The 101,495-nt window shown below is 41.7% G+C and overlaps 1 protein-coding gene across 1 annotated transcript; it reads right to left on the bottom strand.

The window, feature by feature from the left end:
- Window positions 1-2,286: 2,286 nt before the first annotated feature.
- On the bottom strand, window positions 2,287-99,990 carry LOC134039089 (fibrillin-2). The gene is made up of 65 exons (XM_062484838.1): window positions 99,624-99,990; window positions 99,160-99,242; window positions 97,187-97,285; window positions 96,344-96,439; window positions 94,503-94,598; window positions 73,004-73,201; window positions 70,576-70,701; window positions 68,674-68,799; window positions 59,147-59,299; window positions 55,795-56,034; window positions 55,490-55,627; window positions 54,777-54,896; window positions 54,418-54,543; window positions 53,847-53,969; window positions 53,392-53,514; window positions 52,496-52,648; window positions 51,528-51,581; window positions 51,189-51,314; window positions 49,078-49,203; window positions 46,683-46,802; window positions 46,297-46,434; window positions 41,413-41,463; window positions 40,466-40,591; window positions 39,960-40,184; window positions 39,551-39,676; window positions 39,257-39,385; window positions 38,952-39,077; window positions 37,854-37,979; window positions 37,574-37,696; window positions 36,497-36,622; window positions 35,901-36,026; window positions 35,127-35,249; window positions 34,018-34,140; window positions 33,562-33,687; window positions 31,048-31,170; window positions 28,102-28,224; window positions 27,640-27,801; window positions 27,330-27,398; window positions 27,033-27,158; window positions 26,613-26,738; window positions 23,749-23,901; window positions 23,426-23,497; window positions 23,189-23,314; window positions 21,372-21,497; window positions 20,325-20,450; window positions 19,999-20,115; window positions 19,638-19,766; window positions 19,331-19,450; window positions 18,566-18,691; window positions 18,023-18,175; window positions 17,690-17,755; window positions 16,837-16,962; window positions 16,520-16,639; window positions 15,939-16,061; window positions 14,813-14,944; window positions 14,257-14,382; window positions 13,767-13,973; window positions 13,365-13,490; window positions 12,541-12,663; window positions 7,016-7,132; window positions 6,683-6,811; window positions 5,444-5,563; window positions 4,349-4,580; window positions 3,873-4,035; window positions 2,287-3,486 (listed from the first exon to the last, which is right to left on the bottom strand). The coding sequence occupies exons 1-65, from the start codon at window positions 99,797-99,799 to the stop codon at window positions 3,106-3,108; spliced, it is 8,664 nt and encodes a 2,887-aa protein (XP_062340822.1). The 5' UTR covers window positions 99,800-99,990; the 3' UTR covers window positions 2,287-3,105.
- Between the last annotated feature and the right edge of the window lie 1,505 nt (window positions 99,991-101,495).

Raw genomic sequence — 101,495 nt, 5'->3', positions numbered from 1 at the left:
TGGGGGTGCAAAACATGCTCAAAATTAATAGTAGACCGTAACATTTAAAAATTAATTTTAGATCTTAACATTTTAAATTAATCATTAGAGTACAACAAACCATTACAGAACATAAAACTGTGACATCACTTAAAAATGTTCTAAAATAATGTATTCGTTTTTTTAAGTTAATTTGAAAATGTACATTTTTTCATCCCAACAGTAGGGGGTGCAAATGCACCCCCTGCACCCGCGGTAAAATCGCCTATGCTGAAGGGGTATCCATTTATGTAGTCACAAGTTCAAAATACAGTGACACAAGTTAGTAATCGGTTTCCTTTTCACAAACCTTTTATAAAGAAAGGAAATGCAATCTGTCAGTCCTCTCATCAAGGCAGGTCTTTAGTTAGGACGTCACTTCCTCGTACAGTGACTTGGGTAACACTGAACTTGGGTCACTAACCCAAGTAAATGGTGACAAGTAAATGTTAAATCCTGTTAGGGTGCTTTTTGCTGCCACATTGAATTGCTATTTGAATAAGGAGTCGAAAAAACCTTGGAAATATGCAATGCAATGTATTAAGCTTTCATTTTAAATGGTATTCAAAATTATTCAAACTGAATTGCGGATTGCATTGCCACTATGCACATTGAATTGCCATTTGAAAAATGCAAAAAATAATCAAATAAACTTCCATATTCTGCTGCCTGATAATTTAAGCTAATTTATTGTCACACGTCACCCAACTATAACAGTTACAAACCTCACACAAACCAAGGAAGAGCTTTGTTCTACTCTCTAATAAAGATAATTACTGGAGGCTTTAGCGTGCATGTCAAGAAGATGCTTAAGCTGGCCAGCTGAGCTGCTCTTTGAAGCGGCCTGTGTGTTATCCCCCTCATTAAACTGCCATTGTTTGACCATTGCCCAAACCCTTCAAAGATTAGCACGCAGAGCTAACGGTTCTCATGCCAGATCTGTCCCAAATGCCCCTATCCTATTACTGAAAAATCCAATCCTCCAACAAACTGGTAAGCAACATTTTAATGTATTATATACATATGGCCTATACCTAGGCCTATAGGTTTATCGTTTTCATTCATGATGTTGTCTGGCTATTATAGTGTAAAAGGGTGTTTAGTGACATTTTGTAATTTCATGGAACGTCGTTGTACAATATGTGCAAGATGTGCAAGATGTGCCAATACTGTTCCTATTCCTACTGTGCCTTAATTTATAATATACCATTGTGTGGCGCATATGTTCAGTTTTCAACTAATAATTATTTGTTTATTGGAACTGAACACTATTTAGATGTTGATAAACACCGCCACCACGTGGTTGGATATTTGCAAGAACTCCATATTCATTAGACCTACAAACTACAGCTCAGACCTACAGCTCAAATATTTGTTATTTTGTTATGCTAGTTGTCCATGTGATAATAATAATTCAATGCAGTTTGTCAAAAACACATTTAATCGAAAAAGATTTACAGAGAATAAATCAACATCAGTACAAAGATTCACAATGCGTCTGCAAAAGTGTGGAGAAAAAAATGTTTTGGCGGGATCTTTTTGGTGGAGGGTTTAATATTTCCCGACACTGTGCACTATAGCACCGTTTCAACATAGTCCTAAACATAATTTTGTTAATACTAACACTATACCCTAATATCACTGTTCAGTGTTGGCATTTGAACATGATTGCATAAATAAAACACATTTTGTTAGTAGAATGTTTATTGTACAAAAATAGGCCACTGCATTTATTTACACAGAATTGAATCCCAGTTAGAAATTCCTCAGAAATGTATGTAAACAAAAGCTAAATCACCCAAAACACAAATATTATTTAAAACCATTTTACCTGTTGGTCGCTTTTGTGTAGTCATTTATATTGTGAAATGAGTCATTTACATTTGGGTTAAAACAACTGTTCATGTTTAGCCTACTTGTTGACTTCTCAAGTATGGCCATATTTGGAATGTAGATTTATAGTGTTCTTGTTTGTTGTTGGTATTAGCAGTGTTGTTTATTCTTTATCTTATGGAAACATATTTGCTGGTTCTTTTTCAATTATTGTAAGTAAAAATTAAACTCATTTTCATCTTCCTCTAAATATTTAAGCGCAACACAATGATTTGATCAAAATACAGGTGTTCATGTGGACTTTGGTATTTCGCTTTCTATGACTGGAATACTCTTTTTTTTTGCTTGTTCCAACTGAAACTCAAATAACCAGTTTTGCATATGTACATATTATGATTAATTTGTTGCAATTTCCAAAGAATATCTGTGCAAAAATTGTTTGAGGTAATATTGCAATATTTTGTACACTACCTACTGTACACTTTCAGATTGGGAATGTACGCACTTGTTAACATGGTTATTGGAGCAGGTGGTCAGTATTTCCCTTTTTGTGTAATTTTATTAAACATGACTTTCTCCATTGTGTGCCTCTTAAATACTAGATAATTCACGAAGTACTAAAATAAATTACAAAAATTAGGTTACAAAACTGAAATTAAGATTGTTAATATGTACATATAAGTGGATACAATGTTTGATTACTGCTCTCATTTATGATCTCATTTATGATTAATTGCATTAATATAAAAGGCTAATTGACATTACAAAGGCACCATGAAACCCAGTTGCATACGATTTTCGGAGTGTTCTACGAAGACAAACATCCTCTTACCTAGCCTGAATTCCTCACAATCTGACATCCACTGTATTATATATCTATGCCAACAATGCTGTGCAGTTTCAGTTATCTGAACATGTACTGCAATGTTATCAACAATCTAGGACTAGGTCAATTAAATTAAGCAAGATCTATCTGTCTCGACATAAAAATCTTACCATCTGGTTATTTAACAAACCATGTGGTATGTGATTCTGCAAATAGGGCCATGGCATGAGGTCACTGAGAGGCCAAAAAGGCAAAGATGGCATGTCTCAAGTTCAAGCTTCAATCATCTTTCTTTCTTTTCCTATAGAGGCAATCATATTCTTCTTTCAGGTAAAAAATACGATTGGGAAGAAGCAATCCAGTCTTATATATTTGGCTAATATTGAACAGGAACGCACCACTGCGAAAGGTGGTGTCTATTCACCCATTTACTGCAGTCGGATATGCAGTCGCATGCGCAGGTTTTCTCCCAGCTCCCCTGTGAGGTAGTCTTGATCTCTGTGGTCTTCCAGCTCTTTGAGCTGTACTTTACCATAGAGCAGGGAGCTGGTGATCTCTAGCGTGTACTCCTGTGGTAAAGTGGCCACCTTCCTCTTGGTGCTGTGCAGGTAGCTGAGGCCGTCACGCCTCTGGATGCGGAACTGGCCGTCCTGGTTCCCCGTGGCAATGACATAGTGAACGTGTCCCGAGAGGGGCTTGATGGCGGGCATCAGCTCCAGGATGTGCTGCTTGGGGTTGAGTTGAGATGTGTTTAGGACCAGGGTGAGGAGCAACTCCATGTCCAGACTGGCGAGGCTGACCTGGATGTCCTGAAAAGATTAATTAAATAGATACACACATGTAACACAAATACCCACAAAAGGTCTTGTGTTCACAAAAGTTTTAAAGTTTCTTCAAATAAATGTCCAAAGGCTCCTCGTAAATGACCAACACAGTAATACAATTCTTCTTCTTTTATTACAAACAATCGCCCTAATGTTGGCTATGACAGAACTCTCTGTTAGCCTGATAATTTTATATGAAACGCACTACCTCTATTAAACCTGGATGACACTGTTTAATATTTTGTAACACTGCCAATGCTGAAACTGAAAGGTTGCCAAGCAATTGGGTACAAGATGGAGTGGGAAAACACAGGGAGCATGTACGTTTATTCAATAGAAAAAATCTGGACCTTCAAGGGTGCCACTCTTACCTCTGCCGTTTCATTGGTGCTGCGTCTCTTGCGGCCATTCTTCTTGGGGTAACCATTGACCTTGCACTCATAGCAGGTATCCGGAGAAAGAGCGTTATCCTCCTCTCCTGTCTCCACAGGCCCGTATTGGTCCTTTCCAAAACCCACACCGGTCACACAGTGACTGGAAAACAAACTCAAGGGTTAACATACAGATGGAATAATAATCCCATTATGATAGTAATAAAATATCAAATCTGATTTGGGTACTGTGAATCACATGAACTACACAAAAGCATACACATATACACGTACACACATTCCGTACCCAAGCACACCAAAGCTCTAGAATTTGTACACAAAGACTTTTGATTATAATACCATACCAGATGAAACTGATGAAATAGCTGAGGCATTTCAACAGCCACACTAGGATGGATGCATATCCATCTAACTAATTTAGCAATCAAGTTCAAATGTATTCTTCCAGTCCGTACCCTTGGCCAACACGGTAGTACCCTGGAGGGCAACCACATAGGTAGCCCCCCTCAGTGTTGGAGCAGCCGTAGTTGCAGGGGTTCTTGCGTGAGGAGCACTCGTTGACATCCTCACAACTGCTAGAGAACTGGTCAAAGTTGTAGCCTGAAGGGCAGGCACATTTGAAGCTACCCAGCGTGTTGTAACAGGAGGCTGAGCCACAGCTGCCGGGGTTGGAGCACTCGTTCTCATCTGGGAAAACAAGGAGGTGAGGAAGAGATACAGAAAGGAAAATTGTTATTACATTGAAATACCGCATGTTCACTGAATATGCCTTGTCACCAATGAGTGTCTGAATACGATTTTGTCAAGGGAAATGTGGTATTCAGACTGGCTCCCTAAAGTGCCTATTCCATCTGCCCTTACACTTGTACGTTTTCTTAATGTCCAACAGGTGGAACTGTTGACATACATGGCACAGATATTCAATACACCTGTGTTTTCCGTTTCTGTTGGCTCCAAGCTTGAAGCTACTACATTCGCTTGCTTCTGCCAGACAACGTACATAGACTCTTATGATCTTCAATCATAAAATAAGTCATGTGCCTCTGGAGAAAAGAGTGAGTTTGTCTGTAAAAAATGCACAAAATACATTTTGTCATGTAATTAGCCCCAGGGAAAAAAACTAATGATTTATGGAAGAATGCTGTTCAAAGCTTTTGTAAATGACTTCAATGTAGCACACCATTTCTGACATGAACCTGATGCTACTAAACCACCACAAGGTTAAGATCAGTGGTTCTGGTGTAAACACCCAACTATACGACAGATTTATAGTAAACTGAACTTTTACTATATTTATGGGTTTATTTTCAACAGCTACTTCACTGCTGAGACACAAGGTACATCTGTATTCAAATATTCAGTATAAGACACCTTTCCACAACAGGGGGGAATACTGAATTGACATTACATACCTAAAATCTGCATACTACTGTATGTTTAAGTACAGTATTATATTAAACAGGAATCTCAAATTATTGAGTTAGAATAACTAATAAATAAATAAATAAGCTTTGCTTCCGGCTGTGTGTGTGTGTGTTCGTGTTTCTCACCCACACACTGGTTCCACTGGTAGTGCTGTGTGTAGCCCTGAGGACAGCTACAGCGGTATCCCCCCAACATGTTCTGACACCCATGCTGACATCTGTGGTTGCTCTCACACTCGTCCACGTCTGCCAGTCAACATGAGAACAAATTAGCCTGTTGCTAATGGACATTATAGCAGCATTGCCACCATCCCTTTCTCTTCATTAACATATGCGGTTAACCTAAACTACAGTCATCTCAAGCATAATGTTATATTTTCCCATGCAGTAAGGGAGGTCAAAAGGTTCACAACAGGAACTACATTTCATAAAGATCTGTTCACCTTGTTAAACCATACAATAACATGTGTGTTCTTGGTTTTTGATAGTGATAGGGATGGGTCACAACTGTATGTTTAACACATGCATTTGCCAATGTGTATGATACATAGAGTACACCCCAGAAATACAGCATTTGCAAATATAGAAGTAACTGATTAAGGTCAAATTGAGTTCTCTCATTACTGTCTCTCAAATCTTTGTGTATTTGTGTATGTATTTCCGTCATTGTATACCCAACTGCAGCATCTGAAATCCCTTCAAATCTTTAGCTAACTAATAATTTGATATAAAATGTACAATTTATTGTAGATTGACATAGTGACTTTGCATCATTTTGAATTACACAACACCGTCAGATAAGAGAAAACTCAATTCAAAACACGTCAAAAAATGTGTACTGCTTTTAAGTAACTCAAGCCAGGTAAATGCCAGCTCAAGGCCAGGGAATCAACTGAACACACTCCTTTTAAAGAGGATTTGCAAGTTTAGACTTTACCACTTAAGATTCCTGTGTGTGTACGAGGGTTTGGCTACGACTACATGAGCTGGCATAACAATGCCAAACAATCTATTAGCCAATGTGCAGTCAAATTTGGATCAAGTCTCATGCATCTATGTAAAACTAGAGAAAAGTTTCATCAAAATGTCTAACTAAATCAACAAACATATTTTCATAATCAAGGCAGCCTGTTGCTGGTAGTGCTGAGTGTATGAAATGCATATGTAGCATGTAGGCATATTCGGAGGTCATGTGTAATTCATATGCCATTTTACTCGTTTGTTTTCATAATACATTGAAACTATGGGGAAATCTTCTGAAATTATTGTTAAAAACTAAATTATTTTAAAATATTTTATGACAGTATGAGTAGATGTGTTACTTTAATGGTTATCGGTATAATTATGGGCACTGTGGGGACATACCTTTACAGTTTAGACCAGTGTTGTCCAGAGAGTACCCATGCTGGCACTCACATGCAAAGCTACCGGGAGAGTTCTGACATATGCCCTTAGCTCCACACAGAGAGGCCTCTGACACACACTCATTGTTGTCTGAAAGGAGGTGAGAGAGAGACAGAGACACAGACAGAGATGAGAAGTCACTGGAGGACATGAGAGGCATTCCTTAATTATATATGCTGAAGGAATTTAATTAGTCAAAATTACACATTTTTAAGACAGTTCCCCCCCTTTGACAAGGCCAACAGTTGACAGACTCAATTTTGTCTGAAGACTCATCTATGTAGACAGACTCACCAATGCAGGCTGTGTGGTGTTGGGTGAAGCCTGGGGGACACTTGCAGGTAAAGCCCCCCACAGTGTTCACACATAGAAACTGGCAGTTGTGTCTCTTGGTCTGGCACTCGTCCAGGTCTGAAACAAACATGGGGGGTGGGGAGGGGGGGGTGGAAGATCAAAGAAGCCACAGGTCCTGAATCAGTACATGTATGTAAGTACATGCATGAACACACCAACACACAGACACACAAGCACTGTGTTATCCTAACCTATAATTACACACCTTATTACAAACCCATTAGGTACCATGATGTTGACCCCTTTCAAAGGACAGAGAGGGCACTATGCCCTAGTCCTGGTCATTCAACTGAGGTTTCATTGTTCTTCAACCTCTCCATTCAAGCATGATAATAAGAGGCTTTCACCACATCTTAATATTGGCAGATAAAACGAGAGATAAACTGCTAGTTCTGGCTGTCACATCACCTGACTACAGTTAGTCAATAAACAAAAGTTGACTTCAAACCATGCTTAGACTTCTCCATTCTGGTTCTGGTTTGTATGTATTTGTGTTTTGTGTGTGTTTTCTCCCCGTCTTTGTTTTCTCTCACTCGACCTCGTAGAATCCAGCTTTGTGAATCCTGATTTGTCCATGCCGGTCCCCTCACTTATCCACTCACCTGGCTTCACCATGACAACCAATCAGCAACCCCACCTCTGTCTACAAAGGCCGCTCCCTCCAACAGCACAGGAGATCTGGGGGGTGTTCCATCAACGTCGCTAACGCAAGTCGCGCTAACACGAATAAGTCTCACTTGGGTAAACGTCAACTTAGACTTAAGCCTCAAGCCGTTCCACTAACGTTCCGTTCCACTAACAGGCAACGCTAATTCAAGCTAGACCTCAATAAGCTTAGACTGTGCAGCCCAGATCAGGCGATCGTCGAAAAGAGGAGTTATGTCGCAAAAAGTATAGCGTAAAGCAGCAGAGGTGTGTTGTTTCAGCAGCGTAAATTGATTTTTTGAGTTTTTTTTCTCCCCAAAAAGGGCAATGTTGCCGCAATTAACATGACAAGGGAGACAACTTGTCAAACCATTACGACCGTTAAAATGCGTAAATTGTAGACCTACCAAATCTACTTAACATATATATATATATATATATGCATTTAGGCCTACTGATAATTAGCGTAATTTGATGAGCTGTCTGAAACCGTTCTGACAGGCTAGCCTATGGTCGATATTCTCAACAGGAGATTGAGAATAATAGCCCAAAAAAGAACGTGGCAGCAATTGAAAATTGTAGGATAAAATTCAAAACACTGAAGAAGGCCATGGTTAATTGCACTTGATGTGGGCTAATAATGTTTTTGTCTTCACATCTTGAACAAAATCAAAAATTACTTCAAAATAACTTTGCCACACACATTTATTAACTGATGGGCTAAATGCTGAGCTTTAAGATAAAAGGGAAAGATAACCATGACTTAAATGGGGATTCACTGAAATGACTAGTATTGCACAGATCCAGCACTGACTTTTTAGATCAGAAGGTGACCCAAACTGCACACTTTGTTTGGCAGAACAGTCATTTAAAATTGCTCAGCATGACTATCATTATTATATTACGAGTATTTCCAATTAACATAGTCTGCCTCCACAGATCCAGAGGGGGCTTGGACAGTGACAGACTGTGGCTGTGCCAAGTGTTGTCACAGCCTCACTTTGGGAAAGCATGCCCTACTGGGAACATTAGGGGAGACTGTTGGGCACAGAATCTAATCGTCTTCTTTGGAAAGGGCAACATTTGGGACACTGTCATGTAGGGGCAGCATAAAGGGCACTTCATAACAGCACCTTTTTCCATTGGAAGTAAGGGCATGGGAACAGTCCAATTTAGGCCATTGTAAGGGCACCTTATAGGGTACTGCATCACATTTTCTATACTATAAAGGAACTCTTTTTACATTTATAGAGGGCACACTGTCATTTATTGCATGGGGCATCCTGTGCACTCAAGCATATTTCACAATGTGAATGGCAGACAGTAGGGCACTTGGTCTAATTTTTGCCACTCTGGGCATTTTAGAAACGCTTTCAACCATGGGGGCACCAGGCAGTACCTATACTTCTTCCACAGATACTGGTCAGGGAACCATTACTTCTGTCTCTGAAGACCCTTGGGGCTGGTGGGATAAACGCTCTTTGTATAATCTGAGCACCTTCATCCACCACAGGGTTGTCAAAGAACGGATACGCCATAATTGATTGTAACTCGTCTAGACGGTCTGCTTAGTTTCTAAGTCCTTATTTTATGTCAATTAACCAATGGCTTTTGAAAACAAAAGTGACATTATTTCTTAACTTGTTTATTTAAATTAATATATTTTTTGGAGATGAAGTAAACATGTAGCTAAATCATTAATGTCTGCACTTCAAAAAGTCTGAATTTACGTTTCCGAACACGGGACTAAAGTGGTTTGCGCGCAGGAATTTACTCGACGGAACTGTCTTTTGAGATTCTGTTTCCGCCTGTTTGAAATTATTTGCAACACATTTTAGTTTAGCTTGACTTTTAGCCTGACATGGATCAGGCTAGTTCCGAAGTATAAATTACCTTGGTTACGTAGCTAGAACTAAAATAAGCCACCTTAATGGAACGGAACTCTCGCTAAAGTAAGTGAGACTTGGCGAGATAAGTCTAGCTTTTCCTTAACCCTCGTGCTGCCTTCGGGTCACATGACCCAAAGGTTCACAACGAACCATCGTTGTGTTTACCCAATTTCACCCAATACAAAAACAAATAAAAATAATTTTCTTTTAACCATTGCAATGTGGGGGGTCTGAGACAGCCCGACAGTTAAAAGAAAATGCTTCACTTTGTTTTTGTATGAGGTAAATTTGTCGCAATACGACAGTGGGTCACAATGACTGATGGGTCAGAATGACCCGAAGATAACACAAGGGTTAATCGACGTTGATGGAACACCCCCCTGTTTGTCCACTACAGTTTGTTTGTTGAGTGAGTTTTTTTGGAGAGAATACTTTGTAAGGAGCGAGTGCCACCCATTGTACCTTTGTTTAGTTAGTGAAATGGCATATGGTTAGGCAGGTCAGGGCAGTTTTACTCTGTTCTTTTATTTGGCACCGCTCTCTGTTCCTTTGTATCCTTGTTGAGGCCGTTAGTAAAAATAAACATTATTATTTACGTTTACATCCCATGTGTCCGTTGTTCCCTTAGTCCCGTCCCGCTACTTCACATTCAAAAAAGCTCTGCAAAGACGTGTGTTTACTCATTTTTTAGCAAGTTTGTGGGCTTTATTGAACGGTATCATGCGCGTCTCTTCCTCTTGACACATGACAAGTGATAGTTACCACTCAATGAAGCCTGTTTGAGACAACAACTCTATCGGTGTTTTGGATGAAGGCTATCCTGAGATCGCCACTAAAGCACTGAAAACCCTGCTTCCATTTCCAACATCAAGCGGGATTTTCTGCCGTGACAGCAATCAAACAACATTTAGGAATAGGCCTGAACTGGATATAAGGAACGCACTTCGGGTGTCACTGTCGTAGCTTATAGTCACACACAACAGTGGGACTGACACATCGAAAGCTAGCTAGTAACAATATAACGATGGAAAACCAGGCTAAGAAACTTAAAGATGGGTCAATTGAAAAAACGGCTGTTTATTTTACATAAAACTCAAAAAACTATTTTTCGCTCAAATCAGCTAAATTATTTTCTTGCGCGCTCCGCACGCTCGCATTAGGTGTGGAAGTCACTAACTAGGATCACATCAAACCCAGAATGTACATGCATTAGCAGCGCAGCTGTCCAGGGCCTATCTTTCCTCCCAGTCCGTTCTGCCGGTCCGTGAAAATATGTCTTACATGAAAGCGGTCCGTGGCGCAAAAAAGGTTGGGGACCGCTGCTTTAGAGGACGCATCACAGACCATGGCGCTCCCTCAAATTGTGCAAACACTGTTAGAATTAGCTGAACAGGTAGAATCTAATAATATATCTGAGTCTGATGCCCGTGACCGAGTAGAACAAGTCATAGAGAGCTTGGCTGCAGACTCATACGTCACAGATGTACACATTAATAGTAGCTCTGCCACTGTTTTATTCATTGTTTGACATCAAGTTGCTCAGTCTGTGATGCGTCCTCTAAAGACCCGGCAATTCAATCAATTTCCCGGCACAACAACCGAACAAGATGGGTAGCTCGGTCAGCAGGGAGCTGAAGAAGAGCGGCTACCGACGTCACTCTGCTGCGCCGCTCAGAATGCTTTTTCGTTCATTTTGCATTTCTGCAAATGCATTTGAATTTGAATTGTGGTCAGGATTTTACAGCCACGTTCTTAAAATGAAAATGCATTTCTGGAAATGCATTTGAATTTGAATTGTGGTCACGATTTTGCAGCCACGTTCTTGAAAATGAAAATGCATTTCTGGAAATGCATTTGAATTTGAATTGTGGTCAAGATTTTGCAGCCACGTTCTTAAAATGAAAATGCATTTCTGGAAATGCATTTGAATTTTCAAATTTTACATTTCAAATTGAATTTTGGTATCTATTTGCTGGGGCATGTTTTGAAAATTAAATCTCAAATGTCTATTTCTTTTTAATTTTAATTAAGTGAAAGATTGAGCACTCTTGAAGAAGAAAATTAAAATGCAAATAGGATGATTGATTACTAATTTCATTTATGAGTCAAATAATGCAGCCACATTCTTAAAATGCAAATGCATTTCTGGAAATGCATTTGCATTTGAATTTTGGTAACGATTTTCTTCCATATAGGGGAAGGTATGTAACACTGCCATACCAAAGAGCAATGTCTTGCCTTCTCGCAATAATCATGGGCTTGTTTTTGAGGTGTTAACCACTGAACAATTAATTCACTTAGTCCACTGTCATGGAAAACAAAAGGGCTTGACCTTTAGACACAATACAAATATTTTCATCTTGATGTGTGCTGATTAAAAGCAATTTTTTTATTTTGTATTTAACCTTTATTGAACCAGGAAGGTCCCATTGAGATTAAAAATCTATTTTTCAAGGGAGACCTGGCCAAGACAGGCAGCAACATAAGAACACATAGTTACAGACAGAAGAACACAGAATGACACAAGTAAAAAAAAAGTCAGTTACATAACCTGGTTAATTTAAAAACATTGACATTTTTGGGAACCTGCCTCCATTTCTTTCATTTTAGATTTAAAAGCAGTAAGTGGTATCAGTTCTCGGAGTTCATTTTGCATTTCCGTTCTGGCACTTGGGACAGCGAGCATAAAGAAGTCCTGAGAAAGCAAGGAGTGTTGCCCAGATCTTTTCTGCATAATGAAAACACACAGGTAGTTTAAGCGCAGACCAAGGATTGCCTTATAAATGAAGGTGTACCAATGACAGAGCCTATGGGTGGCCAAAGCAGGCCATCCTACCCGAGAGTATAACTCACAGTGGTGATTCAGAGCTTTACAATGAGACCAGTGATGGTCTCACAGACGCATCACGGAATATGTAGTATTTTATTTACCTTTGCAAGTTCTGCCATCTTCCTGGAGCAGGTATCCACGTGGACACGAGCAGGCGTAGCTGCCCTCAGTGTTCTTACAGATGAAGTTGCACGGCTTGGGGGACATGGCACACTCATCAAGGTCTGAGAGGAGGATCATATTAAAAAAGGAACATATAATATCATGGATGTAAATGTAAATTAATAATGGTATTCAATATAACATTTAGATAACGGACAGGCAGTGGGAATGGCAAAGGGTGCGGCTGTTAGGAGTCTGCACATTTAGGTACATTTGAATATCTGCCTTCTGATTCACTGTGTGCACTTTACCTTCATTGTGGGGTAACTAAACATTAAAGGCAGGGTAGGTTAAGTTGTTGAGAAGCTTTTTTTGACACATTTGCTCAAATAAACTTTACATCCTGATAGCAACCAATAAATCTACAGAATTGACTGTAAAATGAAATCAATACTATATCTGTGGGAGTTGCAGGACTGTAATAAACACGACCAATCATTAAGGTGGGTCCGGCACTGATGATTGGACGGCATTCGGAACGAATGCAATGATTGGACAGGCTACTTGTCTGTCTGCCTCCCAGCAGTAGTCAGGCAGCACATACATGTGTTTTGGAGGAGTGGCTTTTAAGGGAGGGGGTGGAATATTTTGGTTTGAATCCTTTCAATCTCTAGCTAAAATGATTAGGTTGGCAAAACTTGCCTATCCTGGCTTTTAAGTAAGTTTTACATGTACAACCATCTCTGAATGACTTTTTCAGTTCATCATCAATCATACATTTAGTCTCCAGAGCTATGGTGGTAAAGATGTGTGTCCTACTCACCAACGCAGGCAGTGCCAGTGATGGTTGATGCGTAGCCAGGTTGGCAGTGGCAGCGGTAGGAGCCCATTGTGTTGATGCAGCGGCCATTTTTACAGGCATCAGGGATGACCTTACACTCATCTATATCTGTAGTGAGAGAGAGAGAGGGATAGAAACAGACCATTCAGCATTCTAGTCAGAAACTGGTGTCTGCATTTGTTTTATGTGTCTGGGTATGAGAGATTATTTGCTATGAGGGACTTGGCACCAAGTCAAGTACAAAAGTAATCATTATTTTTCTGAACCCAGAAAGAGAAAGATGTTTACGTTTAAATCTTTATTTTGCAAGTCTCAAGTCATTACCACCACAAGGCTCAGCAATGTTGACCCCACACTCCTTTGACCCTGACCCCTCCTCCTCACCTGTGCCATCAGTGGCGTACCCTGGCCCGTGGGGACAGAGCTTTTTGTAGTGGGCAGTGCCAGGTAGGGGACAGAGCTCGCACTGGTTGCCCCAGCCACGGCCGCCGTCGCAGCAGCACTGGGACTTGGTGGACTTGGTGCGGCTGCTGGAGGACATCTGGCACATTGTCTGGAGCACCTCGGTGAAGCAGAAGCCCTCCCTGTAGTCTGGTGGGCGAAAAGGAGGGTTATACTGTACTTTTTTTGTTCCCGCTGCATTCTTCTGCTTTCCTTGTTGTGAGTCATACCTCAGCTTTAATACGTGATATGAGATATCTCGTATGCTTCATGATACATCAACCAGAATTTTTCACTGAATTCTCATCCTGACAGTTTTTAAGCTCAACCGACTGATGTTGTTTTGTTAAATGAAGAAGGATTTCAAAATGGTGTACAATGTAGGCTCACAAGTGAAATAAAAGACAGAAGCTATGGGTGACATGACTCTTACCTAGACACTGTGTCCGTGTGGAATCTGTCTGGTAGCCCTCCCCACACTCACACACATAGCTGCCTATGATGTTAACACAGCGGCCGTTCTCACAGATGCCCGGCTTGGAACGACACTCGTTTTCATCTGAGGAGAAAAAAGTGACAATTGAAGAGGCACTTGGTCTAATAGTAAAAGTTGAATCTGAGCGATGAGTAGCAATGTCGGTAAAGGCAGGAGAAAGACCCATCAAAGTAGAGACAAAGGAGACACAAGAAAATGTTTTCATTGTAAAAAGTGTAATATTCTATATAACAAGGGTTGCCAACATCCTAAAACGGAAATACTGAACGTTTCTAACAAGGGATGTTTCTGTCCTATAGATTTTCACTTATTTGATTCTCAAAAATTACTGAACAAAGTCTTCCCATTATGGGACGATTCCGTATTTTACTGGACAATTCCGTATTTTACAGGACGGTTGGCACCCCTATACAACTATGACAATATAGCATACATTGCATACTATAACAACAATCTTTTGCCCAAGTACAATATTCCCTCTGGTGATCCTCACCCTGGCAGACTTCGTCGTCACGGTTGCGCACCATACCAGGTGGACACACACACATAAAGGTGCCGATAAGGTTCTTACAGGTCATCCCCCGAGAGTCACAGTCGTGGAGTCCCTCTGAACACTCATCCAAATCTGTGGGGAGACAGAAGAGCTAGAATTGAACTATTAAACTGGGCCGTATTCCCCCAAAAAATCCAATGATTTGTAAATGCTAGAAAATTCTTTATTTTTGTGTTACCATTACCTTATTAACATTCCTTAAAATGCAGTACGCCTTTATTGTCAAGTTGTTGAAAGATAGATAGATAGATACTTTATTAATCCCATGGGGAAATTCAGGTATCTCTCACAGCTCTCATACCAACAACAACCACAGACAATATGTACAGACAACACAATACAATACGAACAGACAACACAACACAACAAGGCCATGTACAGAGTAGATAAGATAAAACGTAGAACGTAGGGTGCTGAGCTGCCCGCTACGGAGACTGCTGGACTGTCCTGCCAGGACACGGTGGAGGGGATGACCGACACCGCCCACGATGGCCAAGAGCTTGCCCCACATCTGTATCTTCACAACAGTCACCGCCTTCCTGACCAGTCTGTCCAGCCTTAGTGTATCCCTTCCGCTTTGCTCCAGCTCTGCACCCGCGGATCGGCTCTCGAAGCTCCGCAGATTAGCAGTCCCTCGCCACACCATGGCAACCAACTCAGTCATCCAAACAAATCAAATAATGCCGGCAGTGTGCGCTGCTCCGGCTGGCCCCAAAAAAACGGCCAAGCGAGACCACGAAAAAAAACATTCATGCAGGTAGATCAGCACACCATCCCAACACAAACCCACCACAACAGAACAAAAACAGTCAAGAAAAAGTCGAGAAAACAGCAGAAAAACGAACGAAAAACGAAGAACTGCTGAGACAGCTGCCACTCACAGCGGCGCTACGTCACAGAGATGTCAGTTGACCAACATTTATTGAAAGAGACAAAGTAGGCTACTAATATTCATGCTGTACATTTGAAAAATGATTTTTGGAATAAAACCCTTCCGATTTCAAACATTGACTACAAGTGAGAGTGTGGTGAAGACATCAGGGTTGTGTGTGCTGGTGTTCCTCACCCTGGCACATTCTCTGGTCCTCTCTCAGGGCATAACCAGACGGACAGGTGCACTCGTAGCCTCCGAAAGTGTTGATGCAGCGGAACGCACAGAGGAGCTGGTTTTGAGTGCACTCATTTACATCTGAGGAGGGGACAACACACATACATAAACACAAATGTACTATAGAAACTCAGGATATTTTTAAATCTGATGTCCACACTAGTTATACAACTCACACGCATAATCTAAATATTCTTACTGTAAGGAGTCACATCATATCAGTGGTGATTATCATTTTATGTTTCATGTTGTTAATTCTGGACGCTCTGGATAAGAGCGTCTGCTAAATGACTAAATGTAATTATGGGGGAGTCAGGTGGATGAGCGGTTAGGGAATCGGGCTAGTAATCTGAAGGTTGCCAGTTCGATTCCCGGCCGTGCAAAATGACGTTGTGTCCTTTAGCAAGGCACTTCACCCTACTTGTCTCGGGGGGAATGTCCCTGTACTTACTGTAAGTCGCTCTGGATAAGAGCGTCTGCTAAATGTAAGTGTAATTAGATATAACATACAGTAACATAGGGTTCAAAGCGCCACCCACCTTCACAGGTCATCATGGTGCCTGGCTCAAAGCCCTCCTCACAGTTACACTCGAACCCACCTATCACGTTAGTGCATGTGCCGTTCCCACAGGGGTTCCCCACGGTACACTCATCAATGTCTGAGGAAACATTTTACCAAAATTTCAGATGTCCATTATAGCAGTATTGTGTAAAATAACATTCATTCTTGACAGTTCATCTGGCTAGATAAGGATTATTTGTCATGGATACTGTACTGTATGTTCAGTACATCTACTTTAAAGAGGATGTAGTATGTATTGAATGTTTGTGTGTGTCTGTGTGTGCGCACCCTTACCGACACAATGTATTCCAGTGTAGTTGAGTGCATACCCCATGGGGCATTCACAGCGGAAAGAGCCGTCTGTGTTGATACAGTGTCCATTGTGACAGATGCCTGGGTTCTCTAGGCACTCATTCAGATCTGGGTTTCAGTGCATGGGCATGAGTGATATTAATAACTTTATCTGACCAGCCCTTTCAGACAGTCAACGTGCATTACATTCAAATACAAATAGATCAAAAGTATTTAAATGATCAGAAATTATATAAATACACGACAAACAACCAAAATTAAGAGCAAAAACGTAAGCATAAAAGGTTCACTTAAAGAAGACACTGTGTGTATCTCTGGCAGGGTCGGTAAGGTTTTGCGAACCTAGCAATTTTGGCTAAAGTTCAAAAGGATTCAAACCAAAATATCCCACTCCCTCCCTTCAAAGCCACTACTTCCAGGAGGTGGGTAGACAGACAGACAAGTAGGCCGTCCAATCATTGCATTCGGTCCAAATGTCATCCAATCATTAAGTTTGTTCTGAATTTGGTTGGAATGATTTGTCATGTTTATTATAGTCCTGCACGCCCCCAGATATCGGATCTATAAAATTTTATTGTCAAACCTTTAAATGTATTTGTTGCTATCAGGATGCGATTTATTCAACAAATATGACAAAAAGTGCATCTCACAACGTTACCGAACCTGCCTTTAATAGTTAGATATACATCTATCACACCATACAAAGCCAATAGCCAATGTTCAAGTTGTACTCTCAATAAAGAACCCAGTCTAACATTCAAGCATTGTAACAATTTCAAATTATCGTCCACAATAAATTATGTACAACAGTATTAAATAAACACATCAGCATTACCGATACGTGTGTCTCCAATTCCAGGAATTATACCATGTCCGTATGGGCACAGGTTTTGGAAAGCAACTATGACAAGAGAGGGAGCAAAAAAAGATGTGTCATATTTCTGAAACCTGGTTATAGATGAGCAAGATGAATTGGTTAAACTTGGTATACAGTTCACAAACCGGCCACAGCAAACTCCCATTTTTTGTTGTATAGCTGGCTAAAGCAGTGTTCAATCAATGGGGGTCACCTGAGTAAGACGAGCTAACAACTATCATCAAGTTAGGGTGGAAGCAATACTGACGAGGTGCCACAATAGTGACACCTGTAAGGTATAGAGAGGGGTACCATCTTGCTCCTTGGGGCAGAGTTCACAGGGATCCCCCCAGCCCTCCTTGGGCATGGTGCTACAGCAGCACTTGGCCTTGGTTGTGTTGAAGGCCTGGGGTAAGGAGCACTTGCCAGTCTCAAAGCGAGTGAAGCAGTAGCTCTCGCGAGTGTCTGGGGAGAGGACAGAGTCAGAGAAAGTGAGAGTGTGTGTAAGATATAAAGAGAGAGCATGTGTGTGAGAGAGAAATCTTCTATAGCGCTAGTAATTAGTAATGTGGAACTGACTGGGATAGAGGAGACATAAATGTAAATCAATCAAACAATTACAAAATTAATGGTATAACTTTGGGGTGAAAATGTAGGGTTCCTGTAAGACTGAGAAACCAACCCAAACTGAGGAAAATGTCACTTGAACAAATAGGTACTTTTTCTCTGGCAAAAACAAAACTAGTTTCACCAGCACATCTGCCTCTATAAGGAGTGAACATTTTTGGGGTTAAATAAATCTTCTTATGTTCAAGCTCGCTCCTTGCCATCACTGTCAATGTGCTGCACTCATACCATAACACCTCCGTCTATTCTCTGACAGCACAAAGCCAGGCCGGCACACACACTCGAAATTCCCGGGTATGTTGATGCAGGATCCAAACAGACAGATGTTGGGGTCTTCATCACACTCGTTCACATCTGTAAAGTACAAACAGTGTGTGTGTGTGTGTGTGTGTGGGGGGGGGGGTCAACAAGGCTTTCACAATAGGGCAGAGCTTTCATTACAGTCACAAAATTGATTACTATGACTTCCACCCCAATGAGTTCTTGATAATAAATACCCTTTACATGATGCTATCCCCTTTAGACTACTTGGAGGATGACAAGATGTATTAAAGGAAAACCTAGCACTGAACTCGGGTAAATGTCAACAGAGAAAGAAGGCTGCTGGAACAAGAGCATTACATCATTATCCTAGCCAATGTGAGAACTCTGTTGGATACATGACACACGTACTGTACACCCATGGACACAAAAACAAACATTTTGTGTGTGAGCTGGTGCCAAGTCCTATGAATGATGCCACTTTAAGGGATGAAATATTCCTGTTCAATAACAGTCCAAAGTTTGCAAACCATGCTGGTTCATGTGGAAGAGACACTGAGGGCCGCTGCGCCAGTTGGAAATATATCACTGTCATGACGCACATCCAATCATTCTCACTCTTACTGTATTACCATGCAGCACCCTGATTTAGGACATTCTCACAGTACTGTACACAACCACTTTTCTACATGTTATGAAGGTGAAGGTATGAGAGAGGGAGAGGTGACCCACCTATACACTCGTCACTCTGGACAATGTAACCCGACGGGCAGAGACAGCGAAAGGAACCGTCCAGGTTCTGGCAGGTACCAGGAGAACAGGTTCCGGGAAACAAAAAACACTCGTTGACATCTGGAGACAGAGGAGAAAAGACACCAACGTACAAAATGGCTGAAAGTTAAACTGGCAAAACATCCATTTCTCACAGTCTCGACTAAATCTTATGTTTTTGGTTGAACGTTAAGTTAAAGAAATATATTGCTGCTCAAAGCCGTTTTGTAAAATGTTTAACAACTGTGACTAGTGCCCTTTTCCTTACCGACACAGTTCCTGCCATCAGGGGTGAACTCGTAGCCCTCATCACACAGACACAGGAAGGAGCCCACACTGTTGAGACACTGGCCGTTCCTGCATATCTGGCCATACGACGTTGTGCACTCATCCACGTCTACCAAACACAGCGCAATACAGGTCACACTGAGATGGCCCAATCAATTCAGTGAGAAGACAAGCCAATGCAGATTGCACCTGTTTTAGTGTAGTAGTTGAACTAAAAACGTACATTAACATAACAGAATCCCAAGTACATGGACTGATTAAAATAAGGATGGTAATTGTCTTAGTAACATTATTTGTATGTTGTCTCGGTGTTGAGCAGGATAGAGATACAAAAAACTCACCCATGCAGTCATTGTTGTGGGTAAGCTCAAAGCCAGGGTGGCAGAGACAGTTGTACGATCCCACTGTGTTTTTACAGGTCCCATTCCCACATGGCTGGCGCTCACACTCGTCAATATCTGTAGAGAGAGGTGAAACGAGACATCACAAAACATGCTTGTAAAGTAAAGGTGTCCTCAAAAATGTGTTTGTCAAGCTAGGTTAGGAATCAGTGCAGAATGAATGTGTGTGTGTGTGAGAGAGAGAGAGACAGAGAAAGAGAAGACAGAGAGAAAGAGGAAAAAAAAGTGAGAGAGTATGTGTTTTCCCATGTTTCTCAAGTTCTTACCCATGCACATTTTGCGGTTGGATGTGACCTTGAAGCCTTTGTGACACACACACCGGTATCCTCCTCTGATGTCCACACATTCTCCATGACTGCAGACATTGGGGATCTCCAGACACTCATTACGGTCTATGGATAAAGAGCGAAGATAAGTAATACAAAAAATGAAAGGATAGAACAGTGAGGGAGTCAGGGTGGCTGAGCGGTGAGGGTGTCGGGCTAGTAATCTGAAGGTTGCCAGTTCGATTCCCGGCCGTGCCAAATGACGTTGTGTCCTTGGGCAAGGCACTTCACCCTACTTGCCTCGGGGGGGAATGTCCCTGTACTTACTGTAAGTCGCTCTGGATAAGAGCGTCTGCTAAATGACTAAATGTAAATGTAACAGTAATGTAACAGTAATGGAAAAGGGGAAAAACAGAGAAGTGTGATTAATACTACGGGGCTACACTTTGATGATTAGCTTCAGCTTCGCGTAAGCCAGTCCTTTAACAGGGCTGGGACGATTCCTGCCAAAGACCACACTGAGTTGAGACGCAGAGTAAACACACAGTTGGCCAGCAGCATGTCGACAGGGCACATGGACCCTCCAGGCCTGTCTACTCCCTTGCAGCTGGATTCCAGGTCATACTGGGACAGATGCATGGAAGCAAAATTTGCTATACAGTACATGTGTACGAGCACAGATGGAGTGGAGTGGGATGTTTTTCACTGTTAGGTAAGGGTGACTTCACTGGAAGTGAATGCACTGGAGTGTAATTCATGTAAATGGAATAAACTTGATATTTGACAGTTTGTTAACATTCAATTGCATTTGAATAGTGTTGCTTCTGTCATCATACTTTCTGTAAATGGGTAATTATGTTGAAAAAAAACATTGGTTTTTCTGATTATGCGTTAATGGAACCTGATTACAATTTCTAGTGTGACATCTGGAGAATTCTTGAGTTGACTTGAGAGACTGAGGTGTCAACAAATTGAAACTAAATGCATTGGTAGTTTGTTCGTGCGTATTGTGTGACGTATAAGATATACGTGTCTTTGTTGTCTCACCGATGCAGGCTCCATTGGGGGACAGATTGTAGCCCTCTGAGCATTCACAGCGGTAACTCCCTGCACTGTTGATACAGTCAGCGTTTCTCTGGCACAGGTTCTCACCGCTGCTGCACTCGTCAATGTCTGGAGCACGCACGACACACACATGATGAATAGGTTATCATAGCCACCAAAAAGAAAAGAAGACAGATGTAAACTTTAGGTATCAACTAGCTGGCTTTGAGGCAAACAGACAGACAGACATGAAAAGAAAGGCAAACTTAGTTACACAAACAGTGACAGTACGAGTCTGAGAAATATGGCATTCTTCTCACTTGAATATTCCTACAAATGATTGAGGATATACATGTTGGATAAATAAATGGGACTACATATAACAATGTAGGCTACGTAAAGAACAGGTTCAATAGCCAGCATGGGGTCACGTTTAAGTGTCCGAAAGAGACAGAAAAAGGCTAAATAAAAGAATCCAAACAGTCAGAGCCATCATCTGACCCACAAACAAATAAAAAATATACACTCTTCAGAAATACAATGTGAATATTTTAAACATGTGTTTCAAAATCAGAAAAAGGCTTAATGTCCAATAGTGAACAACATTAAAGAGCTTTCAGATTTCGTCTTCGGTTGTGGAGAGACCAGCTTTTTCAAGCTCTCCTTTTAAGGAGGCAGATCTCAAGAATGGCTTTGGTTTGCCGAAGTTGGGAAAGAGTGATTTGTTCCTCTGCCAGACCAATCTGTACTTCTGCTCTTTCATATAAATAAATGTATATGTACTACATAATACAAATATAGTTTTATTTGACCAATTTCAAGTTTTATTACATTTTGTTCCTGAAAGCCACCATGAATCCACCCTTCTGCGTGGATCAGAATAATCTATATTTTTTAGATCAAAGGTATCCCAGTCCTACTAAAAAGTTTTGAACAACACATATTGAAAGTTTGATCCAGATCAAAACCAAGACAGGATTTAGTGTTTGTTTTTTTTGCTGAACAACCCATTTTAAAGATTGTATCCAATCCAATAGCCGAAATCCGATCCGATCACTTCTGAACAACTAAATCAAATAATGGTTCTGATTCTGACTACAAAGCTCTGTAAGTAAATAAGCTCATGCTACAGTGGGACAGACAGACTTAATAAACAGTAACCACATTTTGAATCTTGTGCCCTCTCTCCCGACCCCCCAGTCAAATCTTCCAGCCTGGGGTTTGGAGCCAACGATGACTCCACTAAAGACCCATAATTGGCTGGTTTAATGTTTGTTTTTGGTCAAGACTAACCACCAGCTGAACCTGAGTGTGCTGACCAAAGCCCTCTCCTTGGGGATCACCACCATATACTGTATAAAGAATGGACAGCATAACAGCTCCCCAAAAGTGAAGCCAAAACATCTTGATTGCCTCCTGGTGGCTGGCTGCAGCAATAGGTCTTAAGTCCTGCCCCCTCCATGATATTGGATGGGACATAAGACAAAAAAAAAACGTATTTCGTTACCAGGCCGACGGTACTGGCTTACATAGATTGATAGTGTACGGCGACTGGGATGGAGCGATAGCGACACAGGGCTAATATTTAGAAAGGGGGCAATTGTCTTTTTTTGGAGCCATACAATGAAATTAGATATCAGTCTTGACTTTAGACTGCACAGCTTTTCTTCAGTCTACAGTCTCCATACTTTCATGTACAGTACAGTGATCTCTCTGCAAGAGTGCTCACACACAGTATAATTTTTTTTTTTGCTTTATTCTTTTGTAGTGTGATAGATGTAATCTATCTGAACGTTGCTGTGGTGTTTCCTCAACATTACCTTCGCAAATAAGCAGCAGGTCATTGTAGCTGAAGCCTGTGGGACACTCACAGCGGAAGCTCCCTATCTGGTTGATGCACACCCCATTAGCACAGATACCAGGGATCTCTCGACATTCATCAATGTCTGAAACACACAAACCATGTTTGACAGCACAGTAGATAGAACAGCACAGTAGATAGGGATTATATAGGGAATATTATGTGAGGTTTAAAGTAGGAAAGATCTGGGTCTTACCGACTGCTTTCCCCGTTTCAATGTCAAGCTTGAATCCTGGGATGATATTGCCACAAAGACTCCTATAGCCATCTGAAAGTAATTGGTATTTATGAATCTTGGATTTGATCTCAGGATCAAGACTGACCACCTCTCATAAACATCACTTTTGCCAGCTACAGCACTGAAAGGTTTTGCAATTCAATGTCGTAGGTGGATGGTATTTTTACTTGAGTGAGTTTAAATGAACAAATTAAACTCGGCTACACAAGGGTATGTGTGACTGAATGTGTGTGCTGTTTACGTGTGTATGTGAGAGTACAATGTGTATTCCTGATTCTGACCTGTTCCAGGCTTGGGGCAGGCCTTGCAGGGCTTGTTCCAGGCCTTGCCTACATTGTAGGCACAGCAACAGATCTTTTGGGTGAGGTTGAAGGCCAGCTCATTCTCACAGGCGGTACCATTGTAGTTCCTGTAGCATAGACTCTTCCTCATATCTAGCAGGGAAGAATTGAAAATTAAAAGCCAACTAATTCAGGGGTGCATTATATAACTAAGTTGTTACACTTATTTAAGAGTTTAAACAGTAAACCAGGGCTCAACATTAAAAAAAAATGGCACTGGCCCCATCGGGCCAGTGGGTTTGAAACTTACTAGCCCCAAGACAGTTTTTACTGGCCCCCCCCTCCAAAAGTTGTAATTTATCATTGTTACAACAAAACCAAAGACTTATAAATTGTGTTATTCTGTTAACATGTTTAACAATTTATTAAACACATCCTGGATATAAAAAGAACCACAATGAAATCACATTTCTAGTGATAAAAAATTTAAAGGTAATAGTCAGCAAAACAATTGACTTTTAACCTCAAACATGACGTGCTCTCTTCCCTGCTGACAGCCATCTCTGCACAACTCTGTCTGGCTGAAACTGAAACCTCTGGGGCCTCATGTATAAACGTTGCGTACGCACAAAAAGCTTGCGTACGCTGGTTTTCACGCACACTTTGTGATGTATAAAGATTTACTTGACGTGAGAATGTGGGGGCCATCACGGAAACTTTTGAGCAGACGTGAAAATGTGCGGACCGTCCGCAAAGTCTTGTCTGGCTCTGTAACGTGGCGAATTCTAACTGAAAAGTGCCGAAACTCACCAAACATTACAAAATAAAGTTTCCACTACTACGTTTATGACGTTGACTATTCAAAAAACATAAAAATAAAAGTTTGATCATTAATGTGGATGATCACATCAAAATGCCAAAACCCAAAACGGGAAATGCTATATCCTTCTGTTTAATCCGCCACCACTTAATAACATGTTAAACTTGAGGGTGTCAAACGAACGGCAAAATCACTGAGGAAATGCATGTCACGCTAACCCTATAGCTGCCATGCTGTTACGATGCGCCACCACTCGTTTCTTCATTTAAAGTTTTACATCGGACCATTTCTTCTTAATTTCTGCCATGGTCCGGTTCTCTGAACCCACATCATTTATGGCCCTATAATAATAATAATGATTTTATTTGTAATGCACTTTACATTTAGCTAAATCTCAAAGTGCTACAGGTTAAAAACAAGAAAGGGCGCAAATAGTGACAGTTTTCCACTCCGCCGACTTTCTTTTGTCCCTAATACCTGATGACAGGCCGACAAACAGGACACATTTTCTCGCTTCCACCTCTGTTGTCAGAACCTTGAGCTCACGGTCACCGTATTTCTTCGAAAAAAGGCCGCAGCGTTTATTAAATAACGTTCATTTTTGTTGAGCCGTTTATTCGAGGGCGGTGTATATTCGAAGAAATACGGTAATTCAGAGAAAGAAATGACCTCAGGAGCGCATTTATAGTCCATCTGCATATTCATTTATGGGAGGAGGCAAGGCGGGGTCAGTGGCTCGTTCACGTGCGGTCAATCTCACGTTGATTGTGATTTATAAAGGAAAGGTGCGCAGGACCTGGCGTACGACCGGTTTTATACATGTGAATATTTCTGTGCGTAGGTACTTTTCGAGTTTTGGCCGTACGTAATTTTCTGGTATGAAAGCTGCGCAATCCTTTATACATGAGGCCCCTGGTCCCTCAATGCTAATATATAACGTTAAAAGCTTCCATAGCATTTTATCAGTATGATACTAAGTACCCAAGTCGACACCATTCTTCTGCTGCAGTTCAATAGACAGGGGGAACGAGGCGAACGGCTGGCCCGTCTTAATTACGTGATATGCCGTTGTTATAAGTCGTGCAATAACACGGTGGGCATTTAACCCTTGTGCTGCCTTCGGGTCACATGACCCAAAGGTTCATAACGAACCATCGTTGTGTTTACCCAATACAAAAACAAATAAAAATTATTTTCTTTTAACCTTCGCAATGTGGGGGGTCTGAGACAGCCCAACGATTAAAAGAAAATGATTCACTTTGTTTTTGTATGCGGTAAAGTTGTCGCAATACGACGGTGGGTCACAATGACTGATGGGTCAGAATGACCCGAAGATAACACAAGGGTTAAATTCCTAGAGCAGCATGGTCAACGGCCTCGAAGATGGATTATCAACCATCCGCTTAGCTGTCACGCAAACCAGGTGCTGTCTGCTAGCATGGCTGGTCAGGTATTGTTTTCGAAAATTGTCGGTGCCTCTGTAAAAATATCAACTTTTGTCTGCTTTAGACGGGAACATACGACAGACGACACAGTGCATCTTCGTTACATTAAAAAAGTTGCTTCCGTTGGAGCTCGTAGCTCTACTTTGCTGCCATCTTCACTTTATTGTCTCGCGCCAGTTGTTAAAAAATGTATCGAGATTAGAGAATTACAATTTGACAACCACTCGTCACTCACTACTCAACCCTTGATTTGCCAAATGTGCGCCCCACGAGCTGCAAAGTTATTTATGCATTTAGCAGACAGCAAAACATATGAAGGATGTTAACTTTTACAATGCAAATTTTTTTTTCAATCAATAATTTGCAGTGGCCCGATCGGGCCAGTGAGTTGCTAGTTTAACTGTCCCGACGTTACTTTTTACTTGCCCCGGGCCATCGTTATTGTCGAGCCCTGGTAAACTATACGAAGACAACTGATCCAAGTTTATGACACCTACAATGAGCTGCATCTGCAGTAAACTGAACTGAGTATTTAAGGGGTGAGATTGGATTTGTATTACTTAGACAGGAGACTCATGGGCCTAAAGGTTGCAACTCACCCATACAATTGTTGCCCCCATTGACCTGTATGTACTCCTGAGGGCAAACACAAGTGTAGTTCCCCAGGGTGTTATAGCAGGTGCCCGGACCGCATATCCCAGGATTCACCACACACTCATCTATGTCTGCAAATGGGGCATATGAGAAGAAATCGCTATAGCCATGAGAAGGGAAAAGAAGGCAGATTGCCGTTTTCATTTACAATGACATCCGTCTCGTTGTGATATTTCAAATTATTTTTAAGATTTTAGATTTTATTAAGGTCTCATTTATACTGAAAGCAGCCAAGCCACATAGATAATATTTCTGAGAAAAAGAATCTCTCACAAAAAAAATTATAAACAATCTCCTAATCCACAGCGTGGCTGCACAAACTAATATTGGGTAGAGACAGGTGTGTGAAGTCAACATTGTTTCACCTTTACAGATGCGGCTCTCTGCGTTGAGGTAGTATCCAGAGGGACAGTCACACTGGAAGCTGCCAAAGGTGTTGACACAGTTCCCTCCCTGACACAGGCCCGGCAGCTCCTGGCACTCATCTATATCTGGGGAGTTGAAGACATAAAAGATGAGCATCAGTATGATGCACTGAGCAAAAAATATCCAGTTAGTTATTTTCTTATTTAACAAACAAACCCCAAAAATCACTCAAACTACAGTATAGATTTTTTAAGGACAATAAAGTGCACTGAGGTGTTTACGGTGGAAATGGCTACCTTCTAGTATGATAGTAATGGGGTTGGGTCGGAATCCCTCCCCTCCTGGACAGAGCGTATTGTAGTCTGCTGAAAGACAATGTAGCAGTTCAAATCAGCAGGGAGTACCACTTCAACTGTACCTTCCAAATGGAATTCAGGAGGGCATACAGTAGGGTCCACGATTCAGTCAATGTAGTGCGAGATTTATTGTGTACTGAAGAGCAATTGCTCCTGAACGCTACAGAGAGAAGAGTCAAAATTGTACACGGGGGAAATAAAAAAGAAAGAAAGAATCTATGGTGTAAGCAAAGCATGTGTTGGAGCTTACAGGTGTTGGCGGCAGGGCAGAGTTCACAGGGGTTTCCCCAGGCACGTCCCAGGGAGCAGCAGCAGGACGAGCGGCTGACGCTGACCCCCACCTCCACACTGCAGGAGAGCTTGCCCTGGCCCCAGGAGCCATGCTCAAGGAAGCAGTTACCCACGCGGGTGTCTAAGAGGGGGAGGGATCACATGAAAATCGAAATTGACAAAGGACTCGTTTATTGCTATCCCATTACAGTTTTGCTACTTACAAAGAGTTCCAATGATGTTGATGAAAAGATTGACACCCAAATAACTTTTGTTGGGACACTAAACTGTAGATTATTTCAAGTTCAAGTTTAAAATATCTTCTCTATTTGATGAAAGTAAAACTCCATAAGGGTTTGACAAATGGCACTATGAATTTATTACACATGCATGAAGTGATATGAAGGATATTTTTCTTGTGATGTGATGTCCTCACACTTACCTACACAGCCTACCCCAGTGGGGTTCAATTCAAAGTCTGGAGGGCAGTTACACTCGTAGGAGCCCGGGGTGTTAACACATAGGCCGTTCACACAGTTGATGGGGTCCAGGCACTCATCCACGTCTAGGATATAAAATCACACACCCATGCATACACCCGTGAACACAAAGATGCATGCACACAGGCACACACAGACATTCACACACATTTTCCATCACCTTCAAAACTGTTCCTACATCCTCCAACAATCTATAAACCATCAAATAGGAGATTACAAAGGCAGGGCTTGAAATCTATTTTGGTCCCATATGCTCCCGAAGTTGTACAGTTAGGTCCATAAATATTTGGACATTGACACAATTTTCATCATTTTGGCTCTGTATACCACCACAATGGATTTGAAATGAAACAATCAAGATATGCTTTAAGTGCAGACTTTCAGCTTTAATTTCAGGGTATTTACATCCAAATCAGGTGAACGGTGTAGGAATTACAACACATTTGATATGTGGCCCCCCCCTTTTTAAGGGACCAAAAGTAATTGGACAATTGGCTGCTCAGCTGTTCCATGGCCAGGTGTATGTTATTCCTTCATGGGAGTTCGTTATTTCATTGACAAGGAGCAGATAAAAGGTCTAGAGTTCATTTCAAGTATGGTATTTGTGTTTGGAATCTGTTGCTGTCAACTCTCAATATGAAGTCCAAAGAGCTGTCACCATCAGTGAAGCAAGCCATCGTTAGGCTGTAAAATCAAAACAAACCTATCAGAGAGATAGCAAAAACATTAGGTGTGGCCAAATCAACTGTTTGGTACATTCTTAAAAAGAAAGAACGCACTGGTGAGCTCAGCAACATCAAAAGACCCGGAAGACCACGGAAAACAACTGTGGTGGATGACAGAAGAATTCTTTCCCTGGTGAAGAAAAACCCCTTCACAACAGTTGGCCAGATCAAGAACACTCTCCAGGAGGTAGGCGTATCTGTGTCAAAGTCAACAATTAAGAGAAGACTTCACCAGAGTAAATACAGAGGGTTCACCACAAGATGTAAACCATTGGTGAGTCTCAAAAACAGGAAGACCAGATTAGAGTTTGCCAAAAAACATCTAAAAGAGCCTGTACAGTTCTGGAACAACATCCTATGGACAGATGAGACCAAGATCAACTTGTACCAGAATGATGGGAAGAGAAGAGTATGGAGAAGGGAAGGAACTGCTCATGATCCAAAGCATACCACCTCATCAGTGAAGCATGGTGGAGGTAGTGTTATGGCGTGGGCATGTATGGCTGCCAATGGAACTGGTTCCCTTGTATTTATCGATGATGTGACTGCTGACAAAAGCAGTAGGATGAATTCTGAAGTGTTTCGGGCAATATTATCTGCTCAGATTCAGCCAAATGCTTCAGAACTCATAGGACGGCGCTTCACAGTGCAGATGGACAATGACCCGAAGCATACTGCGAAAGCAACCAAAGAGTTTTTTAAGGCAAAGAAGTAGAATGTTCTGCAATGGCCAAGTCAATCACCTGACCTAAATCCAATTGAGAATGCATTTCACTTGCTAAAGACAAAACTGAAGGGAAAATGGCCCAAGAACAAGCAGGAACTGAAGATAGTTGCAATAGAGGCCTGGCAGAGCATCACCAGGGACGAAACCCAGCGTCTGGTGATGTCTATGGGTTCCAGACTTCAGGCTGTCATTGACTGCAAAGGATTTGCAACCAAGTATTAAAAGTGACAATTAGATTTATGATTATGTTAGTTTGTCCAATTATTTTTGGTCCCTTAAAAGGGGGGGGGGCCACATATAAAATGTGTTGTAATTCCTACACCGTTCACCTGATTTGGATGTAAATACCCTGAAATTAAAGCTGAAAGTCTGCACTTAAAGCACATCTTGATTGTTTCATTTCAAATCCATTGTGGTGGTATACAGAGCCAAAATGATGAAAATTGTGTCAATGTCCAAATATTTATGGACCTAACTGTATCTGTGCGACCTCAGAAAATATTTGGGAGCATTTGTGCGAGTGCAAATCATTGTTATGGTGCGACCTGTTTTAATTTCTTCTAAAACACTTGGTAATTAGGCTACAGGCACAGTATGTGCCTGCTGTGAGCTGATACAGTGACCAGTCTACCGTTCTATCCAACGTTACATAACCAGTTAAACTTCATATTTACGTTCTTAACTTTAATGCAGATTTTCGATCTTAACATAACAAAAATGGGTGGGTATGGCAGGTGATACACTATGTGTTTGATCAGTGAGATGAGTGTACAGTCTTGGCCATAAGTTTTGGCAATGACAAATGTTGTGTTTTGCAAAGTTTGCTGGTTCAGTATTTTAGGAATATGTTCTCACATGTTTCTATAGAATACAATAAGGCACATTTCATATTTTTTTAAGCTTTTTTGGGGGCGAAAACTTTCAATATATGCAAATAGTCCCCTCCTTTACAGCAGTCAATCTGCTCTTAAAATCCAATCAGAATGATAGTGATTTCACACTTTCCCCTGTGCTGGTGATATGACTTACTGAAATTATGTTAGCAGTCATTTTATGCCAAGGCCCAGCAAGCTTTGCAAACACAAAATGTATGTCGCTCCCAATACTTTTGGCCCCGGCTGTACAGTTTAAACTCCATGACCAAACCCATCTCACTACTGTTTAAAACCTACAGACTTCAGAGGGCAGAGACGCCCAATAACCCACAACACAGGTCAGGGTCAGCGTCATACTTCCCAGTACTAATCTGAAGCAGGTCAAATATAGGTGTGTCTGTGTGAAGGGAAGATGGGAACTCACAGTGCGGTAATATAGGAAAGAAAAATGGCTGTCAACTGGAATGTGTCTGTGTGCAGGTGCGTCTGAATTTCAGAAAAAGAGAGATCCAGAGCAGTGTGTGTGTGAGAGAGGAGAAAGCAAGAGAGAGATATAGTTACCTGTACAGTTGCCTCCAGATCGGTCCAGCTCGTAGCCATCGTTGCAGATACAGCGGAACATGCCTGGGATGTTCTTACAGGTTCCAAACACACAGATGTTCTGGAAGGAACATTCATCAATATCTGGGACAGGACAAAACAAAGGGCCATTTGTGTGATTATGTACTATGTTGTTAAAGCAGACACTCTTTTAACAACATTGTAGCTTGCTATCTTGAGAAAGATTTAAAGGCAGGGGATCTAATGTTGTTGAGAAGCACATTTTTGTTGTTTTTTGATTGGACGGGCTACCTGTCTGTCTACCAACCTACTTGCGCGCACTCTGCCCCTTCACTCAATGCGCATTACTGTAGTTTTGTGGGAGTGGCTTTGAAGGGATGGGGTGGGATATTTTGTTTTGAATCGTGTCAAACAGAAGCTAAAATAGCTAGCTTCGCAAAATTTGGAGTAGCATGAACCTCCAGAATTTGCCTACCCCAGCTTAAATCCTGGAGGGCAATGACCCTCTGTTCCATAAGGGGGCGAAAAACAGACATGACCACACGCTTCCTCATGTGTTGGCGCATTTCCTCTACACAGACACAGACGGACAAACAAACACAGTTCATGCTTCCCTCCATATCTATGATAAGGTTTGGATGGGTTTCATGTGATGCTTGGTCTCATGTCACAGAAAGCTTCAATGTGTGTCTTGTGCTCGTCTGGGTGTGTTTTCAACATCGACAAACGGTGAGACCATGCCACAGTGCACTCCCTATACCCAACTTGCTGTCTCCGGGACAACACATGATGTCTTTCATAAAGACTCACATCCTCAACTAAATCTGAATCAGCAGGAACGAAAAGCATCTAAATATAACCATAGCCATGCAGTAAGGTATACAGTAAGTCACAGATGTCCTGAAGTCTTGTGTTTCTCATTAGCAAAAACAGTGTTATAGCCCTGTTTGCTTCCTGACTACAGTTTCTACAGTATGCACTACCGTATTTTTCGGAAAATAAGCTGCATTTTCTATAAACCACACCCCACCAGAATGGGAGCTTTGTGTTTGTAAATCTGAGTATAAACCGCACTGGAATATATGCCGCACTTGATACGGTGGTGTCGCCCAACTGGTTTCCACGCTAACTGGTTCCCCAGCTGTGCGTTCACATCAGTCTTCCTCTATCACCTGATTCGTCACAAATTCACCAACATATTACTGGTGATTTTCAAGTCGGATCGCATATTTGCTGCAGCGAATATGAAAGTATAGGCTACGTGCGCACTACATTACATCCATTCACAACAAAATAATTGGAGACAAAATAAAACATTTGCAGGCTCGCATGAAGTGGGATTCGATCACACTAGAGCAAAAACACGCATTACACCAAAGCCCATTGCTTTACACTGCGAGCTATTCTAGCTCATAAAAGATCAACTAAATCGTTACGTATTTATTAACTACGTTGGCCTTCAGGAAACGTCTTGTTTTGGCTTCTTCTAAAACAACTGGTTCCCATAGACACTACCCGAATGTAGGCTACTAATCACGTATTTGGGGTTGTTTCGAGGCTGTAGCCGTATTTTCTACGACATCACAGCTCCTTCTGACACCACATATTAAAAATTCATACTAAGAACGTCGCTGCTAACCCAGAAAATACGATCAAAATAGCCTACGCGTAACCCTTTGAAACACAACATGGGTCTATTCGTTTCCTATGCGATTTCGTGTATGGCTGAGTGTTTCTTCGCTATATCTTTTGAAATCAATTAATTCCACAATTTTATATTCTGAACAAATGCAGTGAGCACTACATTACAGCCATTCACGCCATAATAAATGGAAGTTAAGAAAAATTAAATATTCGAGTGGGATTCGATCCCACGAGCAAAAACACATCCATCCTTGAAGTCCATTGCATTACACCGCGAGCTACTGAAGCACATGGGAATTTTGGTCATTTAGTCACAGATTTATTAAATACGTTGTCCTTCAGGCAACATGTTGTTTTGGTTCTTCTGAAATAACTACCATAGACACTACCCGAATGTAGGCTACTCATCACGTATTTTGGGTTGTCTCGAGGCAATATATAGCCATATTTACCACGATATCACAGCCTCTTAATGACACCACATACTGAAAAGTAATACTTAGATCGTCGCTGACAATATCAACTTAAATGCGAACACTGCCGAGTAGTAGCCTAGCCTATACATGTAGTAATATTCTACCCGCAACACAGTATTTCTACTGTTGTTTGTGGTATAAGCCGCATCGAAATATAAGCCTCACCAAGAAAAATTTAAAATCGTGGGTATAAACTGCGTCTTTATTTCCGAAAAATATGGTACATTTCAGGGTGCATGGAGATACCAGATTACTTGGGTATCGTGCACCAGGATGAACAAAATAACATACAACAATTTAGGCATCCCAGGTGTCACTTGTGCCATTTTCTGATTCACAGTAGGTAATGATGGAAAATGATTAATTAATTAAAAAATTATACTGAGCATCAGACCTTGGCAGGTACGTCTGTCAGTGGCGGGAGTGAAGCCCATCTCACAGTCGCAGCGGTAGCCCCCCGGGGCGTTTAGACACTGGCCATTCTCGCACAGGTCCACGTTATCCGCACACTCGTCCATGTCTACAGGAACAAGAGCCGGGGGGGTGGAAGGATGAGTGGGGTGTGCACAGCATTGACATTCCTTTTTTCTGGGTTTATTTAAGAGTATAATAAATCCATATATCCAGAAATATATTTTGGCATAAGAATGTGCAGGGGTCTCTGTGTTGGGGTGCCTGTGTGTCACAGTATGTATGAGTGAGTAAAGCCATTGTTTGTGTATCTGTGTTTGTTTGTGTATGTATGCAAAAGAGCAGACAGAGCATTGTGTGTGTGTGTGTACTGTATGTACAGTATGGTGTGCCTGACCCACACAGTGTGGGTGTGTGGGTGTGTATGTGCATGTATTACCTGCACAGTTGTATCCATCTCCAGTGAAGCCCTCAGCACAGGAGCAACGGTAGGATCCTGGAGTGTTCAGACACTTGGCATTTACGCTGCAGTGGTGTGTCGCGTTGTTACACTCATCCAAGTCTTAAAACACAACCATTCACACAACCAGTGAATTATATTAAATAAATGGTTTATGAAGTGCTGTTCTGTGCATGGTTCCTTTCAATTCAGGTGATGTGTTTCTCTGAAATGTAATCCCACCCCATCTGAGAATTTCAGCAAATGTGTCGCATTTGGATTGAATGCCCAGAGCTCTGGCCTAATACTCAGAATTCAGGCCTACTGCACACTAGTTCCTCTTTCCTTTGCACTCTCCATCAGTGCAATTTGGGATTTCTTTCAAGAAAATGTATTATGTTTAGATAATTCTGTTATGATATGAATTGGACGAGGTGACTGGCAAATAAACTATCCGCCTCAGTATATTAAGGTGTTTCTTAACCATCATTCTCACATGGACATTTATTTCTAAGCAGACAGCTAAAACCAGTTAAGCTATTTCAGACAGAGTGTAGAGTGTGAGTCAGGCCACAGTGACTTGTTGAACTCCCTCCTAATCTCAGAAAAAAGGGAAACCAGATCAACTGAAATCTCTGCGATGCATCTCCAGTCCTCTTTCATACCAGACTTAACATGCAGCTGGGCGCTGTCTGTTTCTTTCTCCGTCTGTCTCTCTTCCTCTCTCTCTTTTGTCTGGTCTCTATCTGTACTGTCTCCTTTTGGATTTCGCAGTTTGAATGCTTTAATCCAAAAATACTGTCTTTTCTGGCCTGCTTCTTTATCTTTTCTCTTATCCTGTTTGGTCTCCAAGTCTTCCTCTAGTCAAGTCTGCAAACCTGCTCTAAAAGTACAGAGAAAAAGGAAGGTTTTTGTCAAACCGCTTCCAATGGATTGGGGCTGAAAAAATGGCCTAAACAATGTACAGTATTCTTACATTTCTATCCATAAATTGTCCATATCTATGCACCTCAGCTTTTTTTTTTAACACACACATACAATGGATTGAGGGACATCTAAAGGCTCACTTCAGGAAAAATATTGTCTATGTTCAGGCTGGTGCGACCTACCTGTGCACTTGACACCGTTGCCCATCCAGCCTTCACGACATGAGCACCTGAAGGCCCCTGGGGTGTTGACACAAGTAGCGTGGATATCACAGTTGTGGGCCCCAACCTCACACTCGTCCATATCTATATAGAGAGAGTAGCAGGATAGGGAGCGATAAGTGAGAGAGAGCCTAATTTACTGTCAAATACACATCAATCTACATAAAAAATTCCTTTCAAGGGCCCTGAGGTTGTTTGTGAGAGAAAACTGTTGAAAGTGTGAAATCAAGTCATTTTAAGTTCAAAAACAATAGTTCTGTATTTAAACATTATTTTGAATGAGTCCCAAAACTCCCATGTCATGTTACCATGAGCCCAAAGCGTGGTCCTCAAATATATTTAACATGTGTAATGATGAAGTGCTTAAAAGCCAACATGGTTGTTAGGTTAATCCGGTAATAAATCTCTGAGAGATGAAGGGTTTCGGAGAAAGTTGTGTCGAGGTGCAAGGATGTAATTGATGGGGCACGGGGGGGAAGTGGAAGTAGAATAGTCCTGTTGGGTCCTGCATACTGACAGTAAAACTTGTCTTTCTTACACACAAATAAAGACACATACAAACACTGATGCACAAAGAGCAGAACAACATGCTTCAAGACGTACAGTACACACACTTCACACATCACATAAATGAACACAGAATTTGTGTGCACACACTGTACACACAACTTGTACAACTCAGAACTTTTCACTCGCGCCACACGTGCACACACACACACATATATACACACTCACCAGTGCAACCAGAGGTTCCCTTCTTAACAGAGTAGCCAGGCTGACAGTGGCAGATGAAGGACCCCTTGGTGTTCTCACACTCCCCATGCATACAGATGTTGGGGTTCAAGTCACACTCATTTACATCTAGATGATAGAGGGGAAGAGGGGGAGAGAGACAGAGTTAGAGGAAGGATGACAGGGAGTGCAAGAGAGAGAGAGAAACAGAGCGGGAAAGGTTGAGGGAGAGAGGTATAGATGAGAGAGAATTGAAGGCAAATATCAGATACTTGTTTTCATCAGATGTATTAGCATTCATCATATAGTGAATTCTATAAAGACAGATGGTTTGTGTGGTTTTCTGTGTACTGTAAACAGTAATGAATATGTTAATTGTCATTTAAATTAAAGGCTGATTTATGACTCCTAAAACTGCAGACTTTTGAAAACTCAACTACTGAGCTTAAGTTACAAACCGCAAAAGCCATTTGATCTATCCACGTGTGTGTGTGTGTGTGTGTGTGTATGCATGAATGCATGTCAGCACTCTGATGTGTGTGTGTGCTTTGATGCAATGGAAGTGTGCATTTGTGTGTATGAGTGTTTGTTGCCTGTACCTATGCAGGACTTCATGTCCATGGAGGCCATAAATCCATCATAGCAAAGGCAGTGGTACTCTCCGGGGACGTTGGTGCACTGTCCACCATTGCATACCTCAGGCTCCTCCTCACACTCATCCACATCTGGATAGACAGATATACAGACACGGAGGGCAAACATGAGGCAGGCGGAGGGCATGAGATGGAAGGAGGGACAGATATGAAAGGTGGGGGAGAGAATGGGAATGGAGGAGGGAGAGAGCAGGATAAGTAGTTGGAGAGAGGGAGGGAGACGGAGGACGAGAACAGGACAGAGAGAGAGATATGAGCAGACATGAAGGGTAAGAGAAAACATACCATGAGAGAGTTTGAATTCCACAGGTAATGGAAATATAGGCGGAAATACAAAAAATACAATAAAACTAAAAGAAACAAAAGAAAGATGATTAAAGGGAGAGTGAAAGTGCAAAATCATAAAAAAGAAGAGAAATAGACAGAAAGAGAGAAAGTGAGAGGAAAAGAGAACAGCTGGTGAGCAGCTGTCTCTCCTGGCAGGGCAAAAACGATGACTCATCATCCATCAGTGTCGGGTGTTTGAAGTCAGAGAGCGGGGTTATACCCAGTATTCTATAGACAATATACTTTTACTACATATCCATCACCTTCACTATCGGCTGAAATGGGTAGGATCCAACTGTCCAGGTGGCTACTGTACTGCATACCACACTGTTGACACTCTCCACAGTGTGTGTGTTGAGGTGCTCGAGAATGTACTGGTCACATTCTCCGGTAAACTAAAGAGGAGTCACTAAGCACTTTTCATGTAAAAAGTTCAGACTAAACAATGGTGTTTTGGCTTTCACTGTCAATTCGAAAATACCTGCTAGGATCTTGAGAACTTGTAAAAAATGTGTTCTGTTTGAACTTTCGTGCCTTCGCAGTTGGTCAATCTTCAATCTAGACTTTGTTTACTATAACTATCAAAAGAAGGCACACTTTGATTCTGAGATTCAGAAGGTGTGCCTGTGTGTGTGTGTGTGTGTGTGTGTGGATTTTTTGTTTGTGTGCCTCATGCAAGCGTGTGTATTTGTGTACCTGCACAGCTCCTCAGGTCAGGCATAAGTGAGTAGCCTGTGCTGCAGCTGCACTCATAGCTTCCCTCAGAGTTGGTGCAGTGGAGGTCACAGCCTCCGTTCTCTATGGTGCACTCATCAATATCTGGTAGTGACACACGCACACACACAGAGACACCATCAGGCACACACAAAACACATATGCATATTTACCTTTTACATCACAATTGCGAGAAGACCTATGATGAAAACGTATAAAGATTCAATATGACTGTGGCCATCAAAAAATGTTCTTTCCATACCTGCACAGCCCCGCCTGTCCAGGGTTGCCTGGTAACCAGAGTCACATAAGCAATGGTAGGTGCCTGCAACATTCACACACTTTCCATGCTTGCAAAGATTGTTGCTCAGCTCGCACTCGTTCACATCTGAGAAGAAATACGTAAGCATATTACAAGTAAAGTTACAATGTATGATTGTAGATATTATAGCTAGTGTACATTAGCTATAAATAAGAAAACATAATACTGTTCTACATAATGACCTCTTCTTATCTGCTTTCAAAACAATAACCAGTTTTGAGAAATAACACAGATTCCTAAGACTGTGACAGCTAATCTACTCAAACTTTACAACCCATAGCATTTCCCAGAGAGAATCCAAGCATTGCCTGAATCACTCAATGGCCAGTCTTGCCTATGACTTCTGATGCAAAATGAATGACAGCATCAATATTAAACTGAGTCTTGTATAATTTACCAATTAGGGACTTTGAAGCGTCAGTATGAGTTAATACATTCGTTGCACATACTTGTACAATATGTACTCGTCAAGTGTTCTGTGTTAATTGTGTGTGCTGCAAGGCTGTTTAATATAGGATATTTATGTTGTTCGGTGACTTGTTATTGGTTTATAACATACAACAAATGTTTATTATAAGCAGGGTTTCTTCAAGCCTGACGTCATAATTCTAGTCAGAATATGAGTCTGATACCGCTCCGTTGGGCTGTGAGTATGGGGCGTGTTTCAACCGAACCCGGAAAAAAATGCCTCTTCACTCAATTGGATAGACCTACAACCAATCCGAGCAACGTAGTATGTTGTTTGTTGAAAACAAATTCAACCCAAGCACTCTTTGGTGATGTGGTTGATTACGTTACCGTTGATCATCTGTCCATCATCGTATAAAGCCCGCCCTGACAATTTGATTGTTCCGAACAGCTCTTGTTCGGACATAGTTTTTCCCCAACCGAGTGACCCCAGACCCAACTTCCCGACCCAATTTTTTTGTGGGCGGGCTAAGTTTGGCTGGCACCCAGGCTAGGTTTCCTCATGGACCTTTACTTGACTTAAAACCTAACACATGTATTTTTGGCAGTGGTGATTGGTGAGTTCCTCACCCTCACAAGCTGCCCCGTCAGTAGACAGCTGGTGCCCTGAGGGGCACACACACTCGTAGCTGCCTTCTGTGTTCTCACAGGAGCCCCCGCGGCACAGCGACGGGTCCTGCTCACACTCGTCAACGTCTGAGAACACACATCGACAAGACAAGGTTTGTCAGCATACTTTGGTTGTGCGAGATTGAAAAGGGGAACAGAGAAATGAACAGGTATTGGTGAAGGTGTGTGTGTGTGTGTGGGGGGGGGGGGGGGTTAGAGAGAGAGAGGCTGCAAGGCAAAGAGTAAGACATACAGGGACTACTCACCCATGCAGTTCTTCATCATCATGAAGCCACTCTCATAGCCCTGGTGGCACTCACACTCAAAGCTTCCTGGGGTGTTGACGCAAGCCCCTTGACCACACAGGTCAGGAGAGATATGGCACTCATCGATATCTGTATAGGACCATGGGTATGGGCAAACCACAGGTATAGAATGGTTTGTGTGTAATGTATTGATTGTATATGGTAGGCTACTTAAATATCTTATGATATTGTATCACATTAGTTTCTATATAAGTTAGTCCTATCAACAACTAAACGTGTAAGATACAGTCTAACCTGTACAGTTGCGTTCCTCCATGTCAAGGGCGAAGCCGCCATCGCAGCGACACCTGAAGCTCCCAATGGTGTTCCGACACTTTCCATGAGTACAAATACTGGGAAATACCTTGCATTCATTGACATCTGCAGAGGACAGATTTAACTTTACACAACAAAATACACAACACAACAACAGCACAACACAAGTTTTTATACTTGATTAATAAGAAATACAAGAAATTATCCATATAATAAAACACCCAATAAATGTAACATTTTTATAAATATTTCACTGTCATACACATTAAAACCCTTGCTCTCTACACCAGCCCCCACCCCTCCTCATTTCTAAATTTAACAGAAAGCTCTGAGCAAATCTATAGAATACTAGCTGGCCAGGTCAAGTTTAGTAAGAAAACAGATGTACCTTTATAAAAGGGCCGACCGGTGAGTACATCTCGATTGGCAAAGCCTGGCCCCCGTGGGCACAGGGCCTCATACTGTCTGGTGCCTGGCTCGGGGCATGCCTCACACTCTTTCCCCCAGGCGGCACCTACCGTGCAGCAGCAGGCATCCATGCGGAAGCGTCCGGGCACAGGCTTGGTGCACAAATCCTCATCATACGTCAGGTAGCAGTGCTCTGAGCGAATGTCTACGAAATGGGGGAATTGAAGTTTAGGTTTGATGGAATATCAGCAAGGAAGGTGATGCCACCGAACAACTGACAAAATAACTTTGGCACCAAACTTCTACAGTTTCTAACAAATATAATCATCATAAAAATTAAATCTCAATACAAGCAACTCACTTAATCAAACTATCTAGGAACAAACATCACTATCTCCCTTGTCAAGCAGTCTCATGTCAACACCAACAAAGACCATAAACTGAAAACAACCTTGGATTCAGTTTAAGATTCAGATTATTACATACCTACACACACCCGGCCAGTGAAGTCCAGTGTAAGACCCTCGGGACACTGGCACTTAAAGGAGCCCTTAGTGTTAACACAGCGCCCGTTGGGACACACGCCTGGGAAGACTTCACACTCATTTACATCTGCAAAAACAATAATATGTGAGAAACATTTCTGTGACTACAAGAAGAGAGATTTCCACTGAATACGGACACATCAGCTTCCAGAAGGGCAAAACACTAAGCCTTTAAACAGTGAAAGACCATATGTTGGTGTTGGAAGTTCATTTTGACTAGACAGAACAGACTGAAAATAAATCTACATTGTAATAGATTAATACAAGTTTCTTTAAATTCATAACTTCTCCAACGCTAATGTTAGACAGATTTTTTTAAATGTACAATTCCACACACAACCAACTTATTGTTCTGTAAGTAAACACTTACATTGTTCTGTAAGTAAACTTATTGTTCTGTAAGTAAACACACTACCTCATTCCAAAGCTATGACAAGACCTGTTGATGGATGAATAGTTCTAGTTCAAGTCTTTTATTGTCAGATGCACAGAACAACACAAGGTCAGAATAGGGGTTGATGGGGATGGAAAATGATTATACCCTTTATATGGAGTACATCATGTCCTCATGTCGACAATTTGTATTTTCAAGATTGGAAAATATCCAAAGTAACTGTTTTTGGTCAAAGAGTGAAAGGATGTTGACCCTGAAAAGTCTGAGGTAATATACTTTTATTCACCACAATCTGTAGTTTATTTGTCTTTGTAAAGAGCATAGAAGTTCTGTCACATGCCCGTCAAATGAAAATGGGGTTAATTTCAGTTGACTTGAGTTTAAGGAGGCTACCAGGTAACCAGGGACTCCTCCTCAAAGAGTCATGTGTCAACACAGAAATAGTGAGCTCACTTGGCATCTTCAAAAACACATTCAACAAAGAGAAAGGTTACCTTCACATTTGACTCCTCGTGGCCTGGCATAGCCTCTGGAACAGATGGGATCTTGGAGAAGAAAAAAAATCTTAATGTGAAATGTCAAAGCCATTAACTCACCAGAGGTCTCATTTCATGACTGAGTTGTCCAGCTCCCATATTAAAAAGTGTAATAAAAAAAAAAAATTGAAATAGGGGCCACGGTTCAAATCACAAGTGCAACCAGAACTAGAATAGGGGTAGAAATGCAAGAGTGAAAAGGGATGAAAAGGGAACACTGTGCTTTGGGGTTAAATATGCACTGGTAGAAATAAAGAAGTGGAGCTAAGAAAATAACTGATATTTACAGTGTGATAAATTAGCCTGCATAAAACTATCAAATCTTCCTGAAAGGAGTAATTTGTGGTGCACCATAAGTAAGTTAGTAAGTAAGTAAGTAAAGTTTATTTGTATAGCACCTCTCACTGATAAAAATCACAAAGTGCTTCACAACAAAATGCAATACAACACCACAACTTAAGACACGAACATTTTAAATAGAAAACATAACAAACAACCATAAAAAACCCTTGACTAACTAAAAGCCTGTTTGAATAGCAGAGTCTTCAATTGCTTTTTAAAAGATTCAACAGAAGTCACACAATGTAGAAAGGGAGGCAAAAAAATCCACAGCCTAGGAGCCACTGCTCGGAATGATTGATCCCCTCTAGTTTTAAAATGAGTGCAGGGAACCAATAATAGCTTCTGACCTAATGACCTCAGACTACGAGTGGGAGTATGAAGCTGTATCAAGTCAGAGATGTAGGGAGCAACTTGGCCATGCAGGGCTCTAAAGGTAAGGACCTGGGGCCTCATGTATAAACGTTGGGTACGAGAATGTGCGGGCCGTCCGCAAAGTCTTGTCTGGCTCTGTAACTGGGTGAATTCTAACTGAAGTGCCGAAACTCACCAAACATTACAAAATAAAGTTTCCACTACAGTTACTGTCATACGTCTATGACGTTGACTATTCAAAACACATAATTACCTCCGCTAATAAAAGTTTAATCATTGATGTGGATTATTCATCAAAATGCCAAAACCCAAACGGGAAATGCTATTAACTGTTTAATCCACCACCACTTAATAACTTCTGTTAAACTTGAGGGTGTCAAACGAACGACAAAATCACTCAGGAAATGCATGTCACCCTCTGTATATGGTTAATATTGCACGCTGCACGTATTATTTACTACAGATGAAATAAATACTCGCTGGGCTGTGCAACTACAAGATTGGCATGAGAAAATGCAATTGTCTCTGTGAGCCTGGCTCATTCATGACCATTTCTTCTTAATTTCTGCAATGGTCCGGTTCTCCGAACCCACAGCATTTCACGGCCCTAGTGACAGTTTTCCACTCCACGACTTGCTTTTGTTGACAGGCCACCAAACAGGACACATTTCCTCGCCTCCACCACTGTTGTTAGAACCTCGATCTCACATTCTGCGAAAATATTTATTTTTTGCGTGTTTAGCCATTTTAATTTAGACAAAGAAATGACCTCAGGGGCGCATTTATAGGCCATCGAGCATATTCATTTATGGGAAGAGGCAAGGCGGGTTCAGTGGCTCGTTCATGTGCGGGCAATCTCAAGTTGATTGTGATTTATAAAGGAAAGGTGCGCAGGACCGAGCGTACGACCGTTTTTATACATGTGAATATTTCTGTGCGTAGGTACTTTTCAAGTTTTGGCCGTACGCCATCTTCTGGTATGTAAGCTGCGCAATCTTTTATACATGAGGCCCCAGGATTTTAAATTGAATTCTATACTGGACAGGTGTGATGTGTGCTCTTTTGTTAATATGAATTAAAAGCTTTGCAGCAGAGTTCTGAACAGCCTGGAGATGGTCAAGCTCCTTCTTACTCAAACAGGTTAATAGACCATTACAGTAATCTAAACGAGAGGAAATACAAGCATGAATAATCATCTCCAAATCACCCTTTGACACTTGTGTTCTTAATTTGGAAATATTCCTCAGTTGGAGTGATGCCCCAAGGACATAGCTGAATCAAACACTACACCTAAGCTCCTGAGGCTCGGCTGGACAGATGAGCCTAAGGGTGCTTTCACACCTATTAGTCCGTTTGCTTGGTCCGAATCAAGATGAGTTGCTACTTTTTTGAATTTTTCATTAGGTCCGGTTAGTTTTCACACGGTTCTGTTTAAGTGAACCAACGTTTGTAAAAAAATATTTTTAAAAAAAGCTGACGTTTGTCAAAAACAATGACACGTGGTCATACAGGTTGTTAATTTATTGGACAGAAAATGTGTGAGGGAAAATCGCTTCCTTGTACCTGGACAGCCCAAACGGACCATGGTCCGATTGAAACGGACCGAACATGTCAGGTGTGAAAGCACCCTAAGTCACCAATATGCTGCTTTATCTGAAGGATTCTACTTTCAGGGGAAATAATTACTGTTTCATCTGAGTTCAAAAGCAAAACGTTGCCACATAACCACTGTTTGATACTAGTCAAGCAGTTGATTAAAGAAGACAGTTTATAGAACTCAGTTTCCTTAACCTTTGTGTTATCTTCGGGTCGTTCTGACCCATCAGTCATTGTGACCCACCGTCGTATTGCGACAACTTTACCGCATACAAAAACAAAGTGAAGCATTTTCTTTTAACCGTTGGGCTGTCTCAGACCCCCCACATTGCGAAGGTTAAAAGAAAATTATTTTTATTTGATTTTGTATTGGGTAAAATTGGGTAAACACAACGATGGTTCGTTATGAACCTTTGGGTCATGTGACCCGAAGGCAGCACGAGGGTTAAACAAGTAGTACAATTGAATATCATCCGCATGCAGATGGTAAGATATGTCGCTTAATTGACTAATGATCTGTCCCAGAGGAAATATGTACAAGAAGAAGAGAATAGGTTCCAAGACAGAACCCTGAGGTACCCCACACAACAACTCTGCAGTTTCAGACATGACCTGATTCACATAAACACTGAAGCTTCTACCAGAAAGGTAGGATGAAAACCATTTGAAAACTGATACAGACATCCCAACCAGATCACAATCTATTGATCATAATATTATGATCAATAGAGTCAGAAGCAGATGAGAGGTCCAATAGTACTAAAACTGCATATTCCTTAGAGTCAGCTGATATAAGAATATCACTAAAAACTTAAAGTAGTGCAGTTTCCGTGGAATGATTTTTACAGAAACCAGACTGGAACTCGTGATTCTCTAGGAAAAGGGTGAGTTTCTCTGTTACAACTTTTTCTAGAATAGATGGGCATAAGGGCATATCATCATCATTAACTTGTCAGGGTTCGGAACACATTGCATTTGTCATCCTTTTGTCTTTGAGGGAAGACAAACATGACTATTTCTATAAAGCTTTTTGCGGCTTGTGGTTGTGGGGTTGTGGTTGACTACATTATTGGTCAACGATATTTGACCCAAAATCAGAGAGTGAATATCAAACTGTAGGGTTTATGTCAATAGAGGAATGACAAAAGCAGAGAGTTGTGATTGAATATTTACAGCACTGGGCAGTGTGTCAGACTACTTGAAAACATATAGGCACGTGTAGGGAGTCAGGTGGCTGAGCGGTGAGAGAATCGGGCTAGTAATCCGAAGGTTGCCAGTTCGATTCCCGGTCATGCCAACTGACGCTGTGTCCTTGGGAAAGACACTTCACCCTACTTGCCTCGGGGGAATGTCCCTGTACTTACTAATAAGTAATAAGAGCGTGGATAAGAGCGTCTGCTAAATGACTAAATGTAAATGTAAATGTGTAATCTTCTAACCACTGTTGTCATAGGGAAGGCATTAATTTGCCTTCTCTACAAACCAAGGTTAATCACTGACTGCATCACAGGCACTGTGCACTAGTATTCTAAATATTGTTGTAAGTGGCAGTTCTTACCCTAACCCTAACCCTACACAAACAATGATTCCTGGAATTGTAGATAGTATAGTATTGTAGATCTAAACTCACTCCTCACATTACAGCTATCCTAGCTGGTCGGCAGTGGCTAACCTGATAGATGCGGGTCACGGCAGCAATGTAACCGGTGGCTGAGCGGTTAGGGAATCGGGCTAGGAATCAGATTCCCCGACCGTGCCAAATGATGGTGTGCAAGGCACTTCACCCTACTTGCCTCGGGGGAATGTCCCTGTATTTACTGTAAGTCGCTCAGGATAAGAGTGTCTGCTAAATGACTAAATGTAAATGTAATGTAACAAACGTGATCATGCAAGCTTTGTTGATAGACACACACACATCCTCACTGCCCATCACAGGACTCGAACTCGGGCCCACCGACTCAGCAAACAACCAGCTACGCCAACAAAAAGCTAGATTCTCGCTGGCGCGGGTGATCAGTACTTTAGCCAATCCACATTGACTACACCGATAGTGACATTCAATGCTATGTAGGCTTTAGTGCCAGCTCAACATGGCTGAACGAGATCCATCGCGAAACTGGCGGATAATAATTTTTGGGGATCTCAAAGCGCATCAACCACTGCACCGCACGTCCTTGGGTCCTGAAACGGACACCTGCAACATTACACAAAAACGCCACCAAATTTAGAAACTTTTCTAAGGGTGCCATGACTGAAAAAAAGGTGTGAAACACTGCTCGAGATAATCGTACACTTCCCAAAATCCCTCTATAAAACCACACTGACAGAGATTCCTTGTATTATTGTAGAGATTTTGCCTCTGTACTCCAGAGTCTACATATATTTTTGACAGCCCTGACACCTAATGGAAGAGAAATAATCCACAGCTTGCAATAACGCACAACAAAATAGAGGATTAAGGGGGTCTACGATAATATCTGAGCACTACTGTATGGAAATGAAGAAAGGCTGTTAAATAGGAAGATTGCTTACCAATCTCACACTGCTCACAAGGACTGCCCCAGGCCGCTCCCAGGGTGGAACAGCACTCAGACTTAAGAGTGTCCCCATTGATGTTGACCTCGCAGCGGCCATCTTGGATGTTCAGCCAACAGGTCCCCTTCAGACTGTCTGTGGTGAGAAAACCATGGTTTTCATAAACACTTCTAGGCTAGTGGTCCTGTTCAGTAAGTATGGGAAGAAGATGATAATTCCCATGTCATCTATACTCTTAGATTTTTTTGTTGACAGATAGCCTTAATTGACATGGTAAAATATAGTACCATAGCATAATTAACTCAATGTTGTTTTAAAATGTCGGAAGCTCTTCACTATTTCTTGTCAATGCAAAAGGATGCTGACTCATACAGTGCTCATACCTATACAAATGAGAGCGGTGGTGTCCAGCTTGCTGCCTGAAGAGCACTCGCAGATGAAGGAGCCGGCAATGTTCTTACACACACTGTTGACACAGGGGCTGCTCTCACACTCATTCAAATCTGTAAACAAAGAGAGGGATGTGGTGGGGGGTTATGAAAGGATATCTTTCAAAATTTCTAGAAAAAGGCACCCCGTTAGGTCACTGGAGAGGCCTGGGTTTGAATCCAACCCAGGCCCTTTGCCGCAAGAAACACACACAGTCAGAAATAAATTATACATTCATAAATGCCACAAAAAAAAAATCTTGTCTGGAAAACATTACATGCCATGTCCATTCTATATATCAGCAGATTTTTTTCTTCTTCCTTTTTTACAGAATTTACAAAAAAGGGTGTTGCCTTTGCCCCTGATCAGTAGTTAACAAGATAATCACTTCCATGCAGTGTATGTTCACGTCTACTTCTGCAAACTGGAACAAATATGGTATTGTTAGAGTGCAGACTGGCTCAATTATTGATGCAGCAGCATTTATGCATTTATCAGTGGTTCAGTAATTGATTTAGGTTGGCAGTTTTATCAACTGGACTTTTATTAACCGTTGTAACTATTGTGAAGCTTTGGACAGAAGTTTGGCTTGGAATAAATAATAATTATGTTAATGTTATATATTCAACTAACTGTGTAATTTTTTTGTGATGTTTATGTATAGCAGTTTCAGTTGGAATCCTGTGTTGCTTCGCACATAAAAACATGTGTCTGTGTTTCGTCAGAGTTCTTTAGCGGTGAGTCTCCAGACAGTTTTTTGTCAAGTCACTGAGATCACAGTAAGTCAGTTGGTAAGTTGGCAAGTGTGAATCATAGATTTTTAGCTTGGTAGTCACTTCTGGCACTGCTGGCGCAGACAGCTAAATGAAATCAAAACACACAGTAGGCCTATTCCATGTGACTCAGTTCCTTCAGTACTCACACATGAAAGTGTGCCTCATTCTTGGATCTCATGGAATGTGGATGTGTCAGAGCTGACAATAACAGTTTCCAGTGATTAGGAAATTTGTCAGACAGGGAGTTTGACAGGCATTCCTGCTTGGGAGCATGTGGGGTTATCAGAAAATGGGAATAGCATGTATAGTGAAAAAGAAATGAATGAAGGGAAAAAAGTAGTTTGTTAAAGGAACTGCCTAAGTTTACAAGGAACAGATGTCATTGTAAAAATGTGTCCCTCTGACTCCCAGGCCTTCCAAACATCCTTTGGTGTTTATCCATCCCCCGACCTTGAGCATGTCAACAGCACTAAGGACCTCAATGCCCAAATCAAGAGTCTGTGGTATCTACTGTAGTTTACTACCAGTGAACCAGCAAGTTCAAACAGACTAGATAGAGATTGTGCTCTCTTCCTTGAACCACAGATGCAGAAACTGCAAACATGCCATAAAAACCACACGCTACGCTTCTTTAGAAACAGATCGTATGTCTGCCTCTTTATATTTTTGCCTGGATTGAGCTCTGGTGTATATATTATTTGCCTGTTTTTCACTGGTAAAAGTCCTTCTTCCAGGACTGACCTCACAGAAGAAGAGAGCAAGGCCCCCTGTGGAGATCACTGTGGCAGTCCCTATGGAGCAAGAGGGAACACATTTTCACAGCCAATTAGACCCATTAAGTAATTTCCCCTCTGTTGGCAGTGAATTCCTCCAAGGCTCAAGAGGAATTGAACTGGGCCTCTGGCAGGAGCTTAGTCACGATAGAGTCAGGGGCTTAGCTGGAAGCAGGTTTTTTGGTGAGCAGTCCATCCTTCTTTAATGTTCTAGCTCTTTCTGTAGCCAGGGGGGGGGAAGAATAGCTAGGATGACCTAACTGTTATTGGGATTGAAGCACTTACAGTACAATGTGACTGGGTTATCAGATGTCAGGTTGATTTCCCTTAGATTCCCTTTTATAGTTCTTAACTTTAACAAGAAAGTCTTAGTCCAAAAGTCTTGAAGGTCGTTTTTCTGGCCTAAAAAATATCTTTGGGTCCTTCATTAACCATAAGAATAAAATGCAACAAGGTCACATAATAAGAAACTTGTGCTTGCATGTGTGTGCATATGGGTGGATAACTTATAGAATGTTGCTGGAGGACGACTTCAAACAAACCATCTGTTTCAGATATAAGCTTTGAGGACTACTGAAATAGTCAACTGTAAATCCCCTGTCTGCGCTACAACTAGATAAGGATGCAAGGGATAACAGATAAACAGAAACATCACCATGCCCTTTTGGTTTGCTTTGGTTTTGCCAAAGGTTGATTTGAACCTACAAAATTCTTTACTGTTCATTACAAATTCTCTAATTCAAATCTATTGTGAAATCTTGACATTAGTTCCACAGTCTTTCTGTCCAATCTAAACTCACCTTCACATGTCTCAGAGTCCTGCCTGAAGACGAAGCCCTTGGGACAGGTGCAGCTGTAGCTCCCTGGAACATTCCGGCAGAGACCGTTGTCACAGAGCAGACGGTTCACCATGCATTCATCGATGTCTGAACAACAGAAAACCACACAAACCAAGAAGGTGCCTTTGTCACGTCCAAGTAACTCTGGACCCCTCACATGTCAATGAATGAACCAAGAAGGATGGTGGGCTGGTGGAAGATTTAGGACTGTCAAAAAACAAAGGGACTGCAGATGGAGTAGTTGAGAATGCAGAACATTTGGGGGTTAAGTTGTTTTGAGCTAGTGTCCTACCAAGCATTCATCAGTATTAGAGAGAGAGAGAGAGAGAGACAGAGAGAGAGAGAGAGAGAGAGAGAGAGACAGAGAGAGAGAGAGAGAGAGAGAGAGAGAGAGAGAGAGAGAGAGAGAGAGAGAGAGAGAGAGAGAGAGAGAGAGAGAGAGAAGAGAGAGAATAGCAGACTTCTTGGAGGAGGATGGACATTTTGGATCTAATTGAATAATGATACTCACACACTTTTCTCATTTTCTGCTAAATGGTTCAGTCTGTTCATAAAACCAGAACAGTCAAAAGCCATGAAAACACCTTGGTTTCTCATAGATTTCTATATTTGATGCATGGGCTTTATGAGGACCAATTAAGTACTGTACATATTAGCACCAAGGTGAACCTTTCATCTGTGTTAACCAAGCGCCCCAAAACGTGTGCTTCCACATGTCTAGATTGATCCAAAGTCAGACAGAAAGGGAAGTTGGAGAGCTTATAAAGCTGGCTATAATTGCACTGTGGAAATAATATCCCGTAAAACTCTTTCAAAGAACATATGGGGAAGCAAAGGGATCCCTGCTGCAGAGCTTGCCGGTAGCAAAAGTAAAAGTGTTCTTAGAATTTTACAGGCGGACATTAGGTCTTTGACAGCGTACTGAAATTCCGACTTTTGTATTAACCTATACTGTTAACACGTGATGCAATTTAATTACAAAACAATTCCTGTGTATATGCAATGTTTTACTATAGGTATTGCTGTGTAGTTACATGGTTGTCAATGTAACCTTAATGTTAAGTGTTGCCAGTATTTCTAAAAGCACCTATGTTCTGGTGACATTTCACAGTGCTCTCAGCATGGGTGGGTCCATCAGTTTACAGAGTTTATAGTAGCTGCAAAGCTTAGCTTGTTTGTCCAAAGCCAAGTCTGTTGGCTTTTTTCTCTTCCTCTCTCCCTCCCTCTCACTCTCTCCAGCTTTTCCTAAGTCCTGCCATCAGTCCACAGGTCTTTGGTAGTGTGTTTCAACATCTTTAAAGTGCACGTTTAAAGTTATCTTCATGTCTGTTTCCCTCAGCCAGATACACACATGATGTCATTTGAATGTGCATGAAAGGTGATTTGTCCCAGCGGTGAAATGTAGCACAACCAAGTCAGCCCAAGGAGCAGCACTGGTATAGTGTGGATATTGGGGCTGGCTTCTGGTTTCACCATGCTCAGACTGTCTGTAGTTTCTTTGATATTTTGACTATTGTACTGCTGCTCTGCCTTTAAATATGTTTCTCTCCCTGCTTTAGTTTGTCCATGCTACCATCGTGCATGACCCTCTGCATCCCCGTCACTGCCCGGTCTTCGTTGTTTTGTATCCTTCTGCCTCTTTGGTTTGTAGACTGGCTGGGTCATTGGCCACCTCCACAAGTGTCTGGACTCTATGGGGAGAATTCTGTTCATGCTGCAGGGCTGACACCCATTGATTATTGATCTCCCCATAGGGTCTAAGTGCCACTTGTCGCACACTTATCGTCAAATACTATTTCATCATTTGTACAATAAATAATCACTTCACTCATTCAGTGGACCAATATATAAAAGTAAAGTAATCAAAAACATGTAAAATACACATCAACATGTAAAATAGGTCATGCAACACTAAGACTGATCAAGAACAGAAATACATTCCAGGAATGTACCAAGGCCCAGATAATTCTACAGTCAGGGACTTGCATCAAAGTAAAAAAATATGTAGTTCTTAACTATCTGTACAGTATGGGACAGTCCAGTTCTCATATTAAAACTCTGTTTACACTTACCCACACAGTTCTTGCCGCTTTGGTCTGACTCGTAACCGGTGTTACAGATGCAGCGGAAACTACCTCTCAGGTTCTCACATACTCCGTTGCCACAGATGTCAGGGTCCAGGCCACACTCGTTGATGTCTAGACCGAGATGCAAACATGGTTTTTACAGAGGGATAGTACTGCTGTTTTGTTTTTTATAGGAATCTGATGTTGCTTCCATAAGTGCTACAGGTGAAATACTTTTTGGAGGACTTGGATGTGTGTTGATGTGTTGTTTACTAAAATCTAAAAGACTATAGTGTCCATTAAAAATAAGAATTAATAAGAGCATTACATGAATTAGGATATTACCTGTTCCATCTACAGTAAAGCCAATTCCACTTCCACACAATGCCTGAAACTCAGCTAAAAAACAAAAAATTCTGATTAGAAAACCATAGCAATATATGAATAAGAGCCAGGTGCCATTCATTCTTCACGTCACCAAAGACTTTACCTTTATGTTTTGAAAAACCAAGAATTATGGTCTCTAGACAAATATTAGTGGTTAGTAGACATCACACATTACTAAACCATCTCTCTACTGTAATGCGTCATTTTAGTACTAAACTGATGTCAAGGACCAGAGAGAAACTAGGCATAACCGGTCTTGTCCTTTCTTGGCATGTCCTAAGTCACAGAAGTTCATATAATTTCTTAGGCCATCTTTTGAAGGAACAGCCGGAGCAGTAAGTCCCTGGATTGTATTGTGTGTGATAGAGAAAGAGATAAAGACAAAGAGAAAAAGGGTTATAGATGTTAAGGAATTTCACTTTCATGTTGGTGACTGAAGGGACAACGCAGCAAACATATGTATCTCATTGGGTTTGCTTTTCAACAAAATCAAACCAAGTTGACAACGTATGAAGGTATTAGAAGGCTGAACCACGGAATTTGTTTGGGGTAGTAAAAAAGGCCCTTCAATTCCTGTAGAAGTCTTTTGATTTATACGCCCTTCAACTATTCTGCTCACAAACAAGGCACTGTCCATCAAAGGTGAACAAAATGAGTTTGTAATTCATACACCATAAATATAATTTTTCCATTTTCGTTCAGCAGACGATTCTATACACAGCAAAGTACAGTACAGGGGGATGTGACCCTGCAACTTCCTAAGTGTTCTAACCACTGAGCTACATCCTCCCCTAAAGAGTCATGAACCCTGCCTTGCAACATGTTTTTGCATAAACTTAATTGTACATAATTGTATGAATAAATAATGAATTGAAGTAGACTGTAATTGTGTGTATGCCTGCATGTAGAAGAAGCATAAATTGTACCAGAGTTCTTGGCAGGACATGATTGGCATGGCTCTCCAAAGCTGTAATCACTGCTGGCACAGCAACATTCAGACTTGGTGACTGCTCCTTGAAAGGGTTGCATACACACACCCTTCTTTATGGCTCCATAGCAGGTACTCCGCATGTGTGTATCTGGTGGAGAGATTAAGATGTATATATTAAGAGAGATTAATACCCAGATATGAAAATGTACAGTAGACCATAAAGCTATAGATTCATGGAATTATAAAAAGGATATATATATATATATATATATATATATATTCTTAAGTACTTTGAATGGCTTGAAGGATAAGGCAACCTCATCCAACACCAAGTGTATCATATTGTTATAATCAACAACATCCAGTTTTTATATTACAAATCACCATTCATGGCATGTATCGCCTGTCAACTGCAAATATTTTGAGTGTGAGTGCTGAGGATTTGACTTGTCGCTTTGGATTTTCATTCATTTGTCCAAACAGAATTTGTATTCATTTGAGAATGTAGTGCATGTCAGTGTCTAGCTCTCCCTCCACTATGTCATTTCCTGAGGAGTGAAGCATCATTCATTTGTACTAAAGACAAATGTTCTGGCAAGCAGGAGTCTGAAGTGTCTTCTGACTCACTCACTGTGAGCCATAAGGTCTGCTCTAGCTGGGGTGATTTGCAAAATAGCCCATGGACTCTCATTCTAGCTAAAATCTGAAACAGCTTGTGGACTGTATTGTCTCTTGCAAGTTCTGCCGAGAGGAATCCAGAGCCCAAGTAGGTATGTGTGTTTTTGGTGTGTGTATGTAGTTTGTATGCTTGTATGAATGTGTACAGTGCCTCTTTACATGCCAGCATACTGGATAGATGTGTTGGATGTGTGTGCATGTGTGTGTCCTTACCCACGCAAAATCGTCCATCCACCCCTACAGCCAGTCCAGCCAGACACACACACTTGAAGGACCCCTCTGTGTTGATGCAGCGACCGTTCATACAAATGCCTGGAGTCTGACACTCGTCAATATCTACAATAGAAAATCAGAGTGGTTGTACAGTGAGATAATTCACAGAAACCTCTTCCCTAGAAGTCCATTCTTTCGGTTTGATGACGGACTCATGGTAGACAGCTACTGTTGTATTATTGGAATGAATACTAAGTGTATCACAGATGCACTTCTGGAACGTCTTGCCGTAACTATAAAATGGTCTGGGTCATGTTAAAATTTGCAACATCCAATGTCCGTCCTACAAATGAGAATGTTTATTTGTATCTCTACAGATACAAATATTATTGACCATTGCATGGAGTCATCCCCACACCCACATCACCCAACCCTGGATAAGAGAATTAGTGTACCTGTGCAGTAACGTCCACTCAATGCCAGGGTGAACCCGGGTTTGCAGACACACTTAAAGCTACCGTCCTCGTTGATACACATGCCATTCAGACACATGTTGGTGGTAGCACATTCATCATGGTCTGAGGGGTGAAAGTTTATTCATGGAGTCAAACATGTGAGTGCTAAGACAAACTCTGGATTGTGACCCCTTACTGTGGGTAAGTACTATGAAGGATGAGGTTGGTAAGAAGATACATCAGATCTCTATTCATTTGCTTCTGCTAAACCAGACGGACTGTACATCCAGGATTGTCATCTTATGATCAAACTCGTTTGGTAAAAAAAATATGACTTATTGTAATGTCAGAAATACTAAAGTACAGACTGAAAGTCCACCAATAGCGCCTCACATTATTGTCTATTGTATCTTGCATTTCTTTGTAAAACTAAATATAGGAACTACATTAATCAGACTTCTGTCTCCAATATAGTTTTTTTCAAAGACAGAAAGAACGGTGTTTATGATTCATGATTTTCTAGTCTCTCTAATGCTGCCCCAATTTCCCCTATTCCCCATTCCTATCTTACCGACACAGTTCCAGCCATCAGAGGTGAGCTGGAAACCTGCATTACAGATGCACTGGAAGCTGCCTTCTGTGTTGAGGCACCGTCCATTCTTACAAAGCACCCCATTGTGCAGGCACTCATCAATGTCTACACAGAAAATTATAAGATTGCAGTTAACAGCAGTATGCTCGTAAAAACACTTTTGCTCTATAGAATGTAAAAATTATTGTAATTGTGGTTGCTAGTTGATCAAGTTGTTGATGAATTTGATTTAGAAAGAAATATCAAGTCATGCTACTATATCAAGGTATATTTCTCAGAAACCAGTTTATTGTACGTAACTTTCTAAGTGGCACGTACTGTCACATCTGGAGACTCACCGATGCAGGTCTGCTTCCCAGGAGTCCTCTGAAAGCCAGTGTGACATTTGCAGTAGTAGGAGCCAGCTGTGTTTACACAATTACCATTGGTGCAAGGGTCCGAGGAGCACTCGTCTACATCTGGGAACAAGGAATGGACGTGCTTAACGGGCAACTGGAAGCAGAGTAAATATTGAGACCCATCCTGTGTAAAGTGGTACCTTTCTATACCACCCCTTTGTGTTAGCTCTTGGTCCAATGCTTTAAACATGCTTTTGTACAATTCTGACATGACACAATGTCCCCAGTTAACCAATTAACTATATATTGTCATCAAGGGAAGGACATCAGTTCTTTCTATAGCCCTTTTATAAGAATTTGCTACAGTATGTGCAAATGTATTGGGCTAACCCTAACCTTGCTGTGTACAAGCGCATTACCTGCACGTTCTGATGGGTAGCAAAACATTTTAGGATTTACATCCAAAATCACCAGGGGTCGTATTCACAAAACATCTTAAGGCTAAAAGAACAACAGCCCCATTCCATGCTTGTAGCTTTTATGAAGAACTGCAAGTCGCTACATTCCTGCCTTCAATAGCCTGTGTAAAAGGGGCTTCTGATATGCTAAGACAGGTAATGGTAATTTCCATGAAGGGTTGTGAGCCCCCCAAGTACACTTGTGTCAAAAAGAAACTTCATTGTTTAACATTTGTACAATATCCTGTACCTTACCAGCACATTCCCTGTGGGTGTCCTGTGTGTATCCAGTGTTACACTCGCAGCGGTAGCTGGATGGCACAGGGATACATCGGCCATGTAGACATAGGTTAGGCAGCTGTCGGCAAACATCCATTGTCTGGTTGAGAGTAGCTGAGAAAACAAATTACCGACACTTGTTGTCATGAAAACACTGTAAGAACAGAACGGCAAATAAATCAAATCATTCATCTCAACCTCATCCCTTCCACTCCCCAACCCCCAACCTCCCTGCAGCCCATAACGTGTTTATGAACAGTAAATTCTTGATGTTTTCTTACCATAGTCAGGCTTAGGCACATTGTTTCCATTCCCATTGGTTGGCTGACCATTGATTGTGTGGTCATATTCTGGTCTCTGAGGATTCAGTGGGATGTAAGGGTTTGAGGGGTTCAAAGGGGTCTGTGAATTAAAAGGGTTAAGGGGGACCTGGGGTTTCTCTCTCCCACCGATGACGCTGGGGTCTCCCTCTGGGTAAGGGTTGACAGGGACCCCCTCCACACACATCCTCCTGTACTCCTCTGAGTTGGGTGAGACAAAGTTCAAAGTTCAAAAGGTTAGTGCGGTTAGTATGCAAATTTCAGTATGATGGAAATAATTTGAGAGGATGACTTTGAAGAACACTTGACCCTTGACTTGAACCTGAACCTTTGAAGGGATGGGTCCACTTTACTGTCCTCTTTAAACTAAAAAGTATGTGTGTTGTAACCTGACTAGAATTTAATCACAAAACATATCTGTTTTACAGATGGACCCCTTCCTATCTTCTCAATTCACACAGACCCCCGGAAAACTACCATCGAAGTGGGTCATGCACCCAGAGTTGCGAGGAGAGCCCAGATACCAGTGAAGTGAATGCTTGGGAGCGCCAGCAGTAGCAGGCATCGTTTGAGCTCTTCAGGCCGCTGCCAGAGGAAACACGGTAGTATGCCAGGGGCTTTTTGAGAGGTCCAGGCCTCCCCCAGCCGAGACATAACCCAGGTAAAACGGTTTCACTGCTGCCCTAGACTATCAATTACCATCTTGCAAACGCTTTGAACTAAGCTTAGCATCAGCAAGTTCTCTGAACCTGCATTTAAGCAGCAGCTTTTCTTGCAGGGGATTTTGGGAATAGAGGCAGAGTTGAGAACATACAGTACAACATTTTGTGGGTTTTTTTCTGGATGTCTCATTTTAAGTGATGATATTTTCAGCCAATGACTACTTCACAGTACCACTTGTAAGGCTGGGTGTCACCCTGCCCCCACCTCTCATATGCAAAAATCTAGAGTTGCTGGACGGAATCTCTATTTGATGGGTCTCACACCTCATTGTGTAACTTACTGTCGCATTGATAGTCATATGTTGATAAGTAAGGGTCAAGATGTGGTCTGATGGTTGTCCTTGTGTATAAAGGGAATTGTGAAGCATTGTTCTGTGGATTCTTCATCTCCTGAGACCTTCTCCTCAGCTCTGGCTTTTCCTTCTCCTTCTCCTTCCTCACCTCTTGCTTTCTCTCTCTGATTTACAATAATCATGGTAGAGTAGGAGAGTAAGAGTTAACCTTCATTTTGTAAGATGTTGTAAATGATTTCATTCATTTGCAATGTTATTAAATGTATCCTTACTTTGGCCCTCCCTTAACACCAGGCGGCTGCAACACTGGCTGCTCGTGGTCTACAAGTCCATTTTGGGAATGACCCCTCGCTACCTCTCAAATCTTCTGCACATCTCTGACAGCAATCCCCATTTAAGATCAAGTGACTTCATTAGGCTCATCATTCCGAAAGTCCGTACTGTGTTTGGTCATAACGCCTTTCATTTTGCCTCTGCAAATGACTGGAACTCACTTACATTTACATTTACTCATTTAGCAGACGCTCTTATCCAGAGCGACTTACAGTAAGTACAGGGACATTCCCCCCGAAGCAAGTAGGGTGAAGTGCCTTGCCCAAGGATACAACATCAATTGGCACGACTCGAATCGAACTGGCAACCTTCAGATTACTAGCCCGACTCCCTCACCGCTCAGCCATCTGACTCCCCTTCAAAACACACTCAAACTAACAGCTCTCACCTCTCTCAACATGTTCAAACTAAAGCTGTCAGCTGCTGTACTTGCTGACCAGCCCTTGCTTCTCTCTCTCTCGCTCGCTCTCGCTCACTCTCGCTCTCTCTCTCTCTCTTGCTCTCTCTCGCTCTCAATTTTATAAAGAAAATCCAGTAATCTGTTTTTTTCTTTCTTTTTATTTATTAATTTGTATTATTTATTTTATTGTTTATTTTGGTACATAGTGTTTATTCATTTACCCATGTGTCTTTAGCCTTTTCCTCATGTATTTGTCATACTGTTTTGTATCTGTGCTGTTTGTGTCACTTGTGTGGACTGTGCTACTGCCTCTTGGACAGGTCATTATTGTAAATGAGAATTGGTTCTCAATTGATTTTACCTGGTTAAATAAAGGTCATATATATATGTATATATACCATTCTTGCTCTGATTTAACCCATAGAGTCAAATGGCTACAATTTCCATCGATATTAACATAATTTGGTTAATGTTAATACTAGTGGTAGGCATAGATTAATTTTTAAAATCTAGATTAATCTCACTGTAATTTTGGCGTTAATCTAGATTAATCTAGATTAAAATGGCTCATTTGAATTCTGCCGAATGCATTCAGAATATGTGTGCTACCCAAATAATGACTAAAAGTAAGTCTTTGAGAACGGGTTTCTCAAGCCAGGTGGCGCATTAGACCAGGAGCTCATCTCCTGTTTCCAAAATGCATCACAAACTGCTTGAGAAAGCTGTTCTACTATGATAATTGGTGATGAAATTAAATTATGTTCAATAAGATGTACTTGTGTTTATTAACTGTTTATTAGATTAGTTAGCGATAGAGCTGTGCTGACGGGCTTGCCTCGGTTGCACTCAAACATCGTAGTTTGACGACGACTCTTCCCCTGCACTACATCAGTGCTTGGCCCGGCATCTTCCGCATTAGCTAAGGGATGCTTTGCGTTTAGGTGGTATTTGAGACTGGAAGAACTCCTACAGTAAACTAATTCCGCATAGCACAAGGTGCAAACAACCTTAGTCTTGTCGAGGTTTCCATTGGGAAGCTTCTTAAAAATAAATTTTCCCTGAAGCAAACCAGGCGGCTTCATAGCTGCATCCATGTTAGCACGTCACGTTTGATGTGATAATTTCATACACAAGGCATACACACAGGTTCGAAGACTCGTTCTCGCCCCCTACAGTGCAATTCGGCTAGGTATACATCCGCGCTAAAATATCAAGGTGAAAGTCATCATAGCTTGCGTAGTATAGACCCAGCACCCAACCCAACTTTGAGAATAGATTAACAGCGATATTTTTTTACGCCGATAACGGCCCACCACTAGTTAATACGCTGTTCCCTCTTCCTTCAAACATAGGGGAATTAGATTTGGTTGTTTGGCCAATATTAAACAACCTATACACTCATCAAATGTTTACAGACAATGCAACGTCAAAAACATCCATGTCAATGTCACAATGTTGAACATCAGCAGAGTGCTCTGTTATGAATAGCATTTCAGAATGAGTAAAACTGCATTTCTGTTTCTGTAAAGGCCAGGAGTGATACTATAGATGTGTGAGTGACTCACCTGAGCCTTGGACAGGGCACATCTCCGGCACTGACCCCCGTGCCCAGCAATGCCCGCTGTCACAGCAACACTGAGCCTTGCTGAAGCGACCGGACATCTCCTGGTAACAGCGCCCGTTCAGCAGGCTCCCAAAACAAGAGCCCGGACGCTGATCTGGTGAGACAACAAAACTTTACAAAGACAAAGTCTTGACAGAAAAAGAAACTGTCACTTGCTTAGGTTGTCACACAGCTCAACAGGACTATTAAAGAGACATTTATCAAGCTTAACTCCATGACGTAACAATTCTGAATTTGTTCAGTATTTTCTGTTATTTTACATCTTTTATTTGTTGTGGTTAAAAAGGTTTGCGACATCACAAAAAAACTGTAAAAATGTATTTTTTATTTTCATGCACTAGACTACCATGTAGATGATAGATGCATGCAATACTTCTTTACCTAAACATTGTTCACCAATGTACGTGTATTCTAGCAAGTTTTATCTACAGTAGCCTGTAACCTTTCTCGCTTCCTGTCATATTGCAGACAGCTGCCTTGTTTTATCCCTTTACTTAACCCTTGTGTTATCTTCGGGTCATTCTGACCCATTAGTCATTGTGACCCACCGTCGTATTGCGAAAAATTTACCTCATACAAAAACAAAGTGAAGCCTTTTCTGTTAACCGTTGGGCTGTCTCAGACCCCCAACATTGCGAAGGTTAAAAGAATATTGTTTTTATTTGTTTTTGTATTGGGTAAAATTGGGTAAACACAACAATGGTTCGTTATGAACCTTTGGGTCATGTGACCCGAAGGCAGCACAAGGGTTAACTTTACTTATCCTTTTAAACTTTGTTGTGAAAATACTACAAAACATTCTGACCATTTCCCCAGGATTCCATGCTTTAAAGGACATGTGAAATGTTACAGAAATCTGTAATGGGCACATGAGCTCCAAGTTCAGCTAACTTGAGGCAAAACAAACAGTACAGTTTTGATACAGTTCAAAAACATTGAATGTTTAAGGGTGCCATGTACATTATTTTAAAAAGTATTTTGTAGTTGTTTATGCATTATCTTTTATTAACATACTTAATTGTCGCTTTGAGGACCTTCAATTTCTCTAAATCGAATGTTGCAATGTCTAACTGGATGTTTATATGGTAACTTGTGTTGCTTGTAGGAAATAAAAAACACTCAATACAGCCAATGGCTCCATTTCTGTCCAGACTTAAACTGTAGCTGGGTGTGGCCAGAGGGCTGGGAGCTGTCAGTCTTTATTTAAACACCCAAAACCTTTATGGCTGCATATTTCGACTGTGTGGTGTGAAACCTCCTCCAGTGAAGATGCTGTGTGCTCCCTGCAGTAGCCGGTGTATGTAGGTCAGGAAGGAATTTCTGAATATCAGTGGCCAGAGAGGGCCTCTGTGCACATGTGCCTTAGTACGGCTATAGACATAAGGAGACAGAGACCCACGGTTTTAGTTAAGGAAGAATTTGAGCTAGGAATAGCCTGTGAGATTATGATCAAGGGATAAGTGGAGCAGTATAGTGCACTATATATATCTAATAATGCCAGGAATCTGTGTGTGTGTATGTGTGTGTGACAGAGAGAGAGAGAGAGAGAGAGAGAGAGAGAGAGAGAGAGAGAGAGAGAGAGAGAGAGAGAGAGAGAGAGAGAGAGAGAGAGAGTGTCTCAGTCTGTCTGTCTGACTGTGTGTGTGGTTTTACAATGGGATTTTAGAGCAACGAGTTTCCTACGATTATCTTGAGAACCGGGCACTGTGCAAAGTTCTAATTTTGCAAGTGTCCATTTCAGAACCCAAGCGAGTGCAGTGTCGCATTTGACGATGTTTGGATAAGAGCTTCGAGATCCCCCCCAAACATTTTTGAGCTGGCACTATACAAAGCGTTGAGCAGCACTAATAGGCTTCAAAGCTTTTAACTGAGCTCCAATGGGCGCTTGGAACAACTGGTCACAGGGTTGTCTTTATGGATAAAATGCTGGCTAGAGCTAAGAGAAAGACTATATTTAAAGTAGATACTTTATTTCAGTATAGCTGAAAGGTTATGAGCTACCATGCGCTTGAACCATTATAATTCCAGAAATCTGTGTGTGTGTGTCACCTACTTCATCACGGGCACTGTGCAGTATCCATTTATTGTTCCAGGAATCTGTATTTTTGTGTTTTACTGACATCTTAATTGACTGCACCACGGGCACTGTGCACCAATTAAAATAATTTCACAGTTTCAATTCAACCATTCTCAACCAACTCGCAACCCATTTCAACCATCTCAATTGCACCCATCAAATCAAATGTGTTATCAGCTGGACATCAGGGCTTGCATTACACATCTAAACAGTGATGTCCACGCTAATTCACAAATTCCAATTTATAGCAGGCAACAGAGCATCCTAACTAAGTAATTCCTTGGGGTGGTGTCCATGCTGTCTTTATCTCCAGATCTGGTACTTTGAGGGCAGCGTTTGCTCTGCTAACAGCTGGCGTTGGGAGACAAGAAAAGCAGCCAGGCCGACACATGCCTTCAGCTCTGAGGACTGGCTGGGCTAGCCGAGGGCCTATGGCTATTTACTAATAAGGACACATACCCATATCTAATTTCTATATGTTCCTGGTGTGTTTTTGAATCAGCAATTTTCTGTTTAGCTTCTTTATGAGGTTATGACGTTTTTTGTCTGTTTTTTATTCGATTATTATCATTTTTTTATGTCTGCGGATTTTTTGTGCCAATTTCATTCCTAAACTACGACATTTTTCTTCTAGCCTTGAAGGGGCCACAATCTCTCCACACATCCCCCAGGCCTCTTAAGCTCTCTCATATCTACTACCACTTTCCAATCCCTGCTGTTCCTCTCTTCCCATTGCTAGGTGTAGTGGAATGTGAGGTGTGCGTTGAGTGGTAATTGTGGGTTAGTGTCAAGCTTCTGACATGGTGCTATATCTAACATTCACAAACGAAACACACACACAATTCTTGGGAAGAGAACATTGATTGGCTTTCCACTTGTCTGTGCATGTAGAGGGAGGCCTGGCCTGTCTCTGCCTCTTCTTCCCCTCCCAGAAATGCCCTGGTTGGTAATAAAATTACCAGCCAGCAGAGCTCTTCCTTGCTCTGTAATTGTCACAGCCAACACACAGAAGCTCTTAGAGAGAAATAGAGAGCAAGAGAGAGAAAGTGAGAGAGACATAGAAAAAGAGAGTACAGTCATGGCCAAAAGTATTGGCAGTGACACACATTTTGTGTTTGCAAAGTTTGGTGCTTCAGTAGTTGTTGTGTTGATTGTTGTGGTGTTCACATTGTTTCTCGATTATTGGGTGAGTGATCAGATGCATTTTAAATCAAAGCTTCATTGGCCAAAAATGTTTACTTCATTACAAAACCCCACATTTCACAGTTTTTGGGCCCTAGCATAAAATGACCAGCTAACATTCAGTTCCTGCCGCTGAAAAACATCCCCACAGCGTGATGCTGTGTGTAAGTTGTCCTTTGATGATAAATTCCAAATATTCTTTCATCAGATTTGATCCATCCATCCATCATCTTCCGCTTATCAGGGGGTCGGGTCGCGAGGGTAGCAACCTAAGCAGGGAGGCCCAGACTTCCCTCTCCCTGGCCACTTCCACCAGCTCTTCCTGGGGGACCCCGAGGCGTTCCCAGGCCAGCCGAGAGACATAGTCCCTCCAGCGTGTCCTGGGTCTTCCCCGGGGCCTCTTCCCAGTGGGACGTGCCCAGAACACCTCACCAGGGAGGCGTCCAGGAGGCATCCTTATCAGATGCCCGAGCCACCTCAACTGGCCCGTCTCGAGGCGGAGGAGCAGCGGTTCTACTCTGAGCCCCCCCCGGATGACCGAGCTTCTCACCCTATCTCTAAGAGAGAGCCCGGACACCCTGCGGAGAAAACTCATTTCGGCCGCTTGTATTCGCGATCTCGTTCTTTCAGTCACTACCCACAGTTCGTGACCATAGGTGAGGGTAGGAACGTAGATTGACTGGTAAATAGAGAGCTTCGCCTTTCGACTCAGCTCCTTCTTCACCACGACGGACCGATGCAGAGCCCGCATCACTGCAGATGCCGCACTGATCCGCCTGTCGATCTCACGCTCCATCCTTCCCTCACTCGTGAACAAGACCCCGAGATACTTGAACTCCTCCGCTTGGGACAAGATCTCCTCCCCGATCCTGAGGTTGCACTCCACCCTTTTCCGATAACCATGGCCTCAGATTTGGAAGTGCTGATTCCCATCCCAGCCGCTTCGCATTCGGTTGCGAACCGCTCCAGTGAGAGCTGAAGGTCACGGCCCGATGAAGCCAACAGGACCACATCATCTGCAAAAAGCAGCGACACGATCCTGAGGCCACCAAACCGGACCCCCTCAACGCCCTGGCTGCGCCTAGAAATTCTGTCCATATAAGTTATGAATAGAATCGGTGACAAAGGGCAGCCCTGGCGGAGTCCAACCCTCACCGGGAATAAGTTCGACTTACTACCGGCAATGCGGACCAAACTCTGGCACCGGTCGTGATTTGATCCAACAACATTAATATTTTGCCGATAATGCAGCAAAGTGCTGTCCTATTCCAATTTCTAGCATTTTGAGCCCTTGAAGCCTCTTGCACTCAATCACTTGTGACGTCAAGTAAGTCTGTGAGGGTTCAGCTTAGGCTTATAAAAAATCATAATTCTCAGCAAATATTCATAGTAAAATACATTTTGCAAATATAACAATATGAGTCCAACATAATGTTTATATTACATAAAGCTCGAAAAGCAATTTTGCGCTCAAATTAATGTAAAACAAGCTAGGTTGGGCTAAGCCCCTAATGTTTAGAACATCTGGATCCGCCCCTGCCTACCACCACAAATAGAATCTAATTATGTGGGAAACACTGAATACCATTACCATTGACAGTAAATAATGAATCAGACTGCTAGTGATAGAGCGAACGGCAAAACAGTAGTGTCCAACTGAGCTCACATTATCAAAATGCAATTTAAACACCCCATGCAAGAAATCTGATATGCAGCATACTCATATCTACGCAACGATCCTGGACGTTTTTGGTGTGGTATCGAGTGAAATATTAAATTGTAAAGAGACTGCTAGTAGGGGGTCATGTGGCTATCCACGTATGGAAAACTGCCTCGCGCTATCCACTCCAATCGTTCGGATATTGAATGGCATTGATTGCTCTACAGGACTTATGATCATCATTTGATACCCCTCTCGTGGTTAACTGTTAGAAAAGTATAAGTATCCTGTATAAGAATGATACTGTGTTCAGCATTCTTTGTGTGCAAAGAGAGGCCTCCCCCCAAATGTGAACTCCGGGTAACACTAGGCTTCAAAAACAAGGTGACCTGGGCTGACCACTATCTTACTGGAGAGGCCAGAAAATATGTTAATTATATGGTCAAGCTTAGAGGGATACAAGCAATAAAGCTTTCTTAACTTGTTCACCGACTGACTGTGCAATGCTTGATAGATTAATATTTCTACCATTAACTGCAGGGGCGTTGTTAGACATAAAACTCTACTCTATTCATATCCCTTTTTTTTCTTCCAAGCATGCTGCGCACAATGCAGTACTCGGCTGTAGAAACTCCCTTGCTTAACCCACTATACAACAGTTCAGGGACGCAAGTTTGATATCAGCTTTGGCAGGGACATCAATAGTTAATGCGAGTGCACATTTTTTTCGCATTCATTTGAGCGCAAATACTGTTTTTTTTAGCTTCATGTAATATTGTTTTTATGTTTTAGTCAAAATAAGATGATCGGTAGGCCTATCATTTAGAAACTTTCTTTCGTTTTCTAATGTTTTCTTAGCCTACCTCAATTCTGACGTGTGCTGAGTCCGACACCTGGACTTCAGTGTGCGTGCTGCAGTGGCTATTTGGCAAGCTCAGAAGAGCGCACTGACATGGAATTCTGCGTACATCGGTTTGTGTTTTCGGTTAAACTGCTTTAATTTTACAAGCATTGATTGCATTTTTTCCGGGATTATCAATCTAAATTAATGCACTGACTAACAAAGTAAATTGTTAAAACTCAAACTTTAGATTTTACTGGGGCACAGCAGATTTATACTTGGGCACGTGCCCCAGTAAAAGGGGTCTAACGACGCCCCTGTTTAACTGCTTTAATAATCTATCTGTTCCACCACAATACTAGCTCAACAGCGCATACACAGCGAAAACAAAGCTGACTAACTATTAGCTTAAGGCCGATATATGCTTCTCCGTTTTCCAAAAAACGGACACATGGGAACGCCCTCTCCGAGAGCCCTCGGAGAGCTCGACGTGCACCTCCTGAATTTTCTAACTATCTGTCGTAATTTCGGATAGTTACGGATACCCCCTTGGCTGTGATTGGTCACAGTTGCCGTGATTAACAGGACGAACAGAATCCTTTGACCGCCATTGCTGTAAGATTTACAATTCATATTTCAGCTAAACAGTACATGTAAATCAGCATCTGAATTAAAATGTGACGGGAAATGGGCAGTGTAGTTGCTGAAAATGTGCGTATTTATTGATGAAGCAGCTCATTGGTAAATTTGCTCCGACTTCTCGATAACCTAGGTGAATAAACACTCGACGCCGACTTACAAAAAAACGTTGCGCCACCTACTCTTCTGGTGGTGAATTTTTTCAGCACCCACAGCCTACGGAGAACCATAAACGCAGTCTATCCGTTCGTATCCGTCCGTATCCGTCCGTATCCGTCCGTATCCGTCCGTATCCGTCCGTATCCGTCCGTATCCGTCCGTATCCGTAAGCCCGCCCATCCGTAAACGGAGTCGGGGAAGTATATTGCGGCCTTTACAGGTTGGTAGCTAGGAGCTGGCTAACACAGCAGAATCCTGTGCTTTGGAAAACTGGATTATCTGCTACAGAAGTGCACAGCCTAGCATGCATAATGTACAATTTTCCTCACCTGGAGAAGCCGGATGTGCTCCGTTTTGCTCCTTGATTCAGACCTGACCCCCGGACTGGCCTAGCAGTTCTAACAGCTAGATAGCCAGCTACAGTAATCAGGTACAGTACCTTCCGAAAGCTAGCTAACAAAAAAACTTACAGATATCTGCTTAACAAACAGGGCGACACTGCAGATGTAGCCAGCAAACAGGGCGACACCCTAGAAACAGGGCATCCAACAATAGTTCAGCCAAAGGTTGCGCTGCGCCACTCAGCATCGCGATGCTGCGCAGCACGACGTTTTGGCTGAACTTTTTGTCGGACGCCAGCTGTTTCTATTTATTTTTTGTCGCTCGCGTTGATGTTACAACGCACATTTTAATAACGACAATAATTCTACCGTATTTCGATTAAACGCTGTGGCGTTTATTACACAATGTTCATTGTTGGTGTGGGCGGCGTTTATTCGAGGGCAGTGTTTAATTACTAAGAGAGATTTAGTGAATTGTAGCTGCAGTGCAGCCATAGACAAACAAATAATAGACAAGGAGGTCAAACACAAAGCCTAGTGTAAAGTTTAAGCCGCAAGTTTAGTCGGGAGTACAAGTGCAGGAGTGCGGCAACTCCCTTTCTCATTGGCTATCAATTAGGTGTGCGTGGGTAGTACTTTAACTGTCGCAAATATAAGTGTTCTACATTGTGTTTAAATCTGAAGCAGCATGCTGAAACGTTATTGGGTGTGCTCACGCCTTCGGCGAGCACAACCATTGTTCTCTCACATATATATTATTATTTATTGTTTATTTTCGCCCCCCCAAGGATCAGTCAATATTTGGACTACATAGACAATGCCTGTGTCAAAATGTTCGTCTTGGTCTCGATTGTGTTGCTTGTATTTTTTATTTACGTTCCGTTGCACGGTTTAGGAGGTTACGTTTTTGTGGCAAAAAGTGCCTTTAGTCAACGAAGGGTAATCAGTGCTAGCTACGTCACCACGTCAGCACACGTTAGCAACGACGCATGGATTGATGTGCTGTTGCACAGACAGAAAGCTGTGCAGATTGCAGAAAGCACTCACCAGTAGCAACAGATCTGTAGCACGCAAACTTGGGGTTGATGAAAGGCGAATTCGCGAGTGGCGAATTACATTGTATATTGTACACTTTAATTTAACAAATTAAATAACCGTTTTCTGATTTTTTTGGTGCAGCTTTTAATTGAGGGCGGCGTTTATTACACAATGTTCATTTTTGGTGCAATGTTTATTCGAGGCCACGTTTATTTGAGGGCGTTTAATCGAAGAAATACAGTATGTGCGATAACATAGTGTGTGCCTTGATGCCTTGCCGACGCAAGCACACCCAATAAATTAATTATCTATATGTGAGAGAATATAGGTTGGACCTTGCCAAAGGAAGACACACCCAACAAGTATATGTTCAGCTAATTGTTTTGTCAGCCTCTTACATGTGAATCTCGTCAACAAATATGCACAAAGGCAGCCGTATAAATTGTCAATGTGGGGTCTGGAGAGGGCATTTATTGTTTGATGCAATGTTCCCCTCAGGAATGGCTGAGGTATACCTAGTTCCTCTGCGCTGAAGAGCTGTATTTACCATGTAGCCAAGTCGCGTAGAGTTGTCAAAACCTTGATCTCCGGTGTTATTTGGTTGTTTCTATAAGTGACTGCATCCTTAATAACTCTACTACAATCGTAATACCCTTGCTATTAAAGCAATGCCTTTTTAAGCATATCATCAAAATGTTTACATTCCAAGTCAAATTGCCAGCAACAGAAATTTTAGGATTGTTTGTGATTTGGTCTTAGTGACCAAATCACATTAAGAGTCCTCTTGACTCCCCCTAACCTTTCACAGATTTTGGAGCTGGTTTTAGTGCTAAAACGCATTGTAAAATACTCTTAAAGCAAATAATTTGGACTTCAGAGTTTCTCCTTAATTTGAAATTTAGGAGAAACTTTTAGCCTTAAGATGTTCTATAACTAGTGTTGTGTCAAATAAAAATGTATTGGAAAGATGGGTTGAATGAGAAAAAGAAAGAGAGAGGGAGAGCTTGCCTAGCCTGAAGTTTAAGTTTCACACTTGGTAATGTGTAATTGAGATGGAGAAAAACTGGTGGGCAGCAGTCTTAGCATTGGGCAGTTTGTATGGGGAAAACTGTGCACCTCAAACTACACACGCTCAAGCATGCCACACACCCACACTTAGCCCTTGGAAACAGTAACCATTTGTATAATAGTGAATACAAACTGGTATTTGATACCAGAAACAACAAATAAGGACTCTTATTAACCACTGTACATGTATAGCAGACACTGTACAGTACAAGTGCACAACAAGTATAAAACAGAAAACAAGTCACATGATTAAAGCATTTTTATATTTAAACTTTGATGGATCTGGAAGAAAAGGAAAAAGTCTTGTTGCAAATCCAATGGGAAATTTTAACAGTATGCGTAAAACAGGCCTTCTTGTGTAAACCTGTTTCTGGAGTTCTACTGGTGCTCGTTTTTCCACACTGAGAGTTTATCTGCTTTCCTGAAGGTGGGTGTTTTTGCCATCATCACTGTGGCTACTTACTTAAGCAGCGTGTTTTGTCTGATGATGGGGTGAAGCCAGGGGGACAAACACAAGAGTAGCTTCCGACCAAGTTGAAACACTGTCCTCCGTCACACACACGGGGTATGGTTGCGCACTCATCCACATCTGAAATTATGATGAAATGGCAAAAAGTATAATATTATTGAAACCAAGTAAGGAAAATAACTATTCCTGACAAGACATACTGTATATTGAATGGCTTGGATAACATATGCATATCCAATGAGACCATCCATCAGAGTAAGTCATTGTAATCCTTTCACAATGTCATGGTTTGTCATCTCTTAAGCCCACAGTACACCTCAGTACAAAACGCACGCACATACATGCACAACAGCAACATTTTATACCACTTGTGTGGAAAACCTTTTGCACTGTAAAGCTTGGCCAGCCAGGTTTATTTTCCATAGGCTGCATTCGTTTGTTTGTGTCTGACAGTGCTGTTTTCAATGCACTCTCAGTACTCATCTTTTGATATATCATTACAGACAGTGAGTATGCTTGCAAGAATCCAAAGCATGCTTGGGTGGCAGTTAAAAGACAGGGATGAGGATGAGAGGATTAATGGGTCCTCTTATTTACCCCTGTCACCGAGACAGTGGGTTCAGTGTTGGCAGTGTTAGCTCAGTCAACTACATCACTAACATGCTGGAGTGAGACCTCTCCAGGACGACTGCATTTTGAGACCAAAGGAAGATGTCTCTGTCTGGGATTTTCATCTCTCTTTCAAAGCTATGACCTGAAAGGAAAAGTTCAGCCAAAATACATACTTAGACATTCTTTTGCCCACATGTACAGTAATGGTTTCCTGAGCAGTTTTAGCAGCAATCTTCAACAGCCACTTTTGACATGGAACTTCATAGTTCAGATCTATTCGGACAATACATCTAAAACTAATGTTATCATGCTGGTTTTAATGATGGGGAAAGTTGGTTTCTTTCTATGAAGTTGTGGCATGTATTTACTTACAACTAAGTAAATAATTTATTCCACGTTCTCTTCCATGTTCTAATGTTCATGTTCTTTGTCATGTACTGTACTGTTGGGTGAAGTATCTCTGAACCATGGAAGTGCTATGGACAGAAACTTGATACTCTAATAAACTAGATAACAACATGGAGGACATATTAAATAAATAATGTAATGGTGTTATTACAGTAGTATTTGGCTTAGGAAGTTGGCTAACAAGCTGCCACATAGTCATGCACACAATGGTATAATTGTTTATGAGTGTAATTACTAAAGGCACTAGTTGGCAGTTTGATAAGTGCTTCTACAGTAAAGCCAAGGTGAAAGGAAACATTTGGATAAGTTACAGGCTGCTAATGAAGATCAGAGGCATTGTTGTGGTATAATTATTAATATAATTAGTAATTAGTGACAAGGCCAACATGCAAAAATGAATTAGCAAGGCTGTTAGGGAGTCAGGTGGCTGAGCGGTTATGGAATCGGGCTAGTAATCCGAAGGTTGCCAGTTCGATTCCCGGTCATGCCAACTGACGTTGTGTCCTTGGGCAAGGCACTTCACCCTACTTGCCTTGGGGGAATGTCCCTGTACTTACTGTAAGTCGCTCTGGATAAGAGTGTCTGCTAAATGACTAAATGTAAATGTTAGTGAGACAAATGCTAGGAATTTGCCAGGAGTGATAGTTGCATAGAGCTAACCTGTTCAGTTCTCCATGCCCACATGGTTTCAAGTTAAGTCTGGGTACAGTGTGCAAGGACTTCCCCATAAAGCACCCGTAAGTCATTTATTTTATTGTATGTAAGTGAAAGTAGTTTTGCCTTGAAATATCAATAGACATATTACAATGTACAATTTTAAATCAGTAGTGAGCAATTGATCCAGCATGGCTATAGTCACATCCTGGAGATGCTTACCCTCACACTTCTGGGAGCCCTCGTTCTGCCGATGGCCAGCTGTGCACTTGCACTTATACGAGCCCACAGTGTTGATGCAGCTTCCTCCCTGGCACAGCCCTGGGATGGCCTGGCACTCGTCAACGTCTGGTCAGGAGAGAGTGAAGAGAACATAAACAACTAAAAGTAAATAAATAGTCCATACTACATGCAGTTGATGTCATTTATCAACATTGGCAGCCACTAAACACAGATGGCACTTCATTAAATTGAGCCTTGTTCAATCATCCAATGAGGATGATTGGGTAATCTTGCAGAAACCATAACAACCACATCATGACATTGCCATACATCTCTTCTTTTGGTATTTGATTTCCCTCAGATGTAAAACTACACCAGGCTCAACACAAAACACTGGACTCTGTGTGGTCTGCAATATGGCTGAAAGACTGACAGACTGAATGAAGTGATAGTTTTCATAGATCACCCTGTTCGAAAGAAGTTTTACTTCAATCGCGCACTAAAGCGATTAGAGAGTCAACCACAGCTGCCCTCCTGACAATTTCAACCACACAGAAGCAGCATTCATTCAACTTAGACTATACCCTATGCAATGTGAAAGGGAAACAGAAGCTCTTCTGTGAAGAGAGCGAGGAAGGGATGGAGGAATGGCCAGAAAGAGAGAGAAATATGGAGGATGAGTGTGTAGGTGTGTGGGGGGGGGGAGGGACGACGACAGCCTAGAGAGAGAAGTAGAGAGAGTGAGGAGAGACTAACAGAGAGAGAGAAGAAACAGAGAGGGGGACTCTGGTACATTTGATAAAAGCAATCACCCCTTAATACAATGCTGGACAGCAGGATGAGCCTACACAAGCTCAGGCTGTCCCAGTGAGGGGAATGAGGAGTGAATGTTCAGCTAGGTGCTAACTCTCTCTCTGACGCCCCCGCACACAGTATGATAGAGGGGGCACGTGAGCCAGAGCTATGGTAACAGCCCTCAGCGAGGACAACAAGGCGGGGCACGTAAGTACCAGAGAGGTGAGGTTCAAGAGAGAGAGAGAGAGAGAGTTGGAAGAGGGAGAGGTATCAAGAGAAGTAGAGGGTTGGTGAGACAGACAAGGAGAGGAAGAGGGAGAGAGGGAGGGGTTAAAGGATGGTAAGATGGAAAAAGGCCTATTACAGCTCTTTGCTCTTGACCTCATATGTCTCCAATAGAGAAAAGAGAGAAATTGTATGTCTGGGTGGGTGGGGGATCTGATTTAAACTGTGACCTATGCTCATATCTCATGTATGTGATCTGATAACATTGTTCTATATTTCAATTTCAATTCAAGAATAAGAAAAAAATTAAACAAAACAGCATTCAACTCATTGCTTAACAAAATAGCAAATAAAAAAACATTGCTTTACTCTCTGTATTTTTCGCTACCCTTAACTGCACAACCTAAAAATACAAGTTAACCAAATCCATTCCAGAAATACACACATGGGCATTGGTGTACATTTGGGGGATAGGACCTGGCACAAAAAGATGTATCAATACAATTTGCAGACTTGGTTTGGTTTAAAGAATTACTGTATGGAAGTCCCCCTTTCCTCTTCCTCTTTGAAAATCATGCCAAGCAGGGTGGGGATGGGCGATCACAGGTCTCTACAGTCTGACAGGCACTTCAAAAACTTTAGAGTAATGGAAGAATGGCATGGAGGTGGGGTGGGAGTGGGGAGCAAAAGAGAGGAAGGAAGTGATGAAGACGAATAGAAAGGGGTAGCGAAAGAGGGAAAGACTAGAAGCTGGAGGGAGGAGAGAGAGAAACAGTATCTTCATTAAGCCCCTGTCAGAGACGCTCTATAGTTCAATATGAAAAACATTATAAATGTTTGGAATAAGTGCAAACTTTGCAAAACTGTGTCATGTGTTTTACATAGTCTTTTTTTAAAAACTATTTTCACAAGTGAAAGTTAAATCTATTTTTACAGAGGCTGAGGTAACGCAATCAAGAGTAGGCAAGCAGACCACCGCAAACACATTCTGTTTTAGTTGCACCACAGCTGCATCTCAGTCCTGTGCTGCAATGGGTGGTTTTAACAAGAGGAATACCAACTCAACACAAACACATACATGTACTCACAAACACATTTCTCTGAGGTGGGCAACCAGTATGACAGACACCTTGCTGGACAACAGTATTTGGACACAAGGACAGATACACATAGTTACCTTGTCTATGTATCTGTTGTCACAACTCCTGTAGGGACATTCAGTGTCTACCTACCCCTCTTCAGCACTGCCCCCCCCCCCCTCCCTGATATAGACCTATTTGAAGTTGAGAGAGGCCAGACAGTTGCCTCGACTACTTGACAGATGACAGGATGTCAAAGCTGATATTGGAGTGATACTGTGAGTGTGGTTTTGGCTCTTTGCATTGATTGCTTTTGCAAACACACTCACCCTGGCAGGCTCCAGTGCGGATGTTGGGGATGAAGCCTCGACGGCAGGGCTGGGGCTGGGCCAGGCACATCTCACAGGGGTGCCCCCAGGCACGCCCCACAGTGGCACAGCACAGGGTCTTGGTGCACACGATGCTGCTCACCTGGCCCTGACACATCTGGTTGTTGACTTGGGTGAAGCAGGGGCCTGTTCTATAGTCTGGTGAAGGAGAGAGCGGGTTCAAGTTAAAGTTTCAGGTATATTGCCATTTATAATGTAAGTACAGGTACTGTACCGGTACATTGGAATTCTTTCGTCCTGCTCCTCTTGACAGTTTCTAAGCGGTCTATCTAAACCTATCATAAATAATCTCACCTATTAAAATTAAGCCTTAATCCTATATGAGCTACTAATACTATGAACAATGTACATGATACAAATACAGTTAGAATAGAAAGACACATACATGACCGACTTAGACTGACGCAGGCAGACAGATAGGGACGAATGGAGGGACAGCCAACCAGACAGACATAATAAAATCTCATTATTGTTTTTTAATCGACATGCACTGACAATGACTGACAAGGATAGTAATTAAAAGAAATGCATAGCAATGTTTTCATTTAGTTTTCAGCGTCCACAAATAGCCTTGAAACAAAAATACACCTCAATTGTAGAAAACATCAACATAGTGGACGTTCCTCAAGAGACCAGAATCCAGTAACATAAATTATCGGGTCCATCTGGTCAGTCCTTGCCTCTATTTTGCTTTTCCACTGCATGGTACCAGCTCAATTCGACTGTACTCTCTTTTGGTACCAGGTACTGTCATTTGGGTAACACTTTATTTTGATGTTCTGTCTGTTGACACGCTATAGGTTATCAGTAACTACTCCGTAGCATGTCAACAATGTATCCGTTTACATTCAACAAAACGGTTTCAACAGATATGTAGTTATGCATTCAACTAACTGTCTGTAGATTATCAGGTGCATTTCAAGTGTTGATCTACAGATTTTACTGAATGTGTGTGCTGACTTTCAAAGCTTGTTTTCAACAGGTCATAAACCAATATTCAACTAATTGTCTGTAGATTGTGTGTTGCATTTGATAGTCCATCTGTTGGCACACTATAAGCTGTAAGTAGCTACTCAGTCACATGTTATCAGTGTATCAGTTGACATTCAACAGTTTCAACAGACAAGTACCATGTATTCAACTAACTGTCTGTTGACTATCGGGTGCATTTCAAGTGTTGATTTTACAAACAAAATGTCTGCTGATTTTCAAGGTTTTTTAAACAACATTCAACTAATTGTCAGTTAACTGATACGTTTACCATCTGTTGATAATGCATTGTTTCTCAACTAAAGATAATGTGCTTCTCTTCTTGATTATTTACAAACTATTAATAGGCATTCTCAACTAAATGTTTGTAGACGCCTTTTAGGACCATCCAATTAAAGTGAAAGACCGTTGAGTGTAGTAGAATGCCTATAAACTATCAACAGAACACATTAATCATTTGTACATAAAGAGGAAAGTTTTGCTAAACTGATCACTAACACTGGTTAACTAAAGTCAATACCAGGCTATAAAGTACAGTAAAACAAAAATGATAGGCAGCAATCAAAGAAAAAAAGCCTTTTTTATTTTATTTTTTTTACACACATTTTGGTCAATACCTGACCAAAAATAAAACATAAATACAATCACCACACTGGCAAGTTTTGTACAGTTACAGTAACAATTTACAGAAGAACAGAACATACTGCCAACTGTTAGAAACACTACATCACCCCCTAAGCTTGTTTGTGAACTTGAAGCTTGTTACAAGCATTTAGTATTTTACAGTAAAAGGGATGAGCTCTTTGTTGCTTTTCATCTTGATTACCTTTTCTGCTAATTCGCCAACTATTTACCACTTTTTGTGTAATAAATCCTCTCCTTCCGTATCCCCCCTCTGTGCTTTTGCTCGGGTGAAATGAGTGGTACCCTGCATACTGCCACCCTTGCTAGACGAGGGGTGTTGTGTCGAATGGAACACGCGTACCTGCTCAAATATATTTAGTTGATGCTGAAAAAAAAGTTAGGTACAAATATTGGTTCACGTGCAAGTAACAAGGACTGCTTAAAAAAAAGAATGTTTCCCCAAAAAGTTACACTTACCATCTCGACGAACAAAAGTTCAGCACGCGATGAGGTTTTACAAATCAAACGGTTGTGCTTTGGGTGAAGCAGGGGCCTGTTCAAAATATATTTGAGCAGGTACCCGTGTTCCATTCGACAACGCCCCTCGTCTAGGAAGGGTGGCAGTATGCAGGGTACCACTCATTTCACCCGAACAAAAGCAAGGAGGGGGGATACGGAAGAAGAGGATTTATTAGCCTACACAAAAGTGGTAAATAGTTGGCGAATTCGCAGAAAAGGTCATCAAGATGAAAAAGAACAAAGAGCTCATCCCCTTTACTGTAAAATACTAAATGCTTGTAACAAGCTTCAAGTTCATGAACAAGCTGTTTCTAACAGTTGGCAGTATGTTCTGTTCTTCTGTAAATTGTAACTGTACAAAAAAGAAACGTTGCCAGTGTGATGATTGTATTTATGTTTTATTTTTGGTCAGGTATTGACCAAAATGTGTGTAATCATTTTTGTTTTACTGTAATTTATAGCCTGGTATTGACTTTACTTAACCAGTGTTAGTGATCAGTTTTGCAAAACTTTCCTCTTTATGTACAAATGGTTAATATGTATTCTGTTGATAGTTTATAGGCATTCTACTACACCCAACGGTTTTTCACTTTAATTAGATAATCAAGAAGAGAAGCACATTATCTTTAGTTGAGAATCAATACATTATCAACAGATAGTAAACGTATCAGTTAACTGACAATTAGTTGAATGTTGGTTAAAAAACCTTGAAAGTCAGCAGACATTTTGTAAAGTCTGTAGATCAACCCTTCAAATGCATCTGATAATCTACAGACAGTTAGTTGAATACATGGTACTTGTCTGTTGAAACTGTTGAATGCTGATACATTGTTTACATTATACTCAGTAGCTGCTTACAGCTTATAGTGTGCCAACAGTTGGACAAACAAAATGCAACACACAATCTACAGACAATTAGTTGAATATTGGTTTATGACCTGTTAAAAACAAGCTTTGAAAGTCAGCAGACACCTGTAGATCAACACTTGAAATGCACCTGAAAGTCTACAGACAGTTAGTTGAATGCACAACTACATATCTGTTGAAACAGTTTTGTTGAATGTAAACTGATACATTGTTGACATGCTACTGAGTAGTTACTGATAACCTATAGTGTGTCAACAGATGGACCATCAAAATAAAGTGTTACCATAGTTTGTTTTCCACTGCAGATACGTAGTACCCCAGCTGGTCGTCATAACAACGGCACATGAAACTGCCAGTTTACCGGTTTGGTATTGCCTCATCTCACATCAAACCTCGACAGGATACCGGAAAAAGTACCAGGTACCAGGTTTACCTGATGGGGGGGGGGGGGGGGGGGGGATGCTTGAAGACTTGAGTCGAGCCGATACCATGCAGTATAATGGTGTTTTCACACCTAACCTGTTTGGTTTGTTTCAATCGGACCATGGTCCGTTTTCTCTGTAAGGGTGCTTTCACACCTGACATGTTTGGTCCGTTTCAATCGGACCATGGTTCGTTTTCTCTGAAAGTCCGGTTCGTTTGGAGAGGTGAGAACATGCATTTGAACTCGGTTGGTGCGGACCAAACAACCGAACAACGGTCCTCCTAAAAGACGGGACTCGGTCCGGTTCCAAGTGAACCATGGTTCGGTTCGTTTTAGGTGTGAACGTAATCAGACTTAATATATGACCTATTGGTCATATATTACCTAAAACGAAGCAAACCAAAATGTGCTTCCTATAATTGTGCACTTGGCAGAGAAATACTCTTTAGCAGCAAAATGAGTCAAGAGAAAACATGGGGAATGATGAAGTGAAGGCTCTTCTGCAAATATGGGCTGATGATCATATTGCAGAGATGCTTGTGGAAACATAAGAATAGCGATGTATTAAAATTCTTCAGTGATAAATTGAAAGGGTAGTTGAGCGCACAGTGGACCAATGTTGGTTGAAAGTTTAAAAACTTAGGCAGCAATAGCCTTCAGCGAGCACAACCATTGTTCTCTCTCACATATATTTATTATTATTTTCCCATCCCTAAAAAAAAAAAATATGAACTACATAGACAACGTTGGTGTCTGTTGTATGTGTGTAATCATCACTCAATGATTGACTCAGACACAGAGAGATGCATGTACTTCACGTGAACGTTTACTTGAACTAGTCCCCCCACCAAACAGTCCCCGTCACACTATATTCTAACTATAGTTCCCTTTACAGAACACCTCCCCTCTTAAGTAAGAATGTCCCCCTAACATCTTTCAACAACACTCAGAGGCAATACACTCTTATGGCATAGTCTACAAAACCGAACATTTCACAATAAAACATTTGTTGTTATTTCCTTCATATTTTTATATTGTTATTTCCTTTATATGTTTATATTTTCTTTCACAAAAGTCTCTCACAAATCCAGACGCTCTGGAGGGCGTGACACTCTTCCTGAGGTTGTTACATATGGTGCGTTGGTTGTGACTGCCTGTCTGTGACTGCCTGTGTCAGAGGTCCCATTCTGTTGTGTGTCAATGTTGTTTGGCTCCATAGTTTTAACAGTCTTATCCGGTGGCACCTGAGGTTGTGGATGATGCAACGTGCGCAGATGTGTACAGTTCCTTCTGATCCGTCCTTCTTCTGTGTGAATGATGTAAGACCTGGGTGTTGTAGCCTGATGAATGACTGTCCTTTGTCTGTCCTCTCTTGGAAGCCAGACATTTTGGCTTGACTGCAGTGGTAGCAGGGGGCAGGCTCTGTGATGCAGGTTGTAACGACTTTGTTGTTTCTGCTTCGCCCACTTCTCCACCTTCCTGACTCTGATATTCGGCCACCGTGGGAGCAGGGATGCTGGAAACTGTGGTATGGTAGTGCGTAGCGTGTCTCCCCATGAGGAGTTGTGCTGGAGAGTAACTGCACTCCAGTGGTGTACCTCTATGTCATCAGGGCTTTTAACTTCTCACCTCCTCCTTTCCACAGTCCTTTCACGGTCGCCACTGCGTGCTCTGCCTCTCCGTTCACTTGCGGGTATCTTGGGCTACTTGTGATGTGCGTAAACTCATACTCTGTGGAAAATTCTCTGAACAGCTCACTGCTGTATTGCGGTCCGTTATCAGACATGACTGTCTGACTCCGGTATCCCGTGACGGCTAAATGCTTCTTTCTGAGCTGGGATGACTGTGTTGGCAGAAGCGATGTGGAGGTGGGCAGCTTCAATATAGCGCGAAAATTAATCCACTATGAGAAGATAAGTCTTCTTCTTGCAAAATAATAAATCTGTACCCACCCTTTGCCAAGGTCTCTCCTGCACTTGACAATACCTTGATGGCCACTGCGGAGGTTATTGAGAGTTTCTTGTCTCATACAGTGGGGAATAACGATTCTCTGCCCCCTGAGAAACAACTCCCCTGCCAGCGTGAGCGTCTCTCTGGCCAGTATGCCCCCAGTTCCGGAGGAAGGGCATGTATCTCAGGCCACCCTGTCTGGCAGTATCTGATGAGTTTTTCACAAACTGGATCCGCTTTCTGTTTCTCTTGAATTCCCTTCTATCTTGCTTCTGTAGCAGGAAGGCTTTGGATAACAGCATCCACAAAGACTTTAACCTCTGCCTCGTTGTCTTTTTCCTCCTGTGTGAATGTGTGTTTTACAGGGGCTCTTGACAAGGCATATGCGGTTATCAGGAACTTGCCTGGCACATGCACTACGTCGAAAGTGAACTTCATCAGCCTTAGCCGAAATCTCAGGACCCTGGGAGTTCATCTAGAGCCTTGGTACTCAGGAGTAGCACCAAAGGTTTATGATCAGTCTCTAACTTAAACTTCAGTCCCAGGAGGTAGGGCGTCAGCCTTTTGCATGCCCAAGTTGCCGCCAAAGCCTCCTTTTCGATCTGTGCATAATGTTTTTCGGCCTCCGACAGGCCTCTGGAGATGAACATGATGGGCCACCATGTTCCATCTGTCTGTTGTTGGTTGAGGACAGCCCTCAGACCAAAGGATGAGGTGTCAGCCGACACGCAAATCTCCGCTGTGGTTGAGTAAGGTGCCAGCACACGTGGTGAGCTCAGTTCGTCTTAAGTTTCTGAAACGCCTCTCTCTGTGGCGCTTCCCAGCACCACTCATTCTTTTCACTGAGCAGATCCCAGCACCACTCTTTCTTATCACTGAGCAGATCTTTAATGGGTCAGGTGTATGATGCGAGATGGGGTATAAACTTGCCAAGATAATTAACCATCCCCATCACTCTCCTCACATCCTCAACCCCAGTTGGCTCAGGCATCTCCATAATGGCTCTGACCTTGCCTGGGTCAGGTGTCACGCCCTCTTCTGTGACTCGATGGCCCACAAACATAATGCTCTCTTTTGTAAAGATTCATTCAGTGTGAGCCCTTCTCCCTTGAACGTCTTCAACACCATGTGAAGTATCTCATTGTGTCGCTGAATGTGCTCCCCGTACACGCTGATGTTGTCCACATGACACACCACACCATCGCATCCCTCCAACATTTGCGACATGCAACGCTGGAAATTTTGTGGAGCTGATGAGATCCTGAATGGTACACAATTGAATGCATATTGCCCGAATGGGGTGATGAATGTAGTGAGGAGCCGGCTCTCCCCTGACAACGGAACCTGCCAGAAGCCGGAGGTTGCATCCAGCTTTGTAAAAACCTTTGCTCCAGCCAGCATGGCTAGTGTGTGATCTACTGCTGGGAGGATGTGTCTCTCTCTCCGCACCCACTTATTTAGGTGTCAAGTCCACACACAGCCGAATCTTTCCAGGCTGAGCCTTCGGTGCCACAACTATGCCTGCACACCAGGGTGTGGGCTGGGTCACTTTAGAAATCACTCCCATGTCTTCCATCCGTTTCAGCTCAACCTGCACCTTGTTCCGCAGTGGAAGAGGCACATGGCGTGGGGATGACAGGGCAAATGGGACAGCACCTGGCTCCAGCTCAATTTGGCTCCTTTAATTGTCCCAAGCCAGAAAACACAGTAAGGTACTGCGCTTTAAATTCTTCTTGGTGGGCGTGAACTGTGTGGACACACTTTATTAGCTTGAGTGCTATTATAGCAGGGAGACCCAGCAGTGGCTTAGATAGTCACTCCACAACATAAATGTATTTTTCTGTTGTTTCCTTTTCAATACTCAGCTCACCTTTAAAGCGTCCCTTAACTTCCAGTCTGTGATTTCCTGGTCCATACAGCACTTAAAGTGGCGGCTGCAGTGTCCCATGCTTCTTAATGGAGTAGTGGCTGCTTGAAATTGCTGTAACACTTGCTCCTGTGTCAACTCCATTTGGTAGAGATGCCATTTGCAGTTTTATTACACCTAACTAGGAGACGTGAAGTCTAGAGACGGGAAGTCTGGGTGACCTGGGAGAGTTCTTGTCACCTAGGGAGGAAGAGACAGTTGGTCTGGAGACAATGTGGATTCAACTGTATTGTTCTAAGGATTTAACCAATAATAGAAAAGATTTGGTATAGCTGCATGTCTGTAGGATGGACCTATGACTTTTGAGAACTGTCGTATCTATAAAATGGTCTGTTGAAGAATGTTCTTGGGGTTTCAGGGCCATCAGCTGGGTAGTGCTGGTGGGCTGGATTCTTCCAGTCCCATTCTAGAATGCTAGATGGAGCTGTATGGAATTGTCTTTGTGTTATTGTCTTATGTTTGTGTGTCGATGATGTTATGTTGATAACGTTATTATGTTTACATCTACGTCAAATAAACATTAACTCTGTACTTCACCCGACTTCAGCTTAAACGATTGATTCTCTCAAAAACTTCCATGACAGTTTTGGAGGGGGCACTAGGATGTTCATTGAGATCCGACCTGGACTCGTGAGTGGCAAGAACGGGATTCTTCCTCAGGGTCAGGTGGTTCGATGCGTCATTTTGAACAGGGGAAAATGGTGAGTTACTGAGATCGATTACTTTGAGCGAAGTTGTGGTGAGGTTGAAGTTATTGTTGAATTTGACGGGGGTTTTGTTTGAATGGTACAATTTTAGTCCGATAAATAGACGTGCAATTCTACTCTTACATTTACTTAATTCGGATCCAAATTGTGATATTGCTACATTCCTACTGTAAATCCTCTGTGTTTAGTCTTTGAGTAGTTCACAGATGCAGTTGTGGTCTGTGTTTAGTCTTTGTGTAGTTCAAAGATGCAGATGTGGCCAGTTTATTTGTTGCTGCACCAGTTGTCATATGCATAGTGCATATGGTTGTCCATCCATGGGTGTGTGGATGAGTGTATGGGTAATGTGGAATGTTCTCGAAACTCACAGTGGATCCTGATCTGTGAATGGATTGGTTGAAATTGTCATATCTAGTTACCGAATTTTTTCTTTCTCACAAATGCATGTTATTGCGATATTTTGGGGAATTGTATGAGCTATCTAGGTCTATTGAAGTCATATAATTACTACAATATACTAATACATTTTAAAGGGTTCGAGGCCCGTTGCGTTGAAGTCGTACAAAGGATCTTGAATTCAATTAGGGGTTACGAGTTCTGCATGAGTTTATTGTTACTGAGATGTGTGTGTTATGATTAATTTTAAGTCTGGTGGTAGACAAATGCATGGCAAACATTTGTTAATAAATCTTAACCAAATGGGCGAGTTGCAGATTGCTGACTAGGATTTGGATGTAGCCTATGTGTAAACGGCTAATTTGATGTGGAGTTTTGTATGTAGAATTTGAATCCCGACTTCTCTTTTATGTGAGGAAAGTTAAGTTAAAGAAAAAATGAGGAAATTGTATACGTTTGTCTTTTGTGTTAAATGTTTGTTTGAAACAACGAGGAGTATAAGAAAATAACTAATCCATAAAAATACACATTTTGCGACCTTTCTATGTTCTGCGGGAAAGGGGGTGTTTTGTCCCTCGGGAGTTGCCGTAGGCGTGGTGCTGGGGTAAGCATCAGTTGAAGAAAGTGAGTTTAGTTCGAATGCTATGTCTGAGAGAGAAGTGGCAGAACAATACGGACCATGTCCGTGTTTATTGTCCACACAACCTACATCTGGCAGCTGTGCTGCGACTAGATTCAGACCTAGCCCCGGTAAATTGTACAGCTAGCTAACTACTACATTTCTGCTGTGTGGGAATCGCAGGAGCTAACCAGTCAAAGGGCATTCAAAAATACAGGAGCACACCCAACAATTTCGCCAGAAATTGTACCTCTCTAGTTTTATATAAACTATTTATTCATTGAATTTAAATAAAATGTGCCATTTCGTGATATATCGTTATTGGCATATTAAAGGATCTATATCAAGATATGTGATTTTGATCATATTGAACAACCCTACTGTGAATTTAAATGAAACAGCGCATTGTAGTTTATTTATTACCAAAGCATTTATCAGTAATACAATTAAAATGGGGAAAATTTGAAAAATTGCTTTGCAGGTCGATTTAAGGTGTGCGACCCTACATTTTATGCCTATGCCCCTATGATGTTCAGTAAGGGGCTATGCTCCTTGTAAAAAAAAAAAAAAAGGTTAGTCTGAAGCCCTGCACTATACTGTATTTATACTGTAGCTACATATGTTTGTTTGTGTGTATACCTGTGTGTGGATATGTGCGTGAAAATGTCTTGCATGTCTACCCATTTCTATCTGTGCTTTAGTGTGTTTGTGTTAGTATGTGTGCGTACATGTATGCGTATGTGTCTCTGAGTGTGTACTTGTCTCTGTGTTTGTGTGAACTGTGTGATCTGTCTGTGTATGTGTGTCACTCACTATACATTATGCATCAACAGTTAATACAGATGCACTCAGGAGCAAGAACTCCCCAGCGCTATCCAGATCTAAACATGGTGCTGCTTCATTCAAGACTCACACAGTTTAAAGTGTGTTATAAACATTTACAAAGATGGGTTGTGGCCAACTAGAGCAGGGCAAAGGGGAGTTCCCAGAATTTTAAGGGCTTTACATGACAAACAAATGCCTGAAACATTTCAGGGAGGATTAGCTAATGCACTTTCCCTTCTCTATGGATTACTAGAAGTACAGTCAGTGTGACTCAATTTACTGCCTTAAAGTACAGTACTTAAGTGTGCTAGCCATGCTGATTCTTTAACATATTCTAACTAATTGAAGCGATTTTAGCATAAAACCAAATGCTTAAAATGCTATATCACATGTTCTTTTATGTAACTACAAATGGGGGTTTGGGAATTTAATCTGAAAATACAATCAACATACAGTAGCCTATTTTATATTCTAAATAAGAGAACAGTGCCTCCAAAAATGAATGTCTTCATTCACAGAACTTGCATGCTCTAGTAGTTTGACAAATCATTTGTAGATGTGGATGTGAGTCATTGGGCTTTTAGTAGAAGACAAACTGAGTTGGAAAGGCCCATTCCTTTTATTTTGGAGCAGGAAAAAAATAAAAGGGTACAAACCTGCAGCATATCTACTGCAGTCTACTTTAGTGGCAGACACTGACATTTTCTCCTGAATAAACTCTGAGTCATCATGCAGTCTTTACTCTCCACTGCATTACAAAAATGATGCTTTTTATAACCATGAATCAGAACTTTCAGAAAAAAAGGACCATAAGGACTCAGAACTGTTTTCAAGTCAAGAAATAACAATTATTCTGTTTTTATTTCCCATCACACTAATGGCGGTAAATCAATCCCTTAACTTATGTAAGCTTCACTTGAACCTGCTCAACTAATTTGATCAAAGGCTGGGGAAAAGGTAAGGGATAATGCCTGAGGAGGTGTCCATTATCATAAAATAATGGCCTCCGTGGAAGCAACCGTTTTTTTTTTACAAACATTAATTTATGTTTTCATGCGTTTTGCAACAAAGTCAAACTTTTTTCAACGTTAGCCAACTTTGATATTTCTAGTTCACTCAGTTCATAGAACCAACACCGGTTGGTTATGCGCTATGCATGCTAGCATTACCTGTGGAAGTTCCTATCTAGACTCACAAGTTGACATATTGTCCAAACAGTAAATATAATTTGACGGTATTTTTAACAACAAGACAAGCCAGCTATCCAGCCATGTCATTGTCTCCAAATCAATACGGCCGAGTGTAGCCTACTGTCATGTTGGCCACAGCCTGGCTGAAGAAGTAGATTAGAAGAAGTGACTAGCGAGGTGATACTAGCAAATGGGATGTGAGATGAGCGATTATGTGACACTGACACAGTAAATTCCAAAAATTTATATTCTCCAAAAAGATTAAGATAAATGTTGAAGTCACACATTGTAATTAGATGTTAGCTTGTTAAAGTGTAAACATAAATACATTGTAAACTGAGGCTTTGACTGCATCCCTGTTGCTGTGGTTACATATTTAGACACAAGCTCGTATCAGCGCATTAATGTCGAAGGGTGAAAAGTTTGTTTTACTGGAACTACTTAGTGGGTGTACATTATCACATAATAATGGACCCCTGGATCAGAATCGAGTATCCATGTTGATCTATTCCATGTTAATTTCATTAACGATCCTGTAAAGCAAATTCCATGATTTGCTTCTCAGTACATTATATATGTGTGAAATGAGTTCCTGAAAGCATGTGCAAAGCGCAAAAACGTTTAAATGTGGAGTTAGACCGTTGAACAGTTTCTCTTCCGTTTTCAGCTCAGGTTTTGTATAGGCGGAGCCAAAACCCGACTGATCTACGTCAGATCACAGACGGTTGCATTATGTTACTCAGCTGGTACGATGCAAAGACAAAGTAATTAACACATAAAACACTCAGTGACTGCAGGTATGTCTGTTCTGATATCAGCAATTGATTTAGCTCGGGTTGCTGTTGCTGCTAAATTCAAGAAATTCGAGGGGGCGGAGCTTCAGCTCCTTCAGGCGACACGCCCCTCCAGTCTCAAGCAGAGAAGACTGCTGATTTTCTCACGATTTCAAAGCCTAATTTAACATACTTGTTACGTGTCTTTTTTTTTCGAATTTGGATGGGTAGTAAATGACACATTGTTCTGTGGTGTGATGAACTTAAAACTCATTTTCAATTCCACTTTACAGGATCTTTAAAGGTAATGTAGGAAAGTTGTGCAAAGCTAGCTATTTTTGCTTCAATTCCAAACGATTCAAACCAAAATATGCCACCCTCTCCCTTTAAAGCCACTCCCACAAAACACATGAACGCGCTGCCTGACTACAGAACCGCCGGGAGACTAGTCTAGTTAGTCCACGAAAGAGAGAGCTTTTGAGAGAGCAGCATGTTTTTTTCACGAATTACCCCAAACACACAACAATGAGTGAAGTCTAGTTCAGGCATGGCACTTGGGCAGTGCGCGTCATATCACCTATCGCTGTGTATTCAGCATAGGTTTAGCTCCAATAGGCAGCACTACAAAATTGCACACATGCACGCACCCTCGATTACCTTTTAGTGTTCTGCGCTGCTGCCGTCCTACACCATCCCCTTTTCCCAGAGTGCGCGCAGGTAGGTAGGTAGACAGACAGGTAGTTCTAATCATGGCTAATCATGAGTCCGGGCTCGGCTTAACGATTGGTTGTGTTTATTACAGTCTTGAAACACCCACAGATGTTGGACTGATTTCATATTACCGTCAAGCCTTTATATGTATTGGTTGCTATCAAGATGTGAAGTTTATTTATGCAAATATGAAAATCTATTAAAAATGATTCAAAGTCAGCAATCTGTGAACTCCATCAAAGTATTCAGACGCTTGAAGGGACAATGACCACTTTTTCCTAACAATTAAATGTGATAGGCGTATGACTTGTGTGGGTGCAACTGGGCATTTTTTGTAGAACACAGTCAAGTCAACAGACCAAAACACATACTATAGGTGGAAGCAATATGGGAAGGACAAAGTTTTACATTTGGTCTGGAATGTCCAAATCTGTGAAGACAAACAAATTACCTACACACAGATGAGACTGTGTTTGCACACACACATATACCGTATTTTACGGAAAATAAGCCGCTGCTTGTACTCCGATTTTACAGTTTTCTTGTGCTTGTGCGGTTTATATTTCGAAGCTGCTTATAGTCCGGTTTTAGAACAAAAAAGTGTCTTCTCTCAAGATCTCTACTGACCGTGCAGCTAATTTTAGTGTCAACACTTGAACGGGGGCTTATTACTTGAAAGAGGAATGATTTACTGTTTTCTTAGTTACACTATCAGGGCTTAGAAATACAGTGACTTGCTGAAGTAGGCAAATGGCTAGTAGAACATAACATTTCATAATAATTTCAGTTAATCAAACAGCTGCAAGACCCAGTGAAATGTTATAGGCTAGCTAATAACGCTCTTTTCATAACTTGTATTTTACCACTGCTCTTCTTGACATCGCCATTCAAACTAGTGATGTGTCGTTCGTGAACGATTCGTTCATTTTGAACGAATCCTTACAAGGACTCGGGAGTAACGAGTCCTTGTAAGGACTCTTTGAGTCCTCTCAAAGAGTTATTCGTTCATTTTCTCGTGGCCGCGCATCGGGACTGTTGCATAGGCTCGTCCAAGTAAACAGAAATGATTCGTTCATTTCCCGACTCGGTCTTCGGGTACGAGTCTTTGGATCATTTTTCACGTGACCTGCATAGGCTCTGTAGTGGTAGCTAGAGGAAACGCTAGAGGGAACGATTCGTTCATTTCCCGACTCGGTCTTTCTACGAGCCTTTGGATCATTTTTCACGTGACCTGCATAGGCTCTGTAGTCATAGTTAGAGGAAACGAACGATTTCGTTCATTTCCCGACTCGGTCTTTCTACGAGTCTTTGGATCATTTTTCACGTGACCTGCATAGGCTCTGTAGTGGTAGCTAGAGGAAACGCTAGAGGGAACGATTCATAGAATAATTTTTCCAGATTTTTGCTAAATTTGAAACCAATCTGAAATGGGTAAACTAGCATCCCTTTTATTTGCTTACGTCAAGAAAAGTTGCCTGGGAATGTGCTCGAGATTAGAGAATTACAATTTGACAACTACTCGTTACTCACTACTCAACTCTTGATTTGCCAACTGTGCACCCCATGAGCTGCAAAGTTATTTATGCATTTAGCAAATAGCAAAACATGAAGGATGTTAACTTTTACAATGCAAATTTATTTTTCAATCAATAATTTGCAGTGAGTTGCTAGTTGAACTGTCCCGACGTTACTTTTTACTGCCCCCGGGCAATCGTTATTGTCGAGTCCTGTATAGCCTAATATAATTTGTGATATTGTGGCATGTTAAGTAAGTAAGTAAGACTTTATTTATATAGCACATTTCATACAAGAATTGTAGCTCAAGGTGCTTGACATAAAATCAATAAAAACAATAATACAAGTGATAAACAATTCAAACAAAAATAAAAATCCCAATAAGATCTCTGTTCAAGAGAGAAAACAACTTTAAACATGCATCTTAAAAGTAACATATACATTTGGTTCACCCCTGGTCTGTATATATAAAACCATACACTCTGTTAACAGATCCTTTCCCCAGGTCAAGAGTATGGGCCGTATTCTCTGTTAACAGATCCTTTGCCTCAGATCAAGAATACAGATTGTTTTACATATTTGTTTAAATACTTCACACGACCAGAGTTCTTGTACGCTATCAGAGTTCGCCAACTCTGACCTAGACAAAGTAAAAATAGCAAGTCAAATAATGACCCAAATTTACTAAACCAAGATTCTACAATAAAATAACAAATAAAAGTAGGATTACAAGTAACCACACAAACATTTGGTTCACCCCTGGTCTGTATATATAAAACCATACACTCTGTTAACAGATCCTTTCCCCAGGTCAAGAGTATGGGCCGTATTCTCTGCTAACAGATCCTTTGCCTCAGATTAAGAATACAGATTGTTTTACATATTTGTTTAAATACTTCACGCGACCAGAGTTCTTGTACGCTATCAGAGTTCGCCAACTCTGACCTAGACAAAGTAAAACCCTAACCCTAACCCTAACCAAATTTACTAAACCAAGATTCTACAATAAAATAACTAATAAAAGTTAAGGTAAATGTTAAGGCGTCATTATAGATTGTTGATATGTTCTTCTAGAGCAAAGACGAAGATGAATAAATCATGTCTGATAACCACAATATTGTTATGATTATGCAATGTTATGTCAGTTAACACCACAATGACGGCATTAACAATAACAGTAAGATAGCGATACTCATCATCATCATAATAGTAACATATATATATATAGGCCTATTTAACTTAGCTTTCTTTGCCGAGCTAGAACAACGAAGGAGCCAGATATTCTACAGTTTCTTTAATCCGACACAATACTTAAGCAGTCATACTAAAAACATGAGGACTCAACAGACCAGGGCAGCACACCCGAGAGAATAACGGACTGCGCTGCTCCCGTGTCTCTCAGAATCCGGGAACACACTGCTGGTCATCGTCGGACAGAGAAACAGAGCCAGTAAAAATGAAGGGTTCGAAACCACTAGTTGAGCCAGGGAAGGGACCGGTAACAGAGGCGTAAGCAAACCCACAGGCTTAGAGTGTTGGCCGGGACTCCGGCCCATACACCCAGGGCCAGGTTGAGGTCATCTCGGACCCGGGGCAGAATCCTCCCCGAGCCCCCCCCCCCCTAGTTTAAGTCCACTCGTCTACTTTTTTGAAGGCAAAGTCAAGGATCAAATCGTTGAATTAAATTTGGCGAAGCAGGTCAAACTCGTTTGACATCACCTTCATGCAAAGCCATTGTTGTCTTGCATGCTTTGATACCGGCAACGACACGTGACGCTAAGAGAACATGGACTTCACTACGGGTGGGTAAATGCATCAAAAATATGTATTATTATTTTTTTTATTTTTTTATCTCCCGTGCCGGGGCCCCCTAGTGGCCGGGGCTCGGGGCAGCAGCCCCTCCTGCCCATTGCACAAACGCGGCCCTGCATACGCCCTTTGAACAGCAGCCTTCACGCAGTCATATTTCACACTATCCTCGAGAGGCAAAGCCGAAACCATCTCCTGTGCTTTACCTGTCAGCCTGCACTGCAGCAGCAGGGGCCACATCTCTCTGGGCCAGTTCAGTGAGGCTGCAATGCGCTCAAACACGCTTAAGTACGAGTCAACCTAGGACTCTCGAAACGGCGGCACCAGGGCAATGTTCCGGGCGATGTCAAACTGGGCAGGCGGAGCACGAGGCTGCCCAGGATCAGAAAGAGGCGACCGCACCTGAGCCAGAGCTATCTTCTCCTCCGACTCTAGTTGCCGCATCCTGAAATCACCCTCAAGCTCAAGCCTCTTCACCTCTAGTTTGTACTCATACTCTGCCCTCCGAGCGTGCTCTTTATCACTCTTCTCCATCTGGAGACGGGCGATGCGAACCTTAATGCGGGAGCCCTCTCCTGAGCCCGCCGGCGACAGGGGCTGGGGTTCAAATCGAGGCGAAGTAAATGGGGTTTTTACTTCCTCAACGCCCTCAACGCTAGGACTTGCTTCAGAGGGAGGCAGCACCCTGCTTTCTGTCAGTGCATCACAAACGCTCTGTTTGAGCACCGCCTTGACTTTGCCCTTGGCTACGGGCAAATCATAATGATCAATCAACGCACACAGGTCAGCCGAGCGGCACTGGTCCAGCAGTTTGCTGGACGGTGCGACCAAAAAACACTGTACGATGGTCGGAGCCATGACCAAACACAGAAACACGCAAAAACACACAACCTTAGCTAGCTGCAGCAGACCGGTACTACGGTGGGCAGTCCAATGTATCCCGGACGAGCCCCCAATGTGTTACGACCCTCCCTGGGCTGAGCGAACTGCAGAAGGCTTCCGATGTATAGGGGCAAAGGAGGGTCTAACCACTAGCAGCCAACACGAACACAAACGAGGGTGTCGATATAACCGAGGGTTTATTTTACAAACAGATAAGGCGTCACAGGAGAACAAGGGGACCATGAACGGTGCCAAAGGAATGAAAACAATAAAACTGCTAAATAACCTTCCTAACCCAAATAATGCCTCTCTATCAAAAAGTACATGGGGTGGCACCGTTCCTTGCCTAGTGTGATAACAAGGGAGTAAGCTGCGTGATGGAAGTGTACACCCATGGGCGGCTTACCTGTCCCCTCTCTCCTGTGAGCGACCAACGAACAAAACGAAACACAAACACAAATGGTAGTGATGGGACGTATGGCAAAGACGCATCGATGCTTGTGTCGCAAAACCAATACGCACAGTTTCGAAAAAAGTGTTTTGGAGCTTGTATCAAATTACGAAACCACGTGATAGATGACGTTCAATGCTTCAAACGTCACAAACTGGGTCAAAGTTTTGCCGCTCTTCTGAGCCAGAGCCATAGAAGGAATGAAGCCACCGCTTCTTGTTAAAGACAAATCTCACATTGCCAGAGAAGCAGCACCAGGCATCGCTTGAGTTTCTTCCATCGGTCATTATTATTTAGCCAAATCCGTATTGTAATAATTATAAATCCGTGCACTTGAGTGTTGTGTTATTTTATTGAAATGAAACGTAACATGATAGGACTAGGTAGGTCTATACAGTGCCCAGAAAACAAATGTTGATGATTCGTCAACATTGTCAACAGTAATAATAATTTGTAAAAAAAAAAGTCCCCCCAGTTCACAATATGCCTACATATCACAAATGTTAAGAATAAGAAAAAATCTGTGTAATCTAGTTTAATTGATATAAAAACCGTATCGTATAAAGTCCGTCCAGCCGCATCGACAAGTAACGGCTTTTTACGTATTGATAATGCGAGTCTAGATACCCGAGTTCGCGCCCCAGTGCAGGGAACCTCGGAAGATATTCTTTAACTTTTACTGTGAGAAAATGACATAATTCTAACGGCCTACAGATGGATCACAACATTTTAATGTGTGAGCACTAATATCGGATAAAAATGAACACATGTAGCCTTAATTAAAATATTAAATAACATAGGGTAGTCTACCGTCGGAGACAACCACTACGCCTCATTCAGCCAGTTTAAACGGCTGCTAGATGACGCTGTTCATTTTCAATGCGCCGATAGTTCGGCTCTTTGGGCCGGCAGAATCCGGAAGAAACCACCAAAGCTTCACAAGGCATCGTTCGCCCATCCCTAACAAATGGTTCAGGCACGGACAAAGCTGACATGACATGCTACAGCACACACAGAACGCGGATCGATGACTGGTGATCGGAAAACAGTTCCGGTGTCTTAAAGGCAGCGGGGAAGACGGACGAGATCGGGATTGGGCAGAATCCGGATCGAGCATGGCAATCCTAGCCAATCGCGGACAGCCACCTGCGGACAACGATAGGGTGGAGAACGAAAGGGCGGGGCAAACACAAAAGGGCAGACCAACACTAACTGCAAGGCCCTACAGGCCGAAGCAAAAAGAACAACATATATGTGGTGAGTCTGAGTTGTATGTGGAACATATGTTCCATCTAGAATAGGCTTATATTAGCCTACTAAAAACCAAGTGAAAGGAATACTATACAGTACTAATAGCATTGATTTTCGTAAAGTTCATATGATGTATCTGCTTCTTGATCGGACTTGTGCAACATTCTGCCAGTTTTGTAACTCCACTGCAATGCCTTAGCTCACACGCTCGCGACCAGATGTCGCAAAGTAGGACGTGTACAGCTAGTTGCAAGCGTGCACGAGTTTCGGAGCTAGGATCAAGGCGAGCCACTGTTCTGCACAAGACCGGAAGAGTCGGTCTGGAAAGATGGCGCGGTCCGTTTCGCGCTCTCGCTTGCCTTACTGCGCCACTGAGAACTTTTCATAGAAATTAATGGGGACGCCATCTTGAAAGAGCAGGCTTGCTGTGTCTACTGTATATAAGTCTATGGCTACTACACCAGACAGTGGATGGAACAATGGCAGCGACACCTGAAGATTTACATGTAGGCTTAAGTGATATTGATAAATGGGGGCCTAATCCAACAATCCAATTATGTGTAGTATCACTGTGCTTTATATCTGAAAATATTGTTGTCTTTTTTTTTTTTGCACTACCTTTTTTATATATATTTATATATATTTTTGTCATATATATATATACCTTAGTTATGTTACTGATGAATAAACCTGATGTTTATTTACACTACGTTAGACAACTTAAAAATTGTGTAAAAAAAAGTAGTAAATGGTATTGAGTATCGAGTATTTTCCTGGGTATTGGTATTGAGTTTGAAATTCTAGTATCATGACAAGCCTAACCAGCTATGCAACATTTATTTTCCATTAAACTACCTCTATGTCAAACCATAAAGACTGTAGTTTCAAATAACACATTTCACACTGTTTCATAGAAAACCCCACCATCCACTACCATCCCAGTCAACAATTCCTGACAAATGCCTACTTGCCCGCTACAACTGTACATCTAATGAGTAGCATCCATTGAGAGCTCAATAATGCCTTTTCATCAAACACATAATACTTAAGTAAACAATTCTCACCTGGCACAGCTGTTGTTGGAGAAGCCACAGCTGTACACAGGTCACCTACTACAGCAGACACTGTCACACTATCTCTTTAAGACTCTTTCCCACAGTCTGTCCGTTAAAATCATACATCTAACTCATCCAAGTCCAAGAATACAACCACACCTAGTTTCAAGTAGTTGATGTCATGGAAAATGCTGAATGCAGACAAATTATCTTATGGTTCTCTTTTGTTCATTCTGGCCCATTTAATTTCCCTCCAGGTACAGAATAAAACAGGGGTAGTAGAGTCAAGAACACAGAAGGTTTTCCATAAGTAGGTTGACTAAATATGGAAGGAAGTTCATCCAATTCCATTCAAGTCACGTGAGAGTAAACCTACGATTACAGTAGGTAACTCTTGACAAGTTCAACCCTAGCCTTCGTTCTGATTAATTCCTCATCTGGTCCTGTCATTAAACGTGCATATCCAGAAGCTACAAAGACCATCACCTTAGCCTGTCAAAAGACACACCTATCCATCTTCAACAATTATACTTTGTTCAGGCTGGCCAGAGTGCAAGTGAAGACAACCCTGTCCCAGACTCCCAGTCCAAGTTTGGGGATTTATAATCAGCTAAGAGTGGAGGGAGGGAGGAAGGACATGAAAAGCATTCCTTCTCCACTGATTAAAGGGAGATCTGGTGGCAAGACAAAGGAGAGTTTCAGTTGTTCAACGCCTGTCCATATATCCAGGACATTCTAAATAAACCGTGTCAATAGGGGTCTCTAATATGAGGTATGGCTTATTAGGGTGACAGGAAAAAACAATGTGTGGGCAACTGCACATCTGACTGTCCATTGATCTATTTACAGTATATAGAGGGTATGTTGAATAATTGAGAGAAAGTATAGACAATGTGTAGAAATGGAGAGAGTGGAGAGTAGAAGAGAAATTGAGACTGAACATTGTGAAATAAAGCTTTGTTCTAGCAGGTTCGAGACCACTCGAAGAACATATCCCAATTATATAATCTCCTGAATCTCCTAAGTTTTAGCTGGCTGCAGTTCCTCAGTGCACTCAAGCAATGTTTGACTACATCCACATACACACACACACACACACACACAAAGAGCTATAATGGCTTTCCCAGAGCTATACCACTGGAGGGGTAGTAAATAAACCATGGCAGTGAGGAGCTGACCCACTGCAGAGTCAGTGATAGAGCCGGTGAATCATGAAGCATTGCAGGCCAAAACCAGGTAGGAACAACAGATGTGACATTGTCAACAGAAGCAATAGAGGAAGAAAAAGCATGAGTGAGAGAGATAGAGAAGCAACAGAGTAGTCATTATGGTAATGACTAGTGTGAATGTCACTTTTTAAACAGTGAACACATGAAGTTGTTTTTCATATATTTTGGCAATTCATGATGTCTGTTGTGATTTGACTGATGTTTAAGATAAGCAAAAACTTGCTTGAATCCTGTTAAGCAACTGAGGATAGCAAATATATTGACACAGATGGTATACAAATTATTGGCATTCCTTATGATTACAGTGAAATTTAAATTTGACCAAAACAGGGCTGAAAAAAAATTCTTTTAAACTCTTCTAAAAGGCTACACGTCAGAGCTCATGCACATAAAGACTTGCATGTTCACACCTTGAAAACAGATGTTTAAAAAGGGAGAGGGTTATAAAATAGCTAAAGGGGGTAAAAAGAAAGCCAAAGACAGGCTTGGATAAATGAGAAGACAAAAACAGGGCAAAAATGACAAAGAAAAGCGAAGAAGAATAAAATACAGAGATGGAGGGCAAAAAAAAGAAACAGGAAGACAGATAGGAGAAAGAAAAAGGGTCAGCCTCTTTAGCGGCTTAGTAGTCACATCCTTTGTGAGATAGTGAGATAGTGAGATTGTCAAAATAAAGAGGGACGGAGAGTAAACCAAGAGTTTTCACACAGACTCTAGGCTCTTACCTCTCTCACACTGTGGCCCGGTGAATCCGTATACACACGCGCACCGGTTGGGTCCAATGCAGCGCCCACCATTCTGGCACTTGTTCTCGCAGATGGCTGAAAAGCAAACCAAGAAAGAGTGTGTTAGCGACACACATAAACTTGCACAGTCATACAGTAAACAGACTGACTCATTTACACACACTTGAAAAAGACATGAGCTGAAGAAAAGACTCACAGTGTACGAACTCACAGACCCTCACAGGTTCATTTTCCATGATCTTTGTCAAACAATGATTGGAGAATTCGGTCAGATTCCACTGCTTTAAAATTGTTTCTGTGTTTTTCCTTTTTAAAAGCCACACCAGGCTGTTCATGTTGGCACTTTGATAAACAGAATTTGGGAGCAATGGGTCTTTTTGCTCCACAGTCAAACTGTGAAATTACAATCAGTGAGGAGCCTAGAACACCCCCATCAAATTCAATGGGCGTCTGAATGACACTACTCAGCTATGAGAGCCGATGGAAAGGTGTAGCAGTAGACATCCAGGTTTCATCAAGCTGTCTAAACAGTGTTTTCTCCACTTCCTTCTCTTTGACAGCACAACTGTTGGAAGTTGTTTGAAGGAAACCCAATGGCTCATTCCCCACCCCCAACCCTGACTCTGGACTAACCATGTGTAGTGCAGAGAGGGCCTTCCCTTTGTAGCATAAATCAAACATTACTGTGCACATTCTAGTGCTTTTTTCTGTCTGTGTTCCTCTCCCTACCACTCCTCCAACACCACTCAACAAGCACTGGGGAAAAATCTGACCTGGGCTGAAATGTTCCAGGCTCTTCATCTTACCACTCTAAAGCCAACTAACCCTAACCCTAAAGCCAGGGGTGGGGGACCGCTTGTCTTTCCCCCCCACTCTTCGTCTTCCTAATTCATAATTAGTCAGTTATAAACACAGGCATGAACCCTCTGTCACAAACACAAATACATACAAACTCTGTCTAGCACTGTCACAACTACTCTCTCTCTACACACACACACATGCTTTCACTCACACAGAGTCTTTATATCTCACACAGCCCCAGAATTTCCTGAAATTAGGGCTTCCAGATGACACCAGCTGGCCGGTGTCAGGGGTTGGCAGTGTTGGCCCCTCCTACCCTCTGATCACCCTGGGAGGGGGAGGATCTGTAACCGCGATCTAAACACCCCAGCTGAGGTGGCTTAGTTTATGATGGGGCAGGACCTTGTCAGTTATCAATCTGTTTATATGCATGCACCTTTAGCCTCTGTGAAGACTGAACACTAATAGTAGCCAGGGCTGCGTCTTGGGATGTTGCTGATGTAGGCTGTGAGGACGGACAAGATAGGAAGCTTTTTTTTTGTTAAGATACATTTTTTCAGGAACTTAAATGTGATGTCCTGTGCAGTATAAAAAAACATTAAATCAAAAAAGAATCATGAACTATGATGGTGGTCATAGGTTGTATTTACAAAAATATGCCACCCATATCTTTGAGATTATGGATGCTGCATTCAAACTAGAACTGTAGGAGGTAGTAGGCCTGTGGGGTTAGTATAGTTGTGACAGAGGAATCTTGTAACTAGGGGCACTGGACATAGGTAGAAGAGTATGAGAGAATCATTACAACGTTCTCTACTGGGTCTTATGGTTGTACAACAGATGAGATGAGACGCCTTAAAGCTTCAGAGAACTCTGTTGGCTGGATGCTGTAGGTTTACATCTGTGTGCCCAGTGTTTTTGCTTTTTAAATCATACAGTAACTGTTTCCTCGCAAGGACTAGAATCCAGAGAATACACAACTAAACTCAGAAAGGTACTGCATGTGTGTGCATACTCACGTTGTCCACAATATGTCCCGGTATAACCCTTGGAGCACTGACATTGGTCCTCAGTACAGATTCCACCGTTCATACAACGGATATTACACTGCGGGGCTGAAACACAGGAGCCATGACAGTCAGTCACCAATGCAACATTGTTTTGTATAAAGCACAAAGCATTAGTGTTTTATTTTGGCAGACAATGTTGCAGAGTGGTTGACAATTAGATTATGGTGGTGCTGCTCGTTAGTGGCTATCAGGTATGGTGTCATTCAAATACTGTGCACGTTTTAATACAGAATGTCGATTTTTCAGTTTGGTGTTTGAGAGGGAGGACTGACTTAAAGCTAGGATAGGTAATGTTTTGTCATATTTTCTGAACTAAACTTCACATCTTGATAGCAATCAATAAATCAAATGCTTTGGCTGGTGTGGCTGTCGCAGGACTGTAATAAACACAACAGTGTTTACACGATCAGTGTGTTCGGACCGAATGCATTGATTGGACAGCATTCGGACCAAATGCAATGATTGGACGGGCTACTTATTTGTCTACCTACCTACCTACCTCAGGCAGCGTGTTAATATGTTTTGGGGGAGTGGCTTTGAAGGGAGAGGGTGGGATATTTGGGGTAGGATAACAATATTGCTAGTTTCGCAAAACGTACCTACCCTGCCTGTAAGGATGACCAACCTTTAAAATTCCTGTGTACATCTCTAAACAAAACCAATGCAACAACCTTTAAATACTCTGGATGATTTTATGGCTTGGCCATTGATATTTTCCCATGAATAGGAACCATCAAACAGGAACTGTTAGTAGGTTAACCATGTAGCCTATGGATGTGGGTGAGCACTTACTGGATTTGTTCCCGCAGGATGGGGAGATTTGGCCGCTGGGACACGTACACATGTTGGGACGAGAGCAGAATCCGTTGCCACAGCTGTTTCTGCAAATGGCTTTAAGAGAAGGAAGATATACACAGGAGGATGTCAGCATGTAAACAAACATTGTTAGATAGACCCAGTTTAGGGAAAGTGTCTTGACAAATGGACTAGTCTGAGGGGCGGTACTGTCAAACAGAGTATAAAACACATGGGATGTGACGGAATACCCACAAGGACATTGGATAATAATGGGTACTCAAGAAAGTTATTCAAAGTATCATTTAAATAACGACACAGAAAAGCTATAAAACCCACTGACCTGATGTACAGTACATACAGTAAACTGTACATGCCACTGTTGTATTTTGAGTGAATGGAATGCAGCATTTACAAAACTATGAATGTATTAGGCACTTCCAGACAAAATTAATGGAATACTACAGCTGTGCAAGCAAATTAACTGCAGAGCATAGTTTTTAGTTTAGGACTAGGCTTAGTCCTTGTCTGGGATACTGGCCCTTTAAGCGTGATTTCATCAGACACCTTGATATTTCAATATATGGAGACTAGGGCTGGGCGATATTTTTTTTAATCGATCGATTTATCGAAGTAATGACTTCCATCAATAAACTTATCGTAACATGAATTCATTTTCAATAATATCGATAATGTAGATAGAGAATAATTAGGAACAGCAGTCCATTTCATTTCTGTGATGCAGCAGGAAGTTGCGGAGAAATGGTAGCATACGCGCACTAAAATATACTGAGAACCTCAAGTGGAGTAGCTAATGTTAACTGCGGAAAATGAGTCTTATTGCCGAAAACAGTGCCAGCGATAGCCATGGCGAGGGAGCAACTTCCAATGAAGAAATTATTGATAAAAAGGGTTCGTCTTCTTCAGTTATTTGGAAGTGGTTTGGCTTTTTGAAATCCGACAAAGAGCAGAGCAATATTCGGTGCATATTGTGTAGTAAACAGTGGCTAAATCACAAAATCACTCATTGGAACATGCAGAAAGCGTGAGTTTGCGCCAAGGTATTGATAAAAAGCAAGGTTTTAAAAAGCTGAAGTTACTTGACCCCAGGTACGTGATCCCTGGCCGCAAACATTTCTCTCACACCGCGCTTCCTAATCTTTTTGCTGAGTGTAGGAAAAAAGTTGAGGAAGAGACTTATTTTGCTACTACTACGGATCTGTGGTCTATCGTCTTAATTATCGTTATCGAGTGGAAATATAAATATCTATATTGATCATTTTTTACCCATATCGCCCAGCCCTAATGGAGACCCTGGACATACACCCCACACCCACTCTCCCTTGGCCTTTATCCAGACTCAACAGACTTAGCAAGATGACAGTCCAATGCCTCCAGCGTGAACCATATAATGAAGCACAATTGAGCTTTGGGCTGCTTAACACTTTAAGTATTGTGTTGTTTCAGAGTTATCATGTCATGCTGAGCCCCAAGGCATGCTGCCTGGAATGACATGTTAATATATTATGAGGAAATGCCCTGTGTTCTATCACAATATCAACATATCAGAATAGCTTGTCAATCCCGTTTGTTGGTGGGATTCAGTTGTAGCAATCAGTGGGTTCACAGCATAAGGACAATATAAAGAAAAAGTGAATTTATTTTGTGATTATGTTTGTCAGGTTCATCTAACAGCATTAAGAAAAGACTGCCCTTACAAATGTTCATATTTACTATTTTACTTACTTACTGTTACACTGGATCTGTTACTAGAAAGTTAACAAAATATACAGTAGGCCTATAACCTAAAAACTGCAATGTAAATGTTTGTGCCCCCTCTTGGTGAAAAGATGTCGAGACTCAGTGCTTCACACGTGTCCCACTGATAAAATTCTGAGCAGAGAGAAAGACAGAGAGAGAGAAAGAGAGAGATAGATACTGTTATCAGCAACATTTGTTGCACTACTTACGCACAATACACTGGTTGCCCCCTGGTAGAGTTTTCCAACCTGGGCAGCAATAGGAGTGAAAACGAGATCCACACACATTTGGCCTGTTATGAAGGAGTGGGGAACAAATGGTTGATCAACTACAAATGATTGAGAAATGCTATCAGACCTATACAACCTAAAAGGTTATTTCTAATGACCTCCAATTCAATGATTACATTTCGGGGCATTAAGGGAAATTGGACATGCACATTTCTAACAATACATGATATGCAAAGTAGAGCAACAGTTCATGATAGACAAATCCATTTGAATTGATGGATGACTATTGAGGTTACTTTTCCATTACTATAGAAAACTAGAGTATGTTGTTTACTATGCTTGCCATAGCCTTGCTGACGGTAGTTGGGTTAATGGAGATGCGACATGATATGGGACAAATTATTTTTATATTTTTATAAACGTAAGTGGTTTATCTTTCTCACCCTCGTAAAGACTCTTGTTTTCCTCTTCTCCTCACTCGACTCGATGAGGAAGGCAACTCATCCACCTTGAAGTTTCTACCCTGAGTTATAGGGTTCTGTCCAGAAACGTTTTCTATCAGTAAACCCGTTAAAGTCACCAGTCCAACCAAGCAAGGAAAAATCCTCTTACTCCACATTCTCAACAAAACTTGAATTAAATTTTCGTATATAAAAAGGTTTTGTTATTGTAGCCAATACTGGGAAATGTTGTCTTGCAAATGGCTACAATAAGCGCATTGTACACTGTCGCCAAGATACCTGTTCCTCATTCAGAAAAGGACTTAACTGAAGATAATGACTACACAGGCGCTCCAGCAGCTCTTTTTCCAATGACAGCGCGGGAAATAGTACACCTCTCTTGACGATATAGCCTACTTCTGCAACGGGTGAGTCGGACTACAGCAACTTTCCAAGGTTTAGGACGTGCTACAATGAAATGCCACCCTGCACTATGAACGTGCATAGCCCAAGAGACAGGGCAGACGTTCCACTGACTTAAGAGATCCCTTGAGAAAAGTTGCACGTGCAAAGTATGTTTACATTTTCGCTCAAGGCTAAGGCTAGCCGAGTGGCACACGCTGTCGGGTTCATTCTTATGTGTATTAACTTTATGAATCTTTTTAGATATACCGCAGGGGCGTAGCCACGAGGGAGCGTTGGGGAGGGGGGGGGGGGCTAGGCCCCCTTATTTATTGTATTATTTGTAGTTGGAAATGCAGTAGCCTAATCTCAATGTGGATATATTATTGAGCAGTGAAAATCTGTTGCATTTCCCTAAGTATATATATAAAAAAGTTTACTAAATACATGCATTATGCATTAAATAAATTACTGAAGGATTGGTTGCTCATGGCCTCAAGTCTAAGGAAGCTTCACATTTTTCTCTTCATAAAAAGCTTGCACATGCTCTTGTGTGGATAATCTGTAATTTCCCCATCATTCATGCAGGTTGTTTGGTCTCCCCTCTGGCATTTGAAATTAAAGTATGCTGGGCACAGTATTTCCTGAGTAGCAATCCGGAACACATGCACAAACTGCTCAGGGGCCATAGTTTTATCTAAATGATTGACTTGACTATTTCATTGAATTATCATGCTTACCATCATTTAAAACAATTAACTTTGGTTTGAGAGGATTGCATGGGTATTTTAAATGCAATGTGTAGCTGTCATCTATGCGGAGCAGTGTAGGATTAAAATTAATCTTTTGCTTATGCAACTACAAGTGAATTGCTCATACATACATAGGCTACTGGACATACTCTGTATGCACACTCATATGAAATGTGTAGGCATGTACAATGTTTCCCATATGTCAGTATACATGTTTCAAGTTTCAACATACAAGTTTGTATGTGTACGTATTTCAGTTATATATGCATGCAGCTACTGTATGTTGGAGATGTACTGATTTTTATTGACCTCCAGTGGTAAGGACACAGAACTACACAAATGAATGTTCTGTATGTTTTTATAATACTGTGTTTGTATGTTAATGAAAGTAGCGTATCAGGAACAAACATGATATTGGGCACAAATCTGTTGACATGACTACTATAATTCAAATGAGAATTGTGTTTGAAGTAGCCTACTCATTCTATTGTCTTTAATACATTAGAAATGTATATCTCTCTAATAATACCAGGAATCTGTGTGTGTGTGCATGTACAAATTAAAATGGGTTTAGTTTCCCACGATCAGCTCAAGAACCGGGCACTCTGAAAAGTTCATATTCCACATGTGTCCTCTTTATAATCCAAGTGCAGTGTGCAGGAGTGAAGTGATATTGTTTGGATAAGCATTTCGACATCAAATAATGAAAATAAATGGGCGA

The sequence above is a fragment of the Osmerus eperlanus genome, chromosome 18 (assembly GCF_963692335.1).
Source record: "Osmerus eperlanus chromosome 18, fOsmEpe2.1, whole genome shotgun sequence".
NCBI classification, from domain to species: Eukaryota; Metazoa; Chordata; class Actinopteri; order Osmeriformes; family Osmeridae; genus Osmerus; species Osmerus eperlanus.
Note: the sequence above shows the minus strand (reverse complement) of the source record. Positions and strands in the feature narration are given on the sequence as shown.

What these genes read in the sequence shown, in the direction of transcription:
- LOC134039089 (XM_062484838.1), bottom strand. Translation starts at nt 99,799, where the DNA reads ATGTGGAGTAAGAGGATTTTTCCTTGCTTGGTTGGACTGGTGACTTTA. An exon ending in AAGCGGCAAGAACTGTGTGG is followed by an intron (nt 49,204 to 51,188) that starts GTAAGTGTAAAC and finishes TCTGTTGTTCAG; the next exon opens with ACATCGATGAATGCATGGTG. An exon ending in CCCCAATGGAGCCTGCATCG is followed by an intron (nt 20,451 to 21,371) that starts GTGAGACAACAA and finishes CTTTATCCATAG; the next exon opens with ACCGTAATGAGTGTCTGGAG.